At 44.3% G+C, this 118949-nt stretch overlaps 2 protein-coding genes across 5 annotated transcripts in view; both read left to right on the plus strand.

Annotated features, from left to right (window-relative positions):
- The window catches only part of LOC106563160 (syntaxin-2), a 6763-nt gene extending 5369 nt beyond the window's left edge, over nt 1-1394 (plus strand). The window contains exon 10 of one of the 2 annotated variants that reach the window (XM_014128428.3): nt 50-1394. In XM_014128428.3, coding sequence (XP_013983903.3) covers nt 50-238 — 189 coding nt within the window. In that variant the 3' untranslated portion in view covers nt 239-1394. The remainder of the gene's footprint in view (nt 1-49) is intronic. The other variant, XM_014128430.3, reaches the window with a different exon arrangement.
- Nucleotides 1395-25527: 24133 nt separating this feature from the next.
- LOC106563161 (RIMS-binding protein 2) lies at nt 25528-116640 on the plus strand. Of its 3 annotated transcripts, XM_082958145.1 has the most exons (23): nt 48355-49115; nt 74440-74529; nt 80439-80561; nt 86635-86739; nt 88678-88840; nt 89845-89895; nt 94757-94961; nt 96016-96167; nt 96541-96620; nt 98420-98529; nt 99736-100551; nt 100762-100785; nt 101916-102067; nt 106207-107013; nt 107122-107277; nt 107403-107549; nt 107833-107938; nt 109758-109927; nt 110114-110291; nt 110605-110705; nt 110816-110887; nt 111138-111275; nt 114266-116640. In XM_082958145.1, the coding sequence occupies exons 4-23, from the start codon at nt 86681-86683 to the stop codon at nt 114461-114463; spliced, it is 3885 nt and encodes a 1294-aa protein (XP_082814271.1). In that variant the 5' UTR covers nt 48355-49115; nt 74440-74529; nt 80439-80561; nt 86635-86680; the 3' UTR covers nt 114464-116640. The 3 variants fall into 3 exon arrangements, with proteins under 3 accessions (XP_082814270.1, XP_045545905.2, XP_082814271.1); XM_082958144.1 differs by lacking the exons at nt 48355-49115; nt 88678-88840 and adding an exon at nt 25528-27550; XM_045689949.2 differs by lacking the exons at nt 48355-49115; nt 88678-88840; nt 100762-100785 and adding an exon at nt 25529-27550.
- Nucleotides 116641-118949: the final 2309 nt, after the last annotated feature.

Genomic DNA, 118949 nt, shown 5'->3' on the forward strand with positions numbered 1-118949 from the left:
TGCAGCTGATTCAATTTTCCTTTTGTTCCCCACTCCTTTTCCTGGACAGCTCTTCTTTTTCACAGAAAATGCTTTATCTTGCTATCGGCGGGGTTGTTGGTGTCATCGTTTTAGCCATTATTATGGGGTTGAGTGTCTCATAGTGATTTGTCCAAGCCCCCCCCCCCAAAAAAAAACCCTCAACCTAAATCAAAAATTATCAATGTATGATCACTCTCAACCTCATTCTTCCATCTGAAATATCTACCATGACCACTACTGCTTTGCTGGGTGAAGTGACTCCTCTCTCATGGAGTGAGTAAAGGCTCCAATGAGGAGTTTCTGCTGTGCTTTTCAGAGGAAGAAGACAACAACTCTGCACCTGCAGTATCAACCAGAGGGTGGTGCTGAATCTCCTGATTCACTCCTAAACCTTTTCAACCAAACATGCACTATGCACTTTTGAGAGATACACACAGCATATGTTTCACTATCCTTGTGAAGACCTAAAATTGATTTCCATTCTAACTCTTATCCTTAATTCTAACCCTAAACCTAAGCCTTAAATAGCCTTTGTCCTTGTGGGGACCTGGGAAATGTCCCCGCAAGGGAGAATTGTGCTTGTTTTACGATCCTTTTGGGGATTTCTGGTAACCATGAGAGGGAACTCTCTATCTCTAACTCACAGAGCCTACACTCAGTTTACTTATAACCTCTGGTATTCTTTGAAATGGCATCAGTAAATCCCAGTTATGTTTGTTTGTATTCCCTCTCCTGAATTGGTTGGATGTACTCCCTACTTGAAGATGTTCTATCAATTAATGTATGGCTGTTTCTTTGTGCCTCTTACATTTTGAGCTCCAGAGCTTTATCAAATATCTTTACACAACTGAACTTTGCACATTTATATTTTCAAGTTTTGTAGAATTTATTTTTGTAGTCACCTGAACATGTATCCAGTGTTACTCGTTATTTATTTGTGCTGTATTTTTGTTACCAGCTGTGATAATGAACTTGATAATGATATGACATTGCTGACGGAGTGCTTGCAGAGTTGAGACAAACATCATATTATACTACTGCACCTGTTTATAAGATTATAGTTCCATGCACAAAACATGAAGCTCACACTAGCTATTGAGCACAGTGGATGTAATTTAGCCAAGTGTTGCAGAATTCATTTAGGAAGGTGGGAATGGTGTCAGGACACATGTTTTATTCTGCCTGTGGTTTTGTTCAAGTACCTTATGACAACGTTAACCACAGCACTGTCCAACTCTGCAAGAGATGACATCACTTGTCTAAAGTGAATCCAGCTGATTGATATGTGAAGTGTCTTTATATGTTCTTTCACTTCAAAAGTATCTATGATAGCCAACCAAGAGAGAGCAAAAATAAAGCGTTGTGTAAAAGCTTTCCTGTATAGTTCATGTCAATCCTGCTGTTTCAATGAAATCAAATGATCTTAATTTGAACATGTTTTGAGCAAAGTGAGGTTGATATTGCTACTCATCCATGTATAACTTTAACTCCTTCTGCCTCAATGAAAAGCTGTTGGTCACTGAAGAATCAAAGGAGCTGAACAATTATCCATTCTGGCTCCTGTCCTGGCTTTTACACTATACAACCATCTCCCTTACCCCCTCGCCCTCTAGTGAAGGTATCAGCAGCTCTAGCCCATGTATCCAAACACACTTACAGGAGGAGAGCGGGTATTTGTCTGTGGAGGCTGGTGGGAGGAGCTATAGGAGGACAGGCTCATTGTAATGGCTGGAATGGAATACATGGAACCACATGTTTGACTCTGTTCCTTTTATCCCATTACAATGAGCCTGTCCTATAGCTCCTCCCACCAGCCTCCACTGGTATTTATAGTGTCACAGTCCTCACCAGGAGAGACGGAGAGACAGAACCTGCGCAGCTAAGTCTAGTGACTATTTATAGATCCCACCTCATTAGACCTATTCTCATCCTATATCCTTGTAATTTAAGGTGTGGAACCTTTCTGCTTTCAATAGGACATGGTGTTATGAACAATAATTGAAGCTGCCACTTGTTCCAGTGTGTTGTACTGAATGTTGTTACAGCCCATGTCTATACTTTTGATATTGTAGAAGATGTCAGTAGGGATCACGATGACTATCTTTGACTATGACCTGAAGCCTCATGAGTTCTGGTGATACCGGCATGGGGACAGTTTCTCTACTGGCTATGATCACAGGTGAGATTCCCCTCTAGAGTCACTGTTCTCATTTTCTCATCCCTCTCTTCTGCTCCTGCTGTATATGTGCCATATGGCCACACAGCAAGCAGCTCCGGGTGCAATAATGCTGGGACGAGAAAGACAACACATTGGGCTGTGTTTCAAGAATACAGATCTAATGAGAATCTCCTGCATTAGCACGTACCAACACACACCATAGGAACCATGGAAACTACTGAACCTGCTGTGTTATCTCTGGAGGCACGACACATTCAGACATGCAAATATTCACTCATTTGTATTTAGCTGGATACATGCAGCGATCTGCACACTACATCTTACATTTGACCTTTCTGCCACACAGCTGCCTTTATTACATGACTAAGGAGGACCAGACTAACTGATATCAAAAGAATACACTGCCAAGGAATGTCGGGTCATCTGCAGCAAAGAAGAGAGAAGAGAGTATAGGGAAAAAGAGTTGATTGCCACTGTCCGAGGTAAGACAATTTGAAAAAAACATGGGAATCCATCCTCTGAGGTAATTATTTGTATGTCTATACTGAACAAAAATATACATGTAACATGTAAAGTAGTAGTCCCATGTTTCATGAGCTGAAATAAAAGAGAGCAGAAATTTTCCATATGCACAGAAAGCTTATTGCTCACATTTTGTGCACAAATTTGTTTACATCCCTGTTAGTGAGCATTTTTCCTTTGCCAAGATAAACCTGACAGGTGTAGCATATCAAAGAGATGATTTAACAGCATAATCATTATACAGTTGCACCTTCTGCTGGGGACAATAAAAGAGCACTCTAAAATGCAGTTTTGTGTCTTAACACAATGCCACAGATGTATTTTTAGGGAGTTGTCCACCAGAGCTGTTGCCAGAGAATTTAATGTTAATTTCTCTACCATATGCCTACACTAATGTCGTTGTACCTTTATTTAACTAGACAAGTCAGTTAAGAACAAATTCTTATTTTCAATGACAGCCTAGGAACAGTGGGTTAACTGCCTTGTTCAGGGGCAGAACGACAGATTTGTACCTTGTCAGCTCGGGGATTCGATCTTGCAACATTTCAGTTACTAGTCCAACACTCTAACCACTAGGCTACACTGTCCAACTGGCTTCACAAACGCAGACCATGTGTAACCTCACCATTCCAGGACCTTCACATCCTGCTTCTTCACCTGCAGGATAATCTGAGACCAGCCACCTGGACAGCTGATGAAACTGAGGAGTATTTCTGTCTGTAGTAAAGCCCTTTCGTGGTGAAAAAACTATTCTGATTGGCAGGTCCTGGCTCCCCAGTGGGTGGGCCTATACCCTCCCAGGCCCCCCCATGGCTGCGACCCTGCCCAGTCATGTGAAACCCATAGATTAGGGCCAAATTAATTTATTTAAATTGACTGATTGTCAGTAACTCAGTGAAATTGTTGCATGTTGCGTTTTATATTTTTGTTTAGTATATGATACCAACTACACGGTTGGAGAACAGTCAACACAAAGTGTACATGAGCATTTATCAAATTTAAATCAAATCAAATTTATTTTTATATAGCCCTTCGTACATCAGCTGATATTCTCAAAGTGCTGTACAGAAACCCAGCCTAAAACCCCAAACAGCAAGCAAAGCATGTGAAAGAAGCACGGTGGCTAGGAAAAACTCCCTAGGAAAAACTCCCTAGAAAGGCCAAAAACCTAGGAAGAAACCTAGAGAGGAACCAGGCTATGAGGGGTGGCCAGTCCTCTTCTGGCTGTGCAGGGTGGATATTATAACAGAACATGGTCAAAATGTTAAAATGTTAAAATGTTCATAAATGACCAGCATGGTCAAATAATAATAATCATAGTAGTTGTCGAGGGTGCAACAAGCACGTCCGGTGAACAGGTCAGGGTTCCATAGCCGCAGGCAGAACAGTTGAAACTGGAGCAGCAGCACGGCCAGGTGGACTGGGGACAGCAAGGAGTCATCATACCAGGTAGTCCTGAGGCATGGTCCTAGGGCTCAGGTCCTCCGAGAGAAAGACAGAAAGAGAGAAAGAGAGAATTAGAGAGAGCATATTTAAATACACACAGGACACCGGATAAGACAAGAGAAATACTCCAGATGTAACAGACTGACCCTAGCCCCCCGACACATAAACTACTGCAGCATAAATACTGGAGGCTGAGACAGGAGGGATCAGAAGACACTGTGGCCCCATCCGATGATACCCCCGGACAGGGCCAAACAGGCAGGATATAACCCCACCCACTTTGCCAAAGCACAGCCCCCACACCACTAGAGGGATGTCTCCAACCACCAACTTACCGTCCTAAGACAAGGCCGAGTATAGCCCACAACGATCTCCGCCATGGCACAACCCAAGGGGGGGGGGGGGCGCCAACCCAGACAGGAAGACCACGTCAGTGACTCAACCCACTCAAGTGACGCACCCCTCCCATGGACGGCATGGAAGAACACCAGTAGGCCAGTGACTCAGCCTCTGTAAAAGGGTTAGAGGCAGAGAATTCCAGTGGAAAGAGGGGAACCGGCAAGGCAGAGACAGCAAGGGCGGTTCGTTGCTCCAGCCTTTCCGTTCACCTTCACACTCCTGGGCCAGACTATACTTAATCATAGGACCTACTGAAGAGATAAGTCTTCAGTAAAGACTTAAAGGTTGAGACTGAGTCTGCGTCTCTCACATTGGTAGGCAGACCATTCCATAAAAATGGAGCTCTATAGGAGAAAGCCCTACCTCCAGCCGTTTGCTTAGAAATTCTAGGGACAATTAGGAGGCCTGCGTCTTGTGACCGTAGCGTACGTGTAGGTATGTACGGCAGGACCAAATCGGAAAGATAGGTAGGAGCAAGCCCATGTAATGCTTTGTAGGTTAGCAGTAAAACCTTGAAATCAGCCCTTGCCTTAACAGGAAGCCAGTGTAGGGAGGCTAACACTGGAGTAATATGATCAAATTTTTTGGTTCTAGTCAGGATTCTAGCAGCCGTATTTAGCACTAACTGAAGTTTATTTAGTGCTTTATCCGGGTAGCCGGAAAGTAGAGCATTGCAGTAGTCCAGCCTAGAAGTAACAAAAGCATGGATTAATTTTTCTGCGTCATTTTTGGACAGAAAATTTCTGATTTTTGCAATGTTACGTAGATGGAAAAAAGCTGTCCTTGAAACAGTCTTGATATGTTCTTCAAAAGAGAGATCAGGGTCCAGAGTAACGCCGAGGTCCTTCACAGTTTTATTTGAGACGACTGTACAACCATCCAGATTAATTGTCAGATTCAACAGAAGATCTCTTTGTTTCTTGGGACCTAGAACAAGCATCTCTGTTTTGTCCGAGTTTAAAAGTAGAAAGTTTGCAGCCATCCACTTCTTTATGTCTGAAACACAGGCTTCTAGCGAGGGCAATTTTGGGGCTTCACCATGTTTCATTGAAATGTACAGCTGTGTGTCGTCTGCATAGCAGTGAAATTTAACATTATGTTTTCGAATGACATCCCCAAGAGGTAAAATATATAGTGAAAACAATAGTGGTCCTAAAACGGAACCTTGAGGAACACCGAAATTTACAATTGATTTGTCAGAGGACAAACCATTCACAGAGACAAACTGATATCTTTCCGACAGATAAGATCTAAACCAGGCCAGAACTTGTCCATGTAGACCAATTTGGGTTTCCAATCTCTCCAAAAGAATGTGGTGATCGATGGTATCAAAAGCGGCACTAAGATCTAGGAGCACGAGGACAGATGCAGAGCCTCGGTCTGACGTCATTAAAAGGTCATTTACCACCTTCACAAGTGCAGTCTCAGTGCTATGATGGGGTCTAAAACCAGACTGAAGCGTTTCGTATACATTGTTTGTCTTCAGGAAGGCAGTCAGTTGCTGTGCAACAGCTTTTTCTAAAATTTTGGAGAGGAATGGAAGATTCGATATAGGCCGATAGTTTTTTATAATTTCTGGATCAAGATTCGGCTTTTTCAAGAGAGGCTTTATTACTGCCACTTTTAGTGAGCTTGGTACACATCCGGTGGATAGAGAGCCGTTTATTATGTTCAACATAGGAGGGCCAAGCACAGGAAGCAGCTCTTTCAGTAGTTTAGTTGGAATAGGGTCCAGTATGCAGCTTGAGGGTTTGGAGGCCATGATTATTTTCATCATTGCATCAAGAGATATAGTACTAAAACACTTTAGTATCTCCCTTGATCCTAGGTCCTGGCAGAGTTGTGCAGACTCAGGACAATGGAGCTTTGGAGGAATACCCAGATTTAAAGAGGAGTCTGTAATTTGCTTTCTAATGATCATGATCTTTTCCTCAAAGAAGTTCATAAATTTATTACTGCTGAAGTGAAAGCCATCCTCCATTTGCGAAGGCTGCTTTTTAGTTAGCTTTGCGACAGTATCAAAAAGAAATTTCGGATTGTTCTTATTTTCCTCAATTAAGTTGGAAAAATAGGATGATCGAGCAGCAGTAAGGGCTCTTCGATACTGCACGGTACTGTCTTTCATGAACACTACATGACCAATAATATGTGGACACTTGCTCAAACATCTCATTCCAAAATCATGGGCATTAATATGGTGTTGGTCCCCCCCTTTGCTGCTATAATAGCCTCCACTCTTCTGGGAAGGCTTTCCAATAGATGTTGGAACATTGCTGCGGGGTCTAGTGAGGTCGAGCACTGATGTTGGGCGATTAGGTCTGGCTCGCAGTCGGTGTTCCAATTAATCTCAAAGGTGTTTGATGGGGTTGAGGTCAGGGCTCTGTGCAGGCCAGTCGAGTTCTTCCACACAAGTGTCAACAAACCATTTCTTTATGGACCTCGCTTTGTGTATGGGGGCATTGTCATTCTGAAACAGGAAAGGGCCTTCCCCAAACTGTTGCCACAAAGTTGGAAGCACAGAATTGTCTAGAATGTCATTGTATGCTGTAGTGTTAAGATTTCCCTTCACTGGAACTAAGGGGCCAAGCCCGAACCATTATTCCTCCTCCACCAAACTTTACAGTTGGCTCTATGCATTGGGGTAGGTCATGTTCTCCTGGCATCCGACAAACCAAGATTTGTCCGTCAGACTGCCAGATGATGAAGCGTGATTCATCACTCCAGAGAACGTGTTTCCACTGCCCCAATGGCGGTGAGCTTTACACCATTCCAGCCGACACTTGTTGATATTAAGCTTGTGTGCGGCTGTTTGGCCATGGAAACCCATTTCATGAAGCTCCCGACGAACAGTTATTGTGCTGACTTTGCTTCCAGAGGCAGTTTGGAACTCGGTAGTGAGTTTTGCAATTGAGGACATACGATTTTTACATGCTTCAGCAATTTGTGGTCCCGTTCTGTGAGCTTATGTGGCCTACCACTTTGTGGCTGAGCCGTTGTTGCACCTAGACATTTCCACTTCACAATAACAACACTTACAGTTAACCGGGGCAGCTCTAGCAGGGCACAAATTTGACGAAATGACTTGTTGTACAGGTGGCATCCTATGACGGTGCCACGTTGAAAGTCACTGAGCTCTTCAGTAATGCCATTCTAGTGCCAATGTTTGTCTATGGAGATTGCATGGCGTTGTGCTCAATTTTATACTCCTGTCAGCAAAGGGTGTGGCTGAAATAGCCAAATCTACTAATTTGAAGGGGTGTCCACATGCTTTTGTAGTGTGGTGTATGTATGAACATCATTGCTTTTCCATTCTTATTATCTAAACGTAGAATGAAAATATACATGAATCAGGGGTAGGTATCATTGTTTTTTCTATTTTGTGAAAATCCTGCCTATAAATAACAACACAAGTGCTAATTGGTGGGTTGCGAGGGGGCAAGGGGTGGGTTGCTGTGGGGACATTCATGTCTCATGCCTACAACAATAGACCATGGTCGTGTTCAGCAGGCATAACATGGGGACTAATTTGAAATGTAATGAGGTAAGCATTTCATTTCCTGCCGTTTTGAAAACAACCCCGAGCTCTCTGTTTCTTCTTCTCCCTGCAGCAATACAAAAGCTCTCCAAGGTGAGTCATTAAGAAGCTGTGAGGTGTGTATGAATTTGGCAGAGTATGTGTGTTTGTGTGTGTGCGTGCATGTTCAAGATTTAAAGGGAAGGCAGTCTGCTTTGGTTTGGGATAACAGGACAGCTCTCCTCTAAGGCACCTTTTTTTAAGGCCACAAAATATTGGCATCTATTCTAGGCTAAAGAGTCAAATGATAGAATGTCATTATTCAGTGAGAATGTAGAACATGGACATGTTCTAAATGACTAATAGGGTGAATGCATAGACTGTTTGCTTTCTCACCAGGTAGGTAAAGCCCTGCTGTAAGAAACCCCAGCAGCTGGAGAAAAAAAAGTTAATGGGAACGTCTGAGGATGTGTGTATGAATAAGAGCAGTATTTCAGTGTTATCTGTGCAATCAATCAAAGTTAGGACCTGGAATGAAAATTCTCAGAAATTGTGACACCATGTTGCCATATAGTGTTGTCCTTGTGGTAGTAGGAAAAAAAGTGCTGACCACAACACATACAGTACTTTAGCATTTAGGCAGATAAATTACATTTCTCATTTCAAACAGCTATTGTAAAGAACCTTACTCTATTATCAACAATAAAATAAACCATTATTTTGAGATTAAGCCAAGGAGCATCTGAGTACTGATAACAGATTATATAAAACCTGCGTGAGAATCTTCCATATCATCATGTTTCCTGGGGTTTTCATAGCCTAATCTGTATAATTCTCCCCGGGATCTAAGCAGTATTAGCGTTGTGCCTAAGAACAACCCTTAGCCATGGTATACTTAAGCAATAAGGCACGAGGAGGTGTGGTATACAACCCTGAGCCGTGGTAAATTGCCCATATACCACAACCCCTTGAGCTGCCTTATTGCTATTATAAACCTTTTTACCAATGTAATTAATGGTCATTATAAACCGGATGGTTCAAGCCCTGAATGCTGATTGGTTGAAAGCCATGGTATATCAGACCGTATACCATGGGTATGACAAAACATTTATTTTTACTGCTCTAATTACTTTGGTAACCAGTTTATAATAGCAGTAAGACACCTCTGGGGTTTGTGGTATATGGCCAATATAACACGGCTAAGGGCTGTGTCCAGGCACTCTGCAGTATATTGGCAATATACCACACCTTGTGTCTTATTGCTTAAATATACCAGACTCCCTCCGGCCTAATTGCTTATTTAACCCCATCAGTCACCATACAATGGTGTTTGTGATGCTAATGACAGTGATAGGATGGAAGGAGGAGGACAGGAGCGGAGGGATGGAGAGGAAGATTTAGTTGTGGCTGATAAAAGCTGACCTGGCTCCAGTGGCTCCTCCTGTCATTGTAGTGCTGTGATACAATAATCCCCCTGCTCCCTCTTATGTAACGGACTGGAGAACACATGAATAATCCCAGCCTGCCTCTGTCTCTACACACACACACACACACGCATACACAGTCAGTCAGTCAATGAGTGGGCGCAGCGAGCAGCAGAAGCGGCCTGTTGTGGGGATAGCCATGGAGCTCTGGATGCATGGCAGCAGCACTGGTAAACTATGGACAGGTATCTGTGTTATAGGGAGGTGAAAGGCTTGAGCACCAGGTCATTGGATTTACACCTAATCCAGGGATGAAGCCGTATTGTGTTTGTAATGTGAGTACAGTGTGCATATGTGTGAGCATGAGTCTGTTTTTAAATATACAAAGTCTAAATTTGTTGTGTGTCTGCGAGCCTGTGGGCGTGCGTGTTTTTTTTTTTTTACAGCATCCATCTCTGTGTTTCTTTGTGATTTACGATGTGTGTGTGCGCCAGACTGCCAGGACATCATGCGAGGTCACAGGTCAAGTGACATTGAGGAGCTTCTGAGACAGTCTCATTCAGAGCTGCTGTGGATCCAGAGACAGCTGTCAATCATCGCTGCCAGGAACTCCCATCACCTGCAGGTCCAAGGGAAGGTAAGGTTCCACCCACGTGAGCTCACTTTTGGCCTTCTGACCTTGCTTGATCTTTTGTTACCTTTTCACTATAACCCAAATTGTATGCATATCCTTGTTAAAGGTCCATCTGTTCATATATTGTACTATAAATCAATTGTCAATGTGTCCAGGAGAGGACAGCATAGTTCTCTGAAAACACCAATGACTCTATGGTAAAAAGCAGTGTCTGGATTCACCAATCAGAGGAAGAAAAAGGGTGAAATCCATGTTGACGTGTTATTAGCATCTTTAGTGGGTGTGGCCAGAATGTCTTGTCAAATGGCACCTTGCTTCCTCAGACTCATTTACATTTTGAAGGGAGTGGTTGGAATTTGGCTGTCCAATCCCAACTAGCTTTTGCATTGTGCCTGAAAACCAACTGGCTTATAAAGAACTGTATCTAAGGACAGAGAGAAAGAGCGAGAGAGGGAGATAGTGTGTACACTCAAAGCAGTTGGTGTTGCTAAGCAACAGAATGGAGGAGATTTCGTTTTTTGCCTCTCCCTCTCCATCCCTGTAACATAGAGATCTGCTAACCAATACCTGCAGCTGTTATTTTGTAATCTCCCTAAAAACACCACTCTGCTTTTAGAGGTATGATCTGGAATTGGGGGAGGGCTGAGAGGGCACTGATGCTTATTGGTCTGTCAATGTGACGGTTAGTTTTGATTGGTCTGTCCTGGGGGTTTTGTTTTTTCCATTGGTCCTTGTCCTCCAGTACTTTAGCATAAGTGTCTTTTAGAGGTTACGTAGCAGTTAAGAAAATAAATGCATAAAGGAATCGAGATTAAAAAGTGAGGGATGTATGTCAGTGTTTGAATGGGAGGGGGAGGGGAGAAAAGATGATGAATCATGGCTAAGAGGATGGAAAAAGGAGCATTGAGCAAGGTTACGTGTACCAGGGGAGGAATCCATTGACGCAGTGGGCTCAGGTCATGCATTTCTCTGTTTTAGAAAGAGAGAGAGAGAGATGGTGAGAGCGAGACGGGTGTGAGGGCTGCTCAGGGACGGCTGCAGGTAGGAGATGCGTGTAAAGGAAACGCTCATCCATGATGCAATCATTTACACAGGCCAATGATATGAATGCTGACACACTTCAGTGGGTTTGTGTCTGTGAATTCTTGTGATTGGGATGAAGAGGAGGGATGTGGACTGCACTGAGCATGTGCGTGCATCTGTGAGAGAGGGAAGGGAGCAAGAGAACGAGAGATGGAGAAGTAGAGTAGGTGAGAGAGGGAGGGAGGGAGTGAGTGTGTCGTGGTAGAGAACCTGAGAGAGCTACTAAGGGGGAGAGAGCGCGAGAGAGAGCGGGAACACAAGCAAGTGACAGAAATGGTGTGTGTGTTAGAGAGCACTAGTGTGTATCTGACTCTCGGAGGGTGTGTTGTTGCTTGAGTTTTCCTCTGAGAGGGCTGAGAGGCTCTCTCACTGTCTGTCTTTTGGCTCTCCGTTCGGCTACAAGCTGCAGACTGGACCAACCATTAAGCCTGGGGAACGCTCACGCTGCACACACTCGTAGGCACACACACACACACACACACACCACTGGGGTGTCAGCCCTGCCGGCCGGTGATAAGAGGGAGGATACAGTCGTTTTGACACAAAGGGGGAACTGCCTTTGAGGTATGGAGCTTTTTTACCCTCTGCACCACTAGTGTTGTGCCACTGTCTCAGCGGGAATTGTTATTGCCATATTCCTTAGCAAAATGCAGCATACACATTTCTGCAAAAGCATAGGCATATACATGCTTGGTTACACTAAACACACACACACAAATCAGAATCAAAATGTATTGGTCACATATTTTGCAGATTTTATCGCAGGTGTAGCGAAATGCTTATGTTTCTAACTCCTACAGTGCATTAATACATAACAGTACAAAACAATACACACATCAGAAAAATAAATGAACTAAGAAATATCAGCATGGGTAATGTCAGAGTCCGGAATATAAATATATACAGTATGTACACTGTATACAAATAAATATGTGGACACCCCTTCAAATTAGGGGATTCGGCTATTTCAGCCACACCCGTTGCTGACAGGTGTATAAAATTGAACACACAGCTATGCAATCTCCATAGACAAACATTGGCAGTAGAATGGTGTTACTGAAGAGCTCAGTGACTTTCAACATGGCACCGTCATAGGATGCTACCTTTCCAACAAGTCAGCTTGTCAAATTTCTGCCCCGGTCAACTGTAAGTGTTGTTGTTGTGAAGTGGAAACGTCAAGGAGCAACAACGTCTCAGCCACGAAGTGGTAGGCCACACAAGCACACAGAACGGGACCGCCGAGTGCAGAAGCGCCTAGCGCGTAAAAATCGTCTGTCGTCAGTTGCAACACTCACTACCGAGTTCCAAACTTCCTCTGGAAGCAACGTCAGCACAAGAACTGTTTGTCGGGAGCTTCATGAAATGGGTTTCCATGGCTGAGCAGCCGCACACAAGCCTAAGATCACCATGCGCAATGCCAAGTGTTGGCTGGAGCGGTGTAAAGCTTGCTGTCATTGGACTCTGGAGCAGTGGAAATGCTTTCTCTCGAGTGAGGAATCACGCTTCACCATCTGGCAGTCCGACGGATGAATCTGGGTTTGGCAGATGCCAGAAGAACGCTACCTGCCTGAATGCATAGTGCCAACTGTAAAGTTTGGTGGAGGCCTCCAGAGTGGCACAGAGGTATAAGGCACTGCATCGCAGTGCTTGAGGCATCAATACAGACCCGGGTTCGATCCCAGGCTGTGTCACAACTGGCCATAACCTGGAGTCCCATAGGGCGGCACAAAATTGACCCAGCGTTTACATCGCGCTCTAGCAGTCGTCAGTTTTTATTTATTTTATTTTATTTATTTCACCTTTATTTAACCAGGTAGGCAAGTTGAGAACAAGTTGAACGGTGTTTCCTCAGACACGTTGGTGCGGCTGGCTTTTGGGTTCAGCGGGCGGGTGTTAAGAACCACGGTTTGGTGGGTCATATTTTGGAGGACGCATGACTTGACCTTAGTCTCTCCCGAGCAGCGATGAGACAAAATCACAATTGGATATCATGAAATTAGGGAGAAAAAGGTAGTAAAATACAACAATTAAAAAAAGTTTGGAGGAGGAATAATGGTCTGGCACCGTTTTTCATCGTTCGAGCTAGGCCCCTTAGTTCGAGTGAAGGGAAACGTTATAGCATACAATGAAATTCTAGAAAATTCTGTGGTTCCAACTTTGTGGCAACAGTTTGGGGAAGATGGCCCTTTTCTGTTTCAGCATGACAATGCCCACGTGAACAAAGCGAGGTCCATACAGAAATTGTTTGTCGAGATCGGTGTGGAAGAACTCGACTGTCCTGCACAGAGCCCTGATCTCAACCCCATCGAACACCTTTGGGATGAATTGGAACGCAGACTGAGAGCCAGGCCTAATCGCCCAACATCAGGGCCCGACCTCACTAATGCTCTTGCAGCAATGTTCCAACATCTAGTGGAAAGCCTTCCCAGAAGTTGTGGAGGCTGTTATAGCAGCAAAGGGGGAACCAACTCCATATTAATGCCCATGATTTTGGAATGAGATGTTCGACAAGCAGGTGTCCACATACCTTTGGCCGTGTAGTGTGTATAATGGAGTGTAAAGACAGTATATAAATAAAAAAGTTCTGTGCAGCAGTAGATATATAGGATGAGCCTTGACTAAAATACAGTATATACATATAAACTGGGTAAAACAGTATGTAATCATTATTCAAGTGACCAGTGTTCATTGACTATGTACATAATTGCACTCGCATCATAAACCAGATGTTATCCGTGACTTCCCTCTTCAATCCACTGAAGAGGAATATATCATGACTAACCAGGTGTGTGTGTGCTAGCATGCTTATGTGTGTGTGTTTGTGATTTGTGCACGGTTGCCCAATGACTTGTTTGCGTGGGCGATACTTCTGTGATGCAGAGAGAGCGACGTGTCTGTCTGCTGTGAGCCCCTCCTCAGCTCTACTCTGCTGTTATGAAAGACTGCTATGGCTGGGACTGCAGCGGAAACACTCTAGCCTAGGCTGGGCCAGGCTGAGTAGCTACATTAGACAGGGCCATGGCTCCATGGAGCTGGGAAGGCCTGTGGAGAGCTTGGCTAGGCTACATGCATGGGTCTAAACATGTTAGTCTGTAGGACCGTGTAGGCTTTTGTGCTTCTGTCTTGGGCTAAATGGAGCTAGCCATGGCAGGGCAAGGCAGTGTGGGGTTTGCCAAGGCCATATGCCATTTAACTGGGTTGGCTTGTGCCAGCAGGACTTAGCATGGGCTGTGGAGGGAGAGGGGAGAGTATAGGCTGGGTGAGGCTTCCTCATGGTTAGGGAGGTAGGATGGGTGGAACTGGGTAGGTAAAGCAGAGTTGAACATACCTGAGCAGATTCGACCAGGACCAGGTAAAAATATAATTTTAGTGGACGAAGCCATTGAGTGTGTGATGACTCATAGTGAATATCTGTGTGTGGTAGCATGTGATTAGTTGGTATTGCTTTCAAAAGATAAGAAATGGAGAGAGAGAGTGAGAGAGAGAGAACACCCCCACAGGCTGTGTTAGTATAGTAGTGTCTCAAGGTCACAGTGGGTGCTAAAGGTGGCGTTATTGAGGTTGACATTTAGCACATTGGATGTTGCGGCTAACAGATCTCAGGGTTTTTTCCAACTCACTCCATTCCAGTCCATCTGCGCTGAGGTTGGCTTTCGCTGGGTTTCACTTCATTACAACCGTCACAGGTTACGTCCCAAATTGCACCCTTATCCCGATATACTGCACTACTTGGGCTCTGGTCAAAAGTAGTGCAATATTGGGAATAGTGTGCCGTTTGGGACACAATCAGACTCATGAATGCCTTGATAGCACTGTAGTTCCTCCAAAATCAACCTCTGTGTGATGGACAGAATAGTTCCGGCTTCTAGCCTCTCATAGGGATGTTGAGAGACTTCCAGTTATATTTTGGCTAATTGGTAGACTAGCTATCTCTCTGAAGTAGTAGGGCTAGTGGTAGAATGGCTGCCTGGCGTTGTGTCGAAGCATCTGGCTACATTCACTGCTAGCTAAAAATCATGGTTAGAATATCTGGCTGTCTGAATGGTCTTGAAGCCTGTTTCTTCCAGCCTGGCTGGCTGGTTTTCTGATTGGGTGTATGGTTGGCTGGCTGGTTGGATAACTCTAGGCCTGAATGGCTTGTAAGTTAGAATTTCATCCTGTTTGTCTTTTTTCAGATAGATGTGATGGTTTGTTGGCTGGTTGGATGTCTGATTCTCGGGTCATTCCACCTCAAACAGCACAAGAAAGAGGATTTCGACACCCACCATTGATTGCACCCAAATTGACAATTTTAAAATATAGGATTCATATAATATTCAATAAATATAGTACATAACATCTGATTTGGACCAAATTCTATTAATGAGTAAGACATGAGGATTCGAAAGAAATGGTAAAAAGCCACCCACGGACCCCCACAACCCACCCAATCCCAACCAGTATACAGTATCAGTTCTCTATGTCTGACAAGTAGTATGGCGCTGCGGCTCGGAGTATTGTTTCTTCGTATGTAATGCGTTCTCAGTCTTAGAATGCCAACTTTCCAACAACCTTTCATTATGTTTTTTTACCCTGCTCAGAAAAATTAGTCATTGAAGTTATTAGGTTTATATCTCATCCTACGTCTTGATATGACCAGGTGCTGTTCCTGCTATTCATTTATAAAATTGTTTAATTTGATCAATGTTAAAGGGATAGTTCACCCATATCACAAAATGACATATTGGTTTCCTTGCCCTGTATGCAGTCTATGGACAAGGTTCGATAGCAACCCATGCTTTGGTTTTGTTGTCCACTGTTTCAAACTTTTTTAGCATTTGTGGGACAAATCCAATGCAAGTTAATGGTACCTATATTTGCATTGTTACGCTTAATGTTCAAATCATCCCAAAGTGTCTACAAATGAATTGTGTCACTGTATGTTACCTGAGATAATTTGGACATGAAGTGTGAACATACTTATATAGACATGCATTTGAAACCGTTTCTAGGTAAACAAAATCAAAGCATGGGGTGCTGTTGAACCTTGTCCATAGACTGCTTACAAGGTAAGGAAATCAATATATAATTTTGTAATTTGGGTGAACTATCCCTTTAACATTTAGCCTCCTTACTTCATTTGCACACACTGTATACAGATTTTTCTATTGTGTTATTGACAATAAATAGGCCAATAGTGACGAAGTAATTACAATTTAGCAATTTACACTGGAGTGATATATGTGCAGATGAGGATGTGCAAGTAGAAATACTGGTGTGCAAAAGAGCAGGTAGGTAATTGGTTGGATGGGCTATTTACAGATGGACTGTGTACAGCTGCAGCGATCGGTAAGCTGCTCTGACAGCTGACGCTTAAAGTTAGTGAGGGAGATATAAATCTCCAACTTTTTTTGCAATTCGTTCCAGTCATTGGCAGCAGAGAACTGGAAGGAAAGGGTGTTGGCTTTGAGGATGACCAGTGAAATATACCTGCTGGAGTGCGTGTTACGGATGGGTGTTGCTATGGTGACCAGTGAGCTGAGATAAGGCGGAGCTTTACCTAGCAAAGTCTTATAGATGAACTGGAGCCAGTGGGTTTGGTGACGAATATGTAGCAAGGACCAGACAATGAGAGCATACAGGTCGCAGTGGTGGGTAGTATATGGGGCTTTGGTGACAAAATGGATGACACTGTGATAGACTGCATCCAATTTGCTGAGTAGACTGTTGGAGGCTATTTTGTAAATTACATCGCCAAAGTCAAGGATCGGTAGGATAGTCAGTTTTACGAGGGTATGTTTGGCAGCATGAGTGAAGGAGGCTTTGCTGCGAAATAGGAAGCCGATTCTAGATTTAACTTTGGATTGAGTTTGAGTTTATTTTATTTTTACAGGGACAGTGCACATTAATCAACGTTTCAGTAAAAGTGCCGGTTTTAGCCAGCCGGCTAATTTTCAACCACAGTCCCTGGGCAGGTTATTAAAAACAATTACAATATAGACAATCATTGAGCCATGAGCACATGCCGAGCAACATAGGACAAGCAAGACATAGCATACAGACAGAGCAACATAGAACAAAAAGCAACAAGACAAAATCCATAAAAGCAACAAAGTGTTTCCACACCTCACAAGCTACAGACAACAGATGCTTAATCTGGAGATGCTTAATGTGAGTCTGGAAAGAGAGTTTACAGTCTAGACAGACACCTAGGTATTTATAGTTGTCCACATATTCTAAGTCAGAACCGTCCAGGGTTGAAGAGCATGCATTTAGTTTTACTAGCATTTAAGAGCAGTTGGAGGCATCAGAAGGAGTGTTGTATGACGTTGAAGCTTGTTTGGAGGTTTGTTAACAGTGTCCAAAGAAGGGCCAGATGTATACAGAATGGTGTCGCCTGCTTGAAGGTGGATCAAAGAATCACCCACAGCAAGTGCAACATCATTGATATATACAGAGAAAAGAGTCGGCCCGAGAATTGAACCCTGTGGCACCCCCATAGAGACTGCCAGAGGTCCGGACAACAGGCCCTCCCATTTGACACACTGAACTCTGTCTGAGAAGTAGTTAGTGAACCTGGCGAGGCAGTCATTAGAGAAACCAAGGCTGTTGAGTCTGCCGATAAGAATACGGTGATTGACAGAGTCGAAAGCCTTGGCCAGGTTGATGAAGATAGCTGCACAGTACTGTCTTTTATCGATGGCGGTTAGGATATCGTTTAGGACCTTCTGCGTGGCTGAGGTGCACCCGTGACCAGTACGGAATTCAGATTGCATAGCGGAGTGGTGATCTGTTTGTTCACTTGGCTGTCGAAGACTTTAGAAAGGCAGGGCCGGATGGATATAGGTCTGCAACAGTTTGGGTCTAGAAGAGGGGGATGACTGCTCACAGCCGCTTTCCAATCTTTAGGAATCTCAGACGATACTTAAGAGAGGTTGAACAGACTAGTAATAGGGGTTGCAACAATGGCGGTGGATAATTTTAGGAAGAGAGGGTCCAGATTGTCTAAGCAGCTGATTTGTAGGGATCCAGATTTTGCAGCTGTTTCAGAACATCAGCTGTCTGGATTTGGGTGAAGGAGAAGCGGGGGGAGGGACTTGGGCCAGTTGCTGCGGGGGGGTGCAGAGCTGTTGGCTGGGGTTGGGGTAGCCAGGTGGAAAGCATGGCCAGCCGTAGAGAAATGCTTATTGAAATTCTCGATTATCGGGGATTTATCAGTGGTGACAATGTTTCTGAGTCTCAGTGCAGTGGGTAGCTGGGAGGAGGTACTCTTATTCTCCATGGACTTTATGGTGTCCCAAAACTTTTGGGAATTAGTGCTGCAGGATGCATATTTCTGTTTGAAAAAGCTAGCCTTTGCTTTCCTGACTGACTGTGTGTCTTGGTTCCTGACTTCCCTGAAAAGTTGCATATATCGCGGGGTCTATTCGATGCCACAGGGTGTTTTTGTGTTGGTCAAGGGATGTCAAGTCTGGAGTGAACCAAGGGCTATATCTGTTCTTAGTTCTACATTTTAAGAAAGGGGCATGTTTATTTAAGATGGTGAGGAAAGCACTTTTAAAGAACAACCAGGCATCCTCTTCTGACGGGATGAGGTCAATATCCTTCCAGGATACCCGGGCCAGGTCAATTAGAAAGGCCTGCTCGCAGAAGTGTTTTAGGGAGCGTTTGACAGTGATGAGGGGTGGTCGTTTGACCGCGGACCCATAACGGACACAGGCAATGAGGCAGTGATCGCTGAGATCTTGGTTGAAAACAGCAGGTGTATTTAGAGGGCAAGTTGGTCAGGATGATATCTATGAGGGTGCCCATGTTAATGGATTTGGGGTTGTACCTGGTAGGTACCTTGATAATTTGTGTGAGATTGAGGGCATCTAGCTTAGATTGTAGGACGGCCGGGGTTTTAAGCATATCCCAATTTAGGTCACCTAGCAGTTCGAACTCTGACGATAGATGGGGGGCAATCAATTCACATTTGGTGTCCAGGGCACAGCTGGGGGCTGAGGGGGGTCTATAACAAGCGGCAATAGTGAGGGACTTATTTCTGGAGAGATGGATCTTTAAAAGTAGAAGCTCGAACTGTTTGGGCATAGACCTGGATAGTATGACAGAACTCTGCAGGCAATCTAACAGTAGATTGCAGTTCCGCCCCCTTTAGCAGTTCTGTCTTGACGGAAAATGTAATTGGGGATGGAAATTTCAGAATTTTAGTGGCCTTCCTAAGCCATGATTCAGACACGGCTAGGACATCAGGGTTTGCAGAGTGTGCTAAAGCAGTGAATAAAGCAAACTTAGGGAGGAGGCTTCTGATGTTAACATGTATGAACCCAAGGCTTTTACGGTTGTGAAAGTCAACAAATGAGAGCGCCTGGGGGGACACAAGGCCTGGGTTAACCTCTACATCACCAGAGGAGGAGTAGGATGAGGGGATGGCTAAAGGCTATGAGAACTGGTTGTCTGGTGCGTTGGGAACAGAGAATAAAAGGAGCAGATTTCTGGGCGTAGTAGGATAGATTCAGGGCATAGTGTACAGTCGAGGGTATGGTAGGGTGCGAGTACAGTGGGGGTAAACCTAGGCATTGAGTGACGATGAGAGAGGTTGCATCTCTGGAGGCACCAGTTAAGCTAGGTGCAGTCACCACATTTGTGGGGGTGGGACAAGGGGGCGATCTGAGGCATGTTGAGCAGGACTAGGGGCTCCACAGTCAAATAAAACAATGAGAGCTGCCCTAAACAACAGTATACAAGGCATATTGACATTTGAGGGAGGTATAAAGCAATCACAGGTGTTGATTGGGAGATCTAAGACAACAACGCATGAGACAACAAGTAAACAGCTAAGACAACAACAACGGGTAAATGGCGATGAATGGGCAGAGAGGGTCAGTTAGCTACACACAGGGCCTGAGTTCGAGGCTGTGGCCGACAGATAAACAAAATGAAGTACCGTGTTAATGAACAGTCCAGCAGGCATCAGCTGTGTAGCCGAGTGATCATATGGTCCAATGAGCAGCAATAGATGAAACAGGGAGCCGTTCGGTAGTCGATTACTACGCTAGGTGAGTGGGAGACTAGCAGATGGGTCATCACCAAGATCCACGACGCAGAGGCCGGTTGAGGGCACATCGACCAAATTACATCAGCAGACCAGTCGTGATGGATCGGAGGGGCTCCGTGTCGACAAAGGGTCCAGGCCAATTGGCAAGAGTACTTCGTTAGCCTCGAGCTAGGCCCATCTCCCGACTGGCAAACTGGTGCATGCTTCTGGACAAGGGTGTTAGCCACAATAGCCACTTGGTAGCAGCTAGCTAGCTGCGAAGATCCGGTTTATGGGTCCAGAGCTTGCGGCAGGAATCCGGTGATGTAGTGGGGGGAAAAAAGCAGTCCGATAAGCTCAGGGCTGATATCACGATGTGCAGACTGGCAGGTATTATCCAGGCTATCCGGGCTAAAGCGGCTGGTGTCCGAACTAAAGGTAAAGACCGCTAGCAGTGGCTAACAATAACTAAATAGCTAGTAGCTAATCAGCTGGCTAGCCTCTGATGGCTGGCTTTTGATGGATGTTCCAGTTATAAGGATTTAAAAATAGAAGATCCGTACCACATTGAGTGAGGCGAGTTGCAGGAAGGTATATTTAGTTCGAAAATGGAAAAAAGAGATTGAAATATAATGAAATGTATAAAAAAAGCCCGAAAAATACTGAATATTTACAAAAACAAATACGTTTTACTGCTGCGCCATCTTGGAATCTGGAAAAAACATCACCAAATTCACTGAGAATGTATAAAATAGGATGAAAAAACAATACTCTGAGCCACAAACCCATGCTACTTGTCAAACTTAGAGAATATACACTGCTCAAAAAAATAAAGGGAACACTTAATTAAACAACACAATGTAACTCCAAGTCAATCACACTTCTGTGAAATCAAACTGTCCACTTAGGAAGCAACACTGATTGACAATACATTTCACATGCTGTTGTGCAAATGGAATAGACATCAGGTGGAAATTATAGGCAATTAGCAAGACACCCCCAGTAAAGGAGTGGTTCTGCAGGTGGTGACCACAGACCACTTCTCAGTTCCTATGCTTCCTGGCTGATGTTTTGGTCACTTTTGAATGCTGGCGGTGCTTTCACTCTAGTGGTAGCATGAGACGGAGTCTACAACCCACACAAGTTGCTCAGGTAGTGCAGCTCATCCAGGATGGCACATCAATGCGAGCTGTGGCAAGAAGGTTTGCTGTGTCTGTCAGCGTAGTGTCCAGAGCATGGAGGCGCTACCAGGAGACAGGCCAGTACATCAGGAGACGTGGAGGAGGCCGTAGGAGGGCAACAACCGAGCAGCAGGACCGCTACCTCCGCCTTTGTGTAAGGAGGAGCAGGAGGAGCACTGCCAGAGCCCTGCAAAATGACCTCCAGCAGGCCACAAATGTGCATGTGTCTGCTCAAACGGTCAGAAACAGACTCCATGAGGGTGGTATGAGGGCCCGACGTCCACAGGTGGGGGTTGTGCTTACAGCCCAACACCGTGCAGAACGTTTGGCATTTGCCAGAGAACACCAAGATTGGCAAATTCGCCACTGGTGCCCTGTGCTCTTCACAGATGAAAGCAGGTTCACACTGAGCACATGTGACAGACGTGACAGAGTCTGGAGAGGCCGTGGAGAACGTTCTGCTGCCTGCAACATCCTCCAGCATGACCGGTTTGGCGGTGGGTCAGTCATGGTGTGGGGTGGCATTTCTTTGGGGGGCCGCACAGCCTTCCATGTGCTCGCCAGAGGTAGCCTGACTGCCATTAGGTACCGAGATGAGATCCTCAGACCCCTTGTGAGACCATATGCTGGTGCGGTTGGCCCTGGGTTCCTCCTAATGCAAGACAATGCTAGACCTCATGTGGCTGGAGTGTGTCAGCAGTTCCTGCAAGAGGAAGGCATTGATGCTATGGACTGGCCCGCCCGTTCCCCAGACCTGAATCCAATTGAGCACATCTGGGACATCATGTCTCGCTCCATCCACCAATGCCACGTTGCACCACAGACTGTCCAGGAGTTGGCGGATGCTTTAGTCCAGGTCTGGGAGGAGATCCCTCAGGAGACAAACGCTTCACACCGCGTGGCCGCTGCCACTCTAACCTGGTGGTCCCAGCGCGCACGACCCACGTGGAGTTCCAGGTCTCCGGCAGCCTCTGGAACTGCCGGTCTGCGGCCAACAAGGCAGAGTTCATCTCAGCCTATGCTACCCTCCAGCACCACCGACTTCTTGGCACTGACGGAAACATGGATCACCACAGATAACACTGCTACTCCTACTGCTCTCTCTTCGTCTGCCCACGTGCTCTCGCATACCCCGAGAGCATCTGGCCAGCGGGGTGGTGGCACTGGAATCCTCATCTCTCCCAAGTGGACATTCTCTCTTTCTCCCTTGACCCATCTGTCTATCTCCTCATTTGAATTCCATGCTGTCACAGTTACCAGCCCTTTCAAGCTTAACATCCTTATCATTTATCGCCCTCCAGGTTCCCTTGGAGAGTTCATCAATGAGCTTGACGTCTTGATAAGTTCCTTTCCTGAGGATGGCTCACCTCTCACAGTTCTGGGTGACTTTAACCTCCCCACGTCTACCTTTGACTCATTCCTCTCTGCCTCCTTCTTTCCACTCCTCTCCTCTTTTGACCTCACCCTCTCACCTTCCCCCCCTAATCACAAGGCAGGCAATACGCTTGACCTCATCTTTACTAGATGCTGTTCGTCCACTAATCTCATTGCAACTCCCCTCCAAGTCTCCGACCACTACCTTGTATCCTTTTCCCTCTCGCTCTCATCCAACACTTCTCACTCTGCCCCTACTCGGATGGTATTGCGCCGTCCCAACCTTCGCTCTCTCTCTCCCGCTACTCTCTCCTCTTCCATCCTATCATCTCTTCCCTCTGCTCAAACCTTCTCCAACCTATCCCCTGATTCTGCCTCCTCAACCCTCCTCTCCTCCCTTTCTACATCCGTAGATTCTCTATGTCCCCTATCCTCCAGGCCGGCTCGGTCCTCCCCTCCTGCTCCGTGGCTCGACGACTCATTGCGAGCTTACAGAACAGGGCTCCGGGCAGCCGAGCGGAAATGGAGGAAAACTCGCCTCCCTGCGGACCTGGCGTCCTTTCACTCCCTCCTCTCTACATTTTCCTCTTCTGTCTCTGCTGCTAAAGCCACTTTCTACCACTCTAAATTCCAAGCATCTGCCTCTAACCCTAGGAAGCTCTTTGCCACCTTCTCCTCCCTCCTAAATCCTCCCCCCCCCCCCCCCTCTCTGCGGATGACTTCGTCAACCATTTTGAAAAGAAGGTTGACGACATCCGATCCTCGTCATCCGATCCTCTAACGACACCGCTGGTCCTGCTCACACTGCCCTACCCTGTGCTTTGACCTCTTTCTCCCCTCTCTCTCCAGATGAAAACTTGCGTCTTGTGACGGCCGGCCGCCCAACAACCTGCCCGCTTGACCCTATCCCCTCCTCTCTTCTCCAGACCATTTCCGGAGACCTTCTCCCTTACCTCACCTCGCTCATCAACTCATCCTTGACCGCTGGCTACGTCCCTTCCGTCTTCAAGAGAGCGAGAGTTGCACCCCTTCTGAAAAAACCTACACTCGATCCCTCCGAAGTCAACAACTACAGACCAGTATCCCTTCTTTCTTTTCTCTCCAAAACTCTTGAACGTGCCGTCCTTGGCCAGCTCTCCTGCTATCTCTCTCAGAATGAGCTTCTTGATCCAAATCAGTCAGGTTTCAAGACTGGTCATTCAACTGAGACTGCTCTTCTCTGTGTCACGGAGGCTCTCCTCACTGCTAAAGCTAACTCTCTCTCCTCTGCTCTCATCCTCCTAGACCTATCTGCTGCCTTTGATACGGTGAACCATCAGATCCTCCTCTCCACCCTCTCCGAGTTGGGCATCTCCGGCGCGGCCCACGCTTGGATTGCGTCCTACCTGACAGGGCGCTCCTACCAGGTGGTGTGGCGAGAATCTGTCTCCGCACCACGTGCTCTCACCACTGGTGTCCCCCAGGGCTCTGTTCTAGGCCCTCTCCTATTCTCGCTATACACCAAGTCACTTGGCTCTGTCATATCCTCACATGGTCTCTCCTATCATTGCTATGCAGATGACACACAATTAATCTTCTCCTTTCCCCCTTCTGATAACCAGGTGGCGAATCGCATCTCTGCATGTCTGGCAGACATATCAGTGTGGATGACGGATCACCACCTCAAGCTGAACCTCGGCAAGACGGAGCTGCTCTTCCTCCCGGGGAAGGACTGCCCGTTCCATGATCTCGCCATCACGGTTGACAACTCCATTGTGTCCTCCTCCCAGAGTGCTAAGAACCTTGGGGTGACCCTGGACAACACCCTGTCGTTCTCTACTAACATCAAGGCGGTGACCCGATCCTGTAGGTTCATGCTCTACAACATTCGCAGAGTACGACCCTGCCTCACACAGGAAGCGGCGCAGGTCCTAATCCAGGCACTTGTCATCTCCCGTCTGGATTACTGCAACTCGCTGTTGGCTGGGCTCCCTGCCTGTGCCATTAAACCCCTACAACTCATCCAGAACGCCGCTGCCTGTCTGGTGTTCAACCTTCCCAAGTTCTCTCACGTCACCCCGCTCCTCCGCTCTCTCCACTGGCTTCCTGTTGAAGCTCGCATCCGCTACAAGACCATGGTGCTTGCCTACGGAGCTGTGAGGGGAACGGCACCTCCGTACCTTCAGGCTCTGATCAGGCCCTACACCCAAACAAGGGCACTGCGTTCATCCACCTCTGGCCTGCTCGCCTCCCTACCTCTGAGGAAGCACAGTTCCCGCTCAGAGCGTCTGCTAAATGACTTAAATGTAATGTAAATGTGAGACCATCCGCCACCTCATCAGGAGCATGCCCAGGCGTTGTAGGGAGGTCATACAGGCACGTGGAGGCCACACACACTACTGAGCCTCATTTTGACTTGTTTTAAGGACATTACATCAAAGTTGGATCAGCCTGTAGTGTGGTTTTCCACTTTAATTTTGAGTGTGGCTCCAAATTCATACCTCCATGGGTTGATAAATTGGATTTCCATTGATTATTTTTGTGTGATTTTGTTGTCAGCACATTCAACTATGTAATGAAAAGTATTTAATAAGATTATTTCATTCATTCAGATCTAGGATGTGTTATTTTAGTGTTCCCTTTATTTTTTTGAGCAGTGTATATTGTATACTTGTTGTTGGGATTGGCGTGTGTGGGGGGGGGGATTGGGTCCGTGGGTGGCTTTCTTTGGAATCCTTATATCTTACTCATTGTTAGAATTTTGGGAGTCCAAATCAGTTGTTATGTACTATATTTATTGAATATATGAATCCGATCCTTTAAAGTGGCCAATTTCGGTGCAATCAATTAGCTTAATTTCTCAGAGATCAAATTCATTTCAACAAAATAATGTTGCATGAATGCTAATCTTCTCCGTTTATAACTACAGAAACAACATCAAAACAATCTGAGATTGGGGGTGTCATGGCTTGCTGAAAAGACATGGAACGACCCTCTCTTTGGTCTTAATGGCTTGTGAATCAGATGTCTCGCGTATGTGTCCATCTGCCACTTTTCTGCTATATGAGCTGGTTGGCTGATCCGCAGGTTTGTCTGGCTGGCTTCCTGCCTGGTTCCCTGGTTGGTGTTGTGGCTGTTGGTCTATCTGTCAGGGGGGCTGTTGTGTGTGGGTACCAGCTGGATGGTTGACAAACAGTCTTCCAATGGTAGGTGTTAGTGATTTGCACAGCAGCGTGTGTGTATGTCAGGATTAGGAAATCCTCCCCTGGAAGGTTCAGTTTAAGATCCCAAACACATTCATATCTTAGGAATTAAGTAACAAATAGCCCAGATAAAACACACACCTGTGGTCTTGGCTCTTGGTGTTTTCGTGACTTGGTTCATGTGGTTGGAAGACGTTCTGATCAGAGGTCACTGAGGGACCAAAGCTATTTATTTGAAAAGCTTTTAGAGAGAGTAAATGGATGTTCTGACAAGCTTGTCTTTCAGACACATTTTTCTCATTATACACTATGGTCATTAAACATTTCTAAGAGAAAGATGAATCACAGAAGAGTGGGCATGAGACCGAACAGGAAGACAGAGCCATTACATCGTACAGGGAGGCTTTCAAAGTAGTGCTCTGCAGGTTGCTTTTGTCTAGGTGGATACGTTGCTTTTTATATCTCTAGATATTGGAGTGCCTGAGACGGCTAAGTGCCTCGCTTAGGGGCTCAACAGGAGCACTACACCTCACTAGGGATTTCAAACTGCAGCTGACCAACTTTCAGCCCTATATCATTCCCCCATAATGCTTTGTGAGAGGCCTGGATGTCTCTTCGGCCGGCCGGACCTCTCTCTTTTTCCTTCCACAGAGCTGTGTGTGGGGTGAACGGGTCTGAAGGGTATATCTGTGTTTGCTCATCAACTACCATCAACACACACTGCACACACATACACAGACATACACACACACACACACACACACACCTCCCTCTCACCCTGAGGGGATGGAGTGTTTAGACGGAGTCATGGGGGAGACGTGTCCACTGGAGGGTGGCTAATTTCAGCAGACAGGGACAGAGGCAGCATTAGTGTTCCCTTGAGTCAGTTGTCCCGTCAGACTGGCCCTGGATCCCTAGTTCCATGCAGTCACAGCCACAGTCACAACCCTATCCCCTTCCTGCTGTATGACAGTTCCTGGGGAGGACCTATAGCTGGGCACACATGTCATCATGTGAGACTGGCAATTATGAAATCATCTCATCTCCTATGTCATCCTGTACAGTTGTCTTACATAAATAATTTGCACTGTAGCACTGGGGGACGCTAAAAACATTAATTTGGGGTATGGTCCTGTTTTTGGATTGCATTTATTATGTCCTTGGTTTAAGGGATGGCACCCATAGCAGGGCAGTGTCCCTATCACTGTTCCCGGGCAATGGGGTTTCCTTAGACCAGATGGAGGAGTTTGTCACTCTGTATTAGTGGCCCTCTAAATCTAGAACACCCCACCCTGTTTTTTTCCCCCAGGTGGTCTCCCATTCAAATACTGACCAGGCCCAAGCCTATTCAGCTTCCTCTTTCAAAAGCCTGCATGGAGATTCAGGATAAGACGGATGGCTAGCGTATATCTTTCCCTCCTTCTCTTGCAGCTGAGACATGAGGTTACTCCCCTGCACTCCACAGTTCTTTCATCCCACAACGTCAGCCTCTTCCGCCTTCTGGAGGATAGAAACCGAGCCCTAAAGCTTGAGGTGGCTACCCTTCGCCAGGAGAAACAGCAGTATAGAACACTGGTGAGTCTGGACTTTCTCCTCTCTCCTCCACACAACTAGCCCAGACAGCTCTCAATCACTAAAAGGTGTTTTTGTTATGGGCCATCTATTCTCCAGAGTACAGCATATCTGTGTTTTTGATCAGTCTCCATCTATCCCGATAACCCTCAGTTTGGGCCTTGAAGGCAGTGATTTATCATACTGCATTTATTTTGATCACAATATTGTTCTCAGAGTATGTCTATTGTATAGACTAGCGAGTTTATGTTTCGTTCCTTTATGGTAAATAGGTCTTTATGGCAAGCTCTCATGCATAGCAGATGTTGTGCGGTTTGTCGTGCCACTGTGTATTGCGCAGTCAGGAGAGTGTGTAAGATATGGAGGTGAAGTGAAGAGCAGACGAGAGGAGAACAGGGGAAGGGGAGGAAGTCCTCTGGGGCTCACCTTGGTCCCAGGGGTGAAGGTGTAAAAGCCGTTGTCCTGGCAACAGGCCCACTAGCACGATAGGGACAGATTGGTAGAGGGAAACTGACAGACCATAATGGCTGCTTGCTGTTGCAAGCCTCACTTGTTCCAAATCAATTTCACTCAATGGAGATGTAAGGTGGAGAAGGCAGAGATGGGTACTTACTGTACACACAATATTGGCTTGTCATTGGCCAACACGCATAGGCCTAAATCCCAGAACATTGCTTTCTGTCATCCATATGACTTGAGGATCAGCTGTCACGTCTGTCCAGTATCTTAATGCTCTCATGGTAATTTAATGTGGTTCACTATTGTGTATGTACTATATGTGTATGTGTTGGAGTGTTAACACATCCACATTGTTGTGTGCACGTTTCATTTCGTAACTCCATGTTCCTTGTGCAGGAGGAATGCTTTCCCATTCCAGCTGTGTGAAATGTAATGGATGATGAGTCACCAGAGGCTGGGTTGTTAGAGTGGGGATGTGTTAAAGTGACAGCGACTGGTTTTCTATGTGTTATGACATGCTGGATTGTATACAGGTAACTGCCAAAATAAAGGAAAAAGTTAATAGGGAGTTGGGCCACCATGAACCGCCAGAACAGCTTGAATGTGCCTTGGCACATACACCCTTTAAATCCCCTATCCTGTTTTGAGACCCCTCTTTCCAATTTACTGAGATGTATTCTTCTAGCCATGTTAGCCAAAATAATGGGCAACTGGGCGTTTTATACCTGACCCTAATGTGTATGGATGCATATTCAAGAAAGCGTACAGTATTATATAGAGCTATTATTGCATGGAACTCCATTCCATCTCACATTGCTCAAATGAAAAACCTGGTTTCAAAAAACAGATAAAGCAACACCTCACGGCACAACGCTTCTTATTTGACCTATATAGTTTGTGTGTATGTATTAATATGTAGGCTACGTGTGCCTTTAAAATGTAGTTCTGTCCTTGAGCTGTTCTTTTCTATTAATGTTCTGTATTATGTCATGATTTTTATGGACCCCAGGAAGTGTAGCTGCTGCTTTTGCAACAGCTAATGGTGATCCTAATAAAATACCAAATGACCCTAAGCATGATGGGATGTTAATTGCTGCTTTCAATATACTTTGTATCCCTCATTTACTCAATTGTTTCTTTATTTTGGCAGTTGTATGTATATATTAATAAGATTTATATAGCAACTTTCTACCTACTGAGGTAATCAAAGCTTTTTACATAGTAAGGGGGAAGCTCACCTGATCCATTGTGGCACCCACTTTGGTGATGCACAGTAACCATTTTGTGCCAGAACGCTCACCACATATCAGCTTGCATGGTAGAGAGGTGAGGAGTTATATTTGCCACTTAGGAATCAGTTGCCAGATTGGTTATATTATATGTCAGTGACTGGGTTGCCAGATTGGTAGTGTACTGTGACAGTGACTGGGATCGATTCCATTGTGGGGATTTGTTATGACGGAGACTGGGTTGCTAGATTGGGTTTAAGTTATGACAGAGGCTGGGTTAACAGTGTGGGGATGGGTTATAGTGACAGTGTCTGGGTTGCTAGTATGGCGATACACTACATACAAAATATGTGGGCACCTGCTTAAACATCTCTTTCCAAAATCATTGGCATTAATATGGAGTTGTTCCCCCTTTGCTGCTTTAACAGCACCCACTCTTCTGGGAAGGCTTTCCACTAGATGTTGGAACATTACTGAGGGGACTTGCTTCCATTCAGCCGCAAGAGCATTAGTGAGGTCGGGCACTGATGTTGGGCGATTAGACCTGGCTCGCAGTCGGCATTCTAATTCATCCCAAAGGTGCTCGATGGGGTTGAGGTCAGGGCTCTGTGCAGGCCAGTCAAGTTCTTCCACACAAGTCTCAACAAACCAATTCTTTATGGACCTCGCTTTGTGCATGGGGCATTGTCATGCTGAAACAGGAAAGGGCCTTCCCCAAACTGTTGCCATAAATTTGGAAGCACATAATCATCTAGAATGTCATTGTATGTGGTAGCATTAAGATTTCCCTTCACTGGAACTAAGGGGCCTAGCCCGAACCATTATTCCTCCTCCAACAAACTTTACAGTTGGCTCTATGCATTGGGGTAGGTAGCATTCTCCTGGCATCCGCCAAACCCAGATTCGTCCGTCAGACTGCCAGATGGTGAAGCGTGAGTCATCAGTCATGTTTCCACTGCTCCATAGTCCAATGGAGGTGAGCTTTACACAACTCCAGCCAACGCTTGGCATTGCGCATGGCTTGTGTGCGGCTGCTCGGCCATGGAAACCCATTTCATGAAGCTCCCGAGAAACAGTTATTGTGCAGACGTTGCTTCCAGAGGCAGTTTGGAACTTGGTAGTTAGTGATTTTTTTACACGCTTTAGCACTCAGTGGTCCCGTTCTGTGAGCTTGTGTGACCTCCCACTTCGCGGCTGAGCTGTTGTTGCTCCTAGACATTTACACTTCATAATAACAGCACTTACAGTTGACCGGGCAGCTCTAGCAGGGCAGAAATTTGATTAACTGACTTGTTGGAAAGGTGACATCCTATGACGGTACCCCTTTGAAAGTCACTGAGCTTTTCAGTAATGCCAATCGACTGCCAATGCTTGTCTATGGAAATTGCAAAGCTGTGTCCTCGATTTTATACACCTGTCAGCAACGGGTGTGGCTGAAATAGTTGAATCCACTAATTTGAAGGGTTGTCCACGTACTTTTGTGTATCTTGTGACAGAGAGGGCTGCTGTAGCCCCGTTGCTTGTTGCCTGGCGACCCTCTGTGTTGGGCATGGCAGGAGTGGACCCTGGGTGAGAAATGACCTTCTGTGTGTCTTTAAGGAGGGCTCCCGCTAAAAGGCAACAGCCATCTTTCCAGACACCATCCCCATGGCAACACCTCCGCTGTGCGAGCCCCGGGCACAGCCCCCGCAATGATAGTCCTCATGATAAGAACAATATGGATGCTAACTGGAACAACGGCGAATTAACAATAAAGGCTAATGACAGTGTAGTGCCAGGGTCATAATTTGCATCACTAATGTGTGCTATTCAAATGCATGAAGACAAAATCACAGGGTTAACATATCCCATTCAAATTCAGTACATTGCAATCCTATTAGATCCCATTAAACTAACCCCCAGGAAATTCATATTGTTTTGGCGAAGGGTTCCTAAAGTGATTTTCGTCACAGTCTGCTTTGGCTGAGGTCTCCATCCTCCCTAATTGAATTTGACCCAGGCAGAGCAGACCTCTTTCAGCTGTTTCTCTCTCTATCTCTCAGGCAGCCTCCATAAATCCATTATCCTCTCCAATAGACCGCTAAAAGTACAGCCCCGTTTTCATAGAGGGAGGAAAAAATGTGCAGGGCCGACACGATTCCTCTATTCCACAATGAGACACCATGGCAGTATGGTGACAGGAAGGAGTTACCTATAAAATGTTGGGTTACTTAAGCAATGGATTGAGTGTTTGTCCCCCCCCCCCTCCTTTGCACAATCCGTCTGGATCCGACTTTACCCCCCCACCACTTTATTACATTTACATTTACATTTAAGTCATTTAGCAGACGCTCTTATCCAGAGCGACTTACAAATTGGTGCATTCACCTTATGATATCCAGTGGAACAACCACTTTACAATAGTGCATCTAAATCTTTTAAGGGGGGGGGGGTGGGGGTTAGAAGGATTACTTTATCCTATCCCAGGTATTCCTTAAAGAGGTGGGGTTTCAGGTGTCTCCGGAAGGTGGTGATTGACTCCGCTGTCCTGGCGTCGTGAGGGAGCTTGTTCCACCATTGGGGTGCCAGAGCAGCGAACAGTTTTGACTGGGCTGAGCGGGAACTGTGCTTCCTCAGAGGTAGGGGGGCCAGCAGGCCAGAGGTGGATGAACGCAGTGCCCTTGTTTGGGTGTAGGGCCTGATCAGAGCCTGAAGTTATGGAGGTGCCGTTCCCTTCACAGCTCCGTAGGCAATCACCATGGTCTGTAGCGGATGCGAGCTTCAACTGGAAGCCAGTGGAGAGAGCGGAGGAGCGGGGTGACGTGAGAGAACTTGGGAAGGTTGAACACCAGACAGGCTGCGGCGTTCTGGATGAGTTGTAGGGGTTTAACGGCACAGGCAGGGAGCCCAGCCAACAGCGAGTTGCAGTAATCCAGACGGGAGATAATAAGTGCCTGGATTAGGACCTGCGCCGCTTCCTGTGTGAGGCAGGGTCGTACTCTGCGAATGTTGTAGAGCATGAACCTACACGATCGGTTCACCGCCTTGATGTTAGTGGAGAACGACAGGGTGTTGTCCAGGATCACGCCAAGGTTCTTAGCACTCTGGGAGGAGGACACAAGGGAGTTGTCAACCGTGATGGCGAGATCATGGAACGGGCAGTCCTTCCCCGGGAGGAAGAGCAGCTCCGTCTTGCCGAGGTTCAGCTTGAGGTGGTGATCCGTCATCCACACTGATATGTCTGCCAGACATGCAGAGATGCGATTCGCCGCCTGGTTATCAGAAGGGGGAAAGGAGAAGATTAATTGTGTGTCGTCTGCATAGCAATGATAGGAGAGACCATGTGAGGATATGACAGAGCCAAGTGACTTGGTGTATAGCGAGAATAGGAGAGGGCCTAGAACAGAGCCCTGGGGGACACCAGTGGTGAGAGCGCATGGTGCGGAGACAGATTCTCGCCACGCCACCTGGTAGGAGCGACCTGTCAGGTAGGACGCAATCCAAGCGTGGGCCGCGCCGGAGATGCCCAACTCGGAGAGGGTGGAGAGGAGGATCTGATGGTTCACAGTATCAAAGGCAGCAGATAGGTCTAGAAGGATGAGAGCAGAGGAGAGAGAGTTAGCTTTAGCAGTGCGGAGAGCCTCCGTGACACAGAGAAGAGCAGTCTCAGTTGAATGCCCAGTCTTGAAACCTGACTGATTAGGATCAAGAAGGTCATTCTGAGAGAGATAGCAGGAGAGCTGGCCAAGGACGGCACGTTCAAGAGTTTTGGAGAGAAAGAAAGAAGGGATACTGGTCTGTAGTTGTTGACATCGGAGGGATCGAGTGTAGGTTTTTTCAGAAGGGGTGCAACTCTCGCTCTCTTGAAGACGGAAGGGACGTAGCCAGCGGTCAAGGATGAGTTGATGAGCGAGGTGAGGTAGGGGAGAAGGTCTCCGGAAATGGTCTGGAGAAGAGAGGAGGGGATAGGGTCAAGTGGGCAGGTTGTTGGGCGGCCGGCCGTCACAAGACGCGAGATTTCATCTGGAGAGAGAGGGGAGAAAGAGGTCAAAGCACAGGGTAGGGCAGTGTGAGCAGGACCAGCGGTGTCGTTTGACTTAGCAAACGAGGATCGGATATCGTCAACCTTCTTTTCAAAATGGTTGACGAAGTCATCCGCAGAGAGGGAGGAGGGGGGGGGGAGGGGGAGGAGGATTCAGGAGGGAGGAGAAGGTAGCAAAGAGCTTCCTAGGGTTAGAGGCAGATGCTTGGAATTTAGAGTGGTAGAAAGTGGCTTTAGCAGCAGAGACAGAAGAGGAGAATGTAGAGAGGAGGGAGTGAAAGGATGCCAGGTCCGCAGGGAGGCGAGTTTTCCTCCATTTCCGCTCGGCTGCCCGGAGCCCTGTTCTGTGAGCTCGTAGTGAGTCGTCGAGCCACGGAGCAGGAGGGGAGGACCGAGCCGGCCTGGAGGATAGGGGACAGAGAAAATCAAAGGATGCAGAAAGGGAGGAGAGGAGGGTTGAGGAGGCAGAATCAGGAGATAGGTTGGAGAAGGTTTGAGCAGAGGGAAGAGATGATAGGATGGAAGAGGAGAGAGTAGCGGGAGAGAGAGAGCGAAGGTTGGGACGGCGCAATACCATCCGAGTAGGGGCAGAGTGAGAAGTGTTGGATGAGAGCAAGAGGGAAAAGGATACAAGGTAGTGGTCGGAGATTTGGAGGGGAGTTGCAATGAGATTAGTGGAAGAACAGCATCTAGTAAAGATGAGGTCAAGCGTATTGCCTGCCTTGTGAGTAGGGGGGGAAGGTGAGAGGGTGAGGTCGAAAGAGGAGAGGAGTGGAAAGAAGGAGGCAGAGAGGAATGAGTCAAAGGTAGACGTGGGGAGGTTAAAGTCACCCAGAACTGTGAGAGGTGAGCCATCTTCAGGAAAGGAACTTATCAAGGCGTCAAGCTCATTGATGAACTCTCCAAGGAAACCTGGAGGGCGATAAATGATAAGGATGTTAAGCTTGAAAGGGCTGGTAACTGTGACAGCATGGAATTCAAATGAGGAGATAGACAGATGGGTCAGGGGAGAAAGAGAGAATGTCCACTTGGGAGAGATGAGGATTCCAGTGCCACCACCCCGCTGGCTCGATGCTCTAGGGGTATGCGAGAACACGTGGGCAGACGAAGAGAGAGCAGTAGGAGTAGCAGTGTTATCTGTGGTAATCCATGTTTCCGTCAGCGCCAGGAAGTCTAGGGACTGGAGGGTAGCATAGGCTGAGATTAACTCAGCCTTGTTGGCTGCAGACCGGCAGTTCCAGAGGCTGCCGGAGACCTGGAACTCCACGTGGGTCGTGCGCGCTGGGACCACCAGGTTAGAGTTGCAGCGGCCAAGCGGTGTGAAGCGTTTGTATGGCCTGTGCAGAGGGGAGAGAACAGGGATAGACAGACACATAGTTGACAAGCTACAGAAGTGTTGTTTCTTGTATTATTGTCTCTTGTGTCTTTAGAGAACTGTTTCACTTTGATATCCTTTTTCTTCTGTCCTGATTTTCTCTTTCTTTTCTTCTGTTAACTAGATATTCTTTGTTGTTCTTCGTTAGCTAGCTAGCTTCTTCCAAAAGATTATTACCAAGCCCCACCACTCCTCTAACAAGTCCCATGCAGTCTGGGTGTAGCCCAAGGCTTTATATATGAGCTAGATGACTAATACGGTGCGCTGTGTTGAAGCCACCTTGCCTCCATCTTGGCACTCCCCCACCATTTCAATTTTTGGGGGGAAGCTATATAAATGCATTTATTAATGCCTACGTTTGTTTTTGCCACATTTATTCTATTACAGACACCATAACGTATACTTTTATATTATGTGAGCTAATATATATATATATATATATATATATATATATATATATATATATATATATATATATATCATTTTTTTTAAATACATGATGGACATGAAGGTCAGTCAATCTGGTACATTTCATGAACTTTGGAAGTTTCTTCAAGTGCAGTCGCAAAAATCATCAATTGCTATGATGACACTGGCTCTACAGAAAAGGAAGACCCAGAGTTATCTCTGCTGCTGAGGATAAGTTCATTAGAGGTACCAGCAGTGTTGGAAAAAGTACTCAACTGTCATACTTGAGTAAAAGTAAAGATACCTTAATAGAAAATGACTCAAGTGAAAGTCACCCAGTTAAATACTACTTGAGTAAAAGTCTAAAAGTATTTGGTTTTGAATATACTTAAGTATAAAAAGTAAATGGAATTGCTAAAATGTACTTAGTATCAAAAGTAAAAGCAAAAGTATAAATCATTTCAATTTCCTTATATTAAAAAAAACAGATGGCACAACAACAAAAAACTTTTTTATTTTTTATTGATGGGGCATTTGTGTTTAGTACTGTTCTCTTGATAAGTGTGTGAATTGGAAAATGGAGTAAAAAGTACATTATTTTCTTTAGGAATATAGTGAAGTAAAAGTAAAAGTTGCCAAAAGTGTAAAGTACAGATACCCAAAAAAACTACTTAAGTAGTATTTTAAAGTATTTTTACTTAATAAGTACTTTACACCACTAGTTACTAGCCTCAGAAATTGTAGCCCAAATAAATGCTTCACAGAGTTAAAGTAACATACACCTCTCAACATCAACTGTTCAGAGGAGACTGCGTGAATTAGGCCTTCATGGTCGAATTGCTGCAAAGAAACCACTACTAAAGGACACCAATAAGAAGAAGAGACTTGCTTGGGCCAAGAAACATGAGCAATGGACATTAGACTGGTGTAAATCTGTCCTTTGGTCTGATGAGTCCAAATTTGAAATTTTTGGCTCCAACCGCTGTGTCTTTGGGAGACGCAGAGTAGATGAATGGATGATCTCCACGTGTGTGGTTCCCACCGTGAAGCATGGAGGAGGAGGTGTGATGGTGTGGAGGTGCGTTGCTGGTGACACTGTCTGTGATTTATTTAGAATTCAAGGCACACTTAACCAGCGTGGCTACCACAGCATTCCGCAGCGATACGCCATCCCGTCTGGTTTGCACTTAGTGGGACTATCATTTGTTTTTCAACAGGACAATGACCCAACACACCTCCAGGCTGTGTAAGGTCTATTTGACCAAGAAGGAGAGTGATGGAGTTCTGCATCAGATGACCTGGCCTCCACAATCACCTGAACTCAACCCAGTTGAGGTGGTTTGGGATGAGTTGGACCACAGAGTGAAGGAAAAGCAGCCAACAAGTGCTCAGCATATGTTGGAAAAGCAATCTAGATGAAGCTCGTTGAGAGAATGCCAAGAGTGTGCAAAGCTGTCATCAAGGCAAAGGGTGGCTACTTTGAACAATCTCAAATATAAACTATATTTTCATTTGTTTGACACTATTTTGGTTACTACATGATTCCAAATGTGTTATTTCCTTGTTTTGATTTCTTGACTATTTTTCTACAATGTGGATGTAGCGTGGTGCGTACTGGCGGCAGGGAAGTCAGGCGCAGGAGAGCGAAAAGTAATTTACAACGGTGTCATTTAATAAACATAAAAACCACCGTAAATAGAACAATAAATTAATGGGTCAAACAAAACCCGGCATCCACCAACATAACGTGCACAAGCACTGCAAGAAACAATTCCGGACAAGGACATGGGGGGGAACAGAGGGTTAAATACACAACATGTAATTGATGGAATTGAAACCAAGTGTGAGGGAAGACAAGACAAAACCAATGGAAAATGAAAGGTGGATTGGCGATGACTAGAAGGCCGGTGACGTCGATCGCCGAACGCCGCCCGAACTAGGAGAGGGACCGACTTCGGCGGAAGTCGTGACAGCGGAACATAGTAAAAATAAAGAAAAACCCTTGAATGAATAGGTGTGTCCAAACTTGACTGGAACTGTATGTATAATGTGTATATAAACATTTTCCTTTAAGTATACTTTTTTGAGATTGCTAATGTTACTGTCCCCACTATAACAACAAAAATACTTGAATACATATAATTTTGTCCTTGAAGAATTTAATTGAAATACTGTAGAATTCCATTCATTCCTATGGAAGAATGCTCCTACTGGGGAGTGCCAATATGACTGACCGGTGGCTTCAAAGCATCTCAATGGCCAATACATAGCATCAGCAATCCAGAGTTTATATTCATCATTGATGTAGCCAGCCAGGGCACTGAGTTCAGCTGGGCAGCAAGGTTTGTGTCGGCATTAATCAAAGCAGACTTGATCCAGATCTGAACAGACTGAGCCAACCCATAATCAAATTGGAGGCAGAGCAGAGAGCTCATTGCTGGCACATAGGCTAAGTAATTGAAAGGTCAGAATAAATATATAACTACCTACCTACCAACTAGGGCTGGGAATTGCCAGGGACCTCAATATATGATATTGTAGCGATACTTCAGTGCCAATACGATATGTATTGCGATTCTCTCGATTCTATATGTGTTGCGATTCGATGTTCCAAGCATATTGCTCACCATACAGTGCCTTCAGCAAGTATTCATACCCCTTGACTTATTCCACATTTTATTGTGTTACACCCTGAATTCAAAATTTATTACATAGAGCTTTCCATGCCTGGCTTGTTTAACATTTGCCCATTTTTCTTTTCAGAATTCTTCAAGCTCTGCTATACAAACATTTTCAGGTCTTGCCTTAGATTTTCATTTACATTTACATTTAAGTCATTTAGCAGACGCTCTTATCCAGAGCGACTTACAAATTGGTGCATTCACCTTATAATATCCAGTGGAACAACCACTTTACAATAGTGCATCTAAATCTTTTAAGGGGGGGTTAGAAGGATTACTTTATCCTATCCCAGGTATTCCTTAAAGAGGTGGGGTTTCAGGTGTCTCCGGAAGGTGGTGATTGACTCCGCTGTCCGGGCGTCGTGAGGGAGCTTGTTCCACCATTGGGGTGCCAGAGCAGCGAACAGTTTTGACTGGGCTGAGCGGGAACTGTGCTTCCTCAGAGGTAGGGAGGCGAGCAGGCCAGAGGTGGATGAACGCAGTGCCCTTGTTTGGGTGTAGGGCCTGATCAGAGCCTGAAGGTACGGAGGTGCCGTTCCCCTCACAGCTCCGTAGGCAAGCACCATGGTCTTGTAGCGGATGCGAGCTTCGACTGGAAGCCAGTGGAGAGAGCGGAGGAGCGGGGTGACGTGAGAGAACTTGGGAAGGTTGAACACCAGACAGGCTGCGGCGTTCTGGATGAGTTGTAGGGGTTTAGGGCACAGGCAGGTAGCCCAGCCAACAGCGAGTTGCAGTAATCCAGACGGGAGATGACAAGTGCCTGGATTAGGACCTGCGCCGCTTCCTGTGTGAGGCAGGGTCGTACTCTGCGAATGTTGTAGAGCATGAACCTACAGGATCGGGTCACCGCCTTGATGTTAGTGGAGAACGACAGGGTGTTGTCCAGGGTCACGCCGAGGCTCTTAGCACTCTGGGAGGAGGACACAAGGGAGTTGTCAACCGTGATGGCGAGATCATGGAACGGGCAGTCCTTCCCCGGGAGGAAGAGCAGCTCCGTCTTGCCGAGGTTCAGCTTGAGGTGGTGATCCGTCATCCACACTGATATGTCTGCCAGACATGCAGAGATGCGATTCGCCACCTGGTTGTCAGAAGGGGGAAAGGAGAAGATTAATTGTGTGTCATCTGCATAGCAATGATATGAGAGACCATGTGAGGATATGACAGAGCCAAGTGACTTGGTGTATAGCGAGAATAGGGGTGGGCCTAGAACAGAGCCCTGGGGGACACCAGTGGTGAGAGCACGTGGTGCGGAGACAGATTCTCGCCACGCCACCTGGTAGGAGCGACCTGTCAGGTAGGTTGTTGGGCGGCCGGCCGTCACAAGACGCGAGATTTCATCTGGAGAGAGAGGGGAGAAAGAGGTCAAAGCACAGGGTAGGGCAGTGTGAGCAGGACCAGCAGTGTCGTTTGACTTAGCAAACGAGGATCGGATGTCGTCAACCTTCTTTTCAAAATGGTTGACGAAGTCATCCGCAGAGAGGGAGGAGGGGGGGAGGGGGAGGAGGATTCAGGAGGGAGGAGAAGGTAGCAAAGAGCTTCCTAGGGATAGAGGCAGATGCTTGGAGTTTAGAGTGGTAGAAAGTGGCTTTAGCAGCAGAGACAGAAGAGGAAAATGTAGAGAGGAGGGAGTGAAAGGATGCCAGGTCCGCAGGGAGGCGAGTTTTCCTCCATTTCCGCTCGGCTGCCCGGAGCCCTGTTCTGTGAGCTCGCAGTGAGTCGTCGAGCCACGGAGCAGGAGGGGAGGACCGAGCCGGCCTGGAGGATAGGGGACAGAGGAAATCAAAGGATGCAGAGAGGGAGGAGAGGAGGGTTGAGGAGGCAGAATCAGGAGATAGGTTGGAGAAGGTTTGAGCAGAGGGAAGAGATGATAGGATGGAAGAGGAGAGAGTAGCGGGAGAGAGAGAGCGAAGGTTGGGACGGCGCAATACCATCCGAGTAGGGGCAGAGTGAGAAGTGTTGGATGAGAGCGAGAGGGAAAAGGATACAAGGTAGTGGTCGGAGACTTGGAGGGGAGTTGCAATGAGATTAGTGGACGAACAGCATCTAGTAAAGATGAGGTTAAGTGTATTGCCTGCCTTGTGAGTAGGGGGGGGAAGGTGAGAGGATGAGGTCGAAAGAGGAGAGGAGTGATAAGAAGGAGGCAGAGAGGAATGAGTCGAAGGTAGACGTGGGGAGGTTAAAGTCACCCAGAACTGTGAGAGGTGAGCCATCCTCAGGAAAGGAACTTATCAAGGCGTCAAGCTCATTGATGAACTCTCCAAGGGAACCTGGAGGGCGATAAATGATAAGGATGTTAAGCTTGAAAGGGCTGGTAACTGTGACAGCATGGAATTCAAATGAGGAGATAGACAGATGGGTCAGGGGAGAAAGAGAGAATGTCCACTTGGGAGAGATGAGGATTCCAGTGCTGGCTCGATGCTCTAGGGGTATGCGAGAACACGTAGTCAGACGAGGAGAGAGCAGTAGGAGTAGCAGTGTTATCTGTGGTAATCCATGTTTCCGTCAGCGCCAGGAAGTCTAGGGACTGGAGGGTAGCATAGATGAACTCAGCCTTGTTGGCCGCAGACCGGCAGTTCCAGAGGCTGCCGGAGACCTGGAACTCCACGTGGGTCTTGCGCGCTGGGACCACCAGGTTAGAGTGGCAGCGGCCACGCGGTGTGGAGCGTTTGTATGGCCTGTGCAGAGGGGAGAGAACAGGGATAGACAGACACATAGTAGACAAGCTACAGAAGAGGCTACGCTAATGCAAAGGAGATTGGAATGACAAGTGGACTACACGTCTCGAATGTTCAGAAAGTAGATTTTCAAGTAGATTTAAGTCAAAACTGTAACTCGGCCACTCAGGAACATTCACTGTCTTCTTGGTAAGCATCTCCAATGTAGATTTGGCATTGTGTTTTAGGTTATTGTCCTGCTGAAAGGTGAATTCATCTCCCAGTGTCTGGTGGAAAGCAGACTAAACCAGGTTTTTCTCTAAGATTTTGTCTGTGCTTAGCTCCATTCCATTTATTTTGTGTCCTGAAAATCTCCCCAGTCCTTAACTATTACAAGCATACCCATAACATGATGCAGCCACCACTATGCTTGAAAATATGTAGAGTGGTACTCAGTTATGTTTGGGGAAAATCCAATACAGCACATAACACTTTGTATTCAGGACAAAAAGTTAATTGCAGTATTACTTTAGTGCCTTGTTGCAAACAGGATGCATGTTTTTGAATATTTTAATTCTGTACAGGCTTCCTTCTTTTCACTCTGTCAATTAGATTCGTATTGTGGAGTAACTACAATGTTGTTGATCCATCCTCAGTTTTCTCCTATCACAGCCATTAAACTCTGTTTTAAAGTTACCATTGGCCTCATGGTGAAACTCCTGAGGCAGTTTCCTTTCTCTCCGGCAACTGAGTTAGGAAGGACGCCTGTATCTTTGTGGTGACTGGGTGTATTGATACACCATCCAGTGTAAATAATAACTACACTATGTTCAAAGGGATATTCAATGCCTGTTTTTTACCCATCTACCAATACGTGCACTTCTTTGCGATGCATTGGAAAACCTCCGTGGTCTTTGTGGTTGAATCTGCATATGAAATTCACTGCTCGACTGATGGACCTTACAGATAATTGTATGTGTGTGGTACAGAGATGAGGTAGTCATTCAAAAATGCAACTGAGTCCATGCAACTTATTATGTGACTTGTTAAGCAAATGTTTACTCCTGAACTCATTTAGGCTTGACATAACAAAGGGGTTGAATACTTATTGACTCAAGACATTTCAGCTTTAAATGTTTTATTAATTTGTTAACAGAAAAATCAAAAACATAATTCCACTTTGACATTAGCGGTATTGTGTGTAGGCCAGTGAAAATAAATACATTTTTTATCCATTTTAAATTCAGTCTGTAACACAACAAAATGTGGAAACAGTCAAGTGGTGTGATTACTTTCTGAAGGCACTATGTCTGCTGCAGACGGACAAGAGAGAGCCATGAGTAAATTATTTTTGATTAGTCATTGAAATAAGTGTTGTAAACAAATTGGCTCCTTATTTAAAAAGAAGATGGAGAACAAGCTATGAAGGAAAAAATACTAGAGTTTTGGTGCAGGTGGTACAGCCAACTCTGGGTTGGCAGGTAACCTAGTGGTTAGAGCGTTGGACTAGTAACCGAGAGGTCGCAAGATCGAATCCCCATGAAAATCTGTCGTTCTGCCCCTGAACAAGGCAGTTAACCCACTGTTCCTAGGTCGTCATTGAAAATAAGAATTTGTTCTTAACTGACTTGCCTAGTTAAAAAATTTTTTTTTAAGACAAATAGCGCAAAACTAATATTGCGAAATTGTCAAAGCGATAAGATACGATATATCATCAGAAGTAATATCCAATATGTAACTATCTTTTTTGTCTTCCACATCACAAGTTTCTTGGCTTGTTGAATGAAGACTGCTTTTAATAATGTAACAGATTTAGGCAAGATCTCAGGAATCCATTGCATCTCAGGTACCCACCCACTCCAACGCAGAATGGATTTATGGAAAATGTACTGCAGAATTTTAATTTCCATTGTGATATACTGTAATGTTATGTTAAAGGGTCAAATTATGTAGGCCTATGCAACGCTGTATATATTACTCAATGTCTAAGTCAATGAGAGAGAAATAACATTCTTAAAACAAGAAGTCACATATTTTGCCCAGTAGCAATGCAGGGGTGACTAGTCAGTATTGACATGACTGATGACGTGATGATGATGTCCATAGAGGGCACAGAGGCCACAGCTAGCCAAAGGAAGGTGCTGTCGGAATTTAGAAATCCTTAACTACTGCTTGTCCAAATGGCTGTGAAACATGGCCCACAAATCAACACAACTTAGGAATTGTTTCTAGTTACATTGCCTTGGCAACTGCCTCTTCCTGTCTCTGAGCTGTTAATGACTGAAGTGACCCCTCAGAGTGAGAGAGCTGTAAAAACAGACCCATTTCAGTAATACCACCAGTTGTTTCAGTCAAATTCATCAATACAAATGTCTCTGTAGAATCTCATCCATATGAATCTAATAAGAAAGATCTAAAGCAAGAGCGGTCTCTGTCACCGCAGAAGCGTGTGTGCAAAAATGATGACACCATTGAAATCTAGGGCCTTCCTGAATTATTTCAAAACCTGACTAATTGGATTAAAGTAACTGTCCAGTGAAAATCTCACTTTTAAAAGTTAATATTCTGTTACCTCAAACCAAAATAATGTTGTTGACTCATGCTACACTTGTATTTGTGGCCAAAGCATAACTCCACCTCAAACTTGTATCTCAAACAGACCATTTAAAAAATACTTACTATTTCCTAATAGAATATGATGACATACTCCTGAGGAGGTTGAACTGACCAATCAATGGTCTAGACGAGGATGAGCTGGCCAATGAGCGGTCTACTCACATTCATATCTTTATGAACAATATACGCCCACACCATTCTGTTTTTAACATAATTAATTACACTTTTTTGTAAGGAAAACTATTTAACTCATATTGTAAGTAATGATAGAAATCTGGAAACACTAGACAGTTTAAGTAATTTTAGGCCCTAACAGCAGTGGGCACCCACTGATTAGGGCAATATGATATACAGTTATGAGGTGTGTGCGCTAGGGTTGTATGGTGAGAACCCAGTTACCGAGATTTACCAACCCAAACCACTTCCCTTTTCCCGGGATAAACAACAGCGAGATACCGGAAATTCTAATACATTATTTACATGAACAGCATGGCGTGAAATGGAACTATTACATTATATGCGATGTCAAAATCTGGCTTCTCTACGGCCTCTGCATGATGAATCATCAACGCTCAGGGTGGGGACAGACAGCCCATCTCAGTATGGATCACAGTTTGTATATGTATTTATTATAGATCCCCATTAGATGCTGCCAAAGTAGCAGCTACTCTTCCTGGGGTCCAGCAAAATTAAGGCAGTTTATACAATTTTAAAACATTACAATACATTAACAGATTTCACAACACACTGTGTGCCCTCAGGCCCCTACTCCACCACTACCACATATCTACAGTACTAAATCCATGTGTATGTATAGTGTGTGTGTGTGTGTGTGTGTGTGTGTGTGTGTGTGTGTGTGTGTGTGTGTGTGTGTGTGTGTGTGTGTGTGTGTGTGTGTGTGTGTGTGTGTGTGTGTGTGTGTGTGTGTGTGTGTGTGTGTGTGTATGCATGTCTGTGCCAATGTTTGTGTTGCTTCACAGTCCCCGCTGTTCCATAAGGTGTTTTTGTTATCTGTTTTTTTAAATCAATGTAGTCCATGTAGTCATGGCTCTATGTAGTACTGTGTGCCTCCCACAGTCTGTTCTGGACTTGGGGATTGTGAAGAGACCTCTTGTGGCATGTCTTGTGAGGTATGCATGGGTGTGCATTCAACATGTCAATACCTCTCATAAATACAAGTAGGGATGAAGTCAATCTCTCCTCCACTTTGAGCCAGGAGAGATTGACATGCATATTATTAATATTAGCTCTCTGTGTACATCCAAAGGCCAGCCGTGCTGCCCTGTTCTGAGCCAATTGCAACTTTCCTAAGTCCTTTTTTTGTGGCACCTAACCACATGACTGAACAGTAGTCAAGGTGCGACAAAACTAGGGCCTGCGTTGTTCATAGTGTTGTTAAGAAGGCAGAGCATTGCTTTATTATAGACAGACTTCTCCCCATCTTAGCTACTACTGCATCAATATGTCTTGACCATGACAGTTTACAATCTAGGGTTACTCCAAGCAGTTTAGTCATCTTAACTTGCTCAGTCTTCACATTATTTATTACAAGATTTAGTTGAGGTTTAGGGTTTAGTGAGTGTTTTGTTCTAAATACAATGCTTTTAGTTTTAGAAATATTTAGGGAGAACTTATTCCTTGCCACCCATTCTGAAGCTAACTTCAGCTCTTTGTTGAGTGTTGCAGTCATTTCAGTCGCTGTAGTAGCTGACGTGTATAGTGTTGAGTCATCCGCATACATAGACACTCTGACTTTACTCAAAGTCAGTGGCATGTCGTTCGTAAAAATTGAAAAAAGCAATGGGCCTAAACAGCTACCATGGGGAATTCCTGATTCTAACTGGATTATATTTGAGAGGCTTCCATTAAAGAACACCCTCTGTGTTCTGTTAGACAAGTAACTCTTTATCCACAATATAGCAGGGGGTGTAAAACCACAACACACAAGTTTTTCCAGCAGCAGACTATGATTGATAATGTCAAAAGCTGCACTGAAGTCTAACAAGACAGCATCAATTTCTCTCAGCCAATCATCAGTCATTTGTGTAAGTGCTGTGCTTGTTGAATGTCCTTCCCTATAAGCATGCTGCAATTCTGTTGTCAATTTGTTTACTGTGAAATAGCATTGTATCTGGTCAAACACAATTTTTTCCAGAAGTTTACTAAGGGTTGGTAACAGGCTGATTTGTTGGCTATTTGAGCCAGTGAAGGGGGCTTTACTATTCTTTGGTAGCGGAATGACTTTAGCTTCCCTCCAGGCCTGAGGGCACACCCTCCAGGCCTGAGGGCACACTCTCCATAGATGTTTGATCGGGTTCAAGTCCTGGTTCTGGCTGGGCCACTCAAGGACATTCAGACACTTGTCCCGAAGCCACTCCTTCGTTTTCTTGGCTGTGTGCTTAGGGTAGTTGTCCTGTTGGAAGGTGAAGATTCGCCCCAGTCTGAGGTCCTGAGCTCTCTGGAGTAGGTTTTCATCAAGGATCTCTCTGTACATTGCTCTGTTCATCTTTCCCTCGATCCCGACTAGTCTCCTAGTCCCTGCCGCTGAAAAACTTCCCACAGCATGATACTGCCACCACCATGCTTCATCGTTGGTATGGTGCCACGTGATACTTGGCATTCAGGCTAAAGAGTTCAATCTTGGTTTCAACAGACTAGATAATCTTGTTTCTCATGGTCTGAGAGTCCTTTGGGTGCCTTTTGGCAAACTCCAAGTGGGCTGACATGTGCCTTTTACTGAGCAGTGGCTTCCGTCTGATTGGTGGAGTGCTGCAGAGATGGTTGTCCTTCCGGAAGGTTCTCCCATCTCCACAGAGGAACTCTGGAGCTCTGTCAGAGTGACCATCTGTTTCTTGGTCAACTCCCTGACCAAGGCCCTTCTTCCCCAATTTCTCAGTTTGGCCAGGTGGCCAACTCTAGGAAGAGTCTTGGTGGTTCCAAACTTCTTCCATTTAAGAATGATGGAGGTCACTGTGTTCTTGGGGACCTTCAATTCTGTAGAAATGTTTTGGTATTCTTCTCTAGATCTGTCCCTCGACACAATCCTGTCTCGGCGCTCTACGGACAATTTCTTTGACCTAATGGCTTGGTTTTTGTTCTGACATGCATGTCAACTGTGGAACCTTATATAGACAGGTATGTGCCTTTTCAAATCATCTCTAATCAATTGAATTTACCACAGGTGGACTCCAGTCAAGTTGTAGAAACATCTCAAGTATGATCAATGGAAACAGGTTGCACCTGCGCTCAATTTCGATTCTCATAGCAAAGGGTCTGAATACTTATATAAATAAGGTATTTCTGTTTTTTTTTTTTATATACATTTGCAAACATTTCAAAAAACATGTTTTCACTTTGTCATTATGGGGTATTGTGTGTAGATTGATGAGTAAAAAAATAATTCAATCAATTTTAGAGTAAGGCTGTAACGTAACAAAATGTGGAAAAGGGGAAGAGGTCTGAATACTTTCCGAATGCACTGTATATACAAATGTATGTGGACACCCCTTCAAATGAGTGGATTCAGCCATTTCAGCCACGTGTGTGTTGCTGTGTGTCATAGTGTTTGTCTATGGTGTCTACCATGTTCTTGTAACCCATCACGTCTGGCTTGCTATCCAATCTCTATCCATGTGTAACTGTAAAGTATGTAACGCCTGATTTTGCCATAAGCTCGTATGTGATGTTAAATGGATGTACATAACATGATAGACACTATATATACAAAAGTATGTGGACACCCCTTCAAATCAGTGGATTTGGCTATTTCAGCCACACCCGTATAAAATCGAGCACACAGCCATGCAATCTTCATAGACAACCATTGGCAGTAGAATGGACTTACTGAAGAGCTCAGTGACTTTCAACATGGCATAGGATGCCACCTTTTCAAAAAGTCAGTTTGTCAGATTTCTTCACAGTCAACTGTAAGTGCTGTTATTGTGATGTGAAAACGTCGAGAAGCAACAACGGCTCAGCAGTGAAGTGGTAGGCCACACAAGCTCACAGAATGGGACCGCCAAATGCTTGCGCACGTAGCTTATACAATTTGCTTGTTCTGTGTTGCAACAGTCACTGCTGAGTTCCAAACTGCCTCTGGAATCAACGTCAGCACACAAGCCTAAGTTCACCATGCGCAATGCCATGCATCTGCTGGAGTGGTGTAAAGCTTGCCGCCATTGGACTCTGGAGCAGTGGAAATGCGTTCTCTGGAGTAATGGATCACGCTTCACCACCTGGCAGTCCGACAGACAAATCTGAATTTGGTGGAGAACACTACCTGCCCCAATGCATAGTGCCAACTGTAAAGTTTGGTGGAGGAGGAATAAAGGTCAGGGGCTGTTTTTCATGGTTTGGGCTAGGCCCCTTATTTCCGGTGAAGGGAAATCTTAACTCTACAGCATACAATGATATTCTGTAAAATTATGTGCTTCCAACTTTGTGGCAACAGTTTGGGGAAGATGGCCCTTTCCTGTTTCAGCATGACAAATCCCCTGTGCACAAGTGAGGTCCATACAAAAATGGTTTGTCGAGATCGGTGTGGAAGAACTTGACTGTCCGGAACAGAGTCCTGACCTCAATCCCATTGAACAACTTTGGGATGAATTGGAATGGCGACTGCGAGCCAGGCCTAATTGCCCAACATCAGTGCAGACTTCCCTAATGCTCTTGTGGCTGAATGGAAGCAAGCCCCTGCAGCAGTGTTCCAACATTTTGTTGAAAGCCTTCCCAGAAGAGTGGAGGCTGTTATAGCAGCAAACGGGGAACCAACTCCATATTAATGCCCATGATTTTGGAATGAGATGTTCGACGAGCAGGTGTCTAGGTCATGTAGTGTACTTTATTTCTGGTTTTAGTCATTTAAGTATAGACTGAAAACATTTTTCCTCACGAAAATTATAAAAATTCAAAAAATACTGCGGCCCATAAAAACACTATGCAGAAAAAATCCTGCACACACACACACACACACACATTTGTGGCCAAAAATGCTTGATTTGGCAATTTTTCCTGGCAATATGCAATGAAAAATGTTGTTCAAAATTCAAAAGGCACTCGCGTATTTGAGCTCTGACAAAGTCCTTAAGGCTGATACGTAAAGCTTAGTAAAGAACAGCGATACTAGCAAGAGCAGTGTGCGGGTTTCTCTTTTCTCTCATGTTGTCCAATTTGTTGTGAAAATGCGCTGAAGAGGGAAACATTTGTTGACGTGTGGTTTGATTGAACCATATTATGCGGTAAATGTGCGGTGATCGTTTGAAATTGCGAGCCCTCATTTTGTACTGTGTGTGATGGGTCAGTTTTATGTGATGATATTGTGATGATTTGACTGTTTTATATGGAAAAAGTGCAGTGATTGGTCAAATTTGATTTTGAAAAAAGAATTGCAATCACAGAATCCTGGAGGGACTGAACAGGTTCCGCCCATTCTGACTGAGAACTACAGTTGGCTATGTGTCTACAATAAAACAGGTTCCACTCATTCTGCTCCTCCTGCTGCAGTCACAGGCAGCATACACTTTTAGCATGCTAGCAATTAGCATTGAGTGTTTGCTTGCTTGTGTGTGTGACAAAGAGAGCAGTATCAATAAAGCACTGCCCAATTAGCCCCACCCCATCGACTATGCCTGCTCCACAGCTGCATGGAGGGGAGCTGCCGAGGGGAGGAAGGGATTGGAGGAGGGGTCTCTCCAGCCTCAGACCAACCCCTCAGCAAGCATCTCCAGCCTTCAGTCAGTCAGGCAGCCAGCCCACTGGAAGCCAAGCCCCCGACAGGCAGGGCAGCTTCCCCCTAAAAGGACAGCTCCCGGAACACTATTGCTGATACTGCTGCTGGTAGGAGATGAATACAGCACTGGGGATTCTGTAGCTAGCTGCACAACCAGAGAGCGTGAGAGAAAGAGGGGGAAGACAGAGAGTGAGACTCAGGAGGTAGAGAGAGAGACGGGGGAAGAGAGAGTCGGGGCGGAATGAGAGAGAGGGAGGACGGGAGGGAGAGACGCTGGCCCAGGAGCTGCTGCTGCTGCTGATGCAGCCACCTGACATTTAGCCTCCCAAGATAAGAGGAAGGAACACTAGCAGCATCTCAGTCACAATGCTACAGTGCTAGCTAGCCAGCAGATACGGTAAATACTGCTCCTTCATCACCACTCTGCTTGCACTAACTGCTGCATAGTCTCTCTCTCTCTCTCTCTCTCTCTCTCTCTCCCCCTTGGGTGTCGTGCCTGTGTTCTGAGCATGTGTGTGGTTGTATGTCTGTGGCTGGCTGAGGGAAGTCTCTCCCATGTACTGTGCCGGAGGAGAGCTGGGAGATGGAGGAGTGCAATAGCACATTGTGACTCTACTGGGACACAGTAGGGATGCTGGGCGCTCCTGCATTGTCACGCTCTTCTTCATTGTACACTGCCACCTGTTTTTCATAGCTGTGTGTGGCCTGTGTGGTCATTAAGGCCTGTCACATCAGCTCCTAGACTCAAAATGCAGATGTTCTATAGTACCTGTTTCCATACTATTCAATCAATGTACAATGTAATGGTGTGTGTGTGTGTTGTCTTTTCCTTATTTTGGATGTTGGTTGTGTAACCTGAACCTCTCCCTTTGCCTGGCCAAGGGGTTGCCATGGAGACAATGGGAGTCTCCTCAGCAGAAATGCTATTTGATCCCAACACTATGTTGTATCATAGATTTACAGGATGTAGATTCTGCTTCTACAACATAAAGACTGACTGCAGTACATTTTTGGGGGGATAGGGAGGAGGCTCTTGGGAATATTGCCTTTCTCCACTTACTATATCATAACTGCATTGATACTGGTCTCGACTACTGCTCTCTTCTCATAGGTGGAGGCAGGTTCTAGAAACAAAGCTGAAAGTAAATAATTTGCTCTAGTCACAATTATATTGACAAAGGATGTATATGTAAGTGTGTGTGTTTTTTTTGCGTGGGCGTGTGAAAGGGACCAACGGAAGATGAGAGTGTAGATGTGAGGGAGGGTGTATAACCTAAATTCTCAGTCTGCAGTATTTCGACAGGCATGATTCTCTCTCTTTCTCTCTCTCTCGTTCTGTTGGTGTGAATCCTCAAACAACAGCAGCAGCAATGACATTAGTGGCTCGTGGGCCGCCTCTTCTTCCTCATTCTGTTCTTTCTCCCTATATTTTCTGCGCAGACTGGTAGCCACTGCCAGCTGAGCTCAGCCGGATGCCAGGGGGTGAGGGGGGAAAGAGGAGGGATGAAGGGGGGGGGTACTAAACTTCTATTTTGAATCCCCAGCTGGATGATTTTTTCCCCCTCTTCTCTTGAGATTAATTTAGGAATAGTCTGCCAGTAAAAAGACAGCCTTGACTAATCTCAATGTTCCTGAGGACACACAGCCAGGGAGAGGGCTCGGAATAGTCACACGCATGCTTGGGCATACACACACACTTACATCCATGTGCTGACACCCACAAGCATGCATGCACTTACATGTGCAAACACACACAGACACACACTGAATCAGATCCATGATGCATTTGCTTGTCAGCACAGCATGTAGATGCATTTTTGTCTGCACACAGACATGTGCAGTGTGTGGAGTACAGTACAGTGTGTAAATGAGGCGTAAGCACAAGAAAACATCCTCTCTCTTCCCACTAATCCTGTAGTATCTGTATCAGTGTTTGCAGGTGAGTCAGACCAGATGACTCAATGTTCCCATTCAGACTGCGTATCTTTGATAGATTAATTTACTCATGTAATTATTCCTGCCTGTTTGAATAACAGATTAAATGAGGAGCATTTGCTTACACTGCTGTTCTGCTGGCTCACACTTATAATACTCAAAAGAACATCTGATACTCTGGGATCTGAAAACACTGGCAGTGTAATGGTGCAAATTAGGTTTGTGGAAGCCTAGCACTTTTACCTCCGATATTCTACCTGTAAACAGGGTATCTATAGCAACCCCATGGTCTCCTTTCCCCACCTCCTCACATATGTGAGGAGGTGGGGAAATGAGGAGGTGAGGATGACTGCTCGCAAACGCACCATAAGCGTTAGTGTCATTAAGCCAGTCGGCTGAAGGGAGTGGGTAGCGTTTCAGACCTATATGCGTAGTAGTAGTAGTACCGCAGGCATTGGGCAGTTGAATTTTATAGTAGAATGCTACAGTAGCTTCTTAGTCTAAGCTTGTTTGTAGTTTATTTGGTCGTTTGTAGTCGTTTGGTCATGTTGACATGAGCCTGGCCCGGTTGAGAAGCATGTTGACACAGATGAGAAATGTGTTACTCAGTGTTTTCCACAGGTACATAAAATAGCCCCCGCAACCGCCTCAATGTTTTGCCGAAGGACCTCTACTTTGGTGGACTCTGGTACATTCTAATTAGGGCTGTCACCGACCAAAAAAAATCTTAAATCGAACGAGAGTCATCTGTTCTTTTGACCAATCGGTTGGTCGAAATGTTAAAACGTGTATTTTTCCATATATAGACACATCCCTAAACTCAGCAAAAAAACGAAATGTCCCTTTTTCAGGACCCTGTCTTTCAAAGATAATTCATAAAATCCAAATAACTTCACAGATCTTCATTGTAAAGAGTTTAAACACTGTTTCCCATGCTTGTTCAATGAACCTAAAACAATTACTGAACATGCACCTGTGGAACAGTCGTTAAAACTTCTTTGGGATCGGTGTCACTTCCACGGGATGGTTGAGCTAACATAGGCTAATGTGATTAGCATGAGGTTGTAAGTAACAAGAACATTTCCCAGGACTTAGACATATCTGATATTGTCAGAAAGCTTAAATTCTTGTTAATCTAACTGCACTGTCCAATTTACAGTAGCTTTTACAGTGAAAGAATACCATTATATTATTTGAGGCGAGTGCACAATTTTGAACATGAAAAGTTATTAATAAACAAATTAGGCACATTTGGGCAGTCTTGATCTAAAAATTGTAGCAGAAATGCAATGCTTCATTGGATCAGTCGAAAACTTTGCACATACACTGCTGCCATCTAGTGGCCAAATTCTAAATTAGCACCTGGGCTGGAATAATAAACTATGGCCTTTCTCTTGAATTTCAGAGATGATGGTACAAAAAAATATTTGTAGTATCTCTTACCAGATCTATTGTGTTATATTCTCCTACATTCCTTTCACATTTCCACAAACTTCAAAGTGTTTCCTTTCAAATGGTACCAAGAATATGCATATCCTTGCTACAGGCAGTTAGATTTGGGTATGTCATTTTAGGCGAAAATTGAAAAAAAGGGGCGGATCCTTAGACACTAACAGCTTACAGACGGTAGGAAATTAAGGTCACAGTTATGAAAACTTAGGACACTAAAGAGGCCTTTCTAAGGACTCTGAAAAACACCAAAAGAAAGATGCCCAGGGTCCCTGCTCATCTGCGTGAACGAGCATGCTGCAAGGAGGCATGAGGACCGCAGATGTGGCCAGGGCAATAAATTGCAATGTCCGTACTGTGAGACGCCTAAGACAGCGCTACAGGGAGACAGGATGGACAGCTGATCGTCCTCGCAGTGGCAGACCATGTGTAACAACACCTGCACAGGAATGGTACATCCGAACATCACATCTGCGGGACAGGTACCGGATGGCAACAACAACTGCCAGAGTTACACAAGGAACCCACAATCCCTCCGTCAGTGCTCAGACTGTCTGCAATAGGCTGGACTGAGGGCTTGTAGGCCCGTTGTAAGGCAGGTCCTCACCAGACATCACAGGCAACAACGTCGCCTATCGGCACAAACCCACCATCGGTGGACCAGACAGGACTTGCAAAAAGTGCTCTTCACTGACGAGTCGCGGTTTCGTCTCACCAGGGGTGATGGTCGGATTTGCGTTTATCGTCAAATGAATGAGCATTACACAGAAGCCTGTACTCTGGAGCGGGATGTATTTGGAGGTGGAGGGTCTGTCATGGTCTGGGGCAGTGTGTCATAGCATCATCGGACTGAGCTTGTTATTGCAGGCAATCTCAACGCTGTGAGTTACAGGGAAGACATCCTCCTCCCTCATGTATTCCAAGATGGCGTAGCAGTAAAACTTGTTTGTTTTTGTCCCGTGTAAATATTCAATTATTGGGGGGTTTTGTATACATTTCAATATATTTATTTTATATCTATTTTTTCCATATTCGGATTAAATATACCTTACGGCAACCCGCCTCATCCAATGTGGTATGGATCTGCTATTTTTTTTGACCTTATAACTGTTACCTCCATCAGAAGCTAGCCATCAGGAGCTAGCCAGCTAATTAGCTAATAGCTATTTAGTCATTGTTAGCCACTGCTAGTGGTCTTTGCCTTTAGCTCAGACACCAGCCGCTTTAGCCAGTATAGCCCGGATAATACCTGCCAGTCTGCACAGCGCGATATCAGCCCTAAGCATATCAGACTGCTTTTTTCCCACATCACTGGATTCCTGCCACAAGCTCTGGACCGTTACACCGGATCATCGCAGCTAGCTAGCTGCTACCGAGTGGCTATTGTGGCTAACGCCCTTGTCCAGAAGTAAGCACCAATTAGCCTCGAGCTAGGCCCATCTCCCGGCTAGCAAATGAAGTACACCAATTACAATACCTCTTGCCAATTGGCCTGGACACTTTGTCACCACGGAGCCCCGCGGATCCATCATGACTGGTCTGCTGACGTAATTTGGCCGATGTGCTCTCAACCGGCCTCTGCGTCGTGGATGTCGGTGATGACCAATCTGCTAGCCCCAGCCCGCTTGCTTTTCTGAACGCCATGTCTCCTGCTCGCGTAGTAAAGGCTACCAAACGGCTCCCTGTTTCATCTATTGCTGCTCATTGGACCATATGATCACTCGGCTACACAGCTGATGCGTGCTGGACTGTTCATTAACACGGTACTTAATTTTGTTTATCTGTCGACCCCAGCTTCGAACTCAGGCCCTGTGTGTAGCTAACTGACCCTCTCTGCCCATTCATCGCCATTTACCCGTTGTTGTCTTAGCTTTTTACCCGTTGTCTCACCCGTTGTTGTCTTAGATCTCCCAATCAACACCTGTGATCGCTTTATGCCTCTCTCTAATGTCAATATGCCTTGTATGCTGTTGTTTAGGGTAGGTCTCATTGTTTTATTTTACTGCGGAGCCCTTAGTCACACTCAACATGCCTCAGCTCCTTTGTCCCACCCCCCACACATGCGGAGACCACACCTAGCTTAACTGGTGCCTCCAGAGATGCAACCTCTCTCATAGTCACTCAATGCCTAGGTTTTCCTCCACTGTACTCACACCCTACCTTACCCTTGTCTGTACATTATGCCCTGAATCTATCCTACAACGGCCAGAAATCTGCTCCTTTTCTTCTCTGTTCCCAACGCACCAGACAACCAGTTCTCATAGCCTTTAGCAGTACCCTCAGCCTACTCCTCCTCTGTTCCTCTGATGATGAAGAGGTTAACCCAGGCCCTGTGTGTCCCCAGGCGCTCTCATTTGTTGACTTCTGCAACCGTAAAAGCCTTGGGTTCATGCATGTTAACATAGAAGCCTCTTCCCTAAGTTTGCTTTATTCACTGGTTTAGCACACTCTGCCAACCCTAATGTCCTAGCCGTGTCTGAATCCTGGCTTAGGAAGGTCAGCAAAAATTCTGAAATTTCCATCCCCAATTATAACATTTTCCGTCAAGATAGAACTGCTAAAGGGGGCGGAGTTGCAATCTACTGTAGAGATAGCCTGCAGAGTTCTTTCATACTATCCAGGTCTATGCCCAAACAATTCGAGCTTCTACTTTTAAAAATCCATCTCGCCAGAAATAAATCCCTAACTGTTGCCGCTTGTTATAGACCCCCCTCAGCTCCCAGCTGTGCCCTGGACACCATATGTGAATTGATTGCCCCCATCTATCGTCAGAGTTCGTATGATTGGTAACCTAAACTGGGATATGCTTAATTCCCCGGCCGTCCTACAATCTAAGCTAGATGCCCTCAATCTCACACAAACTATCAAGGAACCTACCAGGTACAACCCCAAAACCATTAACATGGGCACCTCATAGATATCATCCTGACCAACTTGCCCTCTAAATAAAACTCTGCTGTTTTCAACCAAGACCTCAGTGATCACTGGCTCATTGCCCGCGTCCCTTATGGGTCCGCGGTCAAACAATCACCCCTCATCACTGTCAAACGCTCCCAAAACCACTTCTGCGAGCAGGCCTTTCTAATCGACCTGGCCCGGGTATCCTGGAAGGATATTGACCTCATCCCGTCAGTAGAGGATGCCTGGTTGTTCTTTAAAAGTGCTTTCCTCACCATCTTAAATAAGCATGCCCCTTTCAAAAAATGTAGAACTAAGAACAGATATAGCCCTTGGTTCACTCCAGACTTGACTGCCCTTGACAAGCCCAAAAACACCCTGTGGTGTACTGCACTAGCATCGAATAGTCCCAGAGATATGCATCTTTTCAGGGAAGTCAGGAACCAATACACACATTCAGTTAGGAAAGCATAGGCTAGCTTTTTTAAACAGAAATTTGCATCCCGCAGCGCTAATTCCAAAAACTTCTAGGACACTGTAAAGTCCATGGAGAATAAGAGCACTTCCTCCCAGCTGCCCACTGCACTGAGGCTTGGAAACACTGTCACCACCGATAAATCCACGATAATCGAGAATTTCTACGGCTGGCCATGCTTTCCACCTGGCTACTCCAACCCAGGCCAACAGCTCTGCACCCCCCGCAGCAACTGGCCCAAGCGCCCCCCGCTTCTCTTTTACCCAAATCCAGACATCTGATGTTCTGAAAGAGCTGTAAAATCTGGATCCCTACAAATCGCTGGGCTAGACAATCTAGACCCTCTCTTCCTAAAATTATTTGCCGCCATTGTTGCAACCCCTATTACTAGTCTCTTCAACCTCTTTCGTATCATCTGAGATTCTAAAGATTGGAAATCGGCCGCGCTCATCCCCCTCTTCAAAGGGGGAGACACTCTAGACCCAAACTGTTACAGACCTAAATCCATCCTGCCCTGCCTTTCTAAAGTCTTTGAAAGTCAAGTGAACAAACAGATCACCGACAATTTCGAATACCACCGTACCTTCTCCGCTATGCAATCCGGATTCCGAGCTGGTCATGGGTGCACCTCAGCCACGCTCAAGGTCCTAAACGATATCATAACCACCATCAATAAAAGACAGTACTGTGCAACTGTCTTCATCGACCTGGCCAAGGATTTCGACTCTGTCAATCACCGTATTCTTATCGACAGACTCAACAGCCTTGGTTTCTCTAATGACTGCCTTGCCTGGTTCACTAACTACTTCTCAGACAGAGTTCCGTGTGTCAAATGGAAGGGCCTGTTGTCCGGACCTCTGACAGTCTCTATGACTTCTCCTTGACTTTGTCGATGTCATTTACAAAATAGCCTCCAACACTCTATTAAGGGTGCCACAGGGTTCCATTCTCGGGCCGACTCTTTTCTCTGTATATATCAATGATTTCGCACTTGCTGTGGGTGATTCTTTGATCCACCTTCAAGCAGATGACACCATTCTGTATACATCTGGCTCTTCTTTGGACACTGTGTTAACAAACCTCCAAAAGAGATTCAATGCCATACAACACTCCTTCCGTGGCCTATAACTGTTCTTAAATGCTAGTAAAACTAAATGCATGCTCTTCAACCGCACCTGCCCACCCGACTAGCATCACTACTCTGGACGGTTCTGACTTAGAATATGTAGACAACTATAAATACCTAGGTGTCTGGCTAGACTTTAAACTCTCCTCCCAGACTCATATTAAGCATCTCCACTCCAAAATTAAATCTAGAATCGGCTTCCTTTTTCGCAACAAAGCCTCCTTCACTCTTGCTGCCAGACTATCCTACCGATCCTTGACTTCGTCGATGTCATTTACAAAATAGCCTCCAACACTCTATTCAGCAAATTGGATGCAGTCTATCACAGTGCCATCCGTTTTGTCACCAAGCCCCATATACCACCCACCACTGCGACCTGTATGTTCTTGTTGGCTGGTCGCCAAACCCACTGGCTCCAGGTCATCTATAAGTCTTTGCTAGGTAAAGCTCTGCCTTATCTCAGCTCACTGGTCACCATAGCAACACCCACCCGTAGCACGCACTCCAGCAGGTATATTTCACTGGTCATCCCCAAAGCCAACACCTCTTTGGCCACCTTCCCTTCCAGTTCTCTCCTGCCAATGACTGGAATGAATTGCAAAAATCCCTGAAGTTGGAGACTTATCTCCCTCACTAACTTTAAGCATCAGCTGTCGGAGCACCTTACCGATTGCTGCAGCTGTACACAGCCCCTCTGTAAATAGCCCCTCCAACCAACTACCTACCTCATCCCATATGTTTTTTTTCTGCTCTTTTGCACACCAGTATTTCTACTTCCACATCCTCATCTGCACATCTTTCACTCCAGTGTTAATTGCTAAATTGTAATTACTTCGCCACTATGGCCTATTTATTGCCTTACCTCCTTACTTCATTTGCACACACTGTATTCATATTTTTCTATAATGTTATTGACTGTACGTTTGTTTATCCCATGTGTAATGCTGTGTTGTTTTTGTCGCACTGCTTTGCTTTATCTTGGCCAGGTCGCAGTTGTAAATGAGAACTTGTTCTCAACTGGCCTACCTGGATAAATAAAGGTGCCTTGGTGGAAGAGTGTGTTAATACCTCACAGCAAGAACTGGCAAATCTGGTGCAGTCCATGAGGAGGAGATTCACTGCAGTACTTAATGCAGCTGGTGGCCACACCAGACACTGACTGTTACTTTTGATTTTGACCCCCCCTCTTTGGTCAGGGACACATTATTCAATTTCTGTTAGTCACATGTCTGTGGAACTTGTTCAGTTTATGTCTCAGTTGTTGAATCTTATGTTCATGCAAATATTTACACATGTTAAGTTTGCTGAAAATAAACGCAGTTGACAGTGAGACAATGTTTATTTTTTGCTGAGATAGTGTTTTAATCAGATTAACAATATGCGCTGAGATTGTCTGATGCTTTCAGGGCTCTGTTTGATTAAATAATGAAGACAAACAAATTACTAGAGGGACTCCGACCGCAATTGATTTGACTACTCAGATTTGCTGTGCTGTTAAAAATAATGACAGTGGGTGATTGTGTGACTAGAACGTGTTGTCTCTCTTTCCTCCATGCTACAACAACCACTACAGAACTTCAACTGTGTTTATCGTGCTGTCCATGTTGCTGAAGCTGCCTCAGCCCTTGCTCTCTTTATGTGACATATGTATGCATTGCATGCATGTGCCCAATAGGGCCTGACCTATAGCATATCATAATCACATCAATAAATTGGTTATTACAAACTCTGAACAAATGTGAAAGCAAAATAGATGCAGAGAACTTGACAAATGAACTTGAAAGGGGGAATGTTTACTGGTTGCTCAGGGGATAAAGGGGAAGTTGGATGTGTGGAACAAATTTGACTTGTTTGGGAAAATACTGGACATCAAGAAACATAAGGTAAGGAGCAAGGGCTGCATGCATATTATGCGTGCCAAACAGGTGCTGTTAGATTACAATAACATTTTAATGACGGTTTGGAACAATGTAAACAACACTAAATAAATTAGAAGTGTACCAAAGAGTCTGTTGTAATGTTTTTTTGTAAAGCCTTTATTACAGAAAAGACTAAAAACAGTTACATTCATTAGAGAATGCAATTTACGAAATGGAACAGTTTATTCATTGTTTACGCTAATTATTCAAAGTTGCTTTATTTTAAAATGAAAATGCTTGACTGCATTTAAAATCATGAATGACTCATATGCTGTGTGATGACATTAACAAATGGATGATTGATTGATACAGTAGCCTATATAAGTATTGAAATATAGGCCTAAGTAAGTTACAGTATTAAGACTAAACAGGATGCGCTCTTTGGCCTACAGCTTGATGGTGGTTATCTTCTTATGGGCAGGTGGGACGGTAGCGGAAATTCAAACTACAGTATTATACATATTTAACTTTCATAAAATCACAAGTGTAATACATCAAAATAAAGCTTAACTTCTTGTTAATCCAGCCTCTGTGTCAGATTTCAAAAAGGCTTTACGGCGAAAGCAAACCATGCGATTATCTGAGGACAGCGCCCCGCATACAAACACATGAAAAACATATTTCAACCAGGCAGGTGCGACACGAAAGTCAGAAATAGTGATATAAAAAATGCCTTACCTTTGATCTTCTTCTGTTGGCACTCCAAAAGGTCCCAGTTACATCACAAATGGTCCTTTTGTTCGATAATGTTCTTCTTTATATCCATAAAAACTCAGTTTAGCTGGCGTGCTTCAGTCAATAATCCACCCAGTTTCCCTCCATCAAAATGCATACAAAATGAATCCCAAACATTACTAATAAACTTGTCCAAACAAGTCAAACAACGTTTATAATCAAACCTTAGGTACCCTAATACGTAAATAAATGATACAATTTAAGACGGAGAATCGTTATTGTCTTTACCAGAGAAAAATACCAAAGAATGCGCTCTCTTTCACACGCTTGGAAACACTTCAGCCAAAATGGGAGTCACCTAGAAAAACTACAATTTCTGTCTCATTTTTCCAGAAACCAGCCTGAAACTCTTTCTAAAGACTGTTGACATCTAGTGGAAGCCCTAGGAATTGCAATCTGGGAGGGTGTGGCCTTATAATAAAAGTGATTGCCATTGAAAATAGGGGTAGGCTGATTTATTTGGGGGGGGAGGTTTGTCCTCCGGGTTTCGCCTGCCATATCAGTTCTGTTATACTCACAGACATAATTTTAACAGTTTTAGAAACTTTAGAGTGTTTTCTATCCAAATCTACCAATTATAGATTCTGGGCCTGAGTAACAGGCAGTTTACTTTGGGCATGCTTTTCATCCGGACGTCAAAATACTGCCCCCTACCCAAGAGAAGTTATACAAGGCTTTTATGCTAAACCCGACTAATGATAATGACATTACTTATTATTATGATGATGATGATGATGATAATAACAATAAGAAGGAGATCAAGAAAAAGGAGGGTTATTATTATTCTAAATAAAATGTTTCTGACAATTTGGAAGAGTGTAAACAACACTAAATAAATTAAGTAATACCAGAGAGGCTGTTCTAATGGGAAAAAAAGTCGGATTTTTATCCGATGTGGTGGTTGCCAAACCTCACGGAATCAGTAGGCTATTAAACAAACACTCAAACAGAAGCAGGATCTGTCTTATTTCTATAGATATATATGGATGATTTATAAAGCCAGGCACATTTAAGTTAGGTTATTGATTATAAACCTAATTAAGATGGCGTTTCCTCTCTCCTCACTTAAACACTTAAGGTAAGTGCTGTTTTCTCGTCACCTAACTCCGCTGCTTCCTCCGTCGCATTGTTCTCTACACCAATATGCTGGTCAACGTTGCTGTTATACACATAGCAAGATGGTCTAGGAAAAGGCGGCATTAGCCCACTGATGTTTCAGAACCGCGGACAGCGACCGCTATCCAACGCAAAAGAAAGCGCATTTGTTACAAAATAATATTAGTTTTATTAGTGTTACACCATTGTTCTTACATAATATAACCAAATACAATTGCAGTAGCACGTCTTAGCGATGGACTGTGCCATCCCCATGGCATCCACAATGGACAGGCGTAAATCAGACAGGTGTCTTGTTCACCATGAAATTATATATATTTTTTGCTACTGCTCGACTAAAGAAATGTCGGTTGACAAAATGGTCTTATGCCTTGATTCCATCTGAAATACACAGCTAAATGATTGCATACTATACAGAGTTTACCTACCAGATTGGAAAAATGTGTTGTGTTACTGTGTAGAAAAACATGACTTTACAATTTAAATGACTGAAAATGTATGAATTCATGTATGAACACTCTCACCAATACGATTTAGTAGGCTACACTGACTGAAGAGAATCACTCAATTTAACGTCACTGTCTGGCAAGCCCTGACATCCTAGGAAAGGAAACCTAGGAATTCCTTTAATTTACTTGTCCTGATGCGATACCATGGGCATGTAATATAACCATACTGCATGATTTATGAATGGCAAAGAAATATAGGAGAGACTTTATTCAGTCAGTTTGACATTAATTTGGCATTAGGGGCAATGCAGTAGAATCAGATTTAAAAAAAAAACATAAAAATACACCTTATGGAACAGCGGGTACTGTGAAGAGGAACACACACAGGCACAGACACATGTATACACACAAATGATAACATATGCACTATACATACGTACACATGGCTTTTGTGTTGTAGATATGTGGTAGTAGAGTAGTGGTCTGATGACAAACACTTAATGTGTTGTGAAATCTGTTTGTCATTTTTTTTATAGCTGCCAAAATGTTGCTGGACCCCATGAAGAGTAGCTGCTTCCTTGGCAGCAGCTAATGGGGATCCATAATAAATACATTACATTCTCTCTCTCGCTCCGTGTAAAGAAATTCGACAACAACCAGTGGTCTGTATATAATGACGAGATCCTATATTGACGAGATGTCTCCACCCTAACAATGGGAGTCGTTGTCCCAAAGGCGGGAAGGCAGGCGACAAGCTTAGGTCCAAAATAAGCCTATAGAAACACATTGCGCTTATTTTGGACAGATTCTGGCGAGAGTGAAACCTCTCGCTTTGCCTCTTCCTCTCTGCTGCGTTTTCCAGTGATTGTTGGCTTTGTGACTGACAGGTGCTTATCTTATCAATAGATTGCTACAAGGTGCATATCATTCATTCTAGCGGGAGAGGGCTAGCAAATTGAAATTGAAATGAAAAGTAGCCTAGTTAATATGAAGTGGAAAATGTAGCTGGCTGAAAATGAGTCTGTAACCGCCTGATTAGCTGACAGCCGGCACTAATGGAAAACACTAGTTATTTCCACAACAGTGGGCTAGCTGGCACTCCCAGCTATCTACAAGCCCCTCGCCGCGCGCTCTCTCTCTCTTTCTCTCTCTCTCGCTCTATCTGTCTGTCTCTCTCACTCTGTCTCTCTCTCGCTCTGTCTCTGTCTCTCTCTCTTTTTATTTCTCTCTCTGCCTTAATCGTTATACCTACTCTCTTTCCAGTATCTATCCATCTTCCACTCATCTATCCTCTCTCCATGTTCCTCTCTCTCGCTCCGCCTATCTCCAAGTCCCCAGTATGGTGGTTTTGTGCTTGGCAGTTGAATCATTCATTAGTGGAGGACTGAGCCACAGCAGGACTAAACACAGGCTGAGGGGACCAGGCCATGGGGACATTAGGGAGACTGTATATGGTTATGTTCAAACACAGCCAACATGATAGCCACCTCTACCTGGGATTGCCCCTCAGTCACATGGTGTCACCGAGCTGGGCTCACTAGAGAAGGATGAGGGTCCACAAGCCAAACTGCATGTACTGTAGAGTGTAGAGTCAACAATATAGGTTTACAGGACCTATTGGGACCCCCTTTGATGTGCTATACAGTACCATCGCCATGGAAACAGTGGGCTAAGCAACATGACAGGGTTCAGTGTATTTATAGCATACGTTTTAACTGTGCAATGGGGTCAACCTTGAATTATTTAGCCGTTCTTCAGTCGTATGTTTTGCTAGAGATTTGGGTCTTGTGTGTTGCGGGATGGAGTCCTCGTCAGACTTGGGTAAGTCCTTGCCATAGGGATTCTTAATCACCTCAAAGTTCACTGAGCCACCTAAGTGACTTTCGGGGGAAAAACATTTTTATTTACCCTTTTATATGCTCCAGTGTGATGAATGGGAGCAATATGTCCCGGTGATGTGAAATGTATTATGTCATCTTGATTTGATTTGATTTTCGATGTATTAGGATCCCCATTAGCTGACGTCAATGGCGACAACTAGTCTTGCTGGGGTCGGACACATAACGAAAAAGCCATTACTGTCAAAAAATATTACAATTTACATCCATTACCAGTCAAAAGTTTGTACACAACTACTCATTCAAGGGTTTTTCTTTATTTGTACTATTTTCTACATTGTCGAGTAATAGTGAAGACATCAACACTATGAAATGACACATATGGAATCATGTAGTTACCAAAAAAGTGTTAAACAAATCAAAATATATTTTATATTTGAGATTCTTCAAAGTAGCCACCCTTTGCCTTGATGTCAGCTTTGCACACTCTTGGCATTCTCTCAACCAGCTTCTCCTGGAATGCTTTTCCAACAGTCTTGAAGGAACTCCCACATATGCTGAGCATTTGTTGGCTGCTGTTCCTTCACTCTGTGGTCCAACTCATCCCAATCCATCTCAATTGGGTTGAGGTTGGGTGATTATGGAGGCCAGGTCATCTAATGTAGCACCCCGTCCCTCTCCTTCTTGGATAGCCCTTACACAGCCTGGAGGTGTGTTGGGTCATTGTCCTGTTGAAAAACAAATGATAGTCCCACTAAGCGCAAACCAGATGGGATGGCATATAGCTGCAGAATGCTGTGCTAGCCATGCTGGTTAAGTGTTCCTTGAATTCTAAATAAATCACAGACAGTGTCACCAGCAAAGCACCCCCACACCATCACAGCTCCTCCTCTAAGCTTCACGGTGGGAACCATACATGTGGAGATCATCCATTCACCTACTCTGCATCTCACAAAGACACAGCGGTTGGAACCAAAAATCTCAAATTTGGACTCATCAGACCAAAGGACAGATTTCTACTGGTCAAATGTCCATTGCTCGTATTTCTTGGCCCGAGCAAGTCTCTTCTTCTTATTGGTGTCCTTTAGCAGTGGTTTCTTTGCAGCAATTCGACCATGAAGGCCTGATTCACGCAGTCTCCTCTGAACAGTTGATGTTGAGATGTGTCTTACTTGAACTCTGTAAAGCATTTAATTGTGTTGCAATCTGAGTTCCAGTTAACTCTAATGGACTTATTGTCTGCAGAAGAGGTAACTCTGGGTTTTCCTTTCCTGTGGTGGTCCCCATGAGAGCCATTTTCATCATATCGCTTGATGGTTTTTGCGACTGCACTTGAAGAAACTTTCAATGTTCTTGAAATGTTCCGGATTGACTGACCTTCATGTCTTAAAGTAATGATGGTCTGTCGTTTTTCTTTGCTTATTTGAGCTGTTCTTGCCATAATATGGACTTGGTCTTTTACCAAATAGGGCTATCTTCTGTATACCACCCCTACCTTGTCCCAACACAACTGATTGGCTCAAATGTATTAAGAAGGAAAGAAATTGCACAAATTAACTTTTAATAAGGCACACTTCATAATTGGAATGCATTACAGGTGACTACCTCATGAATCTGGTTGAGAGAATGCCAAGAGTGTGCAAAGCTGTCATCCACTTTGAAGAATCTCAAATATAAAATATATTTAGATTTATTTAACACTTTTGTGGTTACTAAATGATTCCCTATGTGTTATTTCATAGTTCTGATGTCTTCACTATTTTACTACTATGTAGAAAATAGTAAAAATTAAAAATTAAAACCCTGGAATGAGTAGGTGTGTCCAAACATTTTACTGGTACTCTACATTTAAAAACATGAATATGCCGTGTGTCTGTGAATCTATCAGTTATACATACATAACAGTACATGCACACAACAAGTAAGTCACATGGGGGAGAGGCGTTGTGCCTTGAGGTGTTGCTTAATTTGTTTTTATAACCAGGTTTGCTGTTCACTTCCGCTATATAAAATGGAAGGGAGTTCCATGCACTCATGGCTCTGTCTAATACTGTACGTTTACTTAAATATAATCTGGACCTGGGGACTGGGAAAAACCCCTGGTGGCATGTCTGGTGGGGTAAGTGTGTGTGTCAGTGCTGTGTGTAAGTTGACAGTACAATCAATTTGGAATTTCCAACACATTGTTTCTTATAAAAACAAGAAGTGACTCAGTCAGCTTTTCCTCAACTCTCAGCCAAGAGAGATTGGCATGCATAGTATTAATATTAGACCTCTGATTACAATGAAGAGCTTGACATGCCGCTTTGTTCTGGGCCAGCTACAGCTTAACTATGTCTTTCTTTGCAGCACTTAACCATATGACGGAACAATAATCAAGATAAAACTAGAGCCTGCAGGACTTGCTTTTTTGAGTGTGGTATCAAAAAGCAGAGCATCTCTTTATTACAGACAGACCTCTCCCGATATTTATAACCATAGAATCTATATGTTTTCACTATGACAGTTTACCAACTTAGGTAAAAAAAAGGGAAAGGGGGATACCTAGTCAGTTGTCCAACTGAATATATTCAACTGAAATGTGTCTTCCGCATTTAACCCAACCCCTCTGGTAACACCAAGTAATTTAGTCTCCTCAACTTGTTCAACAGCCACACCATTCATTACCAGATTCAGCTGAGGTCTAGAACTTAGGGAATGATTTGTACCAAATACAATGCTATTAGTTTTAGATATGTTCAGGACCAATTACTGGCCACCCATTCCAAAATAGACTGTGACTCTTTGTTAAGGGTTTCAGTGACTTCTTTAGCTGTTGTTACTGATGTGTAAATGGTTGAAACATCAGCATACATGGATTCACATGCGTTGTTTAATGCCAGTGGCAGGTCATTGGTAAAAATAGAAAAGAGTAGAGGGCTTAGAAAGCTGCCCCGCGGTACTCCACACTTTACATGTTTGACATTAGAGAAGCTTCCATTAAAGAAAACCCTCTGAGTTCTATTAGAAAGATAAATGTCACTCTGAATCCACAACATGGCAAAGGCTGAAAAGCCATAATACATAGGTTTTCTCATCAACAGGTTATGGTCAATAATATCAAAGGCTGCACTGAAATCTAACAGTACAGCTCCCACAATCATCTTATTATCAATTTCTTTCAACCATTCATCAGTCATTTGTGTCAGTGCAGTACATGTTGACTGCCCTTCTCTATAAGCATGCTGAAAGTCATGCTGTTGTTCATTTGTTTACAGAGAAATAGCATTGTATTTGGTCTAACTATTTTTTCCAACAGTTTGCTAAGATCTGGCAGCAGGTTGATTGGTCTGCTGTTAGAACCAGTGAAGGACGCTTTACCACTCTTGGGTAAAGGAATTACTTTGGCTTCCCTCCAAAGTAATTAGGCTCAGATTAAAGATATGACAGATATGATAGGCTATAGAGTCAGCTACCATCCTCAGTGGCTTTCCATCTAAGTTATCAATACCAGGAGGTTTGTCATTATTGATTGATAACAATAATCTTTCCACCTCTCTCACGCTAACTTTCCAAAATTCAAACTTACAATGCTTTTCTTTCATTATTCATTTTTTTTATGCATGAATACGATGGTTCACTGTTCGTTGTTGGCATTTCCTGCCAAACTTTGCCTACTTTGCCAATTAAGTAATCATTAAACTAAATGGCAACATCAAATGGTTTTGTGATGAATAAGCCATCTGATTCAATGAAAGATGGAGTTGAAGTAATTTAATTTAAAGTACTGAAGTTTTTTTTCCATCAATCTTTATATCATTGATCTTGGCTTCATAATACAGTTTCTTCTTCTTTTTGTTGAGTTTACTCAAATAATTTCTCAATTTACAGTAAGTCATCCAGTCAGTCTTTCAGCCATACAGTTTTTCAATTCCTCATCAATCCATTGAGCCTTAACAGATCTAACAGTAAGTTTGTTAAAACCTGTCTGGGCTAGGGGGCAGTATTTTCACCGCCGGATGAAAAACGTACCCAATTTAAACAGGTTACTACTCTGGCCCAGAAACTAGAATATGCATATTATTAGTAGATTTGGATAGAAAACACTCTGAAGTTTCTAAAACTGTTTGAATGGTGTCTGTGAGTATAACAGAACTCATATGGCAGGCAAAAACCTGAGAAAAATCCAAGCAGGAAGTGAAAAGTCTGAGAATTGTAGTTCTTCTTTTGATTCTCTATCGAAGCTCCAGTGTCTGTGGAGTGACGTTGCACTTCCTAAGGCTTCCATTGGCTCTCTAAAGCCTTCAGAAAGTGGTTTGAGCATTTTCCTGTCACTGGGCAGATAATAGGAGCTCAGTTTCTGAGTGGACTGCCTGGCAACAAAGGAATTGGATATGCTTGGTCCCGCGAGCGAGCCCCTCCTTCTTTTTCTTCTTGAATGAATATGCTATTGTCCGGTTGGAATATTATCGCAATTTTACGTTAAAAATACCATAAAGATTGATTTTAAACAGCGTTTGACATGCTTCTAAGTACGGTAATGGAACATTTTGACTTTTCGTCTCTCGCTCCGCGCTCGCGCTTTATGCCTTTGGATAAGTGATCTGAACAAAACTGAGGTATTTGTACATAAATGTGGATTATTTCGAACAAAAACAACAGTCCTGGGAGTGCAAAGGTAAGAGCATATTTCTAATACTAATTCTGAGTTTAGGTTGCCCCGAACTTGGCGGTTGTCTGAATAGCTCACCGTGATGGCTGAGCTATGTACTCAGAATATTGAAAAATGTGCTTTCTCCGTAAAGCTATTTTAAAATCTGACACAGCGGTTGCATCCAGGGGTAGTCTATCTATAATTCTTAAAATAATTGTTATATGTTTTGTCAACGTTTATGATGAGTATTTTTGTAAATTAATGTGCACATTCACCGGACGTTTTGGTGGGAATACATTTTCTGAACATCACGCGCCAATGTAAAATGCTGTTTTTGGATATAAATATGAACTTTATCGAACAAAACATACATGTATTGTTTAACATAATGTCCTAGGAGTGTCATCTGATGAAGATCGTCAAAGGTTATTGCTTCATTTAGCTGTGTTTTGGGTTTTATTGACATGTCCTTGCTTGGAAAATGGCTGTGTGATTATTTTTGTCTATGTACTCTCCTAACATAATCTAATGTTTTGCTTTCGCTGTAAAGCCTTTTTGAAATCGGACAATGTGGTTAGATTAACGAGAAGTTTATCTTTAAAATTGTGTAAAATAGTTGTATGTTTGAGACAGTTGAATTATGACATTTTGTTGTTTTTGAATTTTCCGCCCTGATATTTCACTCGCTAGCGTCCCACCTAGCCCATAGAAGTTAACAGGTGCATGTTTATAAATAATTGGAAGAAGCAATTTCACAAATTCATCAAGTGCAGCGTCTGGATGCTCCTTATTAATTACATCAGGCCAACAAATATTTTTAACATCATCCACCTAAGAGTCACAGCAAAATCTTTTTTATGATCTTTTATACACTAATTTAATTTAGGCCCAGCTTTTGGAACTTTTGCATTACTGTATATAGCCACTATATTGTGATCACTGCATCCAATGGGTACAAATACAGCTTTAGAACAAAGTTACACAGTATTATTAAACATGTGATCAATACATGTGGATGGTCTTGTTCCTGTAGTGTTTGTAAACACCCTGGTAGGTTGATTAATAACCTAAAACTAGATTACAGGCACTAGTTACAGTGAGAAGCTTCCTCCTGAGTGGACAGCTTGATAAAAAAAGACAATATTCAGGTCCCCAAGAAAGTAGACCTCTCTGTTTACATCACATACACTATCAAGCATTTCACACATATTATTTAGATACTGACTGTTAGCACTTGGTGGCCTATAGCAACATCCCAAAAGAAAGGCTTTAGATGTGCCAAGTGAACCTGCAACCACAACACTTCAATAACTCTTGACATAAGATCTTCTCTAAGAATTGCAGAGATATGGCTCTGAATATATTCAGAAACACCTCCCCATAAGCATTTCTGTCTCTTCTATAGATGTTATTTCATTGTACTGCTACTGCTGTATCATCAAATGAATTATCTAAGTGAGTCTCAGAAATGGGTAATATGTTAATGTTATCTGATGTTAGCAAGTTATTGATTTCATGAAACTTATTTCTAAGGCTACATATATTAATATGGGCTATTTTCTGCTCTTTCCTGGGTAGCTGTTTGACTGAAAGCTCTTTTTAGTCACGCCATCTGATGCGTGCTCTGCTCTCCCCTGAGGCTTCCTTGCCAGAGTGGAACAGCCCATGTCCCTCACAGCCCCGGGGCCCGTTTGTTCTCAAAAGGGGCCAATGCATGTCACCCTGGCCCCAGGCCCTACATACACACACAGACACGCACACTGCTGGATCCTTTCACTTATACACACACATACAGGCATACACACATACACTGCATACAAACATACTCACATACATGAATACGGACTCACTCGATCGCATGCACAGCATGAACTCCCCCCCCCCCCCCCCCACACACACACACACACACACACACACACACACACACACACACACACACACAACCTAGGCAGGGAGGTTATGTATGGTAGAGGGAAAGGAGGATGTGGAGGAGGTGTATTATACAGTGAAGAAGTTAATCCTTCATGACTGTAGTGCTGGCCTTTCTCTTGGCAGTACTCTCCTCTGTCTCCTTCGTGAAAGCCTGGCTGAGACTCGTCCTGCTTTGTGGAGGCAGGCGATGGGGGTCTTTCTCTGTGCCTTTCACAAGCAGCCAGCTCAGGAAGAGCAACCTTTACACGCATAGTTTATTCCTTAGACTGTGTGGTTGTTGAGACGCTAGCGATCTGCAGGAATATATAGGCATACCACACCCACTACCCATACCAATCCCAAATGATGTTGCTTACACCTGTACGATTCTCTCATCTCCGCAAGTGCATGTAGGCTAGGTGTTGCTGATTTGTAATCTGGCGTAAAACACCCTTCACAAACCTCTCTTAGAATTTCTCCCCTAAAAGCGTTCTCTCTGGCCAACCCCTTCTTATATCTTGTATCTTTGCTCATACAGCTCAACTAAAATACATTAACAATTCAGGAGCTGGGCATGTCACTTTACCCCATCAATCCAGCCTCTTCATTTTAGCCAGTGAAAAAGGACAAGGACAAACTAAAGTCTGGCCTGGCTTGTTGTTATGTTGGTGAGTCCAAGGCTAAGGCTGACTGTCATTTGGTCAAATAGCGAAAATGACAATCAATCAATCAAATGTATTTATAAAGCCCTTCTTACATCAGCTGATGTCACCAAGTGCTGTACAGACACCCAGCCTAAAACCCCAAACAGCAAGCAATGCAGGTGTAGAAGCACGGTGGCTAGGAAAAACCTCCTAGAAAGGCCAGAACCTAGGAAGAAACCTAGGAAGGAACCAGGCTATGAAGGGTGGCCATAGCCGCAGGCAGAACAGTTGAAACTGGAGCAGCAGCACGACCAGGTGGACTGGGGACAGCAAGGAGTCATCAGGCCAGGTAGTCCTGATGACAATGATAGGTGGCATGTATTATGGAATGTATATCAAAGGATCCAAAAACATACACACGTCAGACAGCACAGGGGAGAGATAGCACACACCCTAGGCATGTCAGAAGAGCGAGAGTGCACTAGCAAAAATCTGCGTCCTAACTGACACTGGCCTATTCCCTTTATACTGCGTGACTTTTGACCAGGGCCCATGGCCAAAAGTAGTGAACTATAAGGAATAGGATGCCATTTGGGTTGCAACCATAGAGATTTCAGGGCAGATGTTGACTGAAATAGAAGTTGCCCTTTACCACAAGACCGGGTCTTGTTGTTTAAATCCTTATAAGTTAAGACTGAGGTTGTAGAAACTGCCCCTGGACCAGAGCTTAGAGGCAGCTCCTCCCAAAAGCTGCTGGTTATGCAACCCAAACATGTCCAGTGTGCACTGTTCACAGTGCAGATCTTCTTTCTGCTGTAGAAACTGACCCTGGACCAGAGCTTAGAGGCAGCTCCTCCCAAAAGCTGCTGGTTATGCAACCCAGACGTATCCAGTGTGCACTGCTCACAGTGCAGATCTTCTTTCTGCTGTACACTGAGCCTGCTGTGTCCTGGCAGCACAGTCCTCATTTCAACCCGGCACTGTTTTAGAGATGCCCCGTAGGCCTGCTACTACTGACACACACACAGAGCACATACACACTCATGGCGCGCGCACATAGAGCACATACACACACACACCAAAACACAGGATTATCCCCACGTACTTGTGATTTATGAATGAGCTACCTGTAGAGAGCCAACAGGGAGAGGTGAGAGGAACATTGTTAAGCAGAATCAGCTGAAAGTCCTATCATAGTATGACTGTAGGCACATGGCCTCCCTCACTGCTGCTGAGAGCTGGCTGGGAGGTTCTGAATCTTCCAGTCCCGATGGTGCTGAACAGACAACTGATCCTTCTATTAAGGTTATGGGCCATGTCACGTTCCCTTTGCCCTTTCGCTGTCCTACATCATCTACATCACACTGGACTAACACAGAGTGGGGGTGTGGCTGAAGGAAATGGGGGCCAGTGTTACGAAAGATGGGCTACGTTCCAACATGCAAACTAGCGTACCACATAGAATGCATGCCCAATATATTGCTTTGTCCTAAGTCGTGTGATAGACTTGACCCGTTAAAACATGTTTCAGTGAATACTGCAGTGCTCTCTATAAGGATATCTTCTGCTTTTGTTCTACATGAACTCTGATGCCCCTGATGATAGTGCTATGGTATAGCTCCAACACTGTCGTGTATCCCAGTGTGACCTGCCTGCTACTAATCCCATCAAAGAGACAGTATGGAGGCCACCTAGTAGAGGCACTGAGGGCCTCCCTACTGTTCCCAGGAACAAAGCTGCATGTCGTCTCATTAACCTAGGAAATCCTCCCGGGAGTTTAAAGGGACCAGCGGGAAACCACGGGGTCCACAGGAATGAATTTAGTCTGAAGAAACACAGACACACACATACTGTACAATACGTACTGTCTGTCTAAGACATTTAGGTAAATTGCTGTCTAGGTATAGATAAACCAACCACATTATATACATTAACACTACACTACCACGCAGTCAGGTGGCAGATGTGTTGTTGCCTACCCTCACCACCTACGGGCAGCCCGTCAGGAAGTCCAGGATCCAGTTGCAGAGGGAGTCGTTCAGTCCCAGGGTCCCGAGCTTAGTGATGAGCTTGGAGGGCAATATGGTGTTAAATGCTGAGCTGTAGTCAATGAACAGCATTATAACATAGGTGTTCCTCTTATACTGGTAGAAAAGGGAAGTGTGGAGTGCAATACATTTAACATTTACATTTACATCATTTAGCAGACGCTCTTATCCAGAGCGACTAACAGTAGTGAACGCATAGATTTCATACATTTTTCATTTTTTTTCTGTGCTGGCCCCCCGTGGGAATCGAACCCACAACCCTGGTGTTGCAAACACCATGCTCTACCAACTGAGCTACAGGGAAGGCTTGTGTCATCTGTGGATCTGTTGGGGCGGTATGCGAATTGAAGTGGGTCCAAGGTGTTTGGGATGATTGTGTTGATGTGAACCATGACCAGCCTTTCAAAGCATTTCATGGCTACAGATGTGAGTGCTATGGGGCGATAGTCATTTAGACAGATTACCTTGGTGTTCTGAGAGAGAGCGAGAGCGATCACTTGTGGTGAGAGAGAGAGAGAGAGAACGTGTGTATACAGGTGTTTCTCTCTGTGTGTTTAAAACATTGACTTAGTACTTTAAAATGAGAGACTACCTTGACATGAAGATACTGCTGGATACAGAGGAGAGAAGAGTAGTCTTATAGCCTAGAGCCATAATGTGTTTGCTCTCTAATCACCTCCTACAGACAGAGATTAACCCTATTTTGAATCAGATGCACAGTGATAGTAGCTCATAATTGCAAGTGTGTGGATACAAAACAACAATGCAATGCATTTGATATAATATGAACAGTGTGCTGTGAGTTACAGACAGAGTCCCCACACACTATGATCTATTTTTCTCTGGGCCTGTGTTCTGGGAGCTGGACAGAGCGTCCGGAGCAGATGCAGTGCCACAGGCTAAATTAGAGGATTGGGATGATGATGAGGATGGAGGAAAACAGCCAGAGATGTCAGTGTGAATTAGTCACTGGGAGTGTTGAGGGCTCTCTCTCGTCTGCTCTGTTCACCCTCCACCCATCAGGCTGGCACGCAAATATGGATTTTAGATACACAGACACTGTCTGTCTGTTTGTGTGTTTCTACAGCACTGCTCCTTGCTGGAAATGAATGTTTTTCAGCTCCATTTGCACCCTGGTCTTCTACTGTTTTTTAACCATGTTGCTCCATTTGTCTTCATTTGTTAATCGTTTGTGGAGTGGGTTTTAAAGTATTTTATTGTCAGTGTTTGATTTAGATTTTTTTTACAGCAGGTTTGAAGTGTCCATAGAATGTTCAACAACAGCATGCAGTCTGTACACATCAAAGGGATGAAAGAGCATTTACATCCCTTCCAGAGGCTAGGAATAGAGGGTTGTGCTACAGGTCGTGTGACGAGAGTGAAGCTGTGAATCTCTGACTCATAGGAGGAGTTGTTGGAGGACACTTCACTGCCTGCAACTGTACCCAGTCATGCCCATAAGAGGGGGGTCAGACCAGGAACATTCTCTCTCTCAGTCAATCTCCCTCCTTCCCTGTCTTCTCTTCTCGCCCACCTCTATTCTCGCTGTGTGTGACAGACAGCGGTGTTGACTCTAAGGCCTTGTCTAGTCCTCTTAGGGCTAAGGTACAAAGTGGATCTGTCACCTGAAGTACACTGACATCAGGATTATCCCTGTAGGGAGAGGAGTCTCCGGAGCCACAGTACAGTGTACAGTACAGTACACCGCAGGAAGAGGGGATGGGGAGAATGTGTTGCACCTCTGTGTCTCCATGTTGTCATCGACACCTTACCACCTACACACACACATGCGTGCACACACACTTACTCACTCACAGTGGCAGTCTGCTGTTTATTGAGTCCCTCCATATGTGCAGACAATGTGACTATAGGGAGCCTGCTGAGGCTTTATCCTCCCCACAAATCCTCCAACCACCCTGGGTCTAGAGTTGGCATCTACACTCACAGCTCTCTCTCTCTCTTTCTCTCTCTCTCTCTGTGTGTGTTCAGGACTTAAGCCTGTTACATAATTGTATTAAAGCAAGAGTCACTTCACACCTCTTTCACTGTGTGAGATTTGGCATAAACGTCCCCAGATCTGTCAGAGGGAAGACCTCCGCCTCTCAACAACTTTGTCCCAAATGGTACCCTATTCCCTATGTAGTGCACTACTTTGACCAGGGCCCATAGGGTGCTGATTTACCTCCTGGGTCATTGGAGAACTCAGGGTGGCACTGTTAATGGTGTTGGTCACACACCAAATGGAAGGTGACGCGTGCAGCGGTGTATTCTGTTGTCTAGATAACAAAGGGGCTTTGTGACCTGGATACAACAACCTGAGATGAATGTCTATGTGTTGTATAACAGTACACATTTGCAGATGGAGTAAACGAACAACATGCATTGTAGCCTATTGCTGTACTGTACACACTATTACTTTATGATTTAATACACCGATATCACCATTGAATGTACTGTCGCACTGAGACTAATACTCTCTTTCTCCACACCCTCTTTCTCTCTCTCTCTCCTGCCTATATTTCTCCCTCTCTCTATCCCTCCTCAGAAAACTAAGCTCCAGGATGCGTTGCAGGAGAAAAATCGTCTGAACCTTGAGTTGTCCAGCCACAGCCTGAAGGCATCCAAGTATGACCAGGTAGGTAAGACTCTCAGCATGCATCCCAAATGGCACTTTATTCCCTACATAATGTACTACTTTTGACTAGGGCTGAACTGCACGACAGCACAGCGCTAAAATCTCTTGATCAATGGGCATACAGTTGAAGTCGGATGTTTACATACACCTTAGCCAAATACATTTATACTCAGTTTTTCACAATTCCTGACATTTAATCCTAGTAAAATTCCCCTGTCTTAGATCAACTAGGATCACCACTTTATTTTAAGAATGTGAAATGTCAGAATAATAGTAGAGAGAATGATTCATTTCAGCTTTTATTTCTTTCCTCACATTCCCAGTGGGTCAGAAGTTTACATACACTCAATTAGTAATTGGTAGCATTGCCTTTCAATTGTTTAACTTGGGTCAAACATTTTGGGTAGCCTTCAACAAGCTTCCCACAATAAGTTGGGTGAATTTTGGCCCATTCCTCCTGACAGAGCTGGTGTAACAGTCAGGGTTGTAGGCCTCCTTGCTCGCACACACTTTTTCAGTTCTGCCCACAAATTTTCTATGGGATTGAGGTCAGGGCTTTGTGATGGCCACTCCAATTCCTTGACTTTGTTGTCCTTAAGCCATTTTGCCACAACTTTGGAAGTATGCTTGGGGTCATTGTCCATTTGGAAGACCCATTTGCGACCAAGCTTTAACTTCCTGACTGATGTCTTGAGATGTTGCTTCAATATATCCACATCATTTTCCTACCTCATGATGCCATCTATTTTGTGAAGTGCACCAGTCCCTCCTGCAGCAAAGCACCCCCACAACATGATGCTGCCACCCCTGTGCTTCACGGTTGGGATGGTATTCTTCGGCTTGCAAGCCTCCCCCTTTTTCCTCCAAACGTAACGATGGTCATTATGGACAAAAAGTTAGATTTTTGTTTCATCAGACCAAAGGACATTTCTCCAAAAAGTACAATCTTTGTCCCCATCTGCAGTTACAAACCGTAGTCTGGATTTTTTATGCCGATTTTGGAGCAGTGGCTTCTTCCTTGCTGAGCAGCCTTTCAGGTTATGTCAATATAGGACTCGTTTTACTGTGGATATAGATACTTTTATACCTGTTTCCTCCAGCATCTTCACAAGGTTCTTTGCTGTTGTTCTGGGATTGATTTGCACTTTTCGCACCAAAGTACGTTCATATCTAGGAGACAGAACAAGTCTCCTTCCTGAGCAGTATGACGGCTGCGTGTTGTTTATACTTGCGTATTGTTATTTGTACAGATGAACATGGTACCTTCAGGCGTTTGGAAATTGCTCCCAAGGATGAACCAGACTTGTGGAGGTCTACAATTCTTTTCTGAGGTCTTGGCTAATTTCTTTTGATTTTGCCATGATGTCAATCAAAGAGGCGCTGAGTTCGAAGGTATGCCTTGAAATACATCCACAGGTACAACTCCAATTGACTCAAATGATGTCAATTAGCCTATCAGAAGCTTCTAAAGCCATGACATCATTTTCTGGAATTTTCCAAGCTGTTTAAAGGCACAGTCAACTTAGTGTATGTAAACTTCTGACCCACTGGAATTGTGATACAGTGAGTTATAAGTGAAATAATCTGTCTATAAACAATTGTTGGATAAATTACCATTGTCATGCACGAAGTAGATGTCCTAACCGACTTGCCAAAACTATAGTTTGTTAACAAGACATTTGTGGAGTGGTTGAAAAACGAGTTTTAATGACTCCAACCTAAGTGTATGTAAACTTCCGACTTCAACTGTATATCATATTGACATATCAGGGCCACAGGGCCCCAGGGATATCTCTCACAGATGGGGCTCTGCATTTCACTACCTAATAGAATATGGGATCCATCTCTAATAGATTGATAGCCACTGAAAGCCCCTTGCACAATTTCACTGCCTGTCTCCATTGAGAGATGATGCTTGTCGTGGTTCAATGGAATTGTAGACATTAGGTGAGGAGTGTACCATGGATTGTGTACCATAGATGCTGGGATATCTGTTAGCCGTAACATAACGTATTAGCCAGTGATAGATGATATTCACAGCAGCATGGAACAGATTGGCTACCGTATGGATGTTGTAGAATTTTGTAGTTGAAGTGCATTATCAATGGAGGTGGAGAGACCATGCTCATAGCACATAGCCCAGTCATGATGATCAATGCCCACACTTGGCTCTACTACTATCTCTAAACACTGTGATCTGGGACACAAAAACCAGGACACCACAATGTGTATGGTTACTATACATGAACACAATAATATGATTATTGTGGATAGTCAGATTAATATAATAGTTTAAAATATTTACGTTTTGCAAAAAGAAGGATTTCCATAATAATCCTGTTTGCATGGACACATCTGAAATCAGGCTACCTGATGGGACTTACACTGAACAAAAATATAAATGAAACATAAAGTAAAGTGTTGGTCCCATGTTTCATGAGCTAAAATAAAAGATCCCAGAAATGTTCCATATACACAAAAGGGTTATTTCTCTCAAATTTTGTGCACACATTTGTTTACATCCCTGTTTGTGAGCCTTTCTCCTTTCTCCTTTGCCAAGATAATCCATCCATCTGACACGTGTGGCTTATCAAGAAGCTGATTAAACAGCGTGATCATTACACAGATGCACCTTGTGCTGGGGACAATAAACAGCCACAATAAAATGTGCAATTTTGTCACACAACACAATGCCACAGATGTCTCAAGTTTTTAGGAAGTGTGCAATTGTCATGATGACTGAAGGAATGTCCACCAGAGTTGTTGCCAAATAATTCAATGTTCATTTCTCTACCATATGCCGCCTCCAACGTTGTTTTAGAGAATTTTGCAGTACATTCAAACGGTCTCACAACCGCAGAGCAACTGAAACCACGCCATCCCAGGACCTCTAAATCCAACTTCTTCACCTGCAGGATCATCTGAGACCAGCCACCCGGACAGCTGATGAAACTGTGGGTTTGTACAACCAAAGAATTTCTGAACAAACTGTCAGAAACCTTCTTAGGGAAGCTCATCTGCACGCTCGTTGTCGCCACCAGGGTCTTGACCTGACTGCAGTTCGGCGTCGTAACCGACTTCAGTGGGCAAATGCTCACCTTCGATGGCCACTGGCACACTGGAGAAGTGTGCTCTTCACGGATGAATCCCGGTTTAACAGTACCGGGCGGATGGCGTGAGTGGTTTGTTTGTTTGTTGATGTCAACGTTGTGAACAGAGTGTACCATATGATATGGGCAGGCATTAAGCTACAGACAATCAACACAATTGCATTTTATCGATGGCAATTTGAATACACAGAGATACCGTGACGAGATCCTGAGGCCCATATCATGTTTCAGCGTGATAATGCACGGCCCTATGTCACAAGGATCTGTACACAATTCCTGGAACCTGAAAATGGCTCAGTTCATCCATGGCCTGCATACTCACCAGACATGTCGCCCATTGAGCATTTTGGGATGCTCTGGTACGACGTGTACGACAGCGTGTTCCTGTTCCCGCCAATATCCAGATGGGACAACTTTTCACAGGCCACAATCAATAGCCTGATGAACTCTATGTGAAGGAGATTTGTTGTGCTGCATGAGGCAAATGTTGGTTTTCTGATCCACACCCCTACTTTTTTTTTTTAAAGGTATCTGTGACCAGCAGATGCATATCTGTATTCCCGGTCATGTGAAATCCATAGATTTGGGCCTAATTATTTTATTTCAGTTGACTGATTTCATTATATGAACTTTAACTCTGTAAAATCTTTAAAACTGTTGCATGTTGCATTTTATATTTTTTTAAAGTATAAATAAATGCGGAAAATCAGCAATCAAAATAAACGTTCTACCACAGCGACCATGTTATTTTTGCGAAGCCTATTTCATTCTGAGTTCGGATATATAAAGTTTGTATGTGAACACTATTTCTAACATGCATACAGTACTTTCAGTTTTTCTGAAATCACTTCACTCTCGTGTAAGAGGGAGGCTTGCGCTACCCAATGCTGGCACATGCGCAGATCAAATACACAGCTAGAATACCGATTAAGCTGTTAAGCTGTACATGTCCTAATAATTCAAAAGATTGCTCAGAAAGCCAGATTTTAATTGCTCTACGTAGATTTTGATCTTACGCCAATTTAGATAAGTAGAGTAAAGTGTTTACATGACTATTGCAATGTATGGCCTTACTGCCATAATCAGTTTAATATTGAGTTATTAGTGTGCATGCAGATGTACTCGATGACACAAACATCGAGAGCACCACTCCCCAGCCTCCCAGTGTGTCTATCTCTATCTATCTCATTCCCGTCCGGCAGACGCACACACACGCACGCACGCACGCACAGACAGACAGACAGACAGACAGACTGACTGACTGACTGACAGTCAGTCAGTCAGTCAGACTGAGCGACCGAGCGACCGTGGAGGGAGGCGACTAGCGCTAATAGTCTCACTTACAGAGGACCAGTTTTAACACGTGTCAAGGGAACAACTTGGCTCTTGGCTCCGTCCTATTGCCCCAACCAGCTCCTCGCGCACGCCACCCCCAACAAAAACGAGCTGTCTTTCTCCGCCGGCCAAGACGGGTCTTTGAGATGAAAGACGGGAGGTACCAGAGCCTGAGCCTGGGTCTGATGCTACTAAGTCTTTGAGATGAAAGACGGGAGGTACCAGAGCCCGAGCCTGTGTCTTATGCTACTACGTCTTTGAGATGAAAGACGGGAGGTACCAGAGCCCGAGCCTGGGTCTGATGCTACTACCTGAGGGGGCATGCTTAGGGTTAGCATCAGAGGCAGTAATCACAGGAGCAGTTAGCGTTAGTGCTGGGCGCTAGCCAAGGTGCTCTCTCTCTCTGGGTATTAATGAGATTGTGGAGACTTAGTAAATAACGCGCCTCTGTCTGACCCCCGCGTCAAAGGGGCGATTTCTCAAAGCGGATGACGTGAGATCGATGGGAGGTGTGAGTGGAGCGGTCTTCCTGTATCAGAGGGAGGGGATGCAGAGGGGGGACAGAGAGCCCCAGATGGACGACAGGAAAGGGGGAGAGTGAACGAGTGCTGAGAGGAACTTGTCAGGACTGTAAGCCTGTCAATTTGGTCTTTGTCATTATCATTTTCTCTTTATGGTCAACCCCCCTCATGAGCCCCAGATGAACTTTAACTGACCCCTATGTAGAGAAAGGATTGTATCACATCTAAGTGGAGTTGTCAGAATACTGGAATTATGGGGAGATATACAGTAGATGTGATTTTATATCAGAACAGAAGATCTTGTCCCAAACTTTACCCACAACCAAGAATGATTATAGATTAATTTGTTTGAGGGTCTGGCTGAAATCATTTGTTTCAGCGTACAAGTACAACATTATGAATAACTTGTGTGGTGCAATTTCGTGGAGTCTGCAAATTACCTTGAATGAGCTAATCTGTCGTGGTAATTAATTAGTGACTTAAGGGGTTGGAAAGCGGTGAGGAATGATTCTGTTCAGATGCAGCCTAACTCCAGAGAACCCAACTGAACTCACCTTCAAGGCATTCAGATTGATGATGAAATGAAGCCACCGATTTTGAGTCAGCAGCTACCTTTCATAGTCACTATGGAAATAGGCTGATTAACTTTACTTCAGTTTGTGAACTCTCCAACCCCCCCCCCCCCCCCCCCCCCCCACTCCCATGAAACTCTGATTCATGTAATGGTGTAAGACCAAACTTCATCAATTTTGCATGCCTCTGTTACTTCGGAAATACATGGAAATGAATGAAAAAGAAGGATAAATTGTTGGAACAGAAGAAAAAATGTTTTTCTCTAATTTTTTCTTCCCTCACTCCAAATGCATATACTGTATATTTAGTCTCTCTGATTCACTCTTCCCCTGACTTGATTTCTCTCTTTCCTTATTTTCTTCTTCTCTAGGTAAGGTCAGAATATGAGCAACTTAGACACACCTATAGCACTGTGAGTCAGGAGAGAGACTTGGCTCAAGAGGAGAGGAAACAGCTCCAAGGCAAACTGGAGAACCTCGAGCAGGTCCTCAAGGTGAGAATCCATCTGCCCGTCCATCCATCCAAACATCCATCAATCCATCCTAGCTCTCCTAAATTCACTGCTACTTTTCCTCCAACGCAGCCAATCATGAGATATGGACTAAACATCAGCTGCACGGTTCTATAAGGCCTTTGCAATCTGATTGGTTTAAGTTAACGTAAGGCCAGATCACTTGAACCTTTTGTGAAAATCTGATTGGACAAATGCATCTATCTACAAAGTCTGTCCTTCGAGTTATAGAATACATATTGTTTTTACAATAAAAGCTTGGAAGAAATTGGTGTAAGTCATGAGCTTTGTTATCTGTTTTGCAGGACACCCTTTTTCATTACACTCTTATTTGCCAATAGCAATCAGCAGTAGTCTCATAGCAGTGTGAAAATGCTCTCATTACAAATCACTGCTTTCCTCCATTCCATATTGATTGTCTGTTTGTAAGGAGTGGATATGTTTGAGGGAAAAATGTACCCATCAAGAGGAAATTGACTCCTGCTCCTGAAAAATGAAAGAAGTGTGTGTTGCTTTCTCATTGCCTATTTGCCTATTGATTTGTACAGATGGGTAGATTGCATGTTGGAGAACATTATGGAGAGAGATGGGGTAAGCAGAGAAAGACTCTGAAAATGGAGAAAGAAGATTTCCTGAAGTGGAGCATTCTCCTTCATTTCCAGTGTGCTCAATGTTTCAGGGATAATGACAATGACGATACCAATGACTGCGATTATGAAAATCTGTAGGCTATTGTTTGATCGCTGTGTAGGAGAGTAAGAGGACAGTTCATTCTGGAGCTTTTGAATGACCACCACCACATCTGATAGAGTGAGCCTAGCAGATCAAATCAAATGTTATTGTTCACAAACACATGTTTAGCAGATGATATTGTGGGTGTAGCGTAAGGCATGTGTTTCTAGCTCCAAAAGTGCAGTAATATCTAACAAGTCTAACAATTTCACAACAATACACACAATACACACAATTTCTAAAGTAAAGGAATGGAATTACGAATATATAAATATTTGGACGAGCAATGTTGGAGCGGCATAGACTAAAATACAGTAGAATAGAATAGAATAGAGTATATACATATGAGATGAGTAATGCAAAATATGTAAAAGTGACTAATGTTCCATTATTAAAGCGGCCAGTGATTTCAAGTCTATGTATATAGGGCAGCAGCCACTACGGTGCTAGCGATGGCTATTTAATAGTCTGATGGCCTTGAGAGAAGCTGTTCTTCAATCTCTTGGTCCCAGCTTTGATGCACCTGTACTAACCTCGCCTTCTGGATGATAGCGGAGTGAACAGGCAGTGGCTCGGGTGGTTGTTGTCCTTGATGATTTGGCCTTCCTGTGACATCCGGTGCTGTAGCTGTCCTGGAGGGAAGGTAGTTTGCCCCCGGTGATGCGTTGGGCAGACTGCACCACCCTCTGGAGAGCCCTGCGGTTGCGGGCAGTGCAGTTGCCATACCAGGCGGTGATACAGCCCGTCAGGATGCTCAAATTGTGCATCTCTAAAGGTTTGTGAGGGTTTTAGGTGCCAAGACACATTTCTTCAGCCTCCTGAGGTTGAAGAGGCACTGTTGCGTGGGTGGACCATTTCAGTTTGTCAGTGATGTGTATGCCGAGGAACTTGAAGCTTTCCACCTTCTCCACTCTCGTTGATGTGGATAGGGGGGTGCTCCCTGTTTCCTTAAGTCCACGATCAGCTCCTTTGTTTTGTTTACGTTGAGTGAGAGGCTATTTTCCTGGCACCACACTACCAGGGCCCTAACCTCCTCTCTGTAGGCTGTCTTGTCATTGTTGGTAATCAGGCCTACTACAGTTGTGTCATCTGCAAACTTGATGATTGAGTTGGAGGCGTGCGTGGCCACGCAGTCATGGGTGAACAGGGAGTACAGGAGGAGTCTGAGCATGCACCCTTGTGGGGCCCCTGTGTTGAGGATCAGTGAAGTGGAGGTCTTGTTTCCTACCTTCACCACCTGGGGGTGGCCTGTCAGGAAGACCAGGACCGAGTTGCACAGGGCGGGGTTCAGACCTAGGGCCCCAAGCTTAATGATGAGCTCGGAGGGTACTATGATGTTGAATGCTGAGCTATAGTCAATGAACAGCGTTCTTACATAAGTATTCCTCTTGTCCGGATGGGATAGGGCAGTGTGCAGTGCGATGGCGATTGCGTCATCTGTGGATCTATTGGGACGGTAAGCAAATTGAAGTGGTTCTAGGGTGTCAGGTAAGGTAGAGGTGATATGATCCTTGACTAGTCTTTAACAGCACTTCATGATGACAGAAGTGAGTGCTACGGGGCGATAGTCATTTAGTTCAGTTACCTTTGCTTTCTTAGGAACAGGAACAATGGTGGACATCTTGAAGTATGTGGGGACAGCAGACTGGGATAGGGAGAGATTGAATATGTCCATAAACACTCCAGCCAGCTGGTCTGCGCATGCTCTGAGGACGCGCTAGGGATGCCGTCTGGCCCGGCAGCCTTGCGAGTGTTAACACTCTTAAATGTCTTACTCAAGTCGGCCACAGAGAAGGAGAGCCCAGTCTTTCATAGCTTGCCGCGTCGGTGGCACTGTGTTATCCTCAAAGCGGGCGAAGAAGGTGTTTAGCTTATCCGGAAGCAAGACGTCGACGACGTGGCTGGTTTTCCCTTTGTAGTCCGTGATTGTCTGTAGACCCTGTCACATACATCTCGTGTCTGAGCCGTTGAATTGCGACTCCACTTTGTCTCTGTACTGACGTTTTGCATGTTTGATTATTTTAAGGAGGGAATACCTACACTGTTTGTATCCGGCCATATTCCCAGTCACCTTGCCATGGTTAAATGCGGTGGTTCACACTTTCAGTTTTGCGTGAATGCTGCCATCTATCCACAGTTTCTGGTTTGGGTAGGTTTTAATAGTCACAGTGGTACAACATCATCTATACATTTCCTGATAAACTCAGTCACCGTATCCGTGTATTCGGCAATGTTATTCTCAGAGGCTACCCGGAACATATCCGCGTGATCAAAACAATCTTGAAGCATGGGTTCTGATTGTTCAGACAAGCGTTGAATAGACTGTAGCACGGGTACTTCCTGTTTGAGTTTCTGCCTATAGGAAGGGAGGAGCAACATGGAGTCGTGATCAGATTTGCCGAAGGGAGGGCGGGGGAGGGCCTTGTAAGCCTTTTCGAAAAGCTGAGTAGCAGTGGTCCAATGTTTTCTCAGAGCAAGTGCTACTGTCAATGTGTTGGTATTACTTTGGTAGCGTTTTCCTCAGATTAGCTTTGTTAAAATCTTCGGGTACATTAAATGCTGCCTCAGGATATTTGGTTTACAATTTGCATAGAGTCCAGTGTAGTTATTTGAGGGCCATCGTGGTATCGGCTTGAGGGGGAATATACACGGCTGTAACTTTAACCGAAGAGAATTCTCGTGCGAGGTAATACGGTCAGCATTTGATTGTGAGGTATTCTATGTCGGGTGAACAACTATATATCACGAGAGAGCCATGTTTCCTTGAAACAGAGTATGTTACAAGCCCTGATGTCTCTCTGGAAGGAGATCCTCGCCCTGAGCCTGTCAACTTTATTATCCAGAGACTGAACATTGGCGAGTAATACATTCGGAAGCAGTGGGTGTTGTGCGCGCCTCCTTAGTTGGACTAGAAGTCCACTCCGAATTCCTCTTCTCAGCCGGCGGTGTTTTGGATCAGCCTCTGGAATCAGTTCAATTGCCCTGGGGGGTACGAACAAGGGATCCAATTCGGGAAAGTCATATTCCTGGTCGTAATGCTGGTAATGCTGGTGAGTTACCACTGCTCTGATATCCAAAAGTTATTTCCGGCTGTATGTAATAACACCCCAAAAATTCTGGGCTAATAATGTAAGAAATAACACATATAAAAACAAAATATTGCATAGTTGCTTAGGAGCTAGAAGCACGGCTGCCCCAACTTGTCATGGCGCCGACAGAGGTACATGCCCTCCTAGGAGGTACATGCCCTCCTATGAGAAAAATGCCCTTTTGATTGGTGACGATTTTAATGTAATGATTTGATCATCAAGCAAGCTAATTTCTCAAACCCTTGAATGTTGGAAAATACCCTTCCTCGCCCTCCTGCTATCGTGAGTGCGACAGCGAGCTGTCCTTTATGCAGAGCATATGGGTGCCTGGTGGCGAGTTGAGTAGTAGGCTACTTGTTGCATCTCTCACTGTCAGGGACTGGGAAGAGGGCAATTCGACTGTTTGTTGAGGCAGATGTCAGCAGCAGAAAATCTAGTAAAGACTAGTTAAGTAACTGATTTATCTACACTGATTTATCTACATTATATATACAAAAGTATGTGGACACACCTTCAAATTAGTGGATTCAACTATTTCAGCTATACCCGTTGTTCACAGATGTATAAAATCGAGCACACAGCCATGTAATCACTGTAGAAAACATTGGCAGTAGAATGGCCTTACTGAAGAGCTCAGTGAATTTCAACGTAGCGCCGTCATAGGATGCCACCTTTCCAACAAGTCAGTTGGAAAGTCAGAAATGGCTTGTTGAGATAGGTGTGGAAGAACTTGACTGGCCTGCACAGAGCCCTGTCCTCAACCCCATCAAACAACTTTGGGATGAATTGGAACGCAGACTGCGAGCCAGGCCTAATCGCCCAACATCAGTGCCCGACCTCACTAATGCTCTTGTGGCTGAATGCAAGCAAGTCCTCGCAGCAATGTTCAGACATATACCAACTTCATATTAATGCCAATGATTTTGGAATGAGAAGTTCGACGAGCAGGTGTCCACATACTTTTGGTCATTCAGTGTACATTAGCAATCAGCTGATGTTTCTGTGAACAGCAGCCTAGTGGTGTTAGCTTGGTTACAGTGTGTGATGACGGAGTGTGCTTTTGCACAGTATTTACGTATATGGTGAAAAGAAATTGTGAATTCGACTATAGGAGCAGTAGTAAATTATGAATTTGGGGAGGGAGGTTTCACATTGAGCACTTGCCCCTCACAAAGGAGCCTGGTGACAGCCCCTCAGTCACTGGAGTCCCCAGCAGAGCTTAAGACTCTATGATTATGCAAAGCAGTGCTTGCTTAGCCCAAAGCCAGTAGGGGTGTCCGGGGTTATTCTTCCCCTACAAAAAAAGCATAATTTCAGCAGCATGAATTTGGTACACTTTGAGATGAACTTTGAGAGATTAGAACATTGAGAGATTCGATCTTTTTTCAGGTAACTTTTCCACAGCAGACACTGCCAGTACTCAATTACAGTTGCTACTTGTGGGTCTCTCTACTCTGGAACACTCTTTAGTCTCTACTCTGGAACACATGCATCTACAGTGTATTGCCAAAAACCACTCAACAATTGCAAACATGGACTCTGACCTGTCTAATGAGCCAAGCTGATTAAAGAATACCACAGTACCAAACACCCCCCCTCTCTCTCTCTCTCTCTCTCTCACACACACGCACACACGCACACGCACACACACACACACACACACACACACACACACACACACACACACACACACACACACACACACACACACACACACACACACACACACACACTGTGCAGTAATTAAAATCCATAGCTGCTTTATGTTTTTAAACTCCAAGAAACATCTTATGTCCCTAACTCCAATTCCTACCGGTGGCAGCGGCTCTTAACTCTGCAGATACAGTCATGATGACTCAGATAATTTGGGAGTGGCTAGATTTGGGTTTTGTGTAGGTGTCTCTGTGTGATGGATCACAGGAATCAGTGAGTTGGACTAGACGTAGTCAGTACAGGTAGACACATTTCATACCCTCTGAATTAAAAACGTGAGCTTTTTATGTATTGTGTAGCAACTATTACAGGTGCTGTAAAAGTGTTTGGACTGTTGTGTGACCATTCTATGATACATTTGGAGATTTTAAAGGCATAGTTACCTCACTATGACCATGAACTTACTGTGTTGTGACCTGGTCTCCCAAGTATGTAACCACATATTGAACATGTTGTGATATGATTATGGTCTCCCGAGCATATGACCATGTATTGACTGTGTTGTGACCTGTTCTCCACAGCATATGCGAGAGGCTGCAGAGAGGAGGCAGCAGTTGGAAGAGGAGCATGAGCAGGCCCTGGCTGTCCTCACCACCAAGCAGCAGGAGATTCACCTTCTGCAGAGGGTAAGCCCATAATACCCCACCTCGCCTCCGCCCTAGACTCCAACCACCATGACCACAGTATGACCACAGAGGTCACAAGACAAATCAAATCAACGTTTATTTGTCACGTGCGCCGAATACAACAGCTGTAAACCTTACAGTGAAGTGCTTACATACAGGCCCTAACCAGCAGTGCAATTTTTTAATAAAAAATAGCATAGTTACCTCACACTGTTATCATGGTAACAGTGTGATAGCCTATAGGGAGGAGGTCAGAGACCTGGCCGGGTGGTGCCAGAATAACAATCTATCCCTCAACGTAACCAAGACTAAGGAGATGATTGTGGACTACAGGAAAGGAGGACTGAGCACGCCCCCATTCTCATCGACGGGGCTGTAGTGGTGCAGATTGAGAGCTTCAAGTTCCTTGGTATCCACATCAACAACAAACTAGAATGGTCCAAACACACCAAGACAGTCGTGAAGAGGGCATGACAAAGCCTATTCCCCCTCAGGAAACTAAAAAGATTTGGCATGGGTCCTGAGATCCTCAAAAGGTTCTACAGCTGCAACATTGAGAGCATCCTGACCGGTTGCATCACAGCCTGGTACGGCAATTGCTCGGCCTCCGACTGCAAGGCACTATAGAGGGTAGTGCGTACGGCCCAGTACATCACTGGGGCTAAGCTGCCTGCCATCCAGGACCTCTACACCAGGTGGTGTCAGAGGAAGGCCCTAAAAATTGTCAAAGACCCCAGTCATAGACTGTTCTTTCTACTACCGGAGTGCCAAGTCTAGGACAAAAAGGCTTCTCAACAGTTTTTAACCCCAAGTCATAAGACTCCTGAACAGCTAATCAAATGGCTACCCAGACTATTTGCATTGTGTGCCCCCCCAACCCCTCTTTTATGCTGTTGCTACTCTCTGAATATCATATATGCATAGTAGCTTTAACGATACATTCATGTACATACTACCTCAGTTGGCCCGACCAACCAGTGCTCCCGCACATCGGCTAACCGGGCTATCTGCATTGTGTCCCGCCACCCACCACCCGCCAACCCCTCTTTTACACTACTGCTACTCTCTGTTCGTCATATATGCATAGTCACTTTAACCATATCTACATGCACATGCTACCTCAATCAGCCTGACTAACCGGTGTCTGTATATAGCCTCGCTACTGCTATTTTCAACTGTCTTTTTACTGTTGTTTAATTTCTTTACTTACCTATTGTTCACGTAATACCTTTTTTGCACTATTGGTTAGAGCCTGTAAGTAAGCATTTCACTGTAAGGTCTACACCTGTTGAATTCAGCGCACGTGACAAAAAAACTTTGATTTGATTTGATTATGAGAGACAAGTATTGTGCAACTATCATTAAATGATCCCCCCCAAACACTAACTCATGCTCCATGAAAAAAACAAAAAAACATTCTACCATTAGTCCTGGTGAGACAGATGAGAAAGTAAAAGGGGCCATATAATCAGTGGTCTCCTGTGATTGTCTGTCTCTGTGGGCAGCAATAATCTGAGCCTCTAGAGAGCTGTGTGAATTCCTGTGTATGTGTTCTGTTCAGAGAGGAGCCATGACAGGCAATTAGCGCAAACGCCAAACACAGCACAGATCAGACTCCCCTGAGCCTAAACCGAGCACTTCACTTTAGAGAGACGCAGAGAGAATGTGTGTCAGCTTGTGTGTCTGCACGTCTATCCGTGACTATCTGTGCTTCAATCCATGTGTTCGTATGCATCTGCCTCAGCGTGCTTGTTTGAGTCCTTGTCCTTCCTTTTCCTGTTTACTCCTTAACCTAATTTATTGTGCTGTGATTCCATTCAATTAGCAATTGCACAGATATTATCTCATTGGAGTAGAACAACAGTTTGTCCTTATTGATATCAAAGCCAATCTGGATGAAACAGATTGATTTCATGAGGCTATTTTGATGCACCTCAGTTTCAGGTTTTTCTGTTGGAACTCATCGCGCCCCATCTGTTCTCACCCAGTCTCCCCCGGTCCTCAGATAGCCCTCAGCTGTGAAGCATTAACTGCCTTCTCCTCCTCATGCTGTGCAGAGCTGACATCAGTTGTTGTTCAACTCAGACTGTCTATTCTACAGGTAACTACCAAAATAATTGAAACACCAACATAAAGTGTCTTAATAGGGCCTTTCGCCACCAAGTCAGAACAGCTTCAATGCACCTTGGCATAGATTCTACAAGTGTCTGGAATTCTATTGGAGGGATGCGACACCATTCTTCCACAAGAAATTCCATAATTTGGTGTTTTGTTGATGGTGGTGGAAAACGCTGTCTCGGATTCACTACAGAATCTCCCATAAGTGTTCAATTGGGTTGCAATCTGGTGACTGAGACGGCCATGGCATATGGTTTACATTGTATTCATGCTCATTAAACCATTCAGTGACCGCTCGTGCCCTGTGGATGGGGGAGTTGTCATCCTATGGGGGCATAGCCATAGTAGCCAAAATAATGGCCTGCCCAGCATTTTTATACATGACCCTAAGCATGATAGGATGTTAATTGCTTAATTAACTCAGGAACCAGGGCACTCCGTTCATCCACCTCTGGCCTGCTCGCCTCCCTACCTCTGAGGAAGCACAGTTCCCGCTCAGCCCAGTCAAAACTGTTCGCTGCTCTGGCACCCCAATGGTGGAACAAGCTCCCTCACGACGCCAGGACAGCGGAGTCAATCACCACCTTCCGGAGACACCTGAAACCCCACCTCTTCAAGGAATACCTGGGATAGGATAAAGTAATCCTTCTAACCCCCCCCTTAAAAGATTTAGATGCACTATTGTAAAGTGGTTGTTCCACTGGATATTATAAGGTGAATGCACCAATTTGTAAGTCGCTCTGGATAAGAGCGTCTGCTAAATGACTTAAATGTAAATGTAAATGTAAATGAACCACACCTGTGTGGAAACACCTACATTCAATATACTGTTTCCATTACTTTGGCAGTTACCTGTATGTCTGCAGTGTACCAAGAGCTATGCCACTTGTATGTTTGATGTAACACTGACAGCGAGATACTGTGCAGTGCTCATTGTGTCACCTGCAGGTCCTACAGTATATGACTGTGTTTCTGTGTATTCTCCAGGCTCAGGTTAAAGCTGAGAAAGAGCATGAGGGAGCGGTCCACCTGTTAGAGGTAAGTGGACATGGAGGTCCAATGGGCAAAATGAGGATGGCTTCGGTGGCTGTTTTCAAAATGGCTGTCAATTGACTAATATGTGGTTTTGTTTGTGTATGCAAGACACATTGACGCATATGAAAAATACCTCCATTGTGTTGTTTGAATTCCACCAAATCCATATTGCCTTTCATGAAAAGCTAGAGTTTTGAGGTAAGCCTGGTTCATCCCAGGTCATACTCCATACTGTATTTACACTGAGCAACAAAAATGTAAACGCAACATGTGAATTGTACCAGACATTTTCCACATGCACAAAAAGCTAATTTCTCAAAACTGTTGTGCAGAAATTTGTTGATATCGCTCTTAGTGAGCATGTCTCCATTGCCAAGATAATCCATCCAGCTGACAGGTGAGGCATATCAAGAAGCTGATTAAACGGCATGATCATTACACAGGTGCACCTTGTGCTGGGGACAATATGCGGCCCCTTTAAAATGTGCAATTTTGTCGCACAACACAATGCCACAGAAGTCTTACGTTTTGAGGGAGCGTGCAATTGGCATTCTGACTACATGAATGTCCACCAGAGCTGTTGCCATTGAACGTTAATTTCTCTACCACAAGCTGCTTCCAACGTTGTGTTAGAGAATTTGGTAGTGCGTCCAACCGGCCTCACAGCCACAGACCACGTGTAACCACGCCAGCCCAATATTTCCACATCCAGCTTCTTCGCCTGTGGGATCGTCTGGAGGAGGGACTCATTCTGATTGGCTGGACCTGGCTCCCCAGTCGGTGGGCCTGGCTTCCAAGTTGGTGGGCCTATGCTGTCCCAGGTCCACCCATGGCTGCACCCCTGCCCAGTCATGTGAAAGCCATAGATTAGGGCCTAATGAATGTATTTCAATTCACTGATTTCCTTTATGAACTGTAAAATCAGTAAAATCTTTGAAATTGTTGCATGTTGCATTTATATTTTTGTTCAGTATATATAGCTTTTTGAGGCTTTCGTTGAGTGGTGATTTTAGCTGTAATGAGAATAGAAGACTTTTACAGAGAGTTGGGTCAGCAAAACCTGCTCATAACTCTCTCCTTTACGACTCAGTGAGACCGCTCCACATCGCCATTGCTCAGGCTCAGCTCAGGAGCTCTCATACCAGCCATGGCACTAATGGTTCCTGGAGAAACCTCTTTTACAGACAAAATTCAAAACGCAACCATCCAGATGATGAAATATATCTACAGTGTAGAGGAGATGCATTAGGAGGACTGGCACTGTTCACATAGAACTCCAATAGCGTGCTCAGTTACTGCGTTAAAACGAGTTAACCTAGAGAGGAGATGACACTAAGATTATCTAGGGACATGAGTATTGTTCCTTTCCGTCATTTATGGTTCTCAACACTGTCTTGGCTATGATTTTGGGTGTTTTTTATTTTATTTTTTTATATTTATTGTAAGTTATTTGATATTCCCCATGGGAGACTCGTTCTTACTTGTTTTGTAATGGTTCTCTTTTCTCATTTATTTACATGATTTTGCATGGATTACTGTATTACGTATGCATTGATCTCATACAGTGTAACAGTTTGATTTGGGTGTTTGTTTTCTTTCATCTTTGTTCAATGTCATTGTGTGTTTCTATGTGTTTCTTTTGTGTCTGAACAGAACCATTTGGACAGAATGCAGGTATTTATGTTTCCTAACCTGAAACATCTAAAATCCCCAATGTTCATCATCTCCATGGTCACATTCGTCCTATAACCTTTAAATAGTCTCAGTGAATCACTTAGGCTCTAATTCACATTAGTGCATTAGTTAGAAAAGGTATGGTAATTAGGCAATCAAACATACTAATATTGTATTCAATTGAAGTATATCAGATGAACAGAGCCCAGTGCTGGTACTGCATCACACTATAGATCCTCTTTTGCCTTAGATCCTCTGTACTCCAGTCCAAGGTTGTGTCCCAAATCACACCATATTCCCTATATCCCTCAAACTCAACTCTGGACCTCCAAGCCAGTTCCACTGCATGTTTTAATTGTTCCACTCTAATCAGGGACTGATTTAGACCTGGGACACCAGGTGGTGGTCAAAATTAGTGCACTGTATGGTAGTCCACTATACAGTGGCTTGCGAAAGTATTCACCCCCCTTGGCATTATTCCTACAGTATTTTGTTGCCTTACAACCTGGAATTAAAATAGATTTTTTGGGGGGGGTTGTATCATTTGATTTACACAACATGCCTACCACTTTGAAGATGCAAGATATTTTTTTTGGGGGGGGGGTGAAACAAACAAGAAATATGTAACGGCCATTGTTAGAGAAAGACCAAGGTGCAGCGGGGGATGTGTTCATCTTGAATGAATTTTAATACAAAAAGAGAACACTTGACAAAATAAGCAAAATGACAGCCGACAGTTCTGTCAGGTACTAACAACGAAACAGAAAGCACTAAACAGAAACAATCACCCACAAAAACCCAAAGGAAAAACAGGCTACTTATGTGTGACTCCCAATCAGCAACAACAAACTACAGCTGTGCCTGATTGGAAGCCACACGGCCAAAATCAACTAAACAAACCAACCTAGAAAAAAGAACAAAGAATGCCCACCCAATGTAACACCCTGGCCAAACCAAAATAACGAACAAAAAAAACCTTTATGGCCAGGGCGTTACAAAATAAGACAAAAAAATTGAAAACTTGAGCATGCATAACTATTCACCCCCCCAAAGTCAATACTTTGTAGAGTCACCTTTTGTAGCAATTACAGCTGCAAGTCTCATGGGGTATGTCTCTATAAGCTTGGCACATCTAGCCACTGGGATTTTTACCCATTCTTTAAGGCAAAACTGCTCCAGCTCCTTCAAGTTGGATGGGTTCTGCTGGTGTACAGCAATATTTAAGTCATACCACAGATTCTCAATTGGATTGAGGTCTGGGCTTTGACTAGGCCAAGACATTTAAATGTTTCCCCTTAAACCACTCAAGTGTTGCTTTAGCAGTATGCTTAGGGTCATTGCTGGATGGTGAACCTTCGTCACAGTCTCAAATCTGTGGAAGACTGAAACAGGTTTCCCTCAAGAATTTCCCTGTATTTAGCTCCATCCATCATTCCTTCAATTGTGACCAGTTTCCTAGTCCCTGCCGATGAAAAACATCCCAACAGCATGATGCTGTGGTGATGAGAGGTGTTGGGTTCGCGCCAGACATAGCGTTTTCCTTGATGGCCAAAAAGCTACATTTTAGTCTTATCTAACCAGAGTACCTTCTTCCATATGTTTGGGGAGTCTCCCACATGCCTTTTGGCGAACACCAAACGTGTTTGCTTGTTTTTTTCTTTAAGCAATGCCTTTTTTTCTGGCCACTCTTCCGTAAACCCGACTCTGTGGAGTGTACGGCTTAAAGTGTTCCTATAGACAGATACTCCAATCTCTGCTGTGGAGCTTTGCAGCTTCTTCAGTGTTATCTTTGTTTTCTTTGTTGCCTCTCTGATTAATGCCCTCCTTGCCTGGTCCATGAGTTTTGGTGGGCGGCCCTCTCTTGGCAGGTTTGTTGTGGTGCCATATTCTTTCAATTTTTTAATAATGGATTTAATGGTGCTCCATGGGATGTTCAAAGTTTCTGATATTTTTTTATAACCCAACCCTGATCTGTACTTCTCCACAACTTTGTTCCTGACCAGTTTGGAGAGCTCCTTGGTCTTCATGGTGCCGCTTGCTTGGTGGTGCCCCTTGCTTAGTGGTGTTGCAAACTCTGGGGCCTTTCAAAACAGGTGTATATATACTGAGATCATGTGACAGATCATGTGACACTTCGATTGCACACAGGTGGACTTTATTTAACTAATTATGTGACTTATGAAGGTAATTGGTTGCACCAGATCTTATTTAGGGGCTTCATAGCAAAGGGAGTGAATACAAATGCAGGCACCACTTTTCCGGTTTTAATTCTTTTGAATTTTTTTAAACAAGTAATTTTTTTCATTTCACTATTTTTTGTATGTCTATTACATGAACTCCAAATAAAAATCAATTTAAATGACAGGTTGTAATGCAACAAAATAGGAAAAATGTCAAGGGGGGTGAATACTTTTGCAAGGCACTGTATAGGGAATATGGTGCCATTTGGGACAAATACCAGATGTCCTGTAAGATCCAAGCACATTTGATTTCCTTGTTTCCTTTTTAAACCAATCAGACCAAAGTAGTGGCTCCCCGATGGCTATTCATTCATCCTCAGTTTCTGTATCTCAGCCCATCTTGCAGCTGAGTGTTCTGACTCTGAAGTGTTCTGACTCTCTAGTTTTATCGCTGGGTGAAACCAACTTTCCTCGTGACTAGGACCCTGGCTTGCCTTATCTCTTCCTGTGCAGGCCATGGTGTTTCAGTCTTGTAGCTTTCAGAGAAAACCCAACGGTTGTTAACTCAAGGCTCTAAATGTAATCTCGGAGCTGCTTAGATAATGTCTTTAAAGTACATACTTTTATAAGCCTCTTAACTCGTCACACTGCTTGGCCTTTGTTATCAAAGTGTATCAGCGTTGCACAGCCTCTACTTCCAGATCCTTTGATTACTCGGCAGGCAGTGTTTTTGATATGAATGAGCTGTTCTAAGCTAGAAATGGCTCTTTTGGGATCCCGTGCCATAATTGGTTCAGCTTGCGATCTGCAGCACTAGTAAAGGATTTAAGCCAATGATTAGTTTAACTCATATCCATGTAGTGGTATATTACTAACATGTTATTAACATAAAACATGCATTTCCTTGCAATATAGTTCTAAAGATTTGCTACATAGGAACCCAGAAACCCTCCTTCCATTGACCGTTTGTGTCCATATCTCTCTCCTCCACACATCCCTGTCTACGGAAGGTCAAGGTTCGCGACCTGGAGCTGAAATGCAGGTCACAGACTGAACGTTTTGGCCAGCTGTCCAAGGACCTGGAGGATTTCCGTCTGGAGGCGGATACTGTAGACATCCTCAGCACTGAGCCTTTCTCCAAACACGACGTTCCCTTTCACCCGGAAAATAAACTCTCCCAAATCCTCAACGGACTGGCAGCCCAGGCAGGGAAAGGTGAGCACTCCCAACTCCCAACGCTGCCCTCTGAGAAAACATTATGGTGTCAGATGACATAGATATGAAGCAGAAAAGTTCTTATCACTAGAGAATAAAAGTATATACATCATGTCTGGCATTTTATTCAAACATTGTATCTCATCAATCAAGACCAAAAGACAGTTCTGAAAGTCTATGTGCACACCCATGTTTGTGCTCCAGACGAGGAGGCTCTCAGTCAGTCATTATGCCTGGGTAATTAATGAATTCAAAATTGAACGAGACAGTCGTTTAATCTAGTTGTCACAACAATGACCTTTGCCAGAACCCTGTGGGCTGAGGTTGGGAGAGTGGGAGAAAGACAGGGAAAGTTGGCAACTAAACGGGCTGGTGTGAGCCACAGTAAGGCCCCGCTTTTACTTCAGTCCATCTCAGCAGAACAGGCTTCAAGGCCAGTCTGGATCACTGGAAATGGAAGAAATGCTGCTTTATTCATGATCAATGACACAGCTCATTGATCAGCGGGCTGATACTGTGTTACATCTGCTAATGAGAATCAACACGTTAGTATTCTAACCCCACGTTCTAACCCCACGTATTCTAACCCCACCTGCCAGTTGAACACACAGCAGAATCATCGATGCAGATACTGTAGATCAGAAGCCTCTGAGATACTGCTCTAGATATCCTCTTCTCTCGCTTTACTGCAGTGAGAATGCTACTGTACTGTTGTAATCTGGTAGCATGATGAACCAAATCTAACCACCAAGAATTCAAATTTTATATTTTTGTCTAAGATGGGAAATTACCTAGGCATGGCTTTGTGTAGAGGTGTGGCTGCTAGAACTCCGTGATGGTAGTGTCCCGTTCCGTGTCAGTAATGTCTTTAGAGAGTGTTAAGCATCAGAGAAATGCCTTGCAGATGTGTCAGGCAGAGAGCAGAGCCAGGTCCTGGCCATAAAGAGTGTTTGCTGTGTACTCCCCTGAACACGAAATCAATAGCTGTGCCATGAATGAGAGCAGAAGGAATGACAGATGCTCTTTATTTGGTGTGGAAATCGATGTTTCCCAGGCGATGAGAGCTCAGCAAACACTCGGCTGATATCCAAGTTCCTCCGCCCACTGCAGATCGGAGACAGTGACAGGCCGGAGCTGCTGTCTGTCAATCCCCCTCCCGTGACAACGAGCTGCCCCAGCAGCCCGCGACGGGCGACCCCCTCAGAGGTGGGTCCTGCTCTCTTCTCTTCTCATACAGAGACAAAGTTGCTAAAGCATGAGGGTGCTATTGCTCAAGAGATGGGCTATTCATGGATGAGCTGTATACTAGCACTTGATAGCCATCAGCTGAGCAATAGCTGTAAAACCAATTGGTTTAGAACCAGACAGCAACATCAATTGTCAGACAGTAGAACTAGACAGTATAAAAGTGCTGGGAAGTTTTTCTGTGTCAGATCAGTCATTCCACTGGAGACATGATTATGAGTGGCAATGATCATAAGCATACCATTGTGTTTGAATTGGTTTCGCCTCAATGGATCAGAGTTATGGTATTTAGATGCAACTCTGTGATTGCTTCCCTGCCCGTGTGTTTCCCAAGATGGAGGATGAGATACGCCGTGCACCCAGGTCCAAGCCTCGCTACACTGGCACAGTCCGTCTATGCACTGCCCGCTACAGGTGAGACCAGTGGGTCTGTCACACAACACCTGGGAAAGCTGAATCACGTATAGCTTGCTGACACTGAGCAGCGCCAGAAATCCACACATAACACTCTGGACCAGTGCTAGATCACTTAGTACCTCCACATGCACATCAGAAGCACTATTTTCTCCATAAACATCTTGTAGTATATATTGTAGTCAGGAGCACATCTACAGTACCAGTCAAAAGTTTGGACCCACCTACTGATGAAGGGTTTTTCTTTATTTGTACTGTTTTCTACATTGTAGAATAATAGTGAAGACATCAACACTATGAAATAACACATATGAAATCATGTAGTAACCAAAAAAGTGTTAAACAAATCAAAATATGTTTTAGATTTTAGATTCTTCAAAGTAGCCACCTTTTGCCTTGATGACAGCGTTGCACACTCTTGGCATTCTCTCAACCAGCTTCACCTGTAATGCTTTTCCAACAGTCTTGAATGAGTTCCCACATATGTTGAGCACCTGTTGGCTGCTTTTCCTTCACTCTGCGGTCCAACTCATCCCAAACCATCTCAATTGGGTTGAGGTCGGATGATTGTGAAGGCCAGGTCATCTGATGCAGCACTACATCACGCTCCTTCTTGGTCAAATAGCCCTTACACAGCCTGAAGGTGTGTTGGGTCATTGTCCTATTGAAAAACAAATGAGTCCCACTAAGCAAAAACCAGATGAAATGGAGTATCACTGCAGAATGCTGTGGTAGCCATGATGGTTAAGTGTTCCTTTAATTCTAAATAAATCACTGCCAATGTAACCAGCAAAGTACCCCCACACCATCACGCCTCCTCTTCCATGCTTCACGGTGGGAACCACACATGCAGAGTTCATCCGTTCACCTACTCTCCGTCTCACAAAGACACGGCGGTTGGAACTAAATATCTCAAATTTGGACTCATCAGAACAAAGGACAGCTTTTCACCGGTCTAATGTCCATTGCTCATGTTTCTTGGCCCAAGCAAGTCTTCTTATAATTGGTGTACTTTAGTAGTGTTTTTTTGCAGCAATTCCACCATGAAGGCCTGATTCACGCAGTCTCCTCTGAACAGTTGATGTTGAAATGTGTTTGTTACTTGAACTCTGTAAAGCATTTATTTGAGCAGCAATCTGAGGTGCAGTTAGCGTATCCTCTGCAGCAGAGATAACTCTGGGTCTTCCTTTCCTGTGGCGGTCCTCATGAGAGCCAGTTTCATTATAGCGCTTGATAGTTTTTGTGACTGCACTTGAAGAAACTTTCAAAGTTCTGAAATTTTCCTGATTGTCTGACCTTCATGTCTTCAAGTAATGATGGACTGTCGTTTCTCTTTGCTTATTTGAGCTGTTCTTGCCATAATATGGACTTGGTCTTTTACCAAATAGGGCTATCTTCTGTATACCACACCTACCTTGTCACAACACAACTGATTGGCTCAAACGAATTAAGAAGGAAATTAATTCCACAAATTAACTTTTAATGAGGCACACCTGTTAATTTAAATGAATTCTAGGTGACTACCTCATGAAGCTGGTTGAGAGAATGCCAAGTGTGCAAAGCTGTCATCAAGGCAAAGGGTGGCTACATTGAAGAATGTCAAATATAACATGTTTTCATTTGTTTAACACTTTTTTTGGTTAATACATGATTCCATATGTTATTTCATAGTTTTGATGTCTTCACTATTAAGTACAATGTAGAAAATAGTAAAATGAAGAAAAACTCTGGAATGAGTATGTGTGTCCAAACTTTTGACTGGTACTGTATGTTGAACCCTCCCCTCTCTTGTTGTGTAGTTACAACCCTTATGATGGACCTAATGAGCACCCAGAGGCAGAGCTCCCCCTGGTGGCTGGGAAGTACCTGTATGTGTACGGCACGATGGATGACGACGGCTTCTACGAAGGTGAGAGGGAATCCAGGGTTACTACACACTTCACCACTAGCAACATATGCAATCTCATTAGCATTATGAAGGCTTTTCCATCCATGGCTACGCTAATCCTCCTAGCATCCCTGGCACAGATTACAGCCTGCTTCAGCAGCTCTGGTGAGTCATCACTAGCTGCCATGGGTGGTGGTGTTGGTGGTGGGTGAGTTTGCCTAGTGTTAGCCTAGCTCCTGCCTGCCTGGCTGCTTGGAGATGGATGGTGTTTGTATTTACCACAGGGATACTGGGGCTCAGACCAAGCTGTTCTCAAGATGCAGCCTGATCCCTGTAGCTAGAAGGCTAATACGGCAAAAGGGCTCTGATTAATCACAGACATATTCCCCTGCAAATGGAGAGCCATCTAGGGCCTCCCAGCCTCACTAATGTACTGACTGGAATTACAAGATAGAGAGGACTTTGAAAAGCAAGTACAGTACTGATGAGAGAAAGAGGCTATAGTCACTATAGTGAACTGGGTGCGATTTCATACGCACCCTCTCCATTGTGCAGGAATTGTTTTTTTCACCCCTGTACTTCCTGGAGAAATTGATGACATCATATTCCTACCTTCTCTGTTTGACTCAAGAGAACTGTCCCAACCTTGGGGACGGGCACCACAGAGTCTCTCTTTCCACACCAGTAGTACTCACACTCACAGATCACACTTGCTATCGATTCATTATTTTTCTTTCTCTTGTTTCACTAATGAGATGGTCTATTTTTAGCTGATGGTAACATTTGCAGCAGGCATCATTAAAGGCTTGAGCGTTACATAGATTCCCCCTGAGACAGCCGTGCGAGACTGGTGTCTTTACCATCAGGCTGCTGTGTATCAGAACAGAACAGAACAGGGTTCCTGGAAGGTGTTACTGTGTCTGCCTGAATAATCACTCAATAAAATCTTCACAGCCAGCTAATACTGAGTGATATTACATGTTGTTGACAATTGAAATATCCATATTCAACTCTTTTGATCTCGTCTTTACATACCTCATTGCCATATAAATATATTAGACATTCCTCTATACATTCTAAAGGTACTTTTTCATTTAATTATTTGGAATATACTGTATGTTTTGGGACGAGATTAATAGAGGAATTTGAAGACATAGGGTTGTGAGTTTGTATTTTCTTGATAATAAAGTAAGCATCTCTTTCTGTCTCTGTCTTCGTGTGCTCCAGGGGAGCTGCTGGATGGCCAGCGAGGGCTGGTCCCCTCCAACTTTGTGGAGTTTGTCCAAGACAAGGAGAAACCATCCATCCAGCCAGGGGACACAGGGGAGGACCTGGGCTCTCTGGACAATACCTCCCTTGGCCTAATGGGGGCGGATGGAGGGCCCCCTCAGGATGGGCTACTGGGCTCCACCAACCCACTGGGCCCCTGCAGTAACGGCACAGGCCCCCTAGATCCTGAGGATCTGTCTGATGACATTGTGCCTTACCCCCGGAGGATCACCCTAATCAAGCAGTTGGCCCGTAGCGTCATTGTGGCCTGGGAGCCCCCCATGGTGACTCTGGGCTGGGGAAACATCAGCTGCTACAACGTGCTGGTGGATGGTGAGGTGCGTGCCAGCGTGCCCTACGGGGGCAGGACCAAGTCTTTGTTGGAGAAGCTGGATCTGGACACGTATACGCACCGCGTGTCCGTGCAGAGTGTAACAGACAGGGGACTGTCGGACGAGCTGCGCTGCACCCTGATGGTGGGAGCCAACGTGGTGGTGGCGCCATACGGCCTGCGTGTGGACGACATCCTGCGCGACTCGGCCGAGCTCTCCTGGTTGCCCAGCAACAGTAACTATGGGCACACAGTGTTCCTGGATGGGGCGGAGCATGCGGTGGTGCGGCCGGGGAGGTACAGACTGCGCTTCGTCAACCTCAAGGCCATGACGGTGTACAAGGTGAGGGTGGTGGCCCGGCCACACCAGGTGCCATGGCAACTGCTCATGGAGCAGAGGGAGAAGAAGGAGACTGCAGTGGAGTTCTGCACACAAGCTGCTGGTGAGGCTTGGTTCTTCTTAAGTCTAACTGGATCTTTTGTCCAACATATGTTATATGTTATTTTGTCCAATACATTGTTTTTCTGTCATCTATAATGTGTTATGGAAAGGTTGGATAAAAGTCCATTGGACTTTAGATATAGACCATTTAAAATAGATAGATAACTCATGTCTTTACCCGTGCCATGTATGTCTGTTATGTTTTGTCCAGGTCCTGGACCATATTCCAGATCAGGTCAGAAGGAAGACCAGTTTGTTTATGGGAAAAGTAGGAAGTAGTTTTTGATTGGCATGGGTAACTGACACATTGAATGAAAACAAGCTAGCAGCACTTTAAAACCTAAGAAACGATTATGAGTAACTTCCTCAGCTTTTCCCTGCCATCGGCTTGATGCTAATATACATTATAAATTAAGGGTACTTCCCAAATAGCCAACTATTCGCTATATAGTACACTAGTTTTAACCAGAGCCCTGGTCAAAAGTAGTAGACTATACAGGGAATATGATACCATTTGGGACACAACCCTAAAGCTGCCGAAGTAACTCCCTCCCACTCGATCCTTAACTGAGATGTGCACATCAGTATCCGTGTGCATTTCCCTCTGCCTGAGCTGTGACATCACTGTGACGTCCTGCATGGTGTACCCAGTGAACCAGGAGAGAACAGGCTGTACTCATTCAACTCACACTGACGCCTCTCACACATAAGACACACACAGACACAAACATTGACAGACACACATAGACAGACTATATAGACGGTAGGCCACACAGACCCATGCACACACACACAAACATGCACACATGCATTCACACTAACACACACATTCATGCTTTCAGGTGGCCTTGGGTCTCCCTTTGTGCCTTCTACTTTCATTATTTTCATCATACAATACATGGCAAGCAACAGGGCAATGCTGCACATAAAACATTCCAAATAGCTTAGCTTATAAATGCTATATCGATAAATACACTTGTATTCCAAAAAGCTTAGCTTATGAGTACTATATCGATAAATGCACTTTTATCTGTTTGAGTGACATTACAAAGAGTTTGATTTTAGCAAGATAAGACGTTTCATGCATTTGGGATTCACTCTCAAAACAATCCACTCAAAATTGACCAGATATTGCATGACATTTAAATTGTGATTTAATTGGTGTATGCAACCAACATTGGGAAAGGGAACTGCTTTGTGTATTATAGACATGACACAATCATGTAATTCACAACAGAAAGAGATGGGATTAAACAAGTTAACAGCACTTGGTGTCTCATGAGTGCTCCACTCACCTCCACTCCCTCCCTGTTTGTGTGTGTAAAACCTGTGTAGACAGTATCTAATATTTCATCCCCCCTCCAGGCCCCCCATTACCCCCTCAGGAGGTGCAGGTGCAGTGTGGCCAGGCCCCAGGGGTCCTGCAGGTGCGCTGGAAGCCCCCTGTCCTCTCACCCACCGGAACCTCCAATGGAGCCAGCGTCATCGGATATGCCGTCTGCACTAAAGGACAGAGGGTGAGTGAGAGAGTGGGTGGTTGAGAGAGTGTGCAGTGAAGGTCAGAGGGTGAGTGAGGGAGTGTGCATTAAATGTCAGAGGGTGAGTGAGGGAGTGGGTGAGTATGTGCACTAAGGGACAGAGAGTGAGTCAGTAACTGTGCGCAAAATGACAGGTGAGTAAGGGAATACCCTAAGTGACAAAGAAGTGAGGGAGAAAGTATGCACTATGTGAGAGTGAGTGAACTACAGTGTCAGAGTACGTGACGTATGTGTGTAATCATGTCATTGTTGTTGTGCCACTGATCTACACACAATACCCCACAATGTCAAAGTGGAATTATGTTTCAAGAAATGTTTACAAATGTCATTAAAAATGAAAAGCTGAAATGTCTCGAGTCAATAAGCATTCAAACCCTTTTGTCATGGCAAAACGAAATAAGGTAATGAGTAAAAATGTGCTTAACAAGTCACATAATACGTTGAATGGACTCTATGTGCAATAATAGTGTTTAACATGATTTTTGAATGATTACCTCATCTCTGTACCCCACACATACAATTATCTGTAAAGTCCCTCAGTTGAGTAGTGAATTTCAAGCACAGAATCAACCACAAAGACCAGGGAAGATTTCCAATGCCACACAAAGAAGGGCACCTATTGGTAGATGGGTAAATAAATAAAAAGCAGACACTGAATAGTCCTTTGAGCATGGTGAAGTTAATAATTACGCTTTGAATGGTATAGGAATACACCCAGTCACTACAAATATACAGGCATCCTTCCTAACTCAGTTGCCGGAGAGGAAGGAAACCGCTCAGGGATTTCACCATGAGGCCAATGGTGTCTTTAAAGCAGTTACAGAGTTGAATGGCTGTGACAGGAAAAACCTGAGTATGGATTAACAACATTGTAGTTACTCCACAATACTAATGTAAATGACAGAATGAAAAGTAAGAAACCTGTACAGAATAAAGATATTCCAAAACATGCATCCTGTTTGTAATTAGGCACTAAAGTAATACTACAAAATATGCGGCAAAGAAATACCCTTTTTGTCCTAAATACAAAGTATTATGTTTGGGGCAAATCCAACACAACACATCACTGAGTAACACTCTTCATATTTTCAAGCATAGTGGTGGCTGTATCATGTTATGGATATGCTCATCATCGGCAAGAACTAGGGAGTTTTATTAGGGTAAAAATAAACGTAATAGAGCTAAGCACAGAATTTGACAGTACGTCAACCGGCCGCACAACCGCAGACCAACTGTAACCACGCCAGCCCAGGACCTCCACATCCAGCTTCTTCACCTGCGGGATCGTCTAAGACCAGCCACCTGGACAGCTGATGAAACAGAGTATTTATTTCTGTAATAAAGACCTTTTGTGGTAATAAAACGTATTCTGATTGGCTGGGCCTGGCTCCCAAGTGGATGGCCCTATGGCCACCCATGGCAGCTCCCCTGCTCAGCAGTCATGAAGTTCATAGATTAGGGCCTAACAAATTTATTTAAATTGACTGATTTCCTTATTGTAACTGTAACTCAGTAACATCTTTGAAATTGTTGCATGTTGCATTTATATTTTTGTTCAGTATAAACAAAAATGTGGGTGTTATTTTATGTGTTTTTTATCTGTTTTTATTGCCAGCTTGAGTTACCTGGGGTGACAGAGTAACATGTAGTCAAGGCTCTATTTAATACTGTCCGTTTCCCAGGCTCTGTTCTGGACCGGGGGACTGTGAAGAGACCTCTGGTTGCATGTCTTGTGTGGTACTCATGAGTATCCGAACTGTGGTCCAACTGCTTGAACAGACAGTTCAGTACCTTTAACACCTCGCACCAACACTTCGCACAAAGACCAATAGTGATGCAGTCAATCTCTCCTCAACTTTGAGCTGGGAGAGATTGACATGCGCACCACTGACATTCACCCTCCATGTACACATCTATGTGCATTACATGCTGCTCTGTTCTGGACCAACGGCAATTCTCCAATGTTCTTATTTGCTGCACATGACCACACAACTGGGCAGTAGTCCAGGGGAGACAACCTGCCTGGTTGATTTAGATGTCAAGAAAGCAGAGCAACGTCTTATCATGGACTGACTTCTTCCCATTGAGTCTTTATGTTTTGACGATGATAGCTTGCTATCAAGGGTTACACCCAGCAGTTTAGTCTCCTCAATTAATTGCCACATTATTCAGTAATAGATCTAGACTACGGGGCTGTAGTGGAGCAGGTTGAGAGTTTCAAGTTCCTTGGTGTCCACATCACCAACAAACTATAATGGTCCAAACACACTAAGATGGTTATGAAGAGGGCACAACAAAACCTATTCCCCCTCAGGAGACTGAAAAGATTTGGCATGAGTCCTCAGATCCTCAAAAGGTTCTACAGCTGCACAATCGAGAGCATCCTGACCGGTTGCATCACTGCCTGGTATGGCAACTGCTCGACCTCCGACCGCAAGGCACTACAGAGGGTAGTGCGTACGGCCCAGTACATCACTGGGGCCAAGCTTCCTGCCATCCAGGACCTCTATACCAGGCGGTGTCAGAAGAAGGCCCTAAAAATTGTCAAAGACTCCAGCCACCCTAGTCATAGACTGTTCTCTCTGCTACCACATGGCAAGCGGTACCGGAGCGCCAAGTCTAGGTCCAAAGGGCTTCTTAACAGCTTCTACCCCAAGCCATAAGACTCCTGAACAGCTAATCAAAGGGCTACCCAGACCCCTCTTTTATGCTGCTGCTAGTCTATGTTTATTATTTATGCATAGTCACTTTAACTCTACCTACATGTGCATATTACCTCAATTAGCTCGACTAACCGGTGCCCCGCACATTGACTCTGTACCGGTACCCCCTGTATATAGCCTCGCTATAGCCTTACTTTTATTTTCAATTTTTTACTTATCAATTTTTTTACTTAACAGTTCTTTTTTATTAAAACTGCATTGTTGGTTACTTGAAAATGGCTGTCTAGTAATCAACAACCAACTTGACAGAGCTTGAAGAGTTTAAAAAAGAATAATGGGCAGGTGTGCAAAGCTCTTATAGACTTACCCCAAAAGACTCACAGCTGTAATCGCTGCAAAAGATGATTCTAACAAGTATTGACTCAGGGGGTTGAATACTTATCCAATCAAGATATAGTGTATTATATTATTTTCCTTTTGTCTTTAAAAAAAAGTTTGAATTATCTTCCATTTTGACATTGGAGTAGATGGTAAAATTGTTTACATCCCTGTTTGTGAGCATCTCTCCTTTGCCAAGATAATCCATCCAGCTGACAGGTGTGCATATCAAGAAGCTGATTAAATAGTATGATCATTACACAGGTGCCCCTTGTGCTGGGGACAATAAAAAGGACACTTTAAAATAAGCAGTTTTGTCACACAACGCAATGCCAGGGATGTCTCAAGTTTTGAAGGAGTGTGCAATTGGCATGCTGACTGCAGGAATGTCTGTTGCCAGAGAATTGAATGTTTATTTCTCTACCATATGCTGCCTCCGACGTCGTTTTTGAGAATTTTGCAGTACCACGCCAGCCCAGGAGAATTTTGTAACCACGCCAGCCCAGGACCTCCACATCCGGCTTCACCTGCAGGATCGTCTGAGGGGTGGTTAATGGTGGTTCTGAGGAGTATTTCTGTCTGTAAAAAAAAAAAGAATTCGGTGTAAAACCTCATTCTGATTGGCTGGGCCTGGCTCCCCAGTGGGAGGGCCTGGCTTCCAATTGGGTGGGCTTAAAGCCCTCCAAGGCCAACCCATGCTGCACCCCTTCCCATTCATGTGAAATCCATAAATTAGGGCCTAATGAATTCATTTCAATTGACTGATTTCCTTATATGAACTTTAACTCAGTAAAATCTTTGAAATAGTTGCATATTGTGTTTATATTTTTGTTCAGGATACAAGCGCCTGTGAAAACCCTAGAAAGCACTCTCCCTCCTTCTGCTGGTGAACATAAATATTGACATCCTCCCTTTGTAGATTTGCACAGGGTCTGTGTTAGTTAAACTGTGTCTATAGTAGTGGACTTTGCTCTGAATGTAAGAGCAATAGAGGTGAAAACAGTTGAAAGGAATGCAACAATTAATTGAATGTCAACTGTCTCCAACCCAAGTTATGTGTGTTGTGCTTCCTGTCAGATAGCGGAGGTGTTGTACCCCCTGGCTGACTATGTAACAGTGGAGCTGAACAGGATCCAGTGTCTGGAGGCCAGGGAGGTCATCGTCAGGACGTTGTCAGCACAGGGAGAGTCCCAGGACTCCCAAGTCGCCCCCATTCCAAACAACCTACTGGTGCCTCTTCCTCACACTGCCCCCCTGCCCCCTCCGCACCTACACGCAGGGCCTCCTCCACCTCACCCCCATGCCCCCCCATCCCACCTCCAGTCACCTCACCTCCCCCACCCCCAACTACCCATGCCTCACCCCCAGCCTCTCTCACCCCTGCCTCACGGACAACCCCTCCCTAACCACCCTCCTCACCCTCAGTCCCAGCCACACCTCCAACCCCTGCAACCTCATCCTGTCTCCCAGCCCCAGACTCACCTACAGCCTCACCCCCCTCACCCTGGTGGTCCTCCACAGCCACTGCACCTCCAGCCTCACCCACCTCACCCAATGCCCCAGCACCGCTTACCCCTGCTGCCTCACCCCCCCCCCCAGCTCCACCAGAGACCAGTTAGTGCCAGAGACCTGGAACCGAAAGAGCAGGTGGCCCACCATGGGGGAATCCCCAGCCAGCCCTGGGACCCTACCTGCTCCCCCTCCGGCCAGCCTCCTCCTACCCCCATGCACGGGCACACCCTGGAGGCACCCCCCTCTGCTAACCTGCGCTCACCCTCCCCCCAGAGGATCCTGCCCCAGCCCAGGGGAACCCCCATCCCAGACCAAATGGCCAAAGCCATCGCCCGCAAGGCAGCACAGAGGGTGGCTGCAGAGAGTGGCAGAGTGAGTCATTCATACATAAAGTCAATCAATGATACCCTGGTTAGAGCTCTAGTCTGATCATTTTTCTGTTGAATTAAATTACACATATCTGCCTATTGGTTGGGTTAGATGGAGAGGAGAGTCGTCTACAATGAGCAGTGCCAGGCCTTCCACCAACAGAACTCAGATGAGGAGGAGGAGGATGAGGAAGGGTATGGTCGAAGCCGCAGGAGACAGGGGGCCTCAGTGGATGAGTTTCTCAGAGGGTCCGAGCTGGGCAGGCCGGTAAGACACAGAATAAAAAGGATCGAACATACACGCATCTCCATAGTTTTGTGCAGATGCTGTATATCCTGGTATGATTTCACACCTTTTGTGTTTGCGTGTGTGTGTGTGTGTGTGTGTGTCAGGCCCACTACAGCCACAGTGAGGAGTACCACAGTGACAGCAGCCGGGGCTCTGACCTTTCTGACATCATGGAGGAGGATGAGGAGGAGCTCTACTCTGAGATGCAGCTGGAGGAGGGACGACGACGCAACTCCCACAATGCACTCAAGGTAGGAATACCAAATCTGCTCAACATTGAAATGTTACATTTAAAAATTGAGTTTGGTTCTGATTACAACTCGTACAATGGAAACAAGCAAGCATGCAAACCCCTTTATTACTGTTGGATGATATGGCACGTGTCGAGCCATGTGTCTACAGTAGGACACTTTACTCAGGCTTGTTTGATTGATTGACCTTCACATTCTCCTTTATTTGGAGCAATGACATGCATGGAAGTCATTTTTGCTAGTTGTGGGAATATTAAGACCGTTTTTGTGGGATCTTTTTAAGATTGGGAACACCCTCTCTGGGGGTCGGCTGGATCGGGAGACGGGGAGAAGAATGTCCCGAGACGGTCCACAGCCCCAGAGACGCCCTCTCATGGTGCCCTCCATTGGTCAGTAGGGTTACATGAACACAGAGAGGACTCTGGGTATTTTAGTCTTTTTGTGCTTTGATGTTCTCCGTGCCCCAGTAGATATTCTGCTTCCTGTTATAATCCTCCATGAGCTCCTCGGTTTCTACAGATCACCTCTGTGTCTTTGAACCATGTTCATGCCTTCCAAGTACTGACAGCATACTTATAGAAGTCAATCAACACAGTATTATCAGCTACTAGAAAGTTCCCTGGCTGCTAGGGTGACAGTGGACACAGACACATTTATCAAATTTCAATGAATATTCCAATTATAAAAAACTGCTTTTGATGTCTCTGTTTATGGCCAGCGATATGTTAGGATTATCAAGGTTATGACGGGAAGAGACCTTAGAACGAACCAACCAATGAGTGACCTGCGCGCTTTAACCACCACCATCTGATTGGTGTTTCCTGTAGAGATAACCACAGAGAGTAACAGTGATGGGAACCTCTCATCCATCACGGAGGATGTTTACTATGGCAGTGTAGCACGGCACAGGACATGGTCGTCCCGCCGACACCCCACGGGCGCCAAGCCTTCCTATAATGGTACGTGCAGTGGTTTCTCCCTCGCTCCTCTGCCAAAGCACTGCCAAAAGCCACCAGTGCTAGTGGAGAGAACAGTAGTGACATCAACGAGTGGCTTAACATGCCTCAGAACGCCTAGCATGATCCACTGCACTGCACCAAAATGGCGGCTCACTGAGCCACACTGGGCCCATGTTGGCCACCCAATGTTGCGGATTGGAATGACTGCTGCTCAGAGAATGCTTCTCCCCTCCCTCCCTTGCACTGAACTCCATCAGATGCCTGCTAAACCCTTCTCCCTCTCAATCTAACCTCCCCCACCACACTTTTACTGGGGTTATTATGCATGACTGGGTGGGAGGAGTCATGGTTGCTGAAGACACAATTATATAGCAATGCTGTCCTTGCTGAGCAAACTCAATGACTGTTACAGAAAGTTATAGTGAAAATAAATGTTTACATCTTACATAGAGACAAACTCATTTGTTTGTTTGGGATTTCATATGTTTACTTTGCTGATGGCCTGGTCTTATTTTATCGTTTCTAAGCAAGGGGTCAACTGAAGGACAGACAGCGAGTTGTCTTTGGACAAACTGTAGGCCCAGCGTACTTTAGAGGAGCCTAATACGATAGTCAGATCACTACCCCAGGGTTCAATAGTAGGCATGCTTAACTCAGAGTCTTGTGGTCTATGTGCTCGTTTCTGTGTGTGTGTTGCTGTGTGTCATAGTGTTTTTGTCTATGGTGTCTACCATGTTCTTATAACCCATCACAACCGGCTTGCTATCCAATCTCCATCCAATCTCCATCCAATCTCCATCCACCATATGTGGTGTCAGACGGATGTACATAACGTGATATACTTTTGTGCTGATAATGGGACCAATTGATGGATTGACCACAGAATTCTGCTAGCATGCTACAAAATGAAGTGTTGGTTTGACGAAGCAAGCTCAATCCATTATGTAGTACTGCATGGTCACCTAAATGGTTTGGCTCTCTCACTTGTCAAACACTTGTAAACAATACACCTGTCTGTATATGCCTCTTCCCCTCATTTAGTCCATGCACAATAGCATGCGTAACTTGCCTCCCTACTACTCACTAGTGTTACTGAGTTGCCAAACTCAGTCAAAATATAGATTTGTGTTTATCATGCTATATGAATCTATGATTAATGTAATTTAATGTCAGAGTAACATAAAGCCATAGACTGTGACCCCATGAGATGCAGGTGGATGTGTTCTTCTCTCTCTCTCACGTGTTTAAGAGGGATACAGGGACCGGGAACGCCGCTCCCCTCCTAACTACGATGAGTCGGAACCAGAGGAATCGTTCCGGATCTTTGTGGCTCTGTTTGACTACGACCCCCTGTCCATGTCTCCCAACCCGGACGCAGCAGATGAGGAACTGCCCTTCAAAGAGGGCCAGATCATTAGGGTTGGTGTCACACACAGGGCTAGGCCATACAATTTGAGATATTGTGCTTGTGTTTGAAAACATTGAGGTACAACATTGATGTACAACATAAAAATTACTTTCGTTCCCTCTCTCGTCTCTTTTGTTGCGCTTTCTCTCACTCTTTTCTTCTCTCTCTCTCTCTCTCTCTCTGTCTGTCTGTTCCAGGTATATGGTGATAAGGACACAGATGGTTTCTACCGAGGGGAGATCAGGGGAGGCAGGATGGGGCTCTTGCCCTGCAACATGGTGTCAGAGATCAGGGCTGAGGACGAGGAGACCATGGACCAGCTCATCAAGCAGGGCTTCCTCCCGCTCAACACACCAGTGGATAAAGTAGGAATAGGTAACCACATAACTAGAATAAGTAGAACAGACATCCTCATTCAAGTCAATGATTCCATAATAGGTGGACTGGCAGCCATTTTGACTGTACCCATGTATTCTTTTTCTAGGGGTGTGTTCGTAAATTGCCTCCAGTGTGTCAGAGTGTGCTCTGGGTTGTTTGTAAATTCAGAGCATTTCACTCTCGGAGTAGATCGGAATTTACGAACTCACCATAGGTAACACACTGGGCAGGGCACACGTATCTCTCTGTGACTCTACACACATCTGTCACTATATCACCTCCTGGAGTGTCCTCTTGTTTCCTCTCACAGGGCAGGACAGACGAGGCTTCCGCCAGCACCAGGCCACCAGGAGGATGGTGGCCCTCTACGACTATGACCCCAGAGAGAGCTCCCCCAATGTGGACGTGGAGGTATTGCCACACAAACACACAAAACATACAGACAAACATACTGACACTGCACATTTAACCAGATAGACAGACATTGTAAGGGTGTTAATGACGTGTCTGTTTCTTGATAGGCTGAGCTGACCTTCTGTGCTGGTGACATCATCTCTGTATTTGGAGAGATTGATGAAGATGGGTTCTACTATGTGAGTATGCCTCTTTTCTTGGTTCCATGATGTGACTAACTTGTTATTATTACACAGGGCCATTCACAGGTTGTTAAAGTCAGGGATGTTTCAGTTAATCATTTTTTAAAGAAATGCCATTGGATGAACCTAGTTCATACGCATATTATGTCCTTTTGCCCAGGAGAGGGCTCTTTCCCTGACTACCAGAGTTCAGTGGGTCTAGCCATGGTTCTCATCCCCACTGCCCCCTCCTCTCCTCTCTCTGCAGGGTGAAATCAATGGCCACCGCGGCCTCGTCCCCTCTAATTTTCTAGAAGAAGTGCCTGACGACGTGGAGGTGTACCTGACGGACACTCCGTCTCGCTATGCCCAGGACGAGCCCGCCAACCGGGCCGAGGCCAAAAGGGTACATCGCCGCTCTCAGCGCTAGGCCCTCTGTCCATCCATCCTTCGTCTCTCTTGATTTACGTCTCGCTTTCTCCACTTGCCGTCTGTGTTCTGTGTGTGTGTGTCGTCCGTGTTTGACAGTGACTGTGGTGAATATACAAACCTTATCCCCCGCCTGGTGAAAGGGACAAACAGTCATACCTTCTGATTGTTAGAAAGGAAGAAGCGAAGGCCAAAGTGGACAGAGAAATAGAACACTTGACCTATGTCAGTACGGGGCAGGTGATATTCACATAGCAGTGACAAAGGACAGTGGATATTTGAAAAAGGTTTAAGTCATTAATTGGGTACCCTCTTTGCACTGAAACACAAAACCAAACGCTGGATATTGTGTCTATCAATAGTGCTTTATGAACACCTCTGAAGAGTTCCTGATTTCTATCAGTTGTTCTCCAATGGAAGAAAAGGATTTGAGTAAACTGTAGGGGTTGATAATATAGCAAAGCATGCCTTTTTCAAAAATAAACTTGATACCTTTTATATAATAGTAGACTTTATTGGCCCAACTGCTGTATTTCCTGGGAGAGGCTTTGTTTCTTTTTGTATACTGCACACACTTAAAAATATATATATTTTTCAGGCCTGATGAAATTGGATAGATATGCCATGTTTGATCTAAACCAGAAGAAATAACAGCCACAGTGAGACATCCATACTGTAATGGTACAATGGAACAATAAAAGCAGAAATTGGATATGAATAATTTTCATTCGCGACCTGTGTTCGTGTGCATTGTAGTATTTTTTTACTTTTTTTTTCTCATAGTTGTGGTGTGGGTTGTACTCAAATGATGATGTCACCACATCTGATTTCCTTTTTTCCTCACCTGCTTGGCAAATACAAACAGAAGAAGATTGTTCATTTCACGTCATAAAATCTGCCTCGTACAGTAAGTGAGCAACTAGAGATACCAGCCTGACAGATCTAATGCTGGGCATTGTAATTATTACACCTGTGTTAAATGGTTTATTTGTAGCCAGTAAACATTCTTACACATTCACAGGTGTATAGCAACATGGTCATTCAACCATGCTTGCACATTAAAGTATTACATACTAGTTGGTGTAATGAGGAAAGTGTTTCCTCTTTCCAGTGTAACCAGAATGTTTATTTGCAGCATAAATTTGACATTGTTACAAAGTTGTTTTTTGGAACACTTTTTTTTGCAGTGATTTAACGCCTGCAAAGTAGGGGACTGCTACCACTCTCTGAGATAGTGCTCTATTTTGCAAGCTCAAAAGTTCCCAATATCTGTAGTCATTGATAAACCATTTACTAATGGGAACTGCAAATCCCCATTTGTTTCAGAGTTATGATTCCTCTTTAACTTTGAGATACCATTTTAAAGGTCCTCGGTGAACTGTATGGTAGCATGTTTGGTTGCCAGCCCAGTGCATTAGACAAGAGGGATGGTATCTACAGTTGTGTCCCTGAGTGTTGTAAATTACTCTGTGTGTCCCTCATGATCGGTGACCTATCAGAACCTGTGGTATTGTGATGTTGTGCTCTATGTTTTCACTAGTTACCACAGCCACAAAGTCAAAATGGAAAACAAAAATGTGCTTTTTGGTCTTAGGGTTAGGCATAAGGTTAGCAGTGTGGTTAAAGTTAGCTTTAAATTCAGATTTTAAGAAGATCAATTGTAGAAAGAAGTGGGTTTTATGGATTTGTGGATGTGGTAACTAGTAACAACCTGTTTGATGGCTTCCTACTCAGTGTTTGTATGTATAAAACCTCACCAGCCCCACCAACGTCTTCAGTCCCCCATCAACAGAGGGACAGGAGTTAAAAAGGAATAGTTTAAATAACAGTCCAAAAGCAATACCTGATTCATAACCTCTTTTATAAACGTCTTTGTTTCTTCTCTCTTGTTTTTAAACCAGAGGTGTAAGTACAGTACAGTACAATCACACAGTTTTGCAATGCTGAATAATTTCACTCCATAGGTGAAAAACGTTATTGGGCTGGTTTCATGGACATATTCAGCCTAGTCCTGCACTAAAAACATATTTCAATGGAGAATTGTAATTGAGCATGCCTTTCAGACCAGGACTAGGCTAAATCTGTGTCTGGGAAATCAGCCCATATATATTTGTAACGAGCAATTCCCTGGTAATGGAATTACGCTGAGATTCAGATTTGTTCACTTTAAAATGTATACCAAACAAAGACCATTGATTTCAAAGTTTAATAAACAATATAATTATATGCACAAGGACTACTTTTAACAACTTCCACATAAAATGTTACAAAAACACATTTACAGAAAGAACTGTGCCGATACAAAGTTTGGTAACAGAATAAAACTGAGGGATTCTGTTTTTTTTTTCATTCTAAATTGTTCAAAGTAATCATTGTGCATAGAGTTGCATGGTTTGGTAAACTTTGAAATCAATAGTTTTTGTTTGGCATACATTTTAATGTGAAAAATGAGCACAATTACATTATCGTGGAATTGCCCAAACATTAATGTATGTATTTGACACACATTTTAGTGGAAAACCGACAGTAAGTATAATGATCTGTAATGGCATTGTTATATTTTTTCCCATGACTTTATACAGCGTTATGTATGCATACTTGTGTATGTTGATAGCTATTGTTGAGAAGTCTCAAGGTCAACACACATACCATATCAAATTCAAGTATTGTTGGAATTGTAATTAGACTCTCTAGAAATGGCTATTTTGGCATATCAACCCTTCATTCTATTGCTATGGCTGGGAAACTTTCAGTAACGGATCTACTTGAGCACTGAACCCAAAGTCTTTTAATGTCCCATTGGATTTATAGTGTGACAGTGGGGTGATAGTGTTATTGAAGGACACAGTGCTGACTGTAAACTGTGTGTCCTAGTCCTACCTCAGACAGAGAAAGGGTAGGCCACAAAGGACAACTACTTGCTTTGTAATGCCCTGCCCCTACACCCACCATGGCATCTCTCTTCAGGTAGCCATGGATACCACAGAGAGTACGGCCCCGCCTGTCCGAGCAGCGTCCCCCACAGTGCGTCCCCTGTGTCCTCCAGGCACCATGCGGCCCATCAGCCCCGCCAGGGGCCCCAGGGACCCCCGGGACAACAAAAAGAAAAAGGGACTGCTTTCCAAGGGGAAGAAACTGCTCAAGAGACTCTCTCCGGTAAAATAAACTGTCCCCAGCTGACCCCAGAAAAGATGCTGGGCCCAGTATTGTAAATTGCATACAGTACACACAATCAAATCAGCCGAATCTACAGCACACAACTACAATGGCTACGTGTTCGTATGTATTACAGGACAATATATGTGAGCCTAATCTAATATAGTCAGCGATACAACATTCATGTTCTGGTGATGAATACACATATTTACGTACATGTACTCAGTGCCAAATTCAATGAGAACTTTGCTCACATACTGTATAACTGTGATATATTTGAGGTGGAGGAAAAAATAGGAGTATAAACTAGGACTTTCATTACATTTTACCACTGTTTTCTTTAATCAAATGGTTATTAAGGGACTTTGGAAATCAGGACAATGCTGATAAGGCATTTGTGTGCATTTGTTACAAGTAGGGTAACAACAGAGTAGCCTATTCTTTTTTGTTACAACCCGCGGTGGTTTCCATGGCAATTGTGCCAATATAAGGTCTCTAAAATACATGACGTGGCAAAAACAAGTTGTTGTGATAGTCAGATGTCAATACTGGGAGACAGACCATACTCCTGGAACACTAGAGCAACAACTAAACTACACTGTTATTGATGGCATTCTGTCAGTAATGCTGGCTGCTAATACAGAGGCTTTATTCAGTGCAATACATCACAAACATGAGGTTGACAAAGGGTTGAATCACTCACAGAACCTAGAAGTCTGCAGAGTGGTTGGCCACAGAGCATTACAGCAAGGAGAGGAAGCTACATTGGGTAAGACGTTTGTTTGAACCATCTCAGTGGCCTTTATGAAAACAATATGAGCATGACATTCCTCGTTTTCTATGGTTGAACAAGGTTGTTTTTAAACTAACACTAGTCTGCCAAGAACCCCTGCTGCATCCCTGCAGCTTTGTTTGATAAAAAAAAAAGACGGTTAATTAAAGATAACCTTCTGTGTTTGCCTTCCAATTGCACAAAGGGGTATGTTTTTTCTGATGAATGGAAAAGCATTGTTGTGTGTGTGGGTGTAGGTGTAGGCTGTGTGTGTGCTCAGTGTGCATTCATGTTTGTGCATTCTTTTTTCCAAAAAGAGGACATGTGGTTAGGAGTCATGTGATCTTAGTGGTGTGCCGCTAACTACATTGCCGGTGTAATGTTCAGTAATGTTCAGTTCAGAGGGTTGGGTTACCCACTCAGCCATTTCAGTAAAGATGTCTAGGTGTGCCCTCAAGATTCTGCACCGTTTACTTGTTTACACTCTTATAGACCTATTGGCAAGAGAAAGGGAGTGATGACCTACATACTGTACCTACAACCTCTAAACCAGTAGTCATGTGGCTTATGGGCTAAATGAGGGCTAAATAAAGGATGCATCCAGCTGATTGTCATTTACTGGGGAGGCTGTTATAGCCGCTAGACATACATTGTCCTGTATTTTTGACAGCTTTTAAAGTCCTATATTAACCCATTTTCATAACCCATGATCTCTTTCTGTAATAGTTTAGCATCACTACAGTTGCTGTACAGCCACCATTTGATGTGCATAATCATAATGGACAATATGTCAAGCCATGATTCACAATGAAATATGTTTAAATGTGATTGAGAGTGAAAACCAGTCAGAGAGAGACCTATCAGACATGCCCATCAGCTAAGATATTTAAGGCAAGTGTAATATCCCGCTGTATAATGATTACAGGGATCTTCTATGTTTATTAAAAAATAAAAAATCTAAAGATGGATTGCCAAAAAGGAATGTATGAAGTGTTGAGCAGGCAAAATAGTTTATATTTTATTATGTGTCCAAAGTTATGCATTATGTTATGCATCCATTTGTTAAAAGGTGTTAAAGTCATAATACCAAGTCATTCATTTGTGAATGCGTGTACGTCTATGTTGTTGCATTTTTGTACTTTTTTCATTTGTAGATAATTTCTAAATGTTTATACTTGATTTTCAGACTGTCTTTTTTAGTGCTTTAAGATTTATTCTTACTGTAAACAGTGCAAGCATTCTCCATGGTGTCCTCAAGATAAGATGTTTAAGTCTGTGGTTATGTGCTTGCTCTGTGAATCAAAGCGAAAAAGATAGAAATCATTGGACAATATTTATGGTGATCAAATATTGTGTGCATGTGCAAAAAATATTTTTTTTTTAAGTAAAAAAATAAATTTGATATTTTCTAGAACATCTGTGTTTGGATTACTTTCATGTAGGTGTGTGTGATTTTCTTTTTTATCTCAGTGTCCTATTCATGAATGACAAATAATTACTCACGCATGTTGCATGAATTAAAACTAATAACATCATTAAAAGTGGATTTTGAAGCATAGCCTACCAGAGATGAAAGGGGAAACCTAGTGAAGGGATCAGCTTTACTGCCTGCTATTACACTTTACATCCTATGGATGGCAGCAGTGATATGGACCTGATGGCCATATAAATGTGATAAGAACAATAACAAACTCACATGGAGGAGTGGGAAGGAGCTTCTGTGGCACTTAGAGGAAGTGGAGGGAACGGGCCTGGGGGGAAATGGAGTCCCTAGAGAAAGCAAGAACAAGATGGTTGTCAGGAGTAGTGCAGTATTATCATAAGGAGACGTATACTTGGAAAACAGAGGAGGAATGGAGGGGAAAAGAGAGGGAGAGGAGGTATAAGAGATAGAGGGTGAGCTTGAGTCTGATAAAAATTGTGGGGAAAAAGGGAGATGGTTTGTTAAAGAAGAACGGTAGAAAGTGTAAGCAGAGGGGGCTGAAGACAGGAGGAGAAATGGAAGGGAGTGAGGGTGAAGTATCGGAGGTGGTAGGTGTGGTGAAGTTATCGGAGACCGAGGTATGCATCGAAAAGTGGACTCATGCCTTGTGGATGATCCATTTTGTAGTTTCACGGTAGGTGAAAAAGAGTTGGGTAATGTGGAATCAGTGAGGGTAACCAGAAGTGGTCTAGTGATAATTGTTTGTGTTTCTGTTAGTCAGAGGGAGAATGCGCTCAGAGTAAAACGAATGGGGGCAAGAAAAGTGAATTGTTTCACTCTGAAGAAAAGGGCACCAATGAAATGAGTGATAATTGGGGTAGCAGTAAATATAGAACTTGACCAGCTGAGTGGAAAGATTCCCGGTGTATGTGATGCCCGTCGTTTGATGCGACGCATGCAGGGTGGCGAGAGTGGTGAAACAGAAGAGTCATTGTCTGTTCTTTTGAGTTTTGATGTTAAGTCTTTGCCCGACAAAGTGAAGTTAGGATATATAAGTTATCCTGTACAAGTGTATGTGCCGAATACATTACGATGTTACAGGTGTCAAGCTTATGGGCATGTGGCAGCAGTGTGTAGGAGGGAGGGTCCAAGGTGTGAGAAGTGTGCAGAAATGCATGATACAAAGGAATGTGTAGTATTGGGGAAAGTAGTGGAATGTGTTAATTCTAGGGGTGCCCATGGAGCTGGGGATCAGAAATGTACCGTGCAAGAGAGGCAGGTTGAGGTTTCCAGGGTTAGAGTAGTGCAGAAGTTGTCATGCTGAGGCAGTGAAGAAAGTAGAGGAAGATGGGTTAAGGGGGAGGAGTGGTGAGAGTAGTAGAGATATACCAGTACAGAGGGATAGACCAAAAAGTTATATAAGTTTCAGTAAGATTGTATTTTTAGCATTTATAGCAATAGTTATCAACTGTATTGCAGGGATGGAACAGAAGTTTCAGAAAATTGAGGTTGTGGTGGCAGCTGCAGAGGTAGTTGGGTGTGCGAGACTTGACATCAGAAGAGTTACAGGATGTGTTAAGTGGTGATGTCCCATTCTTTCAGGATGATGGCATGAGGTAGGAATAAATACATTTAGTTAGTGGAGTAGGATGGTAATTTTATTTTGTATAATTGTGAAATTAGTGAGTGTAGTGTTAGATGGTAGGGTATTTATTTAGTACATTTACATTTTTCAAGCAAAGTATAAGGGAATTGTACTCCAGTCAGGCACTCCAGGCAGACAAGAAAATGGCCTTGCCGCCCCCCCCCCTTCTAATTTCCTTAATTTTGTGGCTAGAGTCAAATACTTTCTGTAGAACAAACTTCACGTCAGGAAAGGCAACCAAAATGAATAATTAATGTATGTGTGTTGTAGTAAACATAGAGGAGGGAGTAAAACGTTTCAGAACAACTACTAGTCGAATAAGACATTGGACATCTAACGTGATCATTGACAGCTGCCTTGAAGGACACAAATAAAAAATACTTTCTGCTACTAAGATCAGTGAAATGTAGGCTAAACTGACAACGGAGTGAAGGGCAGAAATCTTAACTAGCAAGCAAGTTGCAGCAATGAAGAATTGAGTGTGTGCGAGTTCACACGAAGGGGGGGGGGGGGGGGGGGGAATTCTGTCAGGGGGGAGATTTTCGGCACAACACCGGTATAGTTTATATTTAGGTGCAGGAGCTCCGCAATACATTTGAGTTAATATTTTAAGATGAACAGAGCTCAAGCAGTGAAACATCTGAGATGCCAGTAC

This window comes from Salmo salar, chromosome 11, assembly GCF_965601325.2.
Source record: "Salmo salar chromosome 11, fSalSal1, whole genome shotgun sequence".
Taxonomy (NCBI): Eukaryota; Metazoa; Chordata; class Actinopteri; order Salmoniformes; family Salmonidae; genus Salmo; species Salmo salar.

What these genes read in the sequence shown, in the direction of transcription:
- LOC106563161 (XM_082958144.1), top strand. Translation starts at nt 27,371, where the DNA reads ATGGCTAGCGTATATCTTTCCCTCCTTCTCTTGCAGCTGAGACATGAG. An exon ending in ACTCCCACAATGCACTCAAG is followed by an intron (nt 107,550 to 107,832) that starts GTAGGAATACCA and finishes GATCTTTTTAAG; the next exon opens with ATTGGGAACACCCTCTCTGG. An exon ending in AAGAGGGCCAGATCATTAGG is followed by an intron (nt 109,928 to 110,113) that starts GTTGGTGTCACA and finishes TGTCTGTTCCAG; the next exon opens with GTATATGGTGATAAGGACAC.